Source organism: Protopterus annectens, chromosome 2.part0 (assembly GCF_019279795.1).
Source record: "Protopterus annectens isolate FY-2018-M chromosome 2.part0, PAN1.0, whole genome shotgun sequence".
NCBI classification, from domain to species: domain Eukaryota; kingdom Metazoa; phylum Chordata; order Ceratodontiformes; family Protopteridae; genus Protopterus; species Protopterus annectens.
This window is the reverse complement of record NC_056728.1, coordinates 78,243,997-78,388,175: the sequence shown is the minus strand read 5'-3', so window position 1 is coordinate 78,388,175 and position 144,179 is coordinate 78,243,997. Positions and strand designations below refer to the sequence as shown.

The following is a 144,179-nucleotide window of genomic DNA, read 5'->3' as shown; positions in this document are numbered from 1 at the left end:
CCCTGATTTGTCCGCTAGTACATTGCCGATACAACACACACCGCACAGGAATCTGAGCAGTTCTCATGTATTTCCGTCACACACACACACACACACACACACACACACACACACACACACACACACACACACACATTCACAAAGGTACTACATTAAAGAAAAGCTATAATTAAAAAGTGATTCAAGACTATATTAGTCAATGAGCAGTTTGCATCTAGATTTTAATGTACAGTACTGCTATATGCATTTGCATTATGACCCCACCTTTTCAAAATATCTTATGATTTACAGCTCTGTTGGTTTCTTGCTCAGACTTTGGTGCAACAGAAATGTCATTTGCTAGATAAGTGCAATTCAACATCTAGAACATAAAGGGGAAGTGACAATATCTTGATTTGCCTCTTTCATTTACAACAGAGTAATTCTACAAGTACAGTTGTACAAGATGCTTACCGTAGCAGCTGATCTTTAAGGTGAGATCACTATAGCATTTAGTTTGACTCACCCTTTCTTCCCTTCATTGTATGGCTACATTTTTTATCAGTCACCCCAGTCTTCCCCATGAGCAGTCTCATGCCTGCCTTAGAATGTGACTACACAGGTGCAGGACACACTCAGATATCCAGCAGTATCATGCTGTTAATCCAGTTCTTTCAGCCACAGAGGGCCAGAGTAGGGTACTGCCTCTTTAGTAGACAGATCTTTACTATTTTGTGAGGTCAAATCATTCTGTTTCCTAATTAAACTAGTATACATTAAAAAAAAAGTTATAATCAAACTTTGTACAAATCCTAGAGGACAGGTAGCTTTACTGTGACAATTGTCTTTCTTTGAAGGTCTACTGTAGTATTAAGTATTTTACAAAAATATACTATGCTCTTCAGAGAGGTTCTATAACAATAAATCCTAACATTTGAGCACATTCTCAAGTAGTACTTTATCTTTTGTGGCAAATGGGGAATTATAGGGTCACCCAGGGATATAGCTAGGTTAGTTATCACCTTGTCTAACCCCCAGAGGACAAACAAAATCCTTCTGTAACTGCAGCAACACCTCACTGCAGCTACAAACAAGCAGAAATAACTAAACATATGTATTCAATCAGTTGCAACATCAGCAAAGATTGCTTCAGTAAATGCTGTTACCGCACTTACACATGATCAGTTCATCTGAGGTGCTGCTTCTGCCCCTAACAACTTGCCCCCATGGCAGCTACCCCATTTTGCCATGCCCTAAGTATGGTACTGGAGCCTCTTGTTGCATAAGTATGCCAAATCCTGTTCTACCATTGTACTGTGCCACCGACATGCTGTGTTTTGTAAATGTATAGAAACTGCCACATGGATAACTATCCTTAAAGTCTTGTGCAGAAATAAAATGTTATCTGCTAAAGATGCACATGCCCTGTGCACTCTATGTCTTACAAATGTTTTGTACTTAACATCATATCATCTGACATCTTGTAACAGTACCTCATTTCAAACAAAAGTTTCTCATTTTGATTTATTAGTGCTTTCTGTTCCACATTGAAAGGGTTTGTCATAGACTGAGGGAAAATCACACTGACTCATTGTGCCAAGAAGTTATACTGTAAGCACAAAACAAATCAAACTTTTTAATCATAATTTGAATTCCCTGTGGAAAGTTGCTAGCAAGTGCCCCCCATTTTGTCTGTTTTTTCAGACAGCAACAAGCAATGGCAGTTTTATCCTGAAGTTCTTTGCCTTCCTAGTATCATATCTGACATGCCTATATGCATTTGGCATAATTAAAAGATGCCCTCCTTAATTCTTATAATTCAGATAAAATGCTTGCAAATACATGGATTGATTTAAAGATATTCTGAAACAAGTTTTTAGCATAAAGGAAGGATCAGTTTTCATTGCCACCCTTTCATTATGAAACACTGTGCAAAGTGACTTAAACATGGGGACTTACAATTTTGAAGTTATGATTTCTATGGTAATAGCCACTAGCAGCAAGAATGTTTCCAAGAGAGAGATTTTGTAAAAGTTGTATCTACCTGGTCAGCAGGAGATTAGGTTAATCTTTCTAAAACAAAGTTCAAGTCTCTCCTGGGGATCTTGCATGAAAGACACGTTTAGGAAGACCTAAATAAGTTACATTGTTTCTGTGTATGGATATGCTGGAGTACAAGCAGAAACTGGAGAAACATGCATCCTGATGGCTGAATAATCATAGTTTAACTGTAACATGTATTTCAGGCAGTCCAAAAACACTAGACTAAAACAGTTTAGAGGATCAAGGCCTTCAGTTTCAGAGGATCAAGGCCTTCGGTTTCAGTTAGACAGACAAATCCTTTCCACTTCTTTAGGGAAATACCTTTGCCTTAAGTCTTATGTGTTCCTTTAACAGTTTCAGAGCTTGAGTGGAGATGGCTTTGTCATCTACATAGATAGGCTTATTGTACAGGAACTGAGATGTACCACCTTTCCTTGTTGTTGCGTCAGTAACGACTTGTGTATAGGCAACGACGACAATGGATATATACTTACCAGGTTCAGTGAAAGTGAAAAGCACAGTTCATTTAGCAAAAAGAACTGTTGGATTGAAGTTGCTGTTGTCTTCATTTTCTTTCAGCAATGCCTTATGTATGAGAAAATGTCAGGAAGGTGTATAACAAAGTTTAGATCCAGGGAAAAAAGTGCTTCTGCCCTCCAAATTGTCTTGAGAGGAACCAGGAAGTTAAGTTTTGCTTTGTTTATTCTGGCACATCCAAACATTTATACTTCTGGCATATCCCACCTATTTTCATTTTCCTTGAGCCCTATGTATTTAGATTCCATCTGTGAGCTGCTTAAGAAGCTGTACCAGTGGTTACCCTGGTGGAGACTATGCCTTTGCATGCTATGATTTATAACTTGGTTTGTTCACCATAGGATTTCCTTCTACACATACTGGAGGAGAGAAACCCATGTGTCTAGGTTAAATGCATACTGATTCCAGATATTTCTGATGTGCCATTGTGTTTTTCTCATATGCAACTTGTGACAATGTCACTGACTCAGTAAGTAACATACTCACTCACCTTTGGGGCTGGAAGGTCATAAGACTCTGATCTCTTTTCCCACAAATGTGTGTGTGTGTGTGTGTGTGTGTGTGTGTGTGTGTGTGTGTGTGTGTGTGTGTGTGTGTGTGTGTGTGTGTGTGTGTGTGCGTGTGTATGTATATATGCTCGTGTGTATTTTCATTTTCCATTATTGACATTGCAGTGCAGCATTATGAGCTGCTGTATTAAGTGTACTGTCATTTGAATGAAATGTTAAACCAAGGTTTCATCTGCCTGAGATGGAGGCCCAAGTGGATGTAAAAGATCCAAATGCACGTATCAAAAACAGTACAGGAAGCTTCACAGTGCCCTGGCCAGTTTTCCTTCATCAGTATGGATACCACCTGGGATCTTCCTTGTAAAAAAACTTTTTGGCCTAGTGGGAATATCCAGGTCAGCACACGGCTGATAAATAAATAAATAAATAAAAAACTTGCATAAGGGGCTTTTAGCGACTGTCTTGCTGTAATGGTGCCCTGCTGAGACAAATCTCTATATTGCTTGAATTTCTGTTTACTTTTCTTGAAAGGAAAATTCTTTCATTTTACATAGTATATGATTGCTCCTTTGTTGTTGTGTCTTTTGGCTTTTCCTGGTTAGGAGTTGCCACAGCAGAACTCCGGTCCGCTAATGATTGGCAGTGGATTTTTATGTGCCGAGTTGCCAGCCCTGACGCACAACCTTCATTGAAGGTATGCCCATTCACGCATGTCTCCACACAGAAAGACGCTTTAGCTGAGAATCGAACAGGACAACATCTTAGTGTGAGGCAACAACGCTACCGCAGCACTACCACCACCGCAGTACATATGATTGCTCCTTTATATTACTTAATTATGGTGAAATGAGGAATTTGTAAGATTTTTCGCCACTTTATTGATATTCTCAGTGAAAGTAGTACTACATTTACATGCAGCAGTAGTAGTTACCTTGTCTTTCCTACGAATAGAGAGGAAAGGAAGTGTGATAATGGAAGAAGAAAATAATGGGTTTAGAGGGGCATCTGTTCACACTTTGCATGGCACACAGTGATAAATAAATATTGTTAAGGGTGGGAGGTGTCATAGGAGAATTCATGTTGCTTACTGCTTCTCCAAGCAGAAAAATACAAAGTTGTTTATAACAGCCAATAAGGGAGTGACAGAGGGTTATAATGAAGAGTGGGAATGTAGAACAAGATTTTGTGATACATATTGACCACATTCATAACATCAAAAGACCAAAATTAAGAATGCTGTAAGACTGACCACAAAAGTTCAAAACACAAAACCCTGAACAAACTAAAACAGGTTCTTGCTCCTCTGTGCCCCCACACCCACTTCAGTTTATATATACCCACTCCAATGCTCCCCAACTCTGTGAATTAGAGCTCCTCCATAACCCAATTCAAGTGTAACCTGTACAACTGCATAGGGAATTGAAAATTCACCACTGGTTTAGCACTTGTGTCTCTAATAGACACAGGCAGCCTGTAAATGGTTCATCTTCCAGGCTCCTGCTTGTAAATTTGTCATCTCCCAAGCCCCTGCTTATGCTACCAAGGTACCTGTTGTTTGGGGATGCATGTCTAGGCTTAAAAAGGCCCCAGTGGTTGTTAGCCTTATACACCTCTAAGACCTGAGATCACACTACAGCAGGGAAGGGGCAAAAACCCAATCACCTCTGTACTCTGATCTCATACAACAAGCTACTGCCTCTTTTAGTACTTCTAAAAAAATGATAACAAATGGATTTGACTTTCCATGTTTTGTCCTTTTATTCTTAATCTGACAGCATTCAAAATTTTGGCTGTTCTTTAGACACTGAATTATTTTATTGCCAGCTTTTGTAGGTGCAAGATCAGAGTACATTTTTTTTTTATTCACAGGGGGTTTGAGGGTGCACGGGGGACTTCCCCCAGCAAGAAATAGTTTTAAAGCTTTTTTTCCATAGTTTAAGTTTTTTTTTGAAAATTTGAGTGTTCATTATTTCTTTAGTTAATCATGTATACATATATGGTTCTTCTTAAAATACAATGAAACCCCACAACGCTGACTCTAAAAACGTAGACTGAAAATCTGGAAAAAAATTTACTTCTTATGGCACATGTTCTGAGATACAATCTTGGAACATGAAAATCAAAAGAAGTGTTTATGCAGGGGTCAAGCCCATGATCCCCCGGCTGATGATAAATACCAACTCTGAAATTGCACGATACCAGGAAAAGAGCAAATTCTCTGTCATCAGAAATACAGGGCTCTCACACCACTGTACCAACCTGGATAGACAAGAAAGCTGTCAACATTTGCCATAGTCTATCAACGAGGGGATATTTTATATATATATATATATATATATATATATATATATATATATATATATATATATAGAGAGAGAGAGAGAGAGAGAGAGAGCAAGACAGAAATATTTATATTTATTTATCTTTATCAGGAAACTCAGACTTGGATAAAACTCTGTTTCAGTGGAGGACCTAGGAGAAAAGCTCCACATTTAACTCCAGTTTTGACATATACATCAAAGGCTATTACTTTTGTTACTTGATATCAGAAGAAATACTAAATATATGTGAGTGTAAATACATGAGAGAAAACAAAATTACAACTTACATCAGTATCGTTTAGAAACAGAGCATGTGTACATATATACTATGTTGAACTTTCATAAGAAATAAACAGAGTGAGATATAATATTGCAAAAGATACTGTAAAGTGCTTTGGTATCTATTTTTTAAGAATAAGGGTGATGTGCAGAGCTGTAATAACTACAGAGGGATAAAACTGATCAGTCACAGCTTGAAGTTATGGGAAAGAGTAGTGGAAGCTAGGTTAAGAAGGGAGGTGATGATTAGTGATCAGCAGTATGGTTTCATGATGGGAAAGAGCACTATATATGCGATGTTTGCTCTGGGAGTGTTGATGGAGAAATATAGAGAAGTTCAGAAGGAGTTGCATTGTGTCTTTCTGGAGTTGGACAAAGCATTTGATAGGGTGCCTAGAGAGGAGTTGTGGTATTGTATGAAAAAGTCGGAAGTGACAGAGAAGTATGTAAGAGTGGTACAGGATATGTACGAGGGTAGTGTGACAGTGGTGAGGTCAGCAGTGGAAGTGACAGATTCATTTAAGGTAGAGGTGGGATTACATCAAAGATCAGCACTGAGCCTTTCTTATTTGCAATGGTGATGGACAGGTTGACAGACGAGATCAGAGAGGAGGCCCCATGGACTATGATGCTTGCAGATGACATTGTGCTCTGTAGTGAGAAAAGGTACCAGGTTGAGGAGACCCTGGAGAGGTGGAGATATGCTCCAGAGAGAATAGGAATGAAGGGCAGCAGGACTAAGACAGAATATGCATGTATGAATGAGAGGGAGAATAGAGGAATGGTGAGGATGCAGAGAGTAGAGCTGGTGAAGGTGGATGAGTTTAAATACTTGGGATCAATAGTTCAGAGTAATGGTGAGTGTGGAAGAGATGTGAATAAGAGAGTACAGACAGGGTGGAATGGGTGGAGAAGAGTGTCCAGGAGTGATTTGTGACAGAAGAGCACCAGTAAGAGTGAAAGGGAAGGTTTGCAAGAGGGTAGTGAGACCAGCTATGTTATATGGGTTGGAGACAGTGGCATTGACAAAAAGGCAGGAGTTAGAGCTGGATGTGGCAGAGTTAAAGATGTTAAGATTTGCACTAGGTGTGACAAGGGTGGACAGGATTAGGAATAAGTATATTAGAGGGTCAGCCCAGGTTGGAAGGTTTGGAGACAAAGCCAGAGAAGCATGATTACATTGGTTTGGACATGTGCTGAGGAGGGATGCAGAGTATACTGGGAAAAAAGATGCTAAGGATGGAGCTGCCAGGTAACAGGAAAAGAGGAAGGCCTAAGATAAGGTTTATGGATGTGGTGAGAGAGGACATGCAGGTGGTTGGTGTGACAGAGCAAGATGCAGAGGACAGGAAGAAATGGAAACAGATGATCCACTGTGGTGACCCCTAATGGGAGCAGCTAAAAGAAGAAGGAAGGACCCCCACCACCAAAACATATCTTAAAAATATATTGCAGCAATCACTGGATTACTAATTTTTCAACTGTCTCAGTGTCTCTACCAGTGCTGAGTCTGCAGTTGGCATTTCAGCTTGACAAGTATGACAAAGAGGGAAGATGTAATGAGTTAACATCATGATGTTATAATCTCACACTCATTAAAGTCTCTCTTTATTGTGCTGTGACCCAGAATTCCTGTCTTATTTCTACATATGTCTGACCAAAGCAATGTGAGTTGCTATTGGATAATCATTTCTTTCCCTTCTGATCAGTCCCCAGAGTATATCACTTTCTGAACTCAGGTAATTAAAACTTCAGAGACAAATCTAACCATGATAGTAGTACAGGATGAGCCACCATGCACTATGTAATTCAGCTTGTATATCTGGAAAGCTATTAAGATCAAAACAAAAAGTTTGCAAGTCTTTCCTGATAAAGTCTTTCACACAAAGAAATATATGATAACCTTGCCCAATGCTACACTCAGCTCGTATGTAACATAACTATGCTTGCTTCAGCTTCCTGATCTGTACTTTAGCTTTCATTTTAGCTAAGGGAAACAACTTTCAGGTAATAATTGGCCTTTGTGTAAAACAATTCCCAAGTATTAATCCACAAGTTATTGCTCAATTTTTATCCATTTCCATTGCTCATATGCATCTGTTTACAGGGATAATAGCAATCAACTGAAAATTTTTATTTCATACCCCTGTTCAATCAATCCAACTGTTAAATTAAAAAAAATACATGCATTTTTATACGTTTCTATTTTGATCTATGAGGCAGTATTTATGAAAAATGAAACCAAACAGTTAAATGTTAGTTCATTGCTAACATCTGCTTTGCCGAACCAGCATTTCAATGACATTTTCTTGCTGACATACAATTACTTGTGCATTGGGGTTTAATGATATATAATAAAATAGTTTTGTGTTGCGGCTTCACCCCAACCCTGTCTTTTTTCCAAATATTACCAAGTTTACATCTGATATTTACTGAAGTATAGGAAACATGAAGTTTCTTAAACGTGTATGTGCAAACATTGTATAATGCCTTTCAAGATTATATGTAATGCTGAGAATGTTATTAATTTATTTATCCATCCTCTGTTAACCAGGTTATTTCCACTTGGCAAGTAGCCTCTTTTTAGGGACGATCCAAGGTGGTATTAATTGTACCACTGAAAAATGTGCTAGCACATTGTAAAACTTCCCCTACCCATAGCTTGTACAGCTAGTAAGTACATGTGCAAGTTATGTCCCGTTCCTAGTCCAGTGGTGTCTAGGAGGATGATGTACGAGATGAAGAGAGTGGTGGAAGGAGTAGAAGCAAATGTGAGTGTTCCTGTTGGAAAGATAGTGCAGGATTCAGAACAAAAAAGTAAAGAAGAAACAATTGGACTCATATGAATTTTAGGGGCAATGTAATAACTCCTTTGGGTATAAAAGCTCAAGGGGTAATAGCTTTTATTCTTATTAACAAAGAAACATTTTGTGACATTATATCTGAGACTGCTTATGCAATGGATGTTTTTAGGACAATACAAGAAGAAATAGAACTGTAATCTGTGGAACTTAGATATGGTTAAAACATTTAGCAGAAAAACAAAAAAGAAGATACAAGTGCAATTCCAAACTGAAGGCGAGAACGAGACTTTAAAAAGACATTTAAGTAAAATATATAAAGAAGTTAAAATATATATGTAGAACTGCAGCAATGAAACAAAGACTCCGTTCAGAAAAAAGAGCCAAAATACCAATAGTAGATCCAAACAGGAGTCACCACACGGAAAAGTCAAGTAAAAACGTTCTTTATTTTTCCATAAAACCACACAAGCGCTTTCACGTAGATACACTACGCTTCATCAGGTGTAAATAATAAAAGCAAGTGAACTGTTTTTATACTTAACTTTTTAGCGGGAAAATCAAGAAACCAGATCTCAATTAACTATTAATTAAAACAGTTTGTATTGTAGTTAAAACGGCGATGACCCAACTTTGAACAAATGATGAAAATTCTATCTCAAGAATCATTCAGTAACAAAAATATCCAGTATTCTTTAGGTATAATACATTAGGTAGATAACACACAACTATAATATAGCAAAAACATTGCAACACTGTCAATTTTGTTTAAATAAATTAAAACCAATGTTAGTTTGCAGTTTTCCAAACACATGTACAAAATGTAACATAACTCCATGTTCGTTTAACCTAGTGTTGTTACATCCCTATAATCAAGACTTCAGTTGTTATTATACCAAAAATAAAAACTGACAATAGCAAGAAATACATAATGCCACATTAAAATCCATTGGACATTGGAAAAACAGGCGGAACCACCGCTTAAACCTAAAGCAGCGTACAACAGTGTCATGGAATCAAAGCAACTCAGAAAGTAATGTGCCCTTTTAAACAATAATACTGAAAGAATATTATTAAAACATCCAGACAGACTACAAACAAGCATCAAACAACCATCGGAGCTCAGACTCTCAAAACCCAAGCCTCATCCTGCAGTGTCGCTAACCCACAACATCCCAAACAACCAACGAGCCCTTATAGCTAATGATAATTAAGAAATAATTAGTAAAATCTCAAGACAAAAACAAAATATGTAGTAGCCAAAGCTACTCACCATATAAAGCGTCGCCCATACATTTCAACCATTGCCCAAAAGCAAAACGAGAACAACCAAGACCAGAGACATCTGTATTCAGGTCATCTGGCAGCCGAAACTGGCTGCTCACTCATCTGATACTCTCCAAACATCTGCCGCTACCACATACAACTACGTGGCAAGACGTATACACAAAGATACCCGGCAGATAAACTGCAACCATGTCCAAACCTGTTAAAAAGACATACACAGCTGCTAGACTGCTAAAAAAGTCAAAAAGCAGCGCACAACGCCAAAACAAGTTGGCGTTCAAAGTCAATGTCAAACAAACACAAACCCTATTCAAAACAGCGTGAATAACCACTAAGGACAAAACCACAATATTTATACTATCAAACCACGACAAAACTTCCTAAAATGTGAATTGAACAACAAGTCCATTAAAACCAAAAAATCCAATGAATGACTTAACGTCAAAAAAATTGACTAAATAAATAGCTATATCATCATAGCCATCAAAATAAAAATAAAATAGTGTGTACAAACATTTTTTAAAAAATAAAAATAGTTTATTATCTAATTAAACCAAATTTCAAATAACATACACACATTGAATATTCAATATTTCTTTCGGTTATCCAAAATGGGTTTAACAGATACTGAATAATTAATACCTGGGGTCATATGCGCCTTTAAAATAAAAATCCATTTCAGTTCTCTGATGGCTAACTGGTTATTGTTATCTCCTGCTCTAGGATTTAGAGGCAACTTTTCCAATACTTTGAAACCAAAAGTATTATTAGAATACTCCATGACATGTTTAGCTAGGGCATTAGAGTCTTTCTCTTTCCTGATATCATAACAGTGGTTATAAACCCTGTCACGTAACCGTCTCTTGGTTAGGCCGACGTAAAATGCGTCACATAGATTGCATGTAGCTAGGTATATCAGATTGCTACTATTGCAATCACTAAAGAATCTTGGAATAAAGGAAAAAATGCCTTCGGGATGTATAAAGCTAGTCTTTTTAGAAATAAATGGACACATTGAACATCCACCACATGGAAAGGTACCCAATTTTTCATAAACAATACTATTAGATGGAGATATATGCTCCGAGCAGAGAATTTCTTTCATGTTCTGAGAAGTTCTATAACTAAATCTAGGATATTCTCCAACTATAGTTCTTATAAAAGTATCTGTAACCAACACATTCCAGTTTCTAATAATGATCTTATTTAAATTGAAACTGTCACTGGTAAAATTAGTTACATAACTTAATTTATCTGTAAACTTATCTTTAACTGCAATATATTTCTTGTTGCCACCTGTATTTCTGACAACAGCAGTACCACCAGAATCATAAAACTTGTCTATGAATCGCTGTTTACATTCTGTGAACATCTTAAGGGGGTAACCCCTTTCCCTAAACAAAACCTCTAAGGTGTTTATTTCTCTCTCTAAAGAGTCACTGTGCTCGCAGATTCTAAAGATTCTATGCAATTGACTAGATATTATTCCTTCAAAGGTATACCTCGGGTGCATGCTACTAAAGTGTAGCAGCGTATTCCTCCAGGTTGGCTTCCTATATAAAGATGTGATGATCCTATCATCCTTAAATTGTAATTGTAGATCTAAAAAATGTGTCTTAGCATAGGAGGTCTCCACTGTGAATCTTAAAAAAGGAGAAGTATTCTCCAATTCATTAACAAATCTGATACAATTTGACTCAGTGCCATCCCATACAAAAAGGACGTCATCCACAAATCTTTTGTAGATTCTCACTTTTTTAAAATCTGGATGGTTAAATAGATGTTCTTGTTCCCAGTTATACACTACCAAATTGGCATAACTATTTGCACAAGGGGTGCCCATGGCAACCCCCCATTTTTGCAAATAAAGTTGGTCCTGGAACAAAAAAACATTGTTGTTAAGTATAACATCAAGGAGATAATGAATAAGGATCATCCTATTGTTACTGTAACCAGACAAGGTAGCCAAGACTTCATCGATCGCCTGAAGCCCAAGCTCATTAGGGATGCAGGTAAAAAGATTTTTAACATCCATTGTCACTAGTAACAAGGGTGCATCCTTGCTCTTGAAATCATGTTCTTTCAGGGACTCAATTAGTTGGTACGAGTCACTTAGAATATGTGGAATACGGTCCACTAAAGGTCTTAAGATACTTTCTACAAAGGAAGAGATGGTACAGGTTACCCAGTTGCTACTCGAGACTATTGGTCTCATAGGTATCGGTCTAAGACCCTTATGTATCTTGGGTAAACCTTTAATCAAGGGAATGACAGGGTATTCTATAAAAAGATATTCGTACAGTTCACAGCTAATCTGTCCCCCTAACAAAAGATCATGTAAGTCAGCATGTACAGTTTTGATAATCTTCTGACATTTCATATTACTGATTTTCTCATAGACAGTATCTTCTGATAAAAGATCCAGCATAGCTAGACCATAGTCTAGAGAGTTCATTATGACTATAGCTCCACCTTTATCAGCTGGTTTGATAATGATGTCAGTATTCCTTTTCAGAGATAATAACGAATCTTGTTCTGCTTTAGACATGTTAAAAAAGCAGCATCTTTTTTTATGTTGAGCAAACCAACTATAGAAATCAGATTCACACATTTTTAAAAAGCTCTCAACATTATGTGGCATATTAGGTATAAAACTGCTCTTTGCTCTAAAGAAATGTTTGACCTCATTGGTGTTAACTGCACTGTTATTCTTGAACAAAACCTTAAGAGAAACATTACGTCAAAACAGTCTTAGATCAACCAGAACATCATTAAGGGAGCTTGTTTGAGAAGGTATAAAGTTAAGACCTTTCTCTAAAAGAGAAACTTCTGAGTCAGATAAACTGTATGTTGAAACATTATATATGAGGGAGTTCAGTTTCGCTGTTTCCTTGATGCAGGATACCTTTCTTCGGAGCCTTTTCTTTTTCTTGGTCCTCTGCTGTGAGAGCGACCACGCCACCCCACTCGTTCCTTCACTGGAAATGGTAAAAAAGTGTTCATTGTGGGAGCAGACTCCTTCGGTCTTGCCCCTGCAGAAAAAAAGGGGGCGGCAGCTTGCTGGTTAGGCGGAGGTGTATCATTGGAGCAATGGGCATCACTCGTGACCACTGAAGAATAGGAAGGTTGATTATTGTATGTTGTATGGTTAATCTTCTGGATACTGGTCGCTGATAATGATGGCAATAGATCTGAGGAAACATTGTTCAGAGGCACATTAGCAGGAGGCTCAGAGTCAATGTTCATGTCTGGATTTTTCATTGTAGAAACTCCTTGTGGGTGAGAATTGTTATTTTTTGGCCAAATAAAAATCTGACCTGTGGCAAAATCTTTGGCATCTCTCTGAATCTTTCTCTGCTTCACTATTTTTAAGCGTTCACTAAATGAATGAACTTGATTCAAGATATCATCAAGTCTCTTGGTGAAGTATTCACTAGAAAACTTATCTAGAATGTCTTTATGTTGAGACTCTATCTTCTTTCTTAAAGATGCTTCTAGTGGGGCAAAATATTCCAATAGCAAGTTTATATAACTGAAGCCAAGCTGTATGTTTAGGTCTTGCCACTTCCTCAACAATACAGGATGAGAGTTACCATAAGAGGGCATACAAAAGACGCGCATGCCTCTAGGTATGATTTTAAAATGAATGCATGCCTCTAGATGAAGCCTTTGCCACACATACCTTTGCAGTTGGTACAAATCATCTTGAAACGATCTTGTAAGTTTATTAAATTCAACTACAGACTCACCGGTAGAAGGTTGTGGTGTAGCATTAGCTAAATTATTCAGTTCCAGAGTCAATAAAGGATTTTCGGCATTATACTTAATAAAGTCCCAGGCTGTAAAAGCTGATGTCCTCGTCTCTGGAGTAAAGTCTAGTTCAATGTCAGTTGATTCCATGAGTAAAAGTCGCTGGCAGCACCAAACAAAAAGTAAAAATATATGTAGAACTGCAGCAACGAAACAAAGACTCCGTTCAGAAAAAAGAGACAAAATACCAATAGTAGATCCAAACAGGAGTCACCACACGGAAAAGTCAAGTAAAAACTTTTTGTATGGGATGGCACTGAGTCAGATTGTATCAGATTTGTTAATGAATTGGAGAATACTTCTCCTTTTTTAAGATTCACAGTGGAGACCTCCTATGCTAAGACACATTTTTTAGATCTACAATTACAATTTAAGGATGATAGGATCATCACATCTTTATATAGGAAGCCAACCTGGAGGAATACGCTGCTACACTTTAGTAGCATGCACCCGAGGTATACCTTTGAAGGAATAATATCTAGTCAATTGCATAGAATCTTTAGAATCTGTGAGCACAGTGACTCTTTAGAGAGAGAAATAAACACCTTAGAGGTTTTGTTTAGGGAAAGGGGTTACCCCCTTAAGATGTTCACAGAATGTAAACAGCGATTCATAGACAAGTTTTATGATTCTGGTGGTACTGCTGTTGTCAGAAATACAGGTGGCAACAAGAAATATATTGCAGTTAAAGATAAGTTTACAGATAAATTAAGTTATGTAACTAATTTTACCAGTGACAGTTTCAATTTAAATAAGATCATTATTAGAAACTGGAATGTGTTGGTTACAGATACTTTTATAAGAACTATAGTTGGAGAATATCCTAGATTTAGTTATAGAACTTCTCAGAACATGAAAGAAATTCTCTGCTCGGAGCATATATCTCCATCTAATAGTATTGTTTATGAAAAATTGGGTACCTTTCCATGTGGTGGATGTTCAATGTGTCCATTTATTTCTAAAAAGACTAGCTTTATACATCCCGAAGGCATTTTTTCCTTTATTCCAAGATTCTTTAGTGATTGCAATAGTAGCAATCTGATATACCTAGCTACATGCAATCTATGTGACGCATTTTACGTCGGCCTAACCAAGAGACGGTTACGTGACAGGGTTTATAACCACTGTTATGATATCAGGAAAGAGAAAGACTCTAATGCCCTAGCTAAACATGTCATGGAGTATTCTAATCATACTTTTGGTTTCAAAGTATTGGAAATGTTGCCTCTAAATCCTAGAGCAGGAGATAACAATAACCAGTTAGCCATCAGAGAACTGAAATGGATTTTTATTTTAAAGGCGCATATGACCCCAGGTATTAATTATTCAATATCTGTAAAACCCATTTTGGATAACCGAAAGAAATATTGAATATTCAATGTGTGTATGTTATTTGAAATTTGGTTTAATTAGATAATAAATTATTTTTTAAAAAATGTTTGTACACACTATTTTATTTTTATTTTGATGGCTATGATGATATAGCTATTTATTTAGTCAATTTTTTTGATGTTAAGTCATTCATTGGATTCTTTGGTTTTAATGGACTTGTTGTTCAATTCACATCTTAGGAAGTTTTGTCGTGGTTTGATAGTATAAATATTGTGTTTTTGTCCTTAGTGGTTATTCACGCTGTTTTGAATAGGGTTTGTGCTTGTTTGACATTGACTTTGAACGCCAACTTGTTTTGGCGCTGTGCGCTGCTTTCTGACTTTTTTAGCAGTCTAGCAGCTGTGTATTTCTTTTTAACAGGTTTGGATATGGTTGCAGTTTATCTGCCGGGTATCTTTGTGTATATGTCTTGTCACGTAGTTGTATGTGTTAGCGGCAGATGTTTGGAGAGTATCAGATGAGTGAGCAGCCAGTTTCGGCTGCCAGATGACCTGAATACAGATGTCTCTGGTCTTGGTTGTTCTCGTTTTGCTTTTGGGCAATGGTTGAAATGTATGGGCGACGCTTTATATGGTGAGTAACTTTGGCTACTACATATTTTGTTTTTGTCTTGAGATTTTACTAATTATTTCTTAATTATCATTAGCTATAAGGGCTCGTTGGTTGTTTGGGATGTTGTGGGTTAGCGACACTGCCGGATGAGGCTTGGGTTTTGAGAGTCTGAGCTCCGATGGTTGTTTGATGCTTGTTTGTAGTCTGTCTGGATGTTTTAATAATATTCTTTCAGTATTATTGTTTAAAAGGGCACATTACTTTCTGAGTCGCTTTGATTCCATGACACTGTTGTACGCTGCTTTAGGTTTAAGCGGTGGTTCCGCCTGCTTTTCCAATGTCCAATGGATTTTAATGTGGCATTATGTATTTCTTGCTATTGTCAGTTTTTATTTTTGGTATAATAACAACTGAAGTCTTGATTATAGGGATGTAACAACACTAGGTTAAACGAACATGGAGTTATGTTACATTTTGTACATGTGTTTGGAAAACTGCAAACTAACATTGATTGGTTTTAATTTATTTAAACAAAATTGACTTAGTGTTGCAATGTTTTTGCTATATTATAGTTGTGTGTTATCTACCTAATGTATTATACCTAAAGAATACTGGATATTTTTGTTACTGAATGATTCTTGAGATAGAATTTTCATCATTTGTTCAAAGTTGGGTCATCGCCGTTTTAACTACAATACAAACTGTTTTAATTAATAGTTAATTGAGATCTGGTTTCTTGATTTTCCCGCTAAAAAGTTAAGTATAAAAACAGTTCACTTGCTTTTATTATTTACACCTGATGAAGCGTAGTGTATCTACGTGAAAGTGCTTGTGTGGTTTTATGGAAAAATAAAGAACGTTTTTACTTGACTTTTCTGTGTGGTGACTCCTGTTTGGATCTACTATTGGTATATAAAGAAGTTGTAGACATTGACAAAGTTTATGACAGTAGGGGTTTATAGACTGCAGGATGGCATTGCACCATTTTATTAAAAATGGTAAAAGAAAATGTTTTACATATTCTTAGTAGGATAAATATGGAATGGAATAAGGGTGTAATGAAATATTGGAGTCAGCCCAAAACATGATTTTTCTGTGAAAAGGAGGATCACCTAACAGGTATGTTTAACAAACGATACTATATTTGCAAGGAACTGGGTCATTTTGCAAGAAGATGTGAATTAAACTCAATTTGATAAAAATAGGCATTTATGGAGATAAAAAATGACAAGGAAAGAGAATAAAAAAGAAAAAAATGAACAAAGAGCAAAAAGTCATAGGGATAGAAGGTAAAGCTGCAGTAGCAGTAGTAGAAGAAAAAGGTAAGGATAAAGATAATATAATGACATAAAAAAAGGATCTGAAATAAGTGAAGAGGAAGAGATAAACTGGAAAATAGTAATATGGAAGAAAAAATTATATCAGGAAAAGACAGAAAAAGCTTAAAGGGATAAGTATGAATGAAAAAAGAAAGGAAATAGATATAGGTAATAAGAAAAAATGAAGAATCTGTCTAAAGTTAAAAAAATTAAAAAAATTAGAAATAAGTGAAAGTAATTACTTTTGAGTAATTTCTGTAAATGTAAATAGTATTAAAAATATAGTTAGGACAGAAGTTTTAGAGTTGTGCAGTAAATGTGATGTAGATGTAATATTATTGGAAAATGTAAGATTTTTAATTAAGGAAGAAAGGTTGCAAACAGAAAAACTTTGGAGAAGAGATACAATTTGGGATATGGGAAATTAATGACATTTGGAAATAGGAATTCTTTGTCAAGAATAAATGAAAATACTAGATGTGATATTAGTAATGACAGGAAGATTTACTGCTATGGATTTAAGATGGAAAAATCAAGTATACAGAATTTTAGCATTATATCTTCTGTGTAATGAATGGGAGGATTTATTTGATAATATTTTAGATTATGTAGTAATAAATATAAACATTATACTGACAGGATATTTTAATTGTGATTTCAGAGGGGAAAAGAGAGGAAGTGATGTATTTACAATAATAACTTATGGACATATTGTCGAGGTACATGCAAAATTGAAACAGATTATTTTATAATATCAAAATTGTTAAATGTCACTGAAGGAGATTCAACTATAACAGGTTTTTCAGATCCTCTAGCAATGTGAATAGAGTTAAAGCAGGATAAAGAGTATATAAAATAGAAAAAGGGATAAAAACAATAAATGAGAAACATGGGATAAAAATGGAAAGAAAATAATATTACAGTTATGGAAAGATCTTATTACTAAGAGAATATTTTATGAACATTGGTCTGAATGGCAGCTTGTTTTTATAAAGAAATATAAAAATTGTCTTCAGACTGGCAGAAGTTGCAAGAAAAGCATTGAAAGAAAAATATGAAAGAATATGTAAAGATGCTTAAAAAAGACTTGGAAAAGAATCCATCCACAACCCCTTTTTCCCAGTTTTGCTTATGCGGTTGGGGTGTCACTTCAACGGTGACAATCATTTAGAGCCAAGTTTTAAATTGCTAGGTGGATAGCTCTGCCACTAGCCCTATCACAGTACCACATCACACACTTGTATGCACACTTACACCTATGGCCAATTTAGATTGTCCAATTTAGATTGTCCCATCCACCTACTGCATGTCTTTGGAAAGTGGGCAGAAGCAACAGTACCTAGAGGAAACCCATGTGATGGTAGGCAGGACATGCAGACTCCATAGAGAAGGCACACAAGATGGGAATCAAACTAGGAAACCTGTTGCTGTGAGGTGACAACACTATCTGCTGTGCCACTAAAAGAATGATAGAGAATATTTCAATAAAGAAAAAGCGGTATATAGGAAAAATCAAGAAAAAATGAAGGGATTATTATTTAAACAAAGATATTTTCTGGTGAAAGTTGAGAGGTATGAGTATATTTAAATAAATTAAGGAAGGTAGTAGCATAATGAAAGAAATGAAAAATGTAAAAGGAGAAATAAAAGGAACTCAGGAACAGATTATGTATATTGTAGTAGATTACATACTATAAATATTTAAAGAAAAATAAAAAGAGCAGGAGAGAAAATGGAATGTTAAAAGATTATCTGAGGAAGATAAAGAATTGGAACAGGAGATTTTCTTTATACAAATTTGATGAGGTACTGGGACAAATAAATATGAAATCAACTGCTGGACCAAATGGAATTGAATATCAAATGTTTAAGGATTTAAAAGACTGGCAGAAGTAGTATTTTTTAAGTACCGAATGAATGGTTAAGTGAAGAATTTGTCTCCCCATTAAAATGTCGGCACTCAAATGCTGAGTGCCAACAAATAGAAAAAAGAACAAACAAACCAAAACACAGGAAAAGGGCAAATCTCAAAAATTCCTCTTCTACTTTAAACTTTTTTTGCAGGAGGACCAAGTCACCCTGCACACCTCTATACCCCAAACATATATATATATATATATACCTATACACATATATGTACACACACACACATGCACACACACACACACACACACACACACACACACACACACACATAAATATATATATATATATATATATATATATATATATATATATATATATATATGGATCTAGGACATTTCACCGAATGCACATTTCACCGAAAGGTAAATTAGTGTGCTCTTTTTACCGAAATCTCAGTTCACCAAAAACACAATTCACCAAAACACATTTCAACAAAAATGGTATATGGCCTTGTCCCACTGTAGTGCGACCCTGGAGTTGGTGTATATAGTATGGGGTGTGGGGGAATATCCCCCAACATATTTTAAATGTGTTACACTATATACATGCATACTTGCAATTGCAATCTATTACTCTTATCCAAACATGATATATACTTGAAATATGTGGAGAGGGCACCGCCCCCACACCCCCAATGTGGGGGGTGGTGCCCCCACACCCCCCTACTATATATACCAACTCCAGGGTCACACTACAGTGGGGACAAGGCCATATACCATTTTTGGTGAAATGTGTTTTGGTGAATTGTGCTTTCGGTGATTTGTGTTTGGTGATATGAGTTTCTATGAAATGTGCATTCGGTGAAATGTCCTAGATCCATATATATATATATATATATATATATATATATATATATATATATATATATATATATCTACCAAGTCAGAAATTGCCATACCGTGGAGAAAAGGGAATATTCTGAGAAATGGCACCTCAGGCTTAGTATGTAAATCCTTTCTTTCAGCCATTCAGTCTCTGCATTTCAGGACTCAATCTACTGGGTCCCAACACTTCAAATTGTTATTGAAGAATTTATGTAACAGGAGTTATACAGTAGTGTATGTAAATCTATATGGAAGAAAGAAGAAAACATGAAATTGAAGACCAATAGTATTGAATAATGCAGATAAGAGTTTTATGAAAATTATTCAAAAGAGAATGGAAAATAAAAATGGAAAATTAATAAAGCAGAATTTCAGGATTTTTTATGGACAATGATGATAAATAAATTACCAGTAAAAGGGAATATGCCATATAAAATATAAATAAAAGAATATGTCTATATTGTGGAAAAGTAGAAACTACAGAGCATGTTTTATTTATTTATTTAGTTTTGAAATGCAAAAGGGTAGCCAAACTTTGGGAAAAATTATGTAAAGAAAATTGAAAATATTAATGAAGTAAGTAAGATAAATATGAATATGACTGAGTATGGATATTATAAGAACGGAAGCAAAGAATTTGTTAAAAAGATAGGTAAAAAGATGTTTTATATCATATAGACTATTTGGAATGAAAGGATACATTAAATTATGTTTAATGGAAAATGGAGGTTAGCAAAAGTATTATAAAAAATCAGATGGTGGTTATAGAAAAAGGACTGAGGTTATAATAAAGACAAAGGAGATAAAAGTTAAAATAATAAAAGAAAGAAGATAATCAAGATTGTACAATAATGAAAAGAATAAATGGAAAAGTTTATATTGTATGAATTTGTAAATATGTAAAGCTGTAAATTTTGCAAAGAATATTGCACATAACATTGTAAATAATGAACTCCTACTCTTTTTCAATATGAAGAGGAATGTTTATGTTGCTGTACCTCCTTCTTCTGTTCCTGGTGTGGAGGCAGATAGGAGAACCTGTGTGGTAATGGAGAGAAAAGACAGTTGTTCTGTTGGTGATAGCAGTGTGGTTCTGTTAGTTGTTCAGGAAACTGTTGAGAAATGAGTGGCTAGTACAAATAGTCAGCATTTAGCTGACTTTAATCCTCAGGATTTTGAAGTTGTTGTAATTGAAGCTGCTTCTGGAAGCTTGCCTGATGAAAAACTGTTTTTTTTTTTTTTAACAAAAGTTAACCTTGTGAAGAGTCTGAGATTTTATGATCGAATATGGTGGAAAAAGTTTCAAGATGAACACAGATATGGGCAGAAAGGAAATAAGTCATGAGTTGGACGGACATAAGGTTAAAGACAGAATGCAATCTGAAAAATCATATGCTGATGCAGTTGGAAGAACAAAAGGAATTGTAAACTTTAGTAAAATGAAAAAGAGGTTTGTTGTTCAGATAAAAAAGAAGAAACAATAGGCAGATATATTGTGTGGGATAATTTAGTGTTACATTTGAAATCCCTGATTCATTTGGGGAATTTTGTAACTTAACATTTAAGAATAAACACTTAATGGAAAGATTTTTGTTTAAATAAAAAAAGGAGGACTGTTACTATGCAATGGATTTATACTTTCCAGGCAAGGGACTCAAATAACTGTGTTATCCAATTTCTGATATTGTGAAAGTTAAAGGTGAGAAGGGTATTTAGAATGGAGGATGAGAAGTGGATGTCATTTTAAAATATAAAGAAGATGTGAGAAAGCATTTACCAAGTGTTATATAAGTAGATGGTAACAGCGGAACAATTGGGTATATAAGGCAGGTCAAAACTTGTTTTTTTAGGGGGAGTTTAATCATCTGATAAATGAATGTACAAAACTAAGATGCAATCAATGTGAAGAAAAAGGTCATATGAAAAACAGTGTAAAATATAGAATATGTAAAACTGAAGGGCATCTTTGGTTTGATTGTAAAAAGAATAAGCAGTATAATGATGAGCAGGAGTATGAAGTAAGTACTGTAATATCTAATGGTAATAAAGTAGGGGGAAATGTGTTAATGAAAAAAGGATGAAGTAAGTATTGTAATATCTAATGGTAATAAGGTAGGGGAAATGTGTTAATGAAAAAAGGCTGAAGTAAGTATTGTAATATCTAATGGTAATAAAGTAGGGGGAAATGTGTTAATAAAAAAAGGATGAAGTAAGTATTGGAATATCTAATGGTAATAAAGTAGGGGGAATGTGTTAATGAAAAAAGGATGAAGTAAATATTGTAATATCTAATGGTAATAAGGTAGGGGAAATGTGTTAATGAAAAAAGAATGAAGTAAGTATTGTAATATCTAATGGTAATAAAGTAGGGGAAATGTGTTAATGAAAAAAGGATGAAGTAAGTATTGTAATATCTAATGGTAATAAAGTAGGGGGAATGTGTTAATGAAAAAAGGATGAAGTAAGTATTGTAATATCTAATGGTAATAAGGTAGGGGGGAAATGTGTTAACGAAAAAAGGATGGAGTAAGTATTGTAATATCTAATGGTAATAAAGTAGGGGGAAATGTGTTAATGAGAAAAAAAAGATGAAGTAAGTATTGTAATATCTAATGGTAATAAGGTAGGGGAAATGTGTTAATGAAAAAAGGATGAAGTAAGTATTGTAATATCTAATGGTAATAAAGTAGGGGGAAATTTGTTAATGAAAAAAGGATAAGTAAGTATTGTAATATATAATGGTAATAAAGTGGGGGGAATGTGTTAATGAAAAAGGATGAAGTAAGTATTGTAATATCTAATGGTAATAAAGTAGGGGGAATGTGTTAATGAAAAAAGGATGAAGTAAGTATTGTAATATCTAATGGTAATAAGGTAGGGGGAAATGCGTTAATGAAAAAAGGATGAAGTAAGTATTGTAATATCTAATGGTAATAAAGTAGGGGGAAATGTGTTAATGAAAAAAAGATGAAGTAAGTATTGTAATATCTAATGGTAATAAGGTAGGGGAAATGTGTTAATGAAAAAAGGATGAAGTAAGTATTGTAATATCTAATGGCAATAAAGTAAGGGGAAATGTGTTAATGAAAAAAAGGATGAAGTAAGTATTGTAATGTCTAATGGTAATAAACTAGGGGAAATGTGTTAATGAAAAAAAGATGAAGTAAGTATTGTAATATCTAATGGTAATAAGGTAGGGGGAATGTGTTAATGAAAAAAGGATGAAGTAAGTATTGTAATATCTAATGGCAATAAAGTAGGGGGGATGTGTTAATGAAAAAAGGATGAGGTAAGTATTGTAATATCTAATGGTAATAAGGTAGGAGAAATGTGTTAATGAAAAAAGGATGAAGTAAGTATTGTAATATCTAATGGTAATAAAGTAGTGGAAATGTGTTAATGAAAAAAGGATGAAGTAACTATTGTAATATCTAATGGTAATAAAGTAGGGGGGAATGTGTTAATGAAAAAAAGATGAAGTAAGTATTCTAATATCTAATGGTAATAAGGTAGGGGAAATGTGTTAATGAAAAAGGATGAAGTAAGTATTGTAACATATAATGGTAATAAAGTAGGGGAAATGTGTTAATGAAAAAAGAATGAAGTAAGTATTGTAATATCTAATGGCAATAAAGTAGGGGGAAATGTGTTAAGGAAAAAAGGATGAAGTAAGTATTGTAATATCTAATGGTAATAAAGTAGGGGGAATGTGTTAATGAAAAAAGGATGAAGTAAGTATTGTAATATCTAATGGTAATAAGGTAGGGGAAATGTGTTAATGAAGAAGGATGACGTAAGTATTGTAATATCTAATGGTAATAAAGTAGGGGAAATGTGTTAATGAAAAATGGATTAAGTAAGTATTGTAATATCTAATGGTAATAAAGTAGGGGGAATGTGTTAATGAAAAAAGGATGAAGTAAGTATTGTAATATCTAATGGTAATCAAGTAGGGGGAATGTGTTAATGAAAAAAGGATGAACAAAGTATTGTAATATCTAATGGTAATAAAGTAGAGGAAATGTGTTAATGAAAAAAGGATGAAATAAGTATTTTAATATCTAATGGTAATAAAGTAGGGGGAAATGTGTTAATGAAAAAAGGATGAAGTAAGTATTGTAATATCTAATGGTAATAAGGTAGGGGAAAATGTGTTAATGAAAAAAAGGATGAAGTAAGTATTGTAATATCTAATGGTAATAAAGTAGGGGGAAATGTGTTAATGAAAAAAATGATGAAGTAAGTATTGTAATATCTAATGATAATAAAGCAGGGGGAAATGTGTTAATGAAAAAAGGATGAAATAAGTATTGTAATGTCTAATGGTAATAAAGTAGGGGGAATGTGTTAATGAAAAAAAGGATGAAGTAAGTATTGTAATATCTAATGGTAATAAGGTAGGGGAAATGTGTTAATGAAAAAAAGGATGAAGTAAGTATTGTAATATCTAATGGTAATAAAGTAGGGGAAATGTGTTAATGAAAAAAGGATGAAGTAAGTATTGTAATATCTAATGGTAATAAAGTAGGGGGGAATGTGTTAATGAAAAAAGGATGAAGTAAGTATTCTAATATCTAATGGTAATAAGGTAGGGGGAAATGTGTTAATGAAAAAAGGACGAAGTAAGTATTGTAATATATAATGGTAATAAAGTAGGGGAAATGTGTTAATGAAAAAAGAATGAAGTAAGTATTGCAATACCTAATGGCAATAAAGTAGGGGGAAATGTGTTAATGAAAAAAGGATGAAGTAAGTTTTGTAATATCTAATGGTAATAAAGTAGGGGGAATGTGTTAATGAAAAAAGGATGAAGTAAGTATTGTAATATCTAATGGTAATAAGATAGGGGAAATGTGTTATTGAAAAAAGGATGAAGTAAGTATTGTAATATCTAATGGTAATAAAGTAGGGGAAATGTGTTAATGAAAAAAGGATTAAGTAAGTATTGTAATATCTAATGGTAATAAAGTAGGGGGAATGTGTTAATGAAAAAGGATGAAGTAAGTATTGTAATATCTAATGGTAATCAGTAGGGGGAATGTGTTAATGAAAAAAGGATGAAATAAGTATTGTAATATCTAATGGTACTAAAGTAGAGGAAATGTGTTAATGAAAAAAGGATGAAATAAGTATTGCAATATCTAATGGTAATAAAGTAGGGGGAAATGTATTAATGAAAAAAAGGATGAAGTAAGTATTGTAATATCTAATGGTAATAAGGTAGGGGAAAATGTATTAATGAAAAAAGGATGAAGTAAGTATTGTAATATCTAATGGTAATGAAGTAGGGGGAAATGTGTTAATGAAAAAAGGATGAAGTAAGTATTGTAATATCTAATGATAATAAAGTAGGGGGAAATGTGTTAATGAAAAAAGGATGACGTAAGTATTGTAATGTCTAATGGTAATACAGTAGGGGGAATGTGTTAATGAAAAAAAGGATGAAGTAAGTATTGTAATATCTAATGGTAATAAGGTAGGGGAAATGTGTTAATGAAAAAAGGATGAAGTATGTATTGTAATATCTAATGGTAATAAGTTAGGGGTAATGTTTTAATGAAAAAAGTATTAAGTAAGTATTGTAATATCTAATGGTAATAAAGTAGGGGGGAAATGTGTTAATGAAAAAGGATGAAGTAAGTATTGTAATATCTAATGGTAATAAAGTAGGGTGAAATGTGTTAATGAAAAAAGGATGAAGTAAGTATTGTAATATCTAATGGTAATAAGGTACGGGAAAATGTGTTAATGAAAAAAGGATGAAGTAATAAAAGATTACTTAAAGTAACTTGTTGTATTTAAGGAGGATGGGAGTCACTGTACTGAGAGCGTTGAAAATAAATTGAAAGTGATAAGTCATGTGTTTGTGATGCGAATGTAAAGAATGTTAGGAAAATAAATTCAATAGGTGCTAGGAAAGGAAAGGAGTAGATTTACATGTGTTGATTCAGAATATCAAGGAATAGTTGCAACTTGAACTCAGAGAAATATTCAATTGTGGAAAGAATAAAATATGAAGAAAATGATTTTTTTAAATATTTCCCTTAAAGTTAAAAAGAAGGAAAGGTGATAATTTTAAAATGCTTTCAGTAAATGTGAATAGTATTATTAATATTGTAAGAAGGATATGGATACTTGAATAATGTGCTAAATGTGATATACTATTTTTAAAGAGGATATAAGAGTCATGATTAGTAAGATTACATGGGTCTATGTTCAGCCATCGAATGGAACTTCCATTGAATGGCTGAACATCGAACCCTATCCATAGAATGTTCATTTAGCAAACATTCATTTCATCAATTGGGAAAGTAGCCATTTGGCCACCACTTCCCCATATGCCTTTTTCCCCACTGTAGTGTGGTCTTGGAGTTTGTATATATAGGTAGTGGGGTGTGGGGGTCAAAGCCCATTGGGCCAACTGGGTGGGTTCAAAATACTGCTTCCAGACAGTAGAGAGCCCAGCACAGATCCTCCTGGTATGTCACTTATAATTGGTCTACTGATAGAAGTGGAATCCCCAACTTTGACAGCATGAGTTCTGTCTGTGAGCCAGTTGGCTACCCATCTAGTGAGGTATGGTTTAATCCCCAGATGGGAGAGTTTCTCAGTGATACTTGAGTAAGGAATTGTATCAATATCCTTGCTAAATCAAGACAGGTGGTATGTACTGCTTTGCCCTCATCCAGGGCCTTAGTGACCTGCTCAAAGAATTCCACCAGATTCAACAAGCATGATCTACCCTTTGACAAAACTAAACTGAGTCAAGTAAAGAGTATGAAAGTCAGCTTTGTCCTTATTGATAAGGTCCATGATGATGATTCTTTCCATGGCCTTGTAGATAAAGCTGATTAGGCTTATGGGTCAATAGTTTCCAGGGTCGGTTGATGGACCCCCTTTGTGCAAGGAGACTACTGTTGTTGTTCTTCACTCTGCTGGAACAAAGCCAGTGCTCAGGCTGAGGTTAAACAGAGTGTCAAGTGGTTCCACTTGGTTTTGTTCTAGATTGTTTAGTAAGCAGCCTTGGATGTTATCTGGTCCCACAGAGGCCATGTTTTTGGCCTTGGAATTTTGGAGGGACTGTATTCTGTAAAAAAACAGGGACAAGATTAGATGCAATAGTGGCAGGCTGGGAACGTTAACTACTGTGTATATGAATTGGAGAAAATATGTTTACAGGAATTATAGCATTATATGCCTATACAAATGGCAAGGTAAAAGAGACTTTGTTTCATCAAATATTAGATTATGTGGTGGTTAATATGAAAATTATTATTGCAGGGACTTTAATTATGATTAATAGGTTCGTAGGTTCATAGGTTGGTACTAGGCTAAACCTATGGCCTATACAAGCCTAGCCATAACAATTCCCTGGATATTTCTCCCCATAATATTAATTCCCTGGACCCTTGTCTAGCAGGGTGACTGACATGATCCCCGATGTGAATTTCCTATCTCCCATCCAATTGTCAAGGTTCCTTTTGAAGAGGGCCAAGGAGGCGCTCTGCTTGACATGTATGGACAGTCTATTTTAGAGTATGGGGAGCCTCTGTGTCAGGAACCTATCCCTCCAGCATGTTTTGTTCATTGTGATGACAAGGTATTTGGATTTCTTTAAGTGGAGCATGTCCAACAGCTTAGGGTTTGACATGGCCTTATATGTTAAGCAGAGATCACCTCTGAGTAGACAATATGCCACAGAGTATAGCTGGAGTTTTTTTGGACGATCAGCATAAGGCATCTGCTTTAGGCCTGTGATTCTTTTAGTGAGGTATTTCTGTGGCCTTTCTAGCTGTTGCAGATGTCTTGTGAGGTACATACCAAATGGGGCGTTAATGGGGCTAATGAGGGATGAGTACAGTGGGACAAGGACCTCCTTTTTCTGGATGAAAAGCCCTTAGTGATGAGGTGTGCCACATAGGAGGATTTCCTGACTGTTGTGGTGATGTGGTTATTGAAGATGAGACCACTGTCCACCTGTGTCCCTAAGTCTCTCATCACACTTCCAGTGTTTAGTGTACTGCCACCTATATGGTAATTCATGGGTACATTTTTTTTCCCAAAGGGGATAACTATCTTAAGGAGAAAATGTAAAAAGAAAGGTAAAAATATTAAAAATACAAAAACTGATAAAATGTGGTAAGTTAACTGTGTGGAATAGAAGTCAATGGTGTTGTAAAGACTGGCAAATAAATTTGAAATTGATTATTTTGTACTTTTGACTCTTAACTGTCCAGATTTCTGGCTCAGAATTTTAGTCTGTTCCTCATAAAATGTGTGGTCTTCTGACAAACTACAGAGTACTGAAGTCACTAAATATAGGACAGTGCAGTGGTGCAGTGGTTAACATTGTCGCCTCACCGCAATAGGTTCTCAGGTTCAATTCCCGGCTGGAGTGCCTTCTGTGCACAGTCTGCATGTCATCCCTGTGTTTGTGTGGGTTTCCTCCTGGTACTCCATTTTCCTCCCACATTCAAAAAAGACATGCGTCTAGAGCATTTCTCCCAGGGCCTCCAGTGAAAAGAGGCTCTGTCCTTGTCAGACTTTCCCAGTCAACAAATGTTAAATAAATAAATAAAATAAATAGTAACAGTCATATGAATTTCAGACTTCATATCCTTCAAAAAATGTATAACTCAAAATCTTTTTTTCTAGCAACTTTCTAAGTTTATAAGGACAATATTTAAAATTTGACCCTGTTTTTGTGCCTTTGTACCCCGATTATTTTTGGCTTTGTCCATATGGCTTGTGTTAAGAGGTTGTGAGCTATGTTTGGGTATAGCAGATGCTGATTCAGTAGAGACAGTGTTTTTAGCAAAATGGATGTAGGTGATAGAGGAAGTAGAGTATATTAAAATGGAGAAGGGGGAATAAAAAAAATGAGAGATTATGAGATAAATTTGGAAAGTGGGAAGCATTGCAGTTATAGAGGGATCATATAACTACAAAGGACTTTTATAAAAATAGTCTGAATGGTAGACTGAGTTTAAAATAGTAATGTTTTTTTCAATGATAGGATGATGTAAGGAAGGAAGAGAATGTGAAGTATGGAAAGATGTAGAGAAATGTACTGGAGAACTTAGAGATTAATACAAGAGAGTATTATTATTATTTGGAAAAGGACATATATTATAGAAATTAAGAAAAATTAAGATATTTCTGTTTGGGCATAGATATTATTTAAAATGGAGAAGGGAAGAGGTGTCTGCATATTCGGGTAAATAGTAAAGGAGGATATTAGTATAATGAGGGAAATGAAAACTGCAAAAGGAGAAGTAAAAAGAGCACAAGAACAGATTGGGTATTGAAGTCCAGCTTGTAGAAAATATGTATAAGAGTAAAAAGAAAGAAAACAAGAGAAAATGGAAAGCAAAAAAAAAAAAAAAATCAATAGTAAGTTAATGAAGAATTTGAAAAGTAATTGCTATTAGTGAATCTGATGAAGTATTTTGGAAAGCAAATGTTGATTCAGTATCACGTCCATGCAGTACAGGGTATTAAATGTACAAATAATTAAAGGATAGGCAGAGACTGTGCTTTATAAACAGTTTGAATGAATAGCTGAAAGAAGGGTTTGTTTACGAAGAGTTATGTAGTGGGATATTTAAATTTATATGAGAAAAGAATGCAATAAAAAACGAAGACCTATCACATTAAATAATATAGACTATAAATGTTTTATGAGAGTAATACAGAGCAGAATTTGAGGAAGGTTGAAGGACATTATGAAAGAAAGTATATATATATATATATATATATATATATATATATATATATATATATATATATATATATATATATATATATATATATATATATGGTATAAAAGTGAAGGGATGCCAGGAATTATTGGTGATTCAAGAAATTGTGGATGATATTACAATGATGATATTACAACTAAAGGGAAAGATGTGAAACTTAAGATAGGTGATATTAGTAAGGCATTGATACAGTATGAAATAATGCTTTGTGGGATGTTATAGAAAAGTATGGAGTGGGTAATAGAATTAGGAGGCTAGGTATGTTAGCATATCAAAATAATAGAGTTAGGGTTATGGTGTTAGTGAATGGGTGGCTAAGTAAAGAAATATGCATGAGTTGTGATATAAGACAAGGATGTCCCATGAGTGGGATATTGTACACTTTAGTAATGAATGGGATAGCGAGTGAAGTAGCTTATAAAATGAAAGATGCTAGATATGTGATGCAAAAGATAGTGGTGATTCCAATAGTCTTTCATATGCAGTTGATAACGTTGTGGTTGCTGAGCATAAAATATGGTTGAAGGAAGTGTTGGTTTGTTTGAATGGATGATTAAAGGAAATGGGCATGGCTTTCAATAAAGATAAAAGGGTTTGAGTGACACTCTCAACATTGCAGGGTGTATTTATCAACGAATGCAGTATTTTTGTTAGGGATAACATTTGGGAAAATTATGTAGTTATGAGACATTGGGAGGGTCTGATAAAAGAAAAACAAATAGTTTTTATGTGGAGGGCTTATAGATTTAAACCTGTATAGAGTATTAAAGTGGCTAAATGAAGAAAATGAGAAATTAGTAGTGAAAACATTTAAATATAAGCACAAAAAAAGTTTCAGAGATGATGAGAATAAGAAAGAGATAATTTTTAGTTTTTTAATTTATATAATCGTTATCAGGAACAGTACTAATATGGGAATGAAAATTGATAGTATAGAGAAGAATAAAAGGATGTGGTATAATAATGTGATGAAACAATATGATTATGTAAATCCATGGGAAAATTTACCAGAAGAAGTGATAAAAGCTATTAAAGTCTTCTTCTTCTATCTCTCGCTGGCAACCAGTGAAGGTGGTTGACCCCATAGTCAATACACTGCTGTGGGTGCTGCTGGATTCTGGACTTCCTTCATGATGCCTTTCCATGCTGTTATGTCCATGGCAATATTTCTAGCCTCCTGTAGGTCAAGTCACTGGCTTCTCAGGTCCTCTACAACCTGTGCAGCCCATGTCTTTTTTGGTGCAGGTTTGGAACTCTCCAGTTCATGGGGCGCTTTCTCCATACTAGTTAGTATGGCAATCAGTTGGTGTCCATCCTGCATGTGTCTAAACCAGTGCAGCCTCCTGTTCTGGATCTGTTTGCTGATCATTGGCTGCTGATCACATCTAGTCTGGATGCTCTCGTTTCTAATGTGGTCACAACGTGAGATACCCAAGATTTGGTGCAGGCATCGCATTTGGAAAACCTCAGGCTTGTTCATGTTTGGCTTGAGGATGATCCATGTTTCTGATTCATAAAGGAGATTTGGCAAGATCAGTGCCTAGAAAACACAAATCATAGTGGTGATAAGAGATGTTTGTCCGATTCCATAGACATGACTTGACAAAGGCAAATTCTGCGGTGGCTTGTCCAATCCTGCTATGGACTTCAACTATTGATGCCACCTTCGTCTCCTGGACCAGTAAAATCATTAAAGTAGGTAAAAAGCAATGTACAAAGTGTAGGTATTTTCAGGATTTCCTATGGAGACTGGTAATAAGTTACCTGTAAATGGAAATATGCCAAATAAAAAGCAAGTTGAAAGAGTGTGCTTATTTTATGGGGATTAAGAAACAACAGAGCATGCTTTTTTTTTTTTAAATGTAACAGTGATTAAACTTTGAAAAAAGTTGTGTGAAGAAAAAATTTTTTGGAGAATTTTAATGATAGACAATATAGATATGAATATGATTGTGTATGGATATTATAAAAACAAATAAGAATATAGGAGAAGGGTAGATAAGATTTTATTTTATGTAATATGGGTTAATTTACACAAAAGATTGAATGAAACTTTTTTAATGGGAAATGGATTTTGGCTGATATATTGCAAAAAATAGATTACAGTTATGGATGAAGGAGTATGAGTCAATTATGGAATGATGATGATGGTATATAGGAATGTGCAGATATGTACCAATAAATGTGTAAATAATGTTTTATGCTGTGTTAATTTACTCTTTTCAGTAGGTGTCATGGGAATCTTTTACACCCAACTGAGCTACCACCAACACAAGTAGATGGGACCTTGATTTAGTGTATCATTCACAGGAAAATACACTCGAGTGCAGTCCCCCCCCCCCCTCCATGATGCACTGCAGTGCCAGTATTCCTTCTAATTGGTGAGGGAATAGAATCACAACCTTCAGCTCCTAAGGTGAGTGTGCAACTGGTAGCTCCACTGACACAGCCATATGTAATACCTCTTTTTAAAGGGGCTGGTGTTACATTAACCATCCTCCTTCCTTCTTTTAGGCAAAAAAATATTGTTGTACGAAGACAAAAGAGCTAAGGGAAACATTATGACTAATATGTTTAGAGAATCATTGTATTATGCAGTCTCTAAAATGACAATGTGTTAAATAAACAAGTGTAATTTGGTATTTGCAGAGCTCCACAATTTGAGTGGTGTTGGTGGTGGTGACAACGATGATACCTTGCTACTGAAGATTTACCTGCAGAAATGTGCCACTGAATTGATTCTAAGCCAGCAGCTCTCCCTTTTTGCCCCCACATTATTTGTACTGTTGCACTTGATGAATTGCATCCATCATCCGAGTAAAGAAGGGACAAATGATCTGCAGTCCACAACAACTTTCATTTTGTTTTGTTACCAATGAGTACTTTCAAAGGTGATTTATGTTTGCCAGCTATCTCTTGTAGTCTTCCCCACACACTGTTTTGCAGCAATGCTTGACATGTCACAGCCACATACAAATCGATGCATCTAACCCTGTCCACTTCCAGAGACATTTTCCTCCAGGGATGAGGGGTACTGTTTATAAAATAATACTTTCTGAGCATCTTATTAGTCAGTTTGATGCTTCTAACAGACTAAATGACCAATAGGAGCCTGACTCCCTCTTGTTGTTTGACAGTTTTATGACCTGTAACATTGCAAGCTCATTTTAGCCATGAGATTTGCATTTTAGTTGAAAAGATGCATTGCTCAGACAGATGTTAAGAAGCCTCCAGTTACATAAGTAAGACTTTTTGGAATCCTGTTTCATCTAATGTTGAGAAAATGAAAAAAAAGATAATCTAAATTCCTGGCTCCATCTTTTTGTATTTTAGTTATTTTCAACAGTTCTGAGAATCTAGTACTTGCGCTATATGATTTTAAGGCATTGCTGTTCTGGTAGTATTTAATTTGTGTGGGCACAGACTATTCTCAAGTATGTATTCATACATGTGACTTAGAGTTTTCTATAATCTATGATTTTGGACTATTTCTAATGTTTTTCTCACTTTGAAGTTCTGTGGTTTACTCAGACTACACATAACCCACAGAGTATTTTGTTTTTGTTTTTTTTTAATCCAAGCTCACATTTCAGGATAAGGATATGCTGAGTGTTTCATAAACAGTACCCAAGATGTCCTAAGTGTAAAACAAAATGCTAAAAGCCATGCAATGGAAAGTGGTTGCCATAAGTGTCTTCAAAGCAGCATATGGCTTAGATTTAAAACATGTCAGTAATAGTAAACAATGCTGCATATCAAAAGTTACAGAAGGAAGATAAAACAAATTTGTGCATGCTTCCTGTGCAAGAAAGATTAATGCATACAAACAGCACATCACTCTGAAAAAAAAAGACCGCAAGTAACTTTAATGTCTGTGGATATGTTTTCTGTGCTACCTATATCTGCAGGTAACCTAAAGCATAATTTTAAGTCTTTACAACCAATTGCAGATATCCTTAACATCTGTAAGTTTTAGCCTGTTTGAGCTCTACAGCTAGTTCCCAAGGAGCTGTCCCACACCTTATCCTGACTCTTCCCCTTTACATTCCTCCATATCAGACATCACTGAACACCTTTTTAAAGTTATATAGTGCATCAGTGCTCTGGGCGTAGAGTTCATGGCCTTCTTATCCTCACTGTTAAGCAATACTCTCACAGGTCTGATGTAAATCTTTCCTATTCCAGCTGCCACCCATGTCCTCATCTTCCCTTCTGTCTAATGTTGTGGGTCATGGTGTTCACAGAATTTCTTTTACCACTAGAATACAATATCTGTATCTGAATCTCAGTGAAATCACTTATGACAGGAATCAGCAATCAATCTCTTATGACAGAAATCAGCAATCAAAGTGATACGACCTTCTGGGGAGGTAAGCAGAGGAAGTACCCAGCCCTAATTCACTCTGCTACTGTCAGTGGGGCACCTTTAAGGAAAGCCTAGAACCTGCCACAGACCATTAGTGAAAGGCCTATATGTGGGCTGTCTTACCATCTGCTGGATCTAAACTGATGAAATCAGTATTCTTTGGACTATTCTACTGAATAGAAAGTCAGCAGACAGAAATAGAATGAAAGGAATTGTATTACATGTTGTGTCATTTATGGCATTGGTTACCTTTGAATTAAAATACAAAAGAAGAAAGAGTAACAGCCCCAGAATGGAGTATACAATGGGCATCACCCTCCAAATAAAATATGGGCTTAATACTTTATGACAAACTAGTTGTCAAGTAGTGGTCTAATTTTACCTAACTTTAAATTAAAAATATCTAACTTAACTGTTAGTTAATTCCATTAGGGAAAAACATTAAGCAGTTTTCTATGTTGTTTTTGTTTGTATTTGTTTTCTGGAGTAGAGCGGTGATCTCCATGGACTTTTTTCAGACTCAGCCCAGGAGTGGTATTTGGTTTAGTGACTTGCTCAGAGTTCACAGTTAGGCAATGTAGGCCCCCTCTCACTGAAGTCTAACTCTGTTAAAAAATGAACCTGAAAGCACTGACTAGGCCCTTACACCGAACCTTTGTATGTGTGGTGGTTATAAACACCTCCATTTGTACAATTCTGACTTGGTGTTACAGTTGTAACTTTTGACTTTTGTCATGGTGTTATTAGAAAAATACATTAGGAATTCCAGAATGAAATCATTAGTTTGTTTTGCTTTCTTGTTCAGAAATGTTTTCCCCTTTTCATGTTATAACAGTATAACTGATCTATAGTTTAATGTGATTTTTTTTTGTAAGTTCAGTTTTCACAATTTCTACTAGAATATATTTCTTTAGGTTTTGTTACAACATGATATCCATGTAAGTACTATGGGAATCTGTAAGAAAACTGAATACCCAGGTACAAAGGCTTGAGCTGTGCATCACTGTGATCAGCTTCAGTGAAAAGCCAGAGAAAGTCCAGTATTCCATTCTTCTCCATATTACAGGTGAGGAAATCATCAAGATATATAAGCTGCTGAGGGTGTGGCCAAGATGCTGACTGAATACCAACAGCTTTCATCAGCTCTGCTAGTTTTTTCATTGCTGACAGGAAATTTCATTTTTTTAAATATTCCTTTCATTTTTTTCAACAAATATTACTAATTTGTCATATCTACTAAAAGAATATCCAAAAACAGAATTATTAAATTTTATAATTTTCTGTCAAAATATCACCTGGAAGTTTTCTGTCTTCAACCTTTAAAATGAGCCACACAAAAGGAACCTCTCAGGATTCTTCACTAAGGAAGGATATACAATTTGTTCTTACCAGCTTACAAGAGCTTTCTCTTAAAATGGATAAAATGGACAACAAAATAGAGAACTTCAAAGAAAACTCTTCTAGACAAATGGGAGCTGATACAAGAAATAGTAAATCAACAAAAAAGTCAGATATCAGGGATAGAAGATGCCTTAAAGAACTTTGAAGGAAGACTGTCAGAAGATGAACACAATCTGGAATTTTTACTGAAACAAAATACCTTGTTGCTTAGAAAAGACTGATGATTTGGAAACCAGTGCCCACAAAAACAATATCAGAATTTTTGGATTACCTGAAGGCATTCAAAATGACAACATGACAAACATTGTAATAACTTGGATACCTAAAACCCTTGATTTCCCAGAAGGTATGTCCTTTGACATAAAACATGTCCATAGATCTTTATCTAAAGCAGCATCTCTTTCAAAGAAGTCAAATCCAATATCTACAATTGTAAATTTTTTCTCTGCACAAGATAAGGATCTCATCCTAAAGACTGCTTGGGCTAAGTCTCCAATAAAATTTCAGGACCAAACAATAAGATTTGACAATGATGTTTCATCAGTAATGATGTCTAGAAGGAAATCTTTTCTACCTTCCACTGCTCTTTCCAGCTAGACTGAAAATATTTCTCACAGATGAAACAAAAATCTTCGAAGACCTGGACAATGCTATTATCATACTTAAAAACAAAAGATGTACTGGATAAAATGGAAGATATGGAATGGAATAACAGTTCGATAAAGAGACAAGCAGAAAGAAATAACTGGCAAACCAGTGAAAAGAAAAAGAAATTAAAAGAAAAATAACTTAATTTATTTATTTGTACTTTTCACCTAATAACCAAATAAGCAATATTGTTCATTTAATACAGCTCAGCAGTTCTAAGTTACATAAAGTAAAGTAGAATCCCAGACTCAACATCTACTAGCAATATACATTGAGGTAATCACAGCTATTTAACATGTATTTCATAACACTATCTGAATATGTTGCAGTTTATATATATATATATATATATATATATATATATATATATATATATATATATAGAGAGAGAGAGAGAGAGAGAGAGTAAGTTTTAAACAAGTGAAAACATACATTTATTCAAATATAAAATCAAAATCTTCTTTCTTTCATCCTTTTCTTTCATAAATAATTTATATAGTTTTTTAACTACTTGCACTTAGATAAAATCATTAGTAGTAAAACCTAATTGGTAGTGATGTACTTAGAATTTAATGAAGTTTCTAGCTTGGTGTATGAGTATGAAATAATGGTAATGTATATGTCTTGTTCACTTTAATTCGCTGCCATTTTGTTTGGCTTCATGGTGTAGATATACAGTGATGAAAGAGTGCAATACAATGGTTCCTTTTCAGGTTTAATAATAATATAACGTTTATAAACATTTAGGAGAAGTGAGCATAGACTGACCTGTAGCTACATTGCTCTTACATTGCAACAAGTCTATGTACCGCACTATGTAGGCCCATCTCACAAAGCAACATTTACAGTTACTGGCATTTCGTGCAACAATGATACATTGCAGCAACTCTATGTACAGGTCTGGATTTAGGTGAAATAGCATCTTTGGCCTACTATCTTCCTCTGTTTTCCCTCCATCTTGGACTCACTATAGCGTGCCTATTACATTTTTCCCTTTGCTCACATTTTGCCTTACTCTTCAGCTTTTTCAAGAAGCCATAACTTCCTATATGCTCTGAAGTGCTTTAAAGTTTTTTTTTCTTTTTACACCATCTTTCATCCAGTGGAGGCTTGAACAGAAATTATGATTAAGGAAAGAAATTATGTTGTTCAGCTTTAGTTTTCCTTGCATCCTTTCAAACCACCTTTCCTGACCAAGTAAGCACAGTAACCACCTTTCCTGACCAAGTAAGCACAGTAATAACCATTAAGGAAAATAACTCAAATAAGCCGAGGCCCAAGAAGTAATAGGGTTATACATGTCCTAGGATGTATTTTGGAGCATTTTCTCAGCCTTTTAATCCAATGGTGACCTAAAAAAAGAAAGAAAAAAAAAAAACATGAGTAAGAAAAAACAATTCAATCTTTTTTTTTTTTTTCTTTCAAGGAAGACATAAGTTGCACCCCAGGCTTAATTTTCAAAGATGACAAAATAGTAGCTCAGAATAAACTAACAATTCAGTTGGTGTCGTCTGGATACACTGGTCCTATCTGGGAACTGCCTGCCTCCCTAAACCCCCCCCCCGTGCGTCCCTCTGGTGTTAGAGTGGGATGTGAGCAGAGGTTCAAATTGCCACAGTCATGTATTTCAATGGACTGCTGACATACATATACATAGCATACCTCCTCACTCCTCAACCCAAACTGTCACAGGCAGCTACCTGTATACATGCCTGAAGTGTGACTGTGAGAAAAGTGAAAAAATAATGATTACAGTATTGTATTCCACTTTGTTGGTCCTAGACAGTACACTACCCCTGCACAAGCTATAGTCATTTTCTTTGTACACCTCTAAGGTCTGTGAAAAAAAGTAAAAGAAACAATGACCACACTGTTGTAAGCCCAAGCACAAGCTATAATAACCTCAAGTGCCCTCATGTGCATACCTCTAAGGTTTGACTGTGATGAAAATTTAAAAAGTAATAACTACTCACCCCTACACACACACATAACCTGCATCAGCTTTCTGTTCACACACATCTGAGCATGGCTGGTTTTAGAATGGGGGCAGATGAGAGGAGAGGCCATTAGCTTTATCCTAACAGGATCATATCACAGCTTTGTTCAGGTTAAAGACCATAGGGAGTGGGGGTCCCCAGATTCTTAGCAGATTTAAGTGTCTGAAATTTCTATAATATATTTAATGCATTACATTTTTTACTGGTACTCAGAAGAATAATGAATGTGCCCTGGCATTACTGGGTGTGTGCACAGATAAAAATCACAGATATTTCACACACACACGTACACATGCACACACACACACACACACACACACACACACACACACACACACACACACACACACACACACACACACACACACACACACACACAAGCATAAGCCATAGCAATACTAGTATTGTACTTATTTCAGCAAACAGCAATACATTATGCACCACAGGTACTGGCACATCAGATCAGTGACTGTTGTTTAGCAGTCATCAAACAGCAGCAGGGGTAAGTCAGTTTTATTTACCTCAGTAAAGAGTGATGCAAACCTGTCACTGTCCCCGATTTAACAGACCTTCCCTGATTTTCCTTGAGCTCTGTCCTTTGTAAAAACTTTGATTTGCTTGTAAATAATTTAGGATTATAGACAATCAATAAATCCAGACATCAGAGTTTTATAGTCATTGTCCAAAAAATGCAAGTTGATGCCAAAGGTGTTATACTATTAAATGAAGTAAACTGGTGAAACAAAACGGAGCCTTTGGAACAGTTCAAAAAGGCTTAAAGTTTATTTTCCAAGTCCACTTAAATACTGACAGAAATAAAAAATAAAGAAAGAACCAAATACTGTCAGTATTTAAGTGGACTTGGAAAATAAACTTTAAGCCTTTTTGAACTGTTCCAAAGTTACTTCATTTCCTGGTTCGTAGAAGTGCTTTGGTGTGTTATACTATTAACTTTTTAAATGAATTAGAGTCAATTTTAAATTTTTTTCCTGATTTTGAGCCTTTATTCTGCTATTATTGGTATTGTGCTGAATTAATCTGCAAAGACGTTGAAAGATGTAGTATCTAGTGTTCTGTCAGTGTTTATAAAACTCCCTGAAAGAGGAAACCATCCCTGAAGAGTGAAGCATCAGCTTTTCTTAAAATCCACAGTTTGCACTGAGATCAGTTACTCTGGGCTGCTGATCTCTCTAATGCTCACCTTGCTTATGTTCATTATCAGCTTTATCCCAACAGGGTCATATCACAGACCTGTTTAGGTTACACAACATAATCAGGAAATGAATACAATTTTTTCTCATTTTTCCCAACCAGCAGCAGCTTTTGTGAGGCCACCACACAGTCAAGGATAATTAAAGGGGCCCCTTTGCAGCCTTGGGTATAGCAAGCACCTAAAGCTGGCTATGTTCTTAATTTTAGTGAAGTGAATGTCAACTAGAAAGGTTTAACTAAGCCAGGGGCATGGTGTTAGTGGTAAAATATTTAATGGAACTGTTGAAGCCTGTTGCTTGATAAAATACTGTTACTATAACCAAAGATATCTTTGAATTTTAACGGCAATACAAATAATAGTTATTATCCAACTGGTTTAATAAGTACACAAGAATGCTGTTCTAGCTTTTGTTTGTTTGACAGACATGTTGCAAAATATCAAGATAAGATAACTTGCTGTTGTTGGGGGCTCCCCAACACCACAGGTTTTGCTGGTGCCTAAAGTCAGCTATGATTGTGCAAAGACACCTCATATTTTCATGCAGGACATAAATTTCATAAAAAGAGTCAGTAATTACTGTTATCAGATATTAAAGAACATAGTATCAGAGCAAAATCATTTAGTATTAAAAAATCTGATGTGTATAAACAAATGCAAAAAAGGAGCTTTCACTGCAGATTTGGAAATATAATTCTCAAAGTGCTGAACATATGTTGAAGTAACATATTGATAACATTTTAGATAAATATTGTGATTTGTTTCATGGTGGCACAGCAGTGCAGCAGGCAGTGCTATCATCCCACAGCAAGAGGTTCTCTGATTTGATTACTATCTGGGGTCCCTTCTGAGTGGAGTCTTCATGTCACCCTCCTCCTCTGTTTGCCCAAGTTTTGTCTGGCTGCTCTGGCTTCCTCCCACATTCCAAAGACATGTGGTAGGTGGATTGGACATACTATATTGGCGATAGTTCTGAGTGCATGCATGTAGCATGGAAGAATGATAGTAGCAGGGCTAGCCAGCTTGCAATCTGAACATTGACTCTAGTTGAGGGTTTCTCTTGATATGACACCCTGACCCATGTTCAAAATGGAAAAAAGGGGGCTGATGCCAATGCTGATTCTAATTTTTTTCAAGAATTGGAATAAGGACATTCTTGCGTTAACATTTCCCCTGATGGAATATAAACGACTCATGCCCTGAGAAGAACTCCAGTTATACCCAGGTAGAGCTATGCAAGAAAAGAAGCACATAAGATTTATAAGTCATACTTAAGCAAGTAGAACTGACCAAATGGGGATATTACATTATAGCCCTTGTGAAGCAAGATGAATTGAAAATATCTGTACAGTCTGATGACTTAAGGAAATGGATTAATTTCACACTTGTGTGTATGTGTGTGTGTGTGTGTGTGTGTGTGTGTGTGTATGTGTGTGTATATATGTATATATATATATATATATATATATATATATATATATATATATATATGTATATGTATATGTATATGTGTATATATATATATATATATATATATATATATATATGTATACATGTGTGTATGTATGTATGTATATATATGTATATATGTGTATACATATATATATATACATATATATATATATGTATATGTGTGTGTGTGTATGTATATATATGTGTATATGTATATATATATGTATGTATGTGTATGTATATATATATATATATATATATATATATATATATATATATATATATATATGTGCATATATGTATATATATATGTGTGCATGTACATACACACACACATAGATATAGACACACAGGCAGATATATATATATATATATATATATATATATATATATATATATATATATATATATATATATATATATATATATATATATATATATATATATATATATCTATCTATCTATCACCTCACCTTACCATGTAATTATGAAATTATTGTAATGTAACTCAAAGTCTTGTTTTATTTACTGTGGAGCTTTTCTCCCCGGGTCTCTGCTGAAAATGGATATGTATCCAGTTGGACTAACCCGGTAAACAAATGTAAAATAAAAAAATAAAATAAATTAAAAAGGAACATTATCCACATTAGATAATTGAAGTTATTGCTGCATCAATGCACAACACTGAGTTTTTCACCATTCTTAATGTTAAAACAAATGGTTCTGGCAAATTAAGTTGCATGAAGCTGTTTCTAAGCTGTCTACATTTAATACACTTTTGGGTAGATATAATGTATAAGATTACCATGTGGAATCTCTTAAGCTCAAGGGGGGACCAAGAGAGTTGTAGCTAAAATGACTGAAAGACTAGATGGCATACCCAATATGCATGATTATATTACATTGTGGGGAGCTATCAAGCAGGATAGTGATTTGTGTCTGGTAAGACTGTTATATATACCAAGGCAAGGAGGTGTGAAGCTACACAAAAGTGCCAGATCTGTGTAACATACTGTGTTTACAAAGCTACTATCCAGAAGTTTGGTGCAAACTTGGCAGCTACATGAGTGAAAGGAAGATTTAGTTGAGATTTGAAAGTCCTCCCAATTACCTCTGTCAGCCAGAAAAACTTAAAACCTTATGTGTAGTATTAATCTGATCTGATGCTACATTCATCTCTGTTTCTCTTGCGTCTCAAATGTTCTTGAATTCTTAATTTGGAAGCTCTATGTTTCTTCAATATAACACATACCACAAACATATCTTACATCCTGCTTGAATAACTACTCACATTTTGCACAGCCCTAATGTTTAAACATGTTTCTCTTTTTTTTTTTTCAGTGTTCAGAAGGTTCAGGACTGAAAGACTAGAACCATTTGCTTTAAATTCACCCTGGGGATTCCACCTGTGTCTCTCTTGGACAGGTGCAATAGGTGCTGATTGTGGAAATAAGGGTAAGAACTTGGCTAGGCTTGCAAGGGCCCAGGGGCCATTAGCCTAGTAACTTCCTATGATCCTATGAACAGTGCCTCCTCACACATACATTTAAATATGGTGCAAAGGTAACCCAGCATTGTACAATTTAATTTGCTCTGCATTACTTGCCTTTTGTTTCTCTGAAAATAACTTTTAACTAAATAACCTGCCAGACATTTGTTTTTTTAAGGTGAGACAGAGTAGTTGTCATAAGGCTATTATTTTTATAAATGCTGAGGATAATCCCTCAGTCATGCAATCAGTTGACATAAACAGCACTGTTTGAAATTATACTCTAAGCTGTATGAATTAATCCCCAGCTCTCCTAGGAACAAAACTGACTTTGACTGATAGCATGTGAGTCCTGAACCTTCTGAACTAGTGAAAAAGAGAAACACATTTTTTAAGAACCGTGACTATTGCAAAGGACATCTTTGACACTGTTATATAAGTTCATCAAGGCAAAGCAACAAGCCCAGATAGTATCAATACTGAACTTTATAAATATTTAGAGGCATAGCCATCACACAGAATTGGTGAACAGGGATGCAGCACATTCATTAAACCTTCCCTTAACACTGTACGCCCTATGCCAAGTAAAGTTAAAGAAAGGAAACTTCTGCTCTAGATCTCTCAAACACAAAATCAAAGCTTGATGGTAACACCCTTGCACAGAGAATCCATTTTTTTCTTTCCATTATCAGTGTTTCTTCTCAGGCAGAATTTATAGAGGAAAACTCACATAATGAATCCAGTCCCTTATTATCAGTGATTGTTGACTTATAAAAAGCCTTCCATTTGATCAAATGAGACTATACAATGGAGCTGATGCAAGTGTCAGTTCTTTCATCTTTCTTTATGCCAGTGACAAGTGTAATGCATAAGTTCTTTTCTACATAACTTTTGGATAATGCAGAAGTCTCTTCTTCCTTCCCTTCCTCACGAGAGGTGCCAAATAGTCACACCCACTGTCTACTGTTTTACTTCTTATAGTAATAATGCCACTTTCGTGAAGGCTCCATACTCATATTAGCATTACAAACTGGAGGCAGTTTGCCATACAGACAAATTATGCTGCTTGATAATGGTTGCTTAGTTTGTGAAAGATATGAATAAGAACACTCTCACTAACCTGGGAATCTTATAGGCACACCAATCTTTTAGTCAATGCATCCAAAAACAGAATTCTTCTCTGAAACCAAGATGTGCAAGGACTGAGTGGCAGGACTCTCAGTTTACCTTTTACCTGAAACAGTTATTCATCCAAATGCTTAGGTATCTGAATGTACCCCTCAGCTTAATGGATGTTATAAAGAAACATTAAAGCCCATTTGGGAATTCCTCAGGGTCCATACACATAAGTAGTGTCAGCTGAATTTATTAGTTCTGGCCACAGTGAATATGATGACAGTATTCTTCTGACCTATGCTTTATTATGGTACTAGGTCAGCACGTCCTCACTCTACCATCATATCCTGGCTGTTACAGATCCTTAAGATAACAAAGCTGGAACAAACTTCCTCTCCAAGTTAAAATGTATCACACTGCCTGCCTTTAAAAAGGAGCTGGACATCCCTGGCTTGGCCTTCCTTGAAAAGGGGAGCAATGCATAGGGGTGGAACTGGCAAGGCAGAAATGGCTTCACAGCTCAGTTACTTTGGCACACCTACGATCCTATGAATATTTATATGGTATGCGAAAAAGAAGAAATTAACAACAGTATTCTACCTGTTCCCACCAAGGAAGGAGACCAGTGTTTCCCTAATCTTTGTGCTTAAATAAACGTCTTCAACAAGTTATAAACCTAAGCACTTTAACCACCACAATTTTTCAGCTGAACTTTGGTTTTCATTAATGTAAAACTATAATAAACAGAAATATTAAAGATTATCTTCCAAATTAAAAAAGGGCAACATTAAGACTGTAATAACTGTAAACTAATCAAACTGTATACATTATGGACAGGAAGACAAAACCCCAGTTCTTTTACATAAGCACACTTAAATTCTCAATGCTTTATATGTAATCTATTCTGTTTTGGTAACCATCTATTCATTATGCCAGTCATTTCTAAGTTTCGCCAAAAATCATTGTTTCTGGTATTGACCTTTAGGATGGATTATTCTGTTTGAAGGAGTATAAGATATATTTCAAATGGTTTCTAAGGGTGTTGTCTATCACTTTTAGTGGAATTGCTCCCTTTGTTTTCCAATGTTTGAACACTTGCAAGAGTGGATAAGCTATTATGTGTCAAAGTACCTCTTATGTATTTACCTTCCACCACCTCTTCCAGGAGTGACACCCAGTATCCAGAATTCCCAGCCTAGATTTATATTAACTTCCAGCACCTTGTTAAACTTCTGCATGAGGTGTTCCAAAATTACCATAATCTTTGAGCAACCCCAAACTATGCCTACATTGTCTGCTTAATTGTCTGCACTTCCAAAAATAGTTTATCTTTATACTCATTCTACACTAAACCAGATCCTCTGTTCTAGGTCATAATATTTTAACTATCATTTTAGTTAATGCAGTGCTGCTCAAGCTTTCTCCTAATGTGTCTGCTTCAGATACTACCCTTCTTGTTCTCACCATCTGGTTTTCCTTAAGCACTTCAAGGCCTCTGCATTACATTCCCAAACATCTTCAAATATCATACCCATCCTGCTAATATTGATGATTCTCCACTTTTGCCTTTGTAAGATTCTCTTTTGACTAACCAGGATCCCTAATGTGTCTTGTCCAGATCTGCTGAGTTTGCACATAGGTGAACCAATCCTGTGGACCAAAACTGAATCAGCCATTACTCTTTTTGAAAGATTACAAGTATGTATAATAAAAATCTCCTACCCTTCCTGGACAGCTGCAATAACTAGAAGTTTGTCTTCATACAAATTCAGAAAGAGTACATTTTAATGAGCACTCAAAAAAAATTAGCAGCCCTGAACAAAGACAGAATTTCTGCACTATCTACTCTTTAGGGATCAGATGTTCTTTTTTTCATATCAAATAAAACTGCTTATTTATTTGATTTAAGCAGACACGCTTAAATGTTAGTTTCTCCCGTGTCAAGCACTTAATGGTGCTCATCTCTCAGAATTGAGTAAGACATAACCCTGGCATAAATTTGTGTCTATCCATCCAGTCATCAAGACTGCCTTAAATGTAGTCAAAGTAATACTTTGTTTGACCAGTAGTGGCAGCTTATCCCACGGGCCGAATTAGGAACTTCTCAATCCAGGAAGTCTTGTTTATTTGCTAGTGTAGATTTAAGTCACAAGTGTGCTTGTTTGTAGGGTCACTTGTTTTGCAAAATTATAGATCATCAAATAACACTGAGTCTCTCGTGGCTTAAAAGTGAGACAGAGGCCACCCTGGATGGCTTAAAAGTGAGACAGAGGCCACCCAGGAGCAGCCTATCAGCTAATGTGTTTAAAGGGAAACTCTACCCTAGAACTAAAAAAACTATTTTTTTCACTCTATCTTTGTTTGCTGGCCTATTTTAACACCTCAAAATCACTCTAAGTGCTTTATTTGTAATTTTAGCCTGTTTTCCACAACATGGCTACCAGTGGGGCTTGATGAATCAACACAATCTTGTTCTCCCTTAACCCTTTCTCTTTCTCATAATACTTTGTATGACTCATGATAGAAATAAGGAAGTAACTTTGAATTCCCATACTACTGACATATAATGGGAGTTGTGAGGGTTACTATTATTGTATTTGACTTCTGTAAAAGGACTGCTTTTTTTCCGTCTCTAAACACCCTCATTTATGTTTGGCTCAGACCTTGTTTTACACTATACTTAGAAGTTATCCAGCTATAGCCAGAAAAGTAACTAAATTGCAGGTCTTTGTTCAGTGTTTTCTTTTGTAGTTCGAGAGGAATTGAGAGTCTCCTCCCTCACACTACTGCAGAGGTGTTAAAACTGTCACGGCACTGAGAGAACTTTGCAGAATCAATTCCTCTTAGACTACAAAAGAAATTTCATTCTTATTTAAAGAAGCAAAATGTAAGTCCTTCTTTAACAACTGAATCATATAAATCCACATAAAAATCCCTATTTTCCACATAAGTTCTGTATCTGTTATACTGTCATTTTAACAGTTTAAAAATTGTACATTTTGTCTGATGATGTTACAGATATACTATGACTACTGTGCATGTAAGTGTAATCATTTAAAAATCTATATTCTGTCCTACAGTAATAGCATTATGCAATGATTTACTATGTGTTATTTTTGATCTGATTAGAAATTTCACATATTTCCAGAAGGATCAATGCTCTACACTAACACCAGTCAACATATACACCAGTCAACAAATATATGTTCACACATCAGATACTTGGAATAAAATAAATATCTATTTCATATATATATATATAGAGAGAGAGAGAGAGATAGAGAGAGAGAGCGAGAAAGAGAATCTATGTAATGAATATATAGGTGGTAATAACAGAATGTGGAATGGTACCTGAGCATAGTCATATCAGATTAACTACATTTAAAATAATAAGGCAGGACAGAAGGATGTGGGAATCATAAAATGCAGTGGAAGAATCTTCATATGTGAAGCCAAGTAATTATTTTCCCTCTGTATGTACAACTACTAAATTCTAACACCGGCAATAGGATTATAGATTATAGAAACTACAAGGCAAGTAGGTGTGAACGTGATGTATACCTTGCCCATTTCTACCTTTAAGATATACCTCTCATTTCCAGGAGAAAAATGTCAGGCCAGGGATACACTTGTGGGTATCCATCCAGTCATCAAGGTTAGTCTTGAAAAAGGTGAGGGAGGTCAATCTGCTTACCATGCATGGGCAGTTTGCTCCAGAGATGGGGCAACCATTAGGCAATGAATCTGTCCCTGCTATCTTTTTTAAATTTTTATCTTGGTAGAGGTTTGTATCCTTTGTTTAAGTGTTTGTTTAGCCATTCATTGGCTGAAGGTATACAAGACCCATTAGGATGAGGTCTTTGATGGCAAAAAATGCCAGGCATAGATCTCAATGTAGGAGTCATTGAGAACATAATGAAGGGATATGGCCTCAAGTCTGTATTGGTAGATAAGGGCTTTTAGGCATTTTTTTTTTCTCTCATTATGAACCTTTGGGGGTCTATCTAGCTTCAGGATAAGTCTTGCTAGGTACCCGCTGAAAGGGGCATTGTGTTCAATAAGTGGTCTACTAAGGGCAGACAACAGAGGAAGAATAACATTCTTTGACCTGGATGATATACTTTTAGGAATGAGGAGTTCATAAAAATGGTGAAATGTCATGTCTACAACTGGGGGGAGGGGAGTTGGCTGTATTGTGGTGAATGTAGCAGTAAAGAATTAGAAAAGTCATGTGTATGTTCAAAGCCATGTAACTGAAATACTCACATGTACTTAAGGAATCATTTGCATATAACACATGTCCTCCACTACAGACGAAATCACCTACAGCCACATTTTACCCTGCCAAGTGGCAAGCCTTGTCACAGCATGCAGTCAGTGATCTCCTATCTAGAGGATGTTGTACACTATAGTAGATGCTCAAAGTGGTTGGTCTGTATAACTCTTCTCCCTATAGCGGGCCATGTAGACTCTGTGCTGCTGCCCACAGCTCCATTCATTAGTGAGTTTGAAATAGAAACACTCAGCATGTTTTTCAGAGATGGGAGGAAACCCACAGAGACACAAAAAACATACAAACTCCAAACAGGCATTGGCCAGAGGTCAGGATCAAACCTTGTATATGGGAGCTGATGACCTTAACCCTTATCCCAACTGGTCTCTTACATGGGTTACTACAACTTAAAATATTTAATCAGAATTTAAATAAAAGCTTTTTCCTTCCCTTTTGATGACTAACCTCAGAAAAAGGAAAAGGAGCAGTAATGTTACACATTTATTCAAAAGAGCAAACAAAAACATTAACATGTGAGCCTGATAATTATACATCTCACTATATCTATATCTATCTACACACACACACACACACACACACACACACACACACACACACACACATTTATATCGTTATCTTCACTACAGGATGTTTAATGCATTGCAGTTACGGGCAACTTTGGTTAGCTCTATGTCAAGGTTTGTAGCATGGAGGTCAGAAAACTATATCTCAGAAAAGAAGAGGTCCGATTATTGAGCCTCATGGTACTACACTGGCCCCTTTCCTACTTTCTGAAGTAGAGTTTCCAGCTTACTTGTGGGAGATGCATCCTTCAGACAATTTGCAATGAATCTTAATCTCTACTTTTAGTTCTTTTAGCCTGTCTAAAATATCAACATGGGGAACAATGTCAAAGGTCTTGGCTAGATTCAGATATGCTGGTGGAGTGAATGGCAACTGCCCACTGTCCTGTGCCTCTCTAACATTTTCAAACACATTGACCAAGCTGAGTAGACATGACCTCCCCTTGACAAAACTAAACTGGTTTGGCTCCAGTTGTATGGGACTTTTAATATCATAGTTTAAGAAGACTGATATGATACATCGCACTGTGCCTTGCAAAGTGGGCTAAATAGGCTGACGGGTCTGTAATTCTCAGGGTCTGTGGTAGAGCATGAGTAGGATCACTGTTATAACCATTTTCAAAATCTCAGGGACATACCATGTGGCTAGGCCCAACTTAAGGATGTGCAGGAAGGGCACAGTGAGACAATTTATGACACTAATAATTAGGTGTCCTGGTACACTGTTTGGGCTTATGGAAGTGTTGCTTTTGGGTTAAGAGAATAGAGCCAGAACATGTTACATAGTGATCTTATGGGGGAATTGAACATTTGTAGAATTTCATTAACTGTTTTTGTGAGTAAAATTAGCATTAAATCTCTCTGCAAGTGTGTTAGCAATGTCTTTAGGGTCATAGTGGGTAATGTCATTTTAAATTAGTTCCTTACGTTACAATTTCCAAATCCAACAAAACAAGAATTTGTATTTATTTTTGGTTTCTGACTGAAGTTTCAGCTCATGTTTAGCTTTGGTCTTTCTGATGATTATTTTTAATTCCTTGCTGGTCTGTTTGATAAAGGTCATGCCTGAAAAGGGCCTTCAGACCAATTCATTACAGATTTAAAACAAATTTGTATGGTTAAAATCCTTGATCTCAGAATTATTAACCTTGTGCCATTGGTTGTGGTCTATCTTAACCAGGGATGGAAAAACTAAAGGCTTGGTACATGTGAATTAATGTTGGTGAGTACTAGGTCCAGAATGTTATGGGCCCTAGTGGACTGGTTAACTATTCTAAGGACTTACTGTTTCCTAGGTCTAGGAATCTCTGAGCATATCCAACTTCAGAGGTGTAGGTACACCAGTTATTTGATGAATAATTGAAATCAGCCAATATAAATGTATATTTGAAAGGGGTACTTCATTAAGTACATTTAAGAATATCTATCATGGTCTGCTAGGGACATAGACAGTGTCTTGTAGCACACTACATTTGTAGTTATCTTTATTAAAGGCATGTTGGAGTTCACTTTAGGATTGCAGTGGATCTGAGCAGAGATGCCATTAAAAGGCTATTGGAATTGAACCCTAGACTTCAAGAACAACTCCCTAATAGAATAGTTCATAGTCCTAATCATCTGCACTAACTGTTAGCCCAACCAAAGTTCTCTGTTCATTTCTGGAGACTTCCTCTTCCTAAGAATATACAAAAGATAAAGTAAAGCTTAGTAGAAGCCAACAGAAAATATGCTATCAGCACCAGAATCCACATAAGGACAAACAAATTGGCATATGTAGTTTTAAAGAACAAAAGACAGATTGTCATAAGGCAATGTATTTCCAATCAGTCTTCCTGTGTGCCATTTGCCATATTTGTTCTTTGTTGGGTGATACCTGGTCACATGAGAGGACTATCCTGGTAGTCATCAGGGTTATTGGCAGCACTATACTCTGTTATCCTGCACCAGCTTATCTTTATCACCTGATTACAAAGTTTTCAGTTTCACTCCATCTATTTCCCCACATTAATGTCTCTGCCACACTATTTATGTGCTCTGATATCCTACTGTCTCTGTCAGATTTCATTTTTGCAGTGAATTTTCATTTATAAGATGATGTACTCATTTTTTCTAGCTATGTGCTCTGTATGTCCCATTATAATTTTATATAAATGATAAACAGACTGTATCATACTTTTTTATATTTATGTTTATTTTTCATGTCTACGGAGCTTTTTTCCCTGGGCCTCCACTGGAAAAAAGGTCTTTGTGACCAGATGGACCTTCCCAGTAAAAAAAGACAGGCAGGCAATCAGTCAGTCTATCAAATCAATCATAGGATCATAAGAGGTTACTAGGCTAACAGCCCTAGAGTCTTTTAAAACCTACCCAATCATGCCCCAAATTTGGCCTATTTACAGGGCCCCACAATGATACCTTCATCACATATGCACGCTTCTGTGTACAAGGCAAAATGCAGCTATTATGCTGTTCTACAACTTAGTGGTTGCATATGGTCTGTGTCTGTCAAGTGAAACATCTGTCTCCCTTGAGTGTCAGTCATTCAGTGGGCTGTGCTCCCTCTTCAAACGTGGGATGATCAGTCCAGCATTTGCCTACCCCCTACAGAAAGTTCCTCCAGTAGATGCCACGCTAATAGATCTTGGAAAGTCAGAGTTTCATGCCACTAATCTATGGAGCTGGTACACATGTTATAACATTTCAGTTATCTTACCAGAATCCTTGGAATCAAAGTGGATAACATTTTATGAAAAAGCTACCTGAAAACAGAACAATACAGTTCTAGAGTTATGCAGTAATAAAATTAAGTTCTGAGGTCAGGCCAAAGGGCAACTATTCTACATAAAACGAAAAAAGAAGATAACTACCTGCAGTAACAATGTTTCAAATCAAAAATAGTAAAAATTGTAATCTCCCAAAAACAAAGTTGACTCGGAAATGGCCAGGCAATCTAGTATATAGGGTAAAAACTTTCTTTATTCCATAAACAGATGTGAGTGCTTTCACAGAGATGCTGCTTTTTCAGATGAAATTCTGAGCTAATTATTTTACCATTTAAATACAACAGACTATTACCAATTATCCAATCAGTAAAAGTTCATTATTATTAAAGAAACAAGACAATTATTTCACATTTTATGCTTGCAAAAGCTGCTTAGGAATGCATATTCAAAATCACAGCAATAAAATACAAACTATATATATATATATATATATATATATATATATATATATATATACATGTATATATATATATATATATATATATATATATATATATATATATATATATATATATATATATATATATATATATATATATATATATATATGAAACAAAAACATAATATCAAAATCTAAAACTTAAAACTATATTATCTGAACAGTATTCTTGCTTTTTAACATAGGTTTGAGTGGGACTATGTCATTTAAACCATGACCACTGTCTCCTCTCAAGCGAACTATCCATTTTGTTTCTAATTCTTCAGTATAAATGAGGTTTGGGAACAAACCAATTTGTTCTCGACATCTTCAGAAAGGGGTTAAATAACTATATTAGTGAAAGCTAAGTGGGTTGGTGAGATAAAGGGTTAAATGGAAGGAGGGATGATTGGGAGGAAATGAGGTAGGGGTGGGGAGGGACTTAAGGGGTTTAGACAAGTGTAGTTGGGTAAGTAATCACATTTTGGCATGAACTTGCTATGGCGAGGTCATGTCCGTGGCAACTCTGTAGGTATTCCAGGAAAGCAGGTATGCCTCAGGTTACTGGTAGATGGGTTGTTTGTGCACAGGGCACAGGGTGCTTTTAGATTTTAGACAAGGGTGGGCCTTCCTGGCATCATGGTTACAGGGAATAACTGGTAGTGAATTTTCTTTATTCCAAAAAAAAATATATATATATATATATATATATATATATATATATATATATATATATATATATATATATATATATATATATATATATATATATATATATATATACATATATATATATATATATATATATATATATATATATATGAAACAAAAACATAATATCAAAATCTAAAACTTAAAACTATATTATCTGAACAGTATTCTTGCTTTTAACATAGGTTTGAGTGGGACTATGTCATTTAAACCATGACCACTGTCTCCTCTCAAACGAACTATCCATTTTGTTTCTAATTCTTCAGTATAAATGAGGTTTGGGAACAAACCAATTTGTTCTGCGACATCTTCAGAAAGGGGTTAAATAACTATATTAGTGAAAGCTAAGTGGGTTGGTGAGATAAAAGGGTTAAATGGAAGGAGGGATGATTGGGAGGAAATGAGGTAGGGGTGGGGAGGGACTTAAGGGGTTTAGACAAGTGTAGTTGGGTAAGTAATCACATTTTGGCATGAACTTGCTATGGCGAGGTCATGTCCGTGACGACCTGTAGGTATTCCAGGAAAGCAGGTATGCCTCAGGTTACTGGTAGATGGGTTGTTTGTGCACAGGGCACAGGGTGCTTTTAGATTTTAGACAAGGGTGGGCCTTCCTGGCATCATGGTTACAGGGAATAACTGGTAGTGAATTTTTCTTTATTCCAAAAAAAAAAAAATATATATATATATATATATATATATATATATATATATATATATATATATATATATATATATATATATATATATATATATATATATATATATATATATATGGGAGCCCTTCATTTGTTCGAACTTTCACCATATGAGCAAACGTTTGAAAGGCTGACAAATGATAGCAGAGATCCCACTACAGTGCAGGACTGGGAGATTCCCCTTTCCTGCACTGTAGTGCAATCTCGGAGTGAGAATATTTAAGTAGCAGGGGGTGTGGGGGTGCAGTGGGGCTTGCCCCCTGCATAACACAGTTTTACTGTGTTTACAGGTAGGTAAATGGTGCTATTTCAGGATGTCGGTCTTTCGGAATGTCGATCACTGGTTGGTCATCTGGACTTTACACTGACTGTTTGAGGTCGAGGGGGTACTATTTGGAGGCATGGAGTGAACTGGTTTAAATGGGTGGTTTAGTACTTGTGTCAGTCGGTTCAATGGTTGAGCCCGGTGCTCCTTTACATTACATGAAGGAAACAATGGGGTTTTTTTTTGTCCCAGGTACATGTTGAGCATTCCATTTAGCTGACTCTCAGTGGCTTTTTGTGGGTCCAAGTAAGTTTCAGTCACAGTTGATGGTGCGCATGTGCAGTGCGGCCCTAAATGTCAGCCAAAGGGGATTAGTAACTTCATGGGCTTCATCAAAAAAAAAAAAAAAAAAAGCTCGGTCTGGTTTTCGTGCAGGGTTGTGCAAAAGTCCAGATTTGTGCCTCATATTTGGTCCTTTTATTCAGATGGAGCATGCCTCTTGGCTGCACAGGTTCATGGTCAAATCAATAGCAACAGTTATGTTACATGCCAAAGTACGTCACGTTATTCTGTCAACTTTGAGTTAAGATTGCAGCTTAGAAAGGAGGTACTGTATAGCTCAATCAAACATCGCAGTTTCTGGCTTTCGACCCTGCCGGAAATTCATGCTAATGCAAGATCTGTTCTTTCAACTTGCTGAGAGTAATGTTCAAAGTTTGTCCTCATGTGTTTCTCCATTTTTCCCCCATTAATTGTGCAGTTAGTAGCACTACAGTAGCATACTTGTTTTGAGGTTTGAGTCAGGGGATTAGTGCAATCACTTGGTGATGCACGTAATAGGGTAAATATTTCTTTTAATTACAGTAGACTTTGTGTGTGTGTGTGTGTGTGTGTGTGTGTGTGTGTGTGTGTGTGTGTGTGTGTGTGTGTGTGTGTGTGTGTGTGTGTGTGGCACTAATGGTCATGGGGGAGGGTTAATGCAGGATACGCTCAATGTATCATTTTTGATCTGCCCTTTGGAAAGTAGCAGCATAGCAGGTAGGAGAGTTGCTTTTCTCTTCATTGACCTGCATTGGGGTTTGGGGTTCCTGTTCTACAGAAATGCATGCTATCACAAGCCTGTTTTTCTAGCCACATGCTAATTTTATAAGAACAGTAATCAAAACGAGTCCATGATTTCTGTGCCTTTGCTCCACCCTCCCTTTTATGTCGGCTTGCTATGTTTGCAGTCATGGGTAGTTAGTTAGAGGCTGGCAAATATCTTTTCTACAGGGGCTGGGCAAATGATTGGTCCGATGAATGTATTGTATCTGGTGAGTCTTGTCTTCGTTGGTGTAGGTGATTACTACACGGGTCTGCGCAGCCTTATTACAATCAGTTTGGCAGCTCTGTACAGGTTTGCTTGGGCAGGGTAAAGTTGCCTTCACTGTTTGGATGCTGTTCTTGGGTTTCTGTTGACAGTCATTGGGCATATATTTCAAATGTGCAGTTTAGCAGAATGTCCAGATTTCTGGCTCATACTTTGGTCTGTTCCTCATAAATTCTGTGGTTTTCTGGCTGATCACAGGATTGAAGTCATTAAGTAATGACATACATTTCAGTTTCAGACTTCAGATCCTTCTGAAAAGGGATGTTAAAACAAGTCTTGTTACGCTAGCAACTTTATAAGCTTATTAGGGTAATATTTAAATACTTTTGGCTGAAGAAGGACTGGGTCTTGTCTGATGCTTTGGTTTGTTGGTAGTGTTGCTTCTGGCTGTTGGTGATTTGCTAGAAGTTGAGGTCGCTAGATGGTGGTGGCAGTGTAGTGTGGAGGTGGCCTGCTTTTTCAAAGAAGAGCAGTTATGGTGTTCCCGAGCTTTCAGGTAACCGCATTTACTGGTTGTGGTCACTGCGCATGCCTGGGTGACATTTTAACCATTGGTGGTGTGTTGGATATCAGTACTGTAAGATGAGGATTGTAAGTAGCTTTTCCCCATGTCAGGTACAATGTCAGCAGATAATGTGCACAAAGCAGTCAGTGTGCACCAACCTGGCAGAAATCCAGTTGGTTGGGGGGGTCATGCTGATTACTTGATTCACTTTGGTAGCCAGAATAAATAACAAAAATTATGTTTAACTATTTTCTCTTGAGTAGGAATGATGGTTTTGGCAATAGTTTATCAATGGCCCTTTTCTTATAGGCAGCATTATGTTCTTTGTAAGGTAGAGGTTACAAGGTAAGGTAGTGGAGGGATTATGTGTTCCAAGTAAGTAGGCCATTAGATCATGGCTTCATAAATGGGCAAAGAGAGGAAGAGAGTAAGAAGAATACTTTGCAGAAGTCATCTGGATGAGGACTGCTTCATTATGTGGGTATAGAATTGGATTGTAGAGCCTTGTTGATGAGTTTTATCTATGATTTTATTGAGGAGTTTCCAACATTTCTGTGGACTGCTTTTGTTGAAGTGTTATTGACACTGATGAATTTGGTCTTGTGACTCCTTATGGTCTTGATAGATGTCTTAAATGGTGTGAATTGTCTTCAGTTGTGAGGCTTTGATGTTGCTTTCAGGTGGCACACTTTAGCTGTATGTCTGACAGGTGTCTAGATATTTGGAAAACCAATTGTTGGTATTACAATTGCAGCATCTTGTCATCATGGCAAAGTGCTTTAAGTATTGATATGACTACAATGTCTGGGTCATTTTGGGGAATTGGGGAGGCTGAAGACAGGTTTTGGTCATGCAATAGTGATATAATTCTTATTTTCTGACTTGGGCTGAAGGTGCTAGCCACAATGGATGGATTAGTCGGCTATATTTAATGGAAATGTAATGATACAATGGTCAATAAAGAAGGGTGGAAGAACACTGATGATGTTGCCTTTGTCAACTTTCGAGGAAGTTGTTTCTGAAATAAGCAATGAAGAAGACAAAAATGGGGAGGTAGTGAAGAAAAAGGGAATGGTATTAGTAAAAAAATGGAAATTTAAAGGTACAAGTACAAAAGAAAAGAAAGGAATCGGATAAAAGGAATAACAGAGTTAATGGGGAGTGGCATAATGGGTAAGATGTCTGACTCTTAGACATAGGGTGCATCATTTGATTTGGGAGGGAAAGTGACTAAGCAGAATGGCTTATTAAGACAGGTAGCCTAGTAATTAGCTACGGACTTATAAGATTATGAATCTAAGGACAAGGAAAACTGAAAATTTTACAGTACTTTTGGTAACTGCGAATATTAAGAATGTAGTGAAAAGAACAGGGATTTGGTAGAGGTAATAAATGTGATGCACAGATAATTATATTAAAAGACCCAAGACTTTAACAAATGAAGAAAATTACAAATTGAGGAACTATGGGGGGGAACGTTAATCTGGAATCTGGGAAATGAGAGATGTTCTGGAATAGTAGTACTCTGTTCAAGTAAAGTTTCAGATGTAACTTTAGTTAAAATGGGAAGAATAGCCGTTATAGATCTAACATGGAAGGAACAGTAATTATAACTCTAAGAAAAGGAAGCTTATTTCATCAGATTTTAGACTATGTAGTGATAAACATGGATATTATAATAACGGGGGTGTGTGTGGCCAAGATGCCAGTCTGCTAGTGACACAGTATTTTAGCTCTGCTTATAATATATTATTCTGACAAGAAGTTTAACTTAATCCTGAAGAAAACTATTCAAAAGTGTGTGAGTAGATGCATAAATACTTAATAGCAGAAGTGGTGATGAAAAGGATTAACTGTTTTATAGAAGGGGTCCTTGGTGATGGTGTTGCTTGATGAGTTTAGTGCTGTTAACCATTAGTTGAGCTACAGGGGTGAGGAGTGCAGGAATAGATTAAGGGTTTTCACGGAACATTATCAGGTGGGGGGCTTTTGCTCTGGTTGCTGCTATTTACAGTTATCAGACTTGGCTAATAGCCAGAAGTGGCAGATTTTTCAAGAGGTTGGGAAGTAGGCAAATGCTGGCAGGAGAACACAGTAGGTTCTTTGCTAACTTTGCTCTTAAATATGGGAATTAAGGGCAGCAGAAATGGGAGGACAGGCAGTTTAAGGGGGTAGGGGGTTTTGGTAGTGAATGCATATTTTCTGATGACTGGGCCAGTGCGCTGTGAGTCATGGTAAGATTGAAAATATGGTGTTTTTTTCTTTTCCTCGTTGCTGGTGGGGGTGCTGCTGTCTATCAACACTTCATGGCATTCATTTTAGTTGGGGGACTATTACACATAAGTTGCTGTTGTACATTCTGCAATGGTTTACCTGGAAATGTCAAGACAGGACATTAATATTGGTTTTCTTCTATTGTGCACAGCGTCTGTGATTTAAACAGTCCTGGTTACCAGTTGATTCAGTGATCGTATGGGGTAATTTGGTAGGTTGATTAAATAAATGATTTAGAGACTATTAAGAGACAGGTTTACTGGGCATATGCTGTGCTGTGTAGGTTTTAGAGGGAAATCAAGAGGTGACCCAGGTAAGGTACATTGATATTTAAGTTATGCTTTTACAGTGATTAGCTGTCACACCTCTGTTATTATAACACAAAGTGAAATGGAACTGAGGGTCGTTGATTCTGTTGCATGTTCTTGCCTTAGCTGGGAAAGGATTGATGGTGGTAAGGTGGTGTGAGGTTGAGGTAGGGGAGCCAGGGCAATTTAGCCGGGGCAGTTTAGGGGCAGGGTGCACTTTGACATTGTCTAATGTCATTAAGAAAGTTTGATTGGTATGCAAAGATTTTAGTGTCAATTCTTTTGCAGGTGGAAGTAGTTGGGGCCTGAAGGAAGTAGTTTTGGAAGGTGATGGAGTTGACAGGGTGGATGATCCTGTTGTTCTGATTATATCAGTTGCAGAAGACGTCTTGCTCACAAGAGTGGTGCAATGGGGCCACAAAGCGCAGTTAACAGAGCGAGCAATGGCTAGTGGCTTGAAGGAAGAGGCGTTAAAGGTAATGTATTCTTTTGGAGTGGATCATCTGGTGTGGTGCAGCAGGGTCACGGGTAATCCTAATTTATTTATGTTCATTAAAGCTCGTTTCAGTGCTGGCATGTCAGGGCTTTTGGTTTTGATGACAGGGATTTAAGTTAGTTTACAGAAGATGGGTACACCAAATAATGTTTGGCTTAACCCTTCCTTTTATAGGGAGTAGGTGGTTGGAAAATTTTGATAGAGATGGGGTACAGCCTGGTCAAGCTGGTTGGGGGAGAAGAGGGACAGGCTTTCCTTCATCTGTTCCCCCTCTGGTGTTTGGATGTTCATTTCAAGGATTTGGGAAAGGAAAGTCAGCAGCTGGAGTATGCTTGCTAAATAAATAAGCAAGCAGAGGTAAGGACGCTGGTTATTTGGTTGGTAGGTAATTCAATAAATGGTTTATGAAGTGAGCTGGGGACACTGCTTCATAGGTAAAGTAAGCGGATGGTAATTCAATAAATGGGATATGAAGTGAGATCTTGGGCGCTGCTTCATAAGTAAAGTAAGCGAGCAGAAGTATGGACATTGCTTACTGGGCAGGATGAGTAGGTAGAATGTCCTGATTAACATTACAAGGATGTTTATGCTGGGCTTAAAATCAACGATATTATGTTCAGTTGCAATTAATAAATGTTGGTTATCAAAGCTATGTTATGGAAGCTTAATAAAGGTCGTCAAATGTTATTCGGTGTGATGTGTTTACTGAAGAGGACCGGGACAATTTCTAATATCTCCACCTCTGATGTTTTCATAAACTTGACCTATTGCTCTAAATTTAAAAACATGAAAATTATCTGTTTCACTAACATGCTTGGCAAGTGCATTTGAAATGCTCCCTTTGCTGATGTGGTAGATATGCTCTTTTATTCTGTCATGAAAAGCCCTGTTTTCCCTATATAGAATTTATTACATTTCTGACAGCATGCTAAATAAACTATATGTGTTGAGGAACGAGTGGACGAAACCGTGAAAATCTAGATTTTATGTTGATCTGGATGTATAAATAAATTTGAGTTATCTATATGCTGACATGCAGTGCATCTACCCACAAGCCCTAGTAATGTTTTCACTGTTTTCATTTCATCTGTCCTTAGGGTAACATAATTGCCACTTCAGTGATCTTATATTTTTATATAAAAAATTGGGTCTACTGTCCACAATCTCTTTATTTCATCGTCTGCTGTAAGAATGTGTCAGTACTTACTAATGATTTCAGTATACACCGTGAGTTATGGGAATAATAAACTGGAACTCTCACTTACTTCTATATATCTTATTTTCTCTTACTTGATTTAATTCACTACCATTAGAGAAATAAGGTCTAGCTGTATCATTTCTCATCCTAGTAACATCCTGGATGGCATTATTAACTTCTTGACCCAAGTAGACCCCCACACCGTCCCCGCTACTTAAATATACCAACTCTGAGATTGCACCACATTGAAGTGAATGGAAACCTCTGCCTATGGAGATTTCCATTCACACACTCGAACTTTTACAAATTCGAACATATGGTCTCGAACATATGTGGTTCTAACTTGTAATGTTCGATGACGTGATAGGAACCTTATATACACGCATACATAAAGCCACAAAATAAGTGATGTAGAATTAAAACAAAAGTCATTATCTGCAATTTGAATGAAAAAAAGCTGCAGACCTGAAAGCCACATCTATTTAAAATGTAAAGTATGCATGAGGAAAAAATACTGGCAAATATGAGAGTTACAATATCATCACCTTTACACATTTCTTTTTCTAATACCGGTCCTATGACAGTGAAAGGGAAAAAAAGCTATAAAGCTGCTTGTGAAACCTGCACCCTGTTCCCAGCATTCAAGAAAAGAACACTCACAGTAGAGGATGACGATGATGATGATGATGGTGGTGGTGACATAGCAATGAAGGCAACTATAAAGAGCTAAAGCCTGACAGGGGTGGGGATGTGGCTGGTGCAGCAGCAGCTTGGGCTTCTTTCAGTGGTAATCGAGGCAGCAGATGTTGCAGGAAAGGAAAGGGAAGTTACACACGATCACATCACTTCAGGAAAGTTGTGTAGTCGTGGGGTAGAAGACAAAAATATCATATTGAGCGGTAGTGGCAGTGGTGATAATTCAGAGACAATGCTGATGAGGTTGAAGATAACAGAAGTCAGAACTGTATACCGCAGGTCCAAGATCAGGGTGACAAAATGGATGAAGTAATTAAAACAAAGCACATCATAATTGTAATATCTCCGCACTCTGATCTTGTGATAAACCTCCATCAACAAGAATGTCTCAGTGTTTGCTATATAATAATAATCTTCTTTCGGCTTTTCCCGGTTAGGGATCGCCACAGCGGAACTCCGGTCCGCTAATGATTGGTAGTTGATTTTTACATGCCGAGTTACCAGCCCTGCTGCACAACCTTCAACAAAGGTACGCCCATTCACGCATGTCTCCACGCAGAAGACACTCTAGCTGAGAATCGAACCGGACAGCGTCATACCAATATCAAAATAATATTGAAGTGAGTAACTTCTTACAATAGTAATGTTCAGATATCTTGTGTATTGTCAAAAAGACATGTCCACAGCTGGTCTGTTAAACCTGCTGGATGTAAAGCCCCAGAATTAATAGTCCATCCTTACTCTTTTTTTGTTAAGTAACTCAGACAAATACAACTCAGAGGATGAAGGACAATGAATCATTATGTCAAAACTATTTTTATAAAGGTAAATGCTACTCCAGGATATCTGGTAGTTTGTTTATAAAGTGCATGGCACATCTTTTTAACATCTGATGTCACTCAGATATGCAGCAGTATGTACCTTGAAAATTTTTATTTCTCCTATATAGAAAGTACTACATCTACACACTACTAAATATATCACCCACCATGTATCACAAGTAATGTGATAATGAATAGCAAATTTCTTATAAGACTTTGGTGTAGTAAAGTGTATAGTATGCAGAAACGTACTTATAGAAACTGCACTCGTGGCAAATACTGTAACCATTAATGTTGCACTCAGGACATTTGGAAATTATTGAATTAGTTTCTTTTTTTAAAAGAGCTATTTTTTTCTTCTGGCATCCTTCCAGTTTCCTGAGGGTCACTGGCTGAGTAGTTTTGCAGGACCACAGAAGCAGAAATTACAAGCAAATCATGTGTGCACACATGTACATGTAGAGATTATGTACATGTGCATGTGTGTACATAAATGCAAACATATTGCATTATCTAGGGCAATTGAAGAAGGTTTGAAATTAAGGGAATGTGGCCAACATTCATCATTTTGCTAAAAGGTTTAGAACTGTACAAAAGCCTTCATGGGCTTAGATGTATGTTTTACGACCGTATATTTTGAGGTTTACTAAGCCCTATTGTAGACGTGCCAGAATCCATACACATTGCATTGCAGACAACTTTAAAAAATAAAAAAACAGTGTAAACTGTAATGTGGTTTTATTTTATTTGTTTGCTTATGCAGTGGAAGAATCCACACGGATCCATGACCCCCCTTGCCTCACACTCGTTCTTCATTTTATTTTCAAAAGTTGACACCAGTAAAAGGAGCTATTACTATAAGAAAAGTACATCTGTGTGATGCTGTGACCCCAGTAGTTTAACTCTGACACTGAATTGTGAAAGTCTTTCTATCATGTCAAAATGTAAAGCAATTCTTAAAGGTGCCCTTCCTATTTAGTAGTGCACATGCTTCCTGAAATTTATACTCCTCGGTTTTTGTTAAATATCATACAAAAAAATAATGCCTTTCTGACTCACAGTACTCCAGCTTTTTAACACTACCTCCTGTAGAAATAAGTTCTAGATTAACAAAATGTGGTATCTATTCCTCTGCGTGTTATGTTGCACTAGTGTGAGAAAGCCAACAGTTAAGACCATATTATTAAATAATGCCAGATTTCTTCACAGACTGCTGCAGCTGCATTTTGACTGTCGTGTTGACATTTCTAGGCCTTAGTAAGAGAAAGACTTTAATAGCGCCATTCCCAAGGATGCAAAGCACCTGTGTTTCCATACCAGCGGGAAAAGCATTACAAGTGTTCTGTTGGCTAACCTAAAGGTAGTCTTTTTGCTGAGAGGCACAGCAGAGAATTTGTGCCAAATGCACCCTGCTGAAGTGTACCACCATGGATAATTACCCATATCTGCCCTCTTTGTTGTCTGTTTGACAACCTCAGTTTGAGAATGCTATTCGTGTGACTTTAGCATGCTGATTCCCTGCCCTCTTCTTTCAAAGCTACTTTTTTTCTTTCTGTGGTTTGCTTCACCAGTACTTTTATCTTAGAGTTCCTACCCTCTCTTTATCTTTAGTAAACAACTATGGTTTTCTTTTTGCATAAAAATAGCACCTAGCTGCATGTAATCTGATTTCCCACAAACAAAAATATACAGCAAAGCAAGGAAGAAGCATATTAACATAAAGAATTCAGTACCACATTTACAACAGATGCTACATTAACTCAAACATTTCTGAAAGGTTAAATGCCATGGAGTTATGTGTTAACATCTGCATTCTAACATGACAGTGTACCCTCTGCATTATTATTTATTGTTGTTACATTTCATTTAATCATACCCTCCTGTTACTGACCTTACATTTTATATGCCTTGATCCAGTGATTTGTCTGAGATTTGCATTCCATTTCTGTCCATTTTGTAAAATGTCTCAGAAGATTTCATACACTAAGGACAGCTGAAATGTCTGCTCTCACTCCTCGTGCTTTATTATGGCAGATCGACTGGTTGAATGAATACATGAATAGCACTCACAAAGAGCTGTCACATATACACAGTCAGATATAGGGAGTATGTCAATGTTTATGATGGTGGGGTATGGTACAATTAAGAAAACAATAAAAAGGGTTCAAGGGTTGGATATTATTATCACATTTTGGATTAAAGGCAGGGTTTACCAGATGTGAAAGGTAGGGGCTACAGATATGGAAAAGGTAAGACACAAAAAAACAAGCAGAAGAGAGGAAAAAAAGGTGAAGGAGCAAATATTGACTTCAAAGGGGCGTTAGAAAAAAACAATGGATCAGGAAAGGTCGTTTAGTCATATAACAGAAAGGGACAGACCCGATCAGGCTAAGCAAAAGGGAAGACTTGGTATTAAAAAGTATTTAATCTTCACTGGAGATAAAAAGAATGGAATGCCATGTTCAGATGGAAGAACAAAGGGTAATAAAGGCAAAGTAGTAGGCATACGGATGGATATTGTGGCAAAAAGGAAAGATGTGAAATTAGACTTTTAGGTCCTAATGGTGGATAAGACACAGCAACCAGATGACTTGTCTTCCCTTGGTACTCAGGGCTCTGTCTAGTCAGTTTGGGAATCCCATGATGGAGGTCTTGCTATAATAGCTCTTAAAAGATCACATGCCTTTGCAGAAGTATCTCAGGACTGGAAGATTGCCAGTTTGGTACTTTTGTAAAAGAAGGAGCAGGAAAAATCATGGGCAAACAGACCTGTTATACTAACAGCAGTAGTACGGAAAATCATGAAGAGAATCTTAAAGCAAACATTGGTTCCATTTCTACAGCACCACCACAATTTCATATGCAGAAAGAGCTGTCATTTGAAAATGATCCAGTTTTAAGAGTAGATTACAGGAGAGCTTGACAGAGGATGGTGTACCTGGATGTCTTCAAGACATTTGACACAGATCAACACAATTAGCTGCTAGAAAAACAATGGAATTGAGGAAGGACAAAAGAAGCTGAATACAGCATGGTGAAGGGAAAAATACAGTGGGTTGTGGAAAAGATAGGGATAATGTGTAGAATAAGGGATTAATGAAGTACTACATAGATCAGTCCTGCTACAGCTCTCTTCTGTTTATTTATTTTTGACATATCTGATATGGTAGACAACAAGATCAAGTTGTTTCTCTGCTGACAGAAAGTTAGATGATGCAGTGGATGGTGAGAAAAAGCTTAATGATGAAACGTATGTCCGAGTCTACAGAAGGATTGCTTTTTATTGTTCATGGCATACAAAACATGATGTACTGCTCATGGGACAGCAACATCCCTGGTGTTTCTAGATCACTTGATAGGTACGGAACTGATGATAGCAGAGAAGGAAAATACTCTGGGATGGTTATTATACCTTTAGTGGACTCGCAGGATCATACCTCTCAGTTTCTTAGTGCAGGAATTCTGTATAAAGCTAAAAAGTATGGGAGAACAAAAGCCCTAAATCAGTGACAGATTCAAATATAAACTTTGAAAGCTGGTAGAATAACAGGATTTACATTAACATACATTTTCTGAAGGATGCAAAATTTGAATCTGAAATATCTTGTTATTACTTAGTGACTTCAATTCTCAATAATGTGACACAAAACCACAAATTATATGAGGAACAAACCAAAAGTATGAGGCCCAAATATCAGTATTCTGAAATATTTTGGACAGGTATGTGCAGGAGCATTATGAGGGATTTCTGACAGCAGCAAATGGAATGTTCCAACTTTTCCCTAGATCTGTAAAATTACTTAGAGAGAAAGAGAGAGAGAGAGAGTTGTAGAACTATTCAGTGAATTAGTGGAATAAGTGTTCAAGGAGAAAACTATGAAGGCATTCAAAATGACAAGGGACAGACGGAGATAGGAGAAAGGAACAATGGACAGCAATCAGAGTATTCAATGTTTTTAAGGGGTAGACTAGAAAACCTCATTGTATGTGCTGTTCCCTGGACAGTTAAATTATGAGAGAGTTCTAAAATTATGGCTCTTTAAAATATAAGATACCAGTGATATAGAATGCCTGGACAAAATAAGTACAAAATATGGAATGTTCTTTCTTGCCTATTTCCAGCTTAAACAATATAATAGATCATTGCAAATAATGCAACTCTTTTTTTCTGTCATCAGTTGGTCGAAAGGTGATGAACTCATTCTTTTACACTGTCCTACTATAAAACATATGTACTAAATGTAATGTTAGATTTATATAGCTAGACTTATAGCGATAGTTACATAAATTTAAATCAAAGTTCTTAGTCCAGTTTACTGGAATAGCAACCTGCTTTAAACAACCTATAACAACTTACAATTTACAGCAAATGGTTCCCAAGTTTGCTGCCCAACTTACTGGTTATATCACAGCATACTCTGCAACACTGTAAATAATGATTATAAATGGTAAAATACTGCAGCATTACTATTCATTTACCTTCTTACTGATGTAAACAATACAATAACCAGCACTCAGATCTACCCCCACCCCAAATTGTTTGCATGTGCTAACATGTATTTCAACAATATAATAAGTAATGAACTGTATTCTTGAATGCACTATGCTGTAACATGAAATATACAGGTACATATTAGCATATTTATTCAATATAATATAATCATAACTATTCTTAAATATACTATAGTGTAGCTTGTGATCTTTGTTTTTCCTAAATACTTTGTATTATAACATCACTAAAATCATATAAACAATAGCAACATCCTAATATCTACACTGACTATTTACAGGTGTGCAGGCAACCATATTTACTTACAAATGTCATGTGTATTAACATGCCATTTATATTATGCATATACTTTCTCAGCTTTGCTTTTCATATTTCTTTAACGAAGTGTTAAAATTGTCTAGTATTTAAATTCTAAAACAGAAGATTTAAATCTAAGTTTGATTGACTCTTTGTTTGTTTGTCTTTTCGGCTTTTCCCAGTTAGAGGTCGCCACAGCTGAACTCCGGTCCACTAATGATTGACAGTCGGTTTTTATGGTGCCGAGTTGCCAGCCCAAGTTTGATTGACTCTACTTTCTTTAAAAGAAAAAATAACAGTGGCTTTGTTTAAAAATATTTTTCTTCCATTTTCTAGTAAACACCTACCTATACACAAATATATATTTTTTAATCCCTCTCTCTCTCTCTCTCTCTCTCTATATATATATATATATGGTTCTACCTGACATAGCCGAAACCACACAACACCGACAACCACATCACCGACACCACATATTCGACAGTCCATAAACACGAAACCACACATAACCGACAACGAAATAACCGACGGTACACAAACACGAAACCCCATACACTGCACACACCACAATAACAATTATTAAAAACAAAACACATCCCCATTCCACAAACCACACACACAACACAAGCACACCAAAATCCTTACAAGCCCACACTAAACCTTACCCTAACCCTAAGGTCCGTCACTATCGCACACTTACCTACCGCTCCTAACCCTAACTCACTTAACCCCTAACTCACTTAACCCACCCCTATCGCTCCTAACCCTAACTCACTTAACCCACCCCTAAGCCCTAACCCTAACTCACTTAACCCACCCCTAACCCTAACTCACTTAACCCACCCTATCCCCACAGACCGTCAATCTCCACTTACCTGCCCGTCCGTCACTACCGCATACTCACACAGCCTTTCCCCATGTCGGCATCCTCGGCGTTGCTGTTGTCATCCGTCCGGTCGGTCTTCTGCATTGTCGATGTTCTGAAACCAGCGATTGGCGTCGGTCTTCTTAGTTTTCGATCTTCTGGAGCTCAATTCGCTGTCGGTCTTCTGCGCTGTCGACGAAGTCAGGTAGAACCATATATATATATATATATATATATATATATACAGGTCTACTTTAGTAGACCGACATTTTACTGACCCCACTTTAACATTGCCGAGATGAAAGGACCAACAAACGCAGAAGACCGACACCCGGAACACCAACTTTCCACTCCAGGTAAGTAAAATGTGTTTTTTGACAAACCATTGGGATGATCTAAAGATTAAAATCACTAAATAATGACATGCATTTGAGTTTCATATTTCATATCCTTCAGAAAATAGATGCTAGCACAAATCCTGTCATTCTAGCAACTTTCTAAGTTTATAAGAGCAGTATTTAAAATGTGTCCCTGTTTCTTAGCACTTGTCCCCCTATTATGTCAGGCTTTGTCCAGATTTCTTGTGCTAATAGGTTGAGAACTATGTTTAGGGTGGAGAGGTATGCAAAACTGCTGCTGCTGCCAGGGGATCGTTAGATCACTTTCACACTTTACTCTCTTTGTCTCTCATGCACACACATATACACAGAGTCTATATCAAAAAAGCAAAACCTTAGCTAGTCGAATATCTAAAAGTTGATCTCTAAATATCGAAATTTAAAAATTGTGAATGGCCGTTTCCACACAGGGAAACAAGTCATTTGGCTGTTACATGGATTTTGCCCTTTTTACAATGTAGAGCGATCTCGGAGTTGGTATATTTAGTTGGGGAGGAGTGGGGGGCGTGAAGCCCCACACTTTGTTTCTGTTTATCACTTTTTTTTTTAGTTTGGCCAATGGCACTGTTTCCCTGTGTGGAAACGTCCATTCGCGATTTTTACATTTCGATATTTAGAGATTGACCTTTAGATATTCAAATACCTAAGGTTTCAGTCTCGTAATATAGACCCTACACACACACACACACACACACACACACACACACACACACACACACACACACACACACACACACACACACACAGTCTCTTATGTTTTCATGAATGCATTCACTCACACACAGACAGAAACAAAAACACATACACACACTTTTTTTCTGTTTCACTCAGTTGATCTCTCTCTTATTCTCATACATGCACACACATATACATTCTCATACACACATGCTTTATTTTAAATTTATTTTCTTTTTTTATTTTACACTTGCTAAACAGTAAAAGCACTGCTTAGTGAGTGTAAAATAATGGCTTGCTCGCTCTGACTTTCACTGACATGCACGCATTTTAATTGTCTTCTTTTTTTTCACATTTTACATTTGCTAAACAGCAAAAGAGCTGCTTAGCGAGTGTAAAATAATGGCGGCCATTCAGTTTTCTCAGTCTGAGCTGCATGGCTGCTTGATATTCTGCCATGAACTGACGGACTCATTTTTCTGTGGGCATTACTTGTACATTAATATCTTGCTAGAGAACATTTGTTCTTTAGTTAGGGTACTGATGTACAGTTTGCCCAGTCTCTAAAATGTAGCATTTTAAATACTGATTCTATTGAATAAGATTCAATGTTCATTAAGCCAATTCCTCCCTCAACCTATGTTCTGATAAAATTACTAAATGCCACCTGTGGCTTATTTGGGTACCATAGAAATGTCAAATAACTTAATTTTTGTCACATTTGTTTTTTAAGCACTAATGAAGTTGAAGTAAACTGTACTTTATACAAGACCTTAGGAAATAATATATATTTAATTATTGTAATCTATCCTCAAATGATAAAACGATATTAAATGTCTGTGTTAATATTAATTCTTTCATTTTATCATAAATTATATGCAGTGTATCATTAATGTCTTTCATTATGATAACACCCAGGTATCAACTTTTTGTATTATCCATTTTTACTCATATTGTTTTAACAAAGACTTATTTATATTTTGATGAATTAAAAGTATCCCCATTTTATTGGAGTTAAACTTCACTCTTGAAATATATTCAAAAAATGTTTTTGAGTTTTGTTTGGAGTTATTAAAGAATTTATAGAACCTAGTGTCTATTATTTATTATTTCTTTGCTGGCTAATGTACTGACCAAACATTTCATAAATCATCTGAACTTTATAACTATAATAGAGTAGTTCACATTTATTACATAGAAATGCATTGTTTGTAGAGTATAATAAACATGTAGAGCATAACATAATATTTACATTAGCTTCTAATGCACATCAAGCTTCTATAATGTTATGAGATGAGCAGAAAAGTGGAAAGGAGAGATGGTTACTTCATTAGGTGGTATCTCCTGTGATGAAGCAAAAACATTTGATTTGGTTGAAGAAGTGTTTTGACCTGCAGTCTGAATTTGGAGTAAGTGCTGATTTCCTTTAAGTCAGAGGGGATATGTTATCAAAGATACGGTGCCTGAGAAAAGAAAGCATATTTTGGTGCACAAGACTTGAATTCTAGGGATAATGATTAGTGGTTTGGTTGTGGGTAGTGGCTAAGGTTGTGCTAGGAGGCTTTCTTATGAGGTTTAGCTGCAAGGGGGGTAAATGTTTACAGCTGGAGCAATGAGTAAAACTGGAATCCTAACAGTAAGCTGGACCTTTGGTTATGGGTAACCATTTGGCTTTTTCTAAAGAGTAGTGGAAGCTAGGTTAAGAAGGGAAGTATGGTTTCATGCCAGGAAAGAGCACTACAGATGCGATGTTTGCTCTGAGAGTGTTGATGGAAAAGTACAGAGAAGGTCAGAAGGAGTTGCATTGTGTTTTTGTAGATCTAGAGAAAGCATATCGACGGGGTGCCTAGAGAGGAGTTGTGGTATTGTATGAGGAAGTCGGGAGTGTCAGAGAGGTATGTAAAAGTGGTACAGGATATGTACAAGGGTAGTGTGACAGCAGTGAGGTCTGTGGTGGGAGTGACGGATGCGTTTAAGGTGGAGGTGGGATTACATCAAGGATCAGCTCTGAGCCCTTTCTTATTTGCAATGGTGATGGACATGTTGACAGACGAGATCAGACAGGAGTCCCAGTGGACTATGATGTTTGCAGATGACATTGTGATCTGTCGTGAGAGTAGCGAACAGGTGAAGGAGACCCTGGAGAGATGGAGATATGCTCTAGAAAGAAGAGGAATGAAGGTCAGCAGAACTAAGACAGAATATATGTGTGTAAATGAGAGGGAGGATAGAGGAATGGTGAGGATGCAAGGAGTAGATGTGGTGAAGGTGGATGAGTTTAAATACCTGGGATCAATAGTTCAGAGTAATGGTGAGTGTGGAAGAGAGGTGAAGAAGAGCGTACAGGCAGGATGGAGTGGGTGGAGAAGAGTGTCAGGAGTGATTTGTGACAGAAGAGTACCAGTAACAGTGAAAGGGAAGGTCTACAAGCGGGTAGTGAGACCAGATATGTTATATGGGTTGCAGACAGGGGCATTGACAAAAAGGCAGGAGTTAGAGCTGGATGTGGCAGAGTTAAAGATGTTAAGATTTGCACTGAGTGTGACGAGGGTGGACAGGATTAGAAATAAGTATATTAGAGGGTCAGCCCAGATTGGAAGGTTTAGAGACAAAGCCAGAGAGGCAAGATTACATTGGTTTGGACATGTGCTGAGGAGGGATGCTGAGTATATTGGGAAAAAGATGCTAAGGATGAAGCTACCAGGTAACAGGAAAAGAGGAAGGCCTAAGATAAGGTTTATGGATGTGGGAAGATAGGACATGCAGGTGGTTGGTGTGACTCAGCAAGATGCAGAGGACAGGAAGAAATGGAAACAGATGATCCACTGTGGTGACCCCTAATGAGAACAGCAGAAAGAAGATGATGATTTGGCTTTTTCTAAGGTGATACAGTGGTACTCACAAAGGTGTGAGCCTCTAATGAAGCAGCAAATGCTGTTAGAAATGGTCTGGAGTGTGGTGATGATACTTTTATGAAGGCAAGTGTGATGATGGAAAATCTGTATTCTTGTTCAAAGAGAACTCCTTTTCCATTGGCTATTCTGGCTGGATGAAATACAAAAGAGGAAATTATTCAGGCCCAAAAGAGAGTGGTTTATTGTTGCTCAGGCCCAGTCTGTGTGGAAATAGAAGTTTAATGACTGATCATGTCATAATCCTAGGAATTTGAGTATGGAGGTTGTCTTCATAGCTTTATTGTATAAATTGTAGATAGCTAAAGAGTTATATGATTAGCTAATTTTCTATGGAGATCCAAAAAGGTCAGTTTTAGTTTTGGAAGAGTTGAGAATTAGTTTATGGTTTATGAGCTGTTGGTGAAGCTTATGCATGCCTGACTGAAGTCAGAATTGAATGCTGTTGTGAGAGTGACTTGACCAGTATATGGCCATTTAATCTATGAAGAGGAAGAGTGGGAGATGGGGTAATTCACAAGGAAGGTTATTAATGAATATGGAAAAAAGGAGGGCAAAAGGAATCAATGCCTGTGGCACAGCATCGAGAATAGATGCAGAAGCTGTTTGCAAGGATCCTGTTTCGACACTGAAGCTTGTGTTCGAGAGGAAGATTTAAACCAGAGACTGCTGTCTGGGCTGATTTCACTTTTATTAGTTTGTTTAGGAGAAGAGAGTGGTTAATAAAGTCAACTGTCTTTGTCAGGACCACAGATAGAAAAAAGCAATTTGGGGTGAGTGTCCTCTTAGGCAAGGTATTCATGTGCTAATGAAAACAGCATTTCATAATGGTGCCATGCTTTATTTTCTTCGCTACCCACAACCCTGCAGTACATCCTTTTTTTAACAATACATACATCTATATGTATATCTAGATCTAAATATATAGGGGTGCCATTCATTTTGTTAAAGATGCACAAAAAGGAGTTTATTACCTGGGAATTGTGTCAAGAGTTTTAATCATCAACTATTGAAGATCTCAAAAGAAGGAAAAGTACATGCATGAAGGCAAGCTAAGTATGGTTTGGGATTTTAATGCTGAAATTTTCAGATATACTAAATGATTTGGCAATAGGGGTGGGAGCACGTATATACAAGGGGATTCAGGAGGGTCTATATCACTTTTTTGAATTCCACATCAGTGAATAAGTCTTTGAACACCTATTAATCAAAGCTCCTAATCAGCAAATGGACCTTTCAGCAAAATTTTACCTAGGGCAAAACAATAGTTGGCCACCAACTGGAATTTGCCCTTTTCCCCCGGTGGTACGATCTCAGAGTTGGTATATTTAGTTAGGGGGTGTGCGTGTGGCATAGTCTCCCACCTGGGTAGGTGTTAAGTTTTATGATTTTGTTCACATTTGCTAGGGAGGCCTACTGTTGGTTTGCCCTAGAAAAGAAATTGCTGACAATTCCAGTCACTGATTACGAACTTCAATTAATAAGTGTTAGATGAAGAGGTATTCGCAGATGTGGGATTCGACAAAGTGATATACACCAGTTTCAAGTTAGGGTTAGATTAGGATTATGTAAGGGTATAGATTTAGTGTTTTTCATGCATGCTGCTATTTGAGGTGTGTGTCTGAGTGTATTGTGTAGTGGTAATGTTATGGAAAGGTTTTTTTTTCCTAAGGTAAGGTGCAGGGCTGGAGTTGGGGCGGAGATGGGATTAGTGTTAGGGTTAGCATACATAAGTTAGGTGCTGCAGGTTTGTTTTCTTGTTGCGAACATTGTTATTTTTGATTGTGCAGATTTTTTGGATTGTTGATTTTAGAAATGCTGGCATCACTCACCCATTTTTTAATGCTTGTGCATTTTGGTAAGTCAACATATACTCGTATATGGTTACATAAAGAATGACTGATGGAAGTATGGTCAACTACTGTTATGTTGGTCACCTACTCATCAAATGTCATGCAATTCAGCTAAAGAAAAATTACAGAAAACAGTTTCTTTGTACAGGGTAAGCCTTTTGCATAAAATGTGTGAGGAGACTGCACCACCCATACCCCTATATACTAACTTTGAGATCACACAACAGTTGGCAATCGCAGGAATGTCCACATCCCATTGTTTAACAATCTCATTTGAATACCCTGCAGGTGTCTGATGTATCTTCTTGGTGACCATAAATCTCCAGTGATTTTGTTAATAACCAATAGGTATATTGATCAGATGAGGGATATACACATATGTACACAGTATAAACACAGACACACACACACACACACACACACACACACACACACACACACACACACACACACACACACACACACACACACACACACACACAGGTCTGTATTATATAGTCAAAGACTTAAAACGTTGACTCGCCTTTAGTCGACACGAAAATCTCGAACCTGCAGTTCATCGAACGGCCAAATGACTGATTTCTTTCCAAGGGAAAGAAATCAGCAGGCCAACAACGGACACCACAAAAATATAAATACTTTTAGGTGAGTCCCCCACACCCCCCCATAACTAAATATTCTAACTCCGAGATCACACTACAGTGGGGGAAAGGCAGATGTACTGGAACGGCCAACCAATTTCTTTTCGTTGGAAAGAAATCAATGATTTGGCCATTCGATGAAGTGCATCTTAGACATTTCTGTGTCGATTAAAGGTGAGTCAACTTTTTAAGTCTTCTTACATATGATGTAGACCACACACACACAAACACACACACACACACACACACACACACACACACACACACACACACACACACACGCACACACACACACACACACACACACACACACACACACACAGAAACATCACATTGTTGTACACATCCAACAGAACAATGAAAATGTGAAAATGACAGCTCTCTTGCTTTCTCAGTTTCAAAACAAAACAAATGTTTGTAGTTCATAAGAAAAAAAAACTTTTTGTTAATTGTCATTGTCCACAAAGAACCCAAGTAAATGGCCTGTCTGAAACATTTTCAGTTTATTTTCAATCTGCAGGCCTCACCCAGGCCCCAATTCCAGCTCACTGTCATTGACACTCCATATGGTAAATTTCATAATTTAACACCAAACTATGTACTCCATTTTTATAGGACTTTCTTTTACATCAGGGTAATTGGTAATCTAAACTTCATTACTAGCTAATACATTGGGATATGCTTACAGGCTATTTGTAAGAATATTCTCACCTCTGCACTGCAGCACAGGTTTAAAGGGACATTACCCATTTTGTATATCCATGCATGCGTATATTCATGCACACACACACACACACACACACACACACACACACACACACACACACACGCACACGCACATGCACACGCACACGCACACACACACACATACATATATATTCACACAACATGTACACATATACAGGCATGAGCACATTGTGGCCATTTGGAGGTGATCTCATGGACTGAATTCTCCTTCCCCTTATTCTTAGGGCCACCTGCTGTAACTTGATGACATATTTATTTCTGACTGTCTCATATTTTGTGCTATAGACCTTTGTTGATGGGTGTTTTCATTAGGAGCATTTTCTTCATATGTCAGTTTGGTAAGACCACTGCCTTTCTTTTTGGTCTTTATGATACAGGAGTCCAAGAACTCTTGTATCTCCACAAATCAAATACACTTTCTCTCCAGATCAAAAATGTGACACACTATCTTCCTTTTAAAAAGAAAATTTGATAGGAATTCACAAATTCACCCCCAGCATGACTGGCCTATCACTCTATGAAAGGGAAGAGTAAGGCCTAATGGTGGCTGCTGGCAAGGCATAAATGCCCACATGCCCCAGCTGATTTCTGTTTTCTATGAAGCAGAAAGGCCTTTTTAGGATCAATTCGGTTGCATTGCCAAGCTAAATGATTTTCTCACAGTAGCACAGATTGCAAATGAAAACTGAAGGTATCAAACCCAGAACAAGAGTACAATGCTATTAGCAGCTCACAGCCTTATCATTATGATTTAAACAGCAAAGATAAGTATTTACAATAAAATTGCCTTGAACTCTGTGGTGTGACACAAGGATACAGCTGGTTACACAGATGTGCTGGAATAGAAAAACATGTTGCATCAAAGAACTTCAGAACTTCCAGTTTCCTGACCACCTTCCTCCATTAATTATCACTAAAGGTTCCATATGCTTCATGTTTAGTGCTTTTCCAGCTGTTCTGTCTAGGTGCCAGACCACAGAGTTGGAAACAGGCAAATAACAGTAGAAGGTAACACTCCCCATTCAGTCAGCAATAACAAAGTGAATAACTCATGACAGTTCCAACTGCAACTCATTTCCCTAACATGGCTGCTTAGCGTAACATGTTGTTTTAAGGAAAACAGAAAATCACAAAGGACTGTCTTGATGACAACTCTGTATTCATCTCCACAGTGAGCTCCACTTTTTGCTGTTTGCAATTTGCTGTGGATCTGTATGATTTTTAATGCTTACAACCAAACCTGCATGGGAAACAGAATCATTTTTTTAACAATTAAATGTTTGGCTTTACATCTATATCAACCAAGGTGAACCTTATGAAGGAGTTCCAGTGTACTTCAATTTAATCAAACTACGTGGTTACTTTTAACAGACCTGCATAAAATAACTAAGATGATGACTAAATAAATATTTTGTTATACCTGGGTCTGGCAGTTTTAAAATATATAACATACTTAGCATGCAAACAGTTGCCAAGTTTACTAAATCTTATCAGTTTTTTGTTGTTTCTTTTAATTAGAATAAATCATAACTAAGTTATTACAGTTATTAATATGTTTATAAATATTTTGTTTTTACTGTAATGATCCAACAAATTCACACTATAAAACAATGTGGGAGTCACACTCACATCCTTTTTTATGCCAAATTTTCGTATTTCCCTTTTCATTTGTGCTATGCAATACTAGAGGTGGTACGATAGAAAATTTCATGAACTTACTACTGGCAGAAAGTTTGCCAGTACAAGTCAGTGCAAGTGACTTATACTAACTTCACTTGTAAAAAAAAGCATGTAATACAGTAAAATGGAAAATAAAAATTATGGCTCACTGTTCTAAACCTAATCCTGATTCTTGTTTTGAGGAACACGAACACACACACACACACACACACACACACACACACACACACACACACACACACACACACACACACACACACACACACAAGCACAGTTCAGATGAGCTCAATGAAAACTTTAAAGTTGACAGTGACGTGGGCTCTTTAACTGTTTCCATAGTGTCATCCATGATGAGTTGCAAGTTAGATTACTGAGGGTGAGTAAAAGAGAAAAATGGCCGAAGTCTGTGCAGTAAGCCTCAGGAGGTTATATCACTGAAAAAATAAAAACACAGTTTGAATGAACTAAAAAATATTTCAGTTGTTTTACAGCTAGTTTCAGAAGTCAGAAATATGAATAACACTTTAGTGTTCACATTTCTGGTGCTTACAATTTAGAATTTTGCATTTCCGTTATACACTCCTTGTGCTAAATAACTTACTGAGAGGTTGGGACCTGCTGAGTGCTTTCAGTACAACAAAGTGGTACAAACAGGATTTGGACACAAATGAGGCAAAAGAAAAGATCACATTTCGCATACCAGAACATCTCTTTCAATACATTGTTCTACACTTTAGGTCATATGGAGGTCCTCCACAATGATTCAGCTGGTTAACTGATAAATGGTTATGGTGACTTACCCATTTTAAGGCAGTGTACTTGGATTGTGTGATCATCAATAGTTAGGATTGGCCATCACACTTGTGTATGGCTCATGCAGTTATATCATAAACGCCAGGAAGCAATGTTTATATCAATCAAATGTTCCACCAGTCTAAACGAGGCTCAATGTTTAGAGTACATGGTAGGTAGTGATCTTTTACAGACCAGGTGGCAAAAGTGAAGGCTATACAATGTCAGCCAATGTCCAGCACAATTTTCTGCTAAATTTAAAAAAATAAAAACCATGCTGTTTGGATACCACAGTGACTCTCATAATGTTTGCAACTGGGAGTGTGTCAGTATGGTTTGTGATGTAAAATGCTTGCAACTAGGATTGTGTCAGAATGTTTTGTTTTTATTTATATAAATGTATAATTGGTTATGCCATAAGTGAAGGTTTAATAAAGATTTATGTAATGTTGCTTAGGTTATATGATATATAACAATATATGTGAAGTATAATGTTTGTTAAAGTTAATTTAATACAATTTGATGGCTTTTGTATAAATCTGAACACCAAAATCTAATCTCCATCCCAAGACCAAAACATCCCGCTGGTCAACATCTTCTATCCTTCTCTCTAGGTAGGAAATGGAACTCTCTCCCTCCTTCTCTTGGAACCATACCAAACTCAGACTACTTCAAAACCCAACTTTTCTCACACCTATCTTCAAAATGAAAATGTTCTTGCTTTCACCCTACTTAATCCCAAGGTTCCCCTAGACTAAGCCCCCATACTCCTGCACCTTTATACACTCAGACTCTAGCTATGTTTTTAGCAGGCTCTAACTTCACTGTATGATGACAATATTGAATAGTTAGCAAAAAAAAAAAAAAAAAAAAAAAAAATTTTGACTAATTTTTAACTTTTCCTGTGTCCTTTAAATTCTTGCAGTGTATTGCAAATTTGCATTTTCAATGTTCTAATTGTATCTACTTTCTATTGTAAATATGCATTTTAAAATATTCTTACTGTGTGTACTTTCTATTGTAATTTGAATTTGCAGTGTCTTACTTTGTTTTCTTGCTGTTGTATTATGTTTTGTATTCTTCAAACATTGCATTGGTTGTACTGCCTTTGGAGCTTTTCTCCCCGGGCCTCCACTGAAAATGGGCTCTTCTTGACCCAGTGGACTTCCCCGGTAATCAAACTGAAATAAATAAATAAATAAAATAAATGTAAATCTGCTTGTATCACATGTGATGATTATATAAAGGTGTTAAAAAAATAGGAGCATCACTATCCACACTTCTAAATCCATGGAAAATGTCTCGTATTAGAAAATATCAAGGGCTGTGGTTAGATCCCAGTACTTAACTTCCAACACCACATCCAAGTGGCCAAAATCAACACGCTATTAGTCCAGGAAAAAAATCTCATATTTCTTAGTCCTCCATAGAATATAGCCAAAAGTATCCTCTTTCCACAGTTGCTATATGCAATCCCCTTATGGGGATCTACCTCCAAAAATAATCTAATGCAACTTCAAACTATCTCAAATGACTTATATGCAGATTTGTAACCACCTTCTCCAGGTGAGAAGACCACTGTAACACCCTGTCCAAATCCAAGTGGTCACCAGTCACATAAAGAATTATCCTCCTTTTCACAGAGTGTGATGGAAACAAAGGGACCCACCATAGCATGTTAGATCCCCCTCCACCTCTGCATTCGTACTGCCCACTAAACTAAAACAGTAATATCATAGCATCTCAATAACATGGTCCAGTATCTGGAACTTCATCCCCAGTCAAATAAGTGATACTTTCTCGTTCCCCTTTTCATAAAGGACTTTAAAGCGTACATCTATAAACAAGCTAAAAGTAAATTCTTCAAAAATATAACATCATATACATCTGACACTCAATACCTCAAACCTATTGCCTTAATCTCCTCCTGTGATACTCCTGTCAAGAGTTGCATATTTTTAACACTGCAAATGTGATTATATGTACATTTAATTGCAGCTTGTTTTACATTTTGTAAATATTCTTGCACCTCTGATATGCTCAGACTGTATTGCACATGTTTAAAGCATCTGGGCTGACCCTGAAAATGGTGCATTACAGTCAGTGTTCTACCCTGGTTAACAAATGTATAAAAATAAAATAAATGGGCAAGCCTCCACCAGTAATAGGACCAAGGAATGAGCCTTCCTGGGTATGGTCAGTTGTCATGGGAGGGTTATTCCCCACTTTGCTATGATTGCTTCACTAGGAATAGACCAGACAAGGGGATGGTATACTATACATGTAAAGCAGGACCAAAGAAGGAGAAAAGGTTGTCACTATTTTGGAAGATGCTATCTGTAAACACCCATTCCTTACCAGTTCAGACTATAAAATGAGTTCTTGTTACAACAAGATGCTTTATGTTCTGGACCGGGGACTTTTTATATATATAAATACCTTCCCCTTCTACCTGTCAACCATCAAGATCCCCTCCCAGCCACCCATTCATTTCCTAGAAATGAAAAATGACTACATCCATTGAAGTGAGAGTTGCCCATGGTGCTTATACAGGCAGACATCAGGGCTGTTTATGTCCTCATCAGCAAGGTTGCCTCCCCTTTTGTCAGCACTTTTAGTGTTATCCACAAATGCCAGCAAGAGGGAAATATCCACCTCCTCCCTGAACTGGCTATCCACATTTTGACACATACTCTCCTTCCATCTGAGGAGGTGTCAGCAGAATAGTGGCATTAGTTGGTTTGGAGCACCATCCATGACCCTCAGGTTGGGTGCACCCATTTCTCCTGCATAACCCATACAGCACCTGAGTTGGTAATTGCAGTCAAGTCACCTGTGTCATAGTCAGGTATGTTAAAATCCAGGAAATGTTAAAGAACTGCTGAAAGAAATAGAGAATTCAAGTTGCAAATTGAATAGAAATATTATATGTGTAAAACCAGCTTTAGCTCTCAAGTCAATCATTTTTTGTTATAAAGGAACTTGAGCTGAACTGTAAATCTGTAATTTGAAAAGTAAAGTGACTTCAAAGTTTCCTAAGGTGCCATGGTGGTTTTGTACAGTGGAAAATGGTGCAAACTGCTACTACATATTAATAACTGAAGCAGACATAAAATGAGATCACCATTATTTGCGTGAATTGTTATGGTATCAGGAAGGTCAAGTCATCATTTATAAATTTATTTGGTGATGATAAAATTTGAATGAATACTTTTTAAATAAAATAATACTGAAAATACTATTGGACAGTAACCCTGTCCCTGCACATGTAGTTTTTAAAATATGAAATATATTGAAACTTTATAACAAGGAAATGTTTTACCATATTTCTCAAAGATTTAGGAAAAATATTTGCTTTGTCATGCAGAACCAAAGTGCTTCTCATTTTGAAGAGCACAGGGTAATTTACCAAAAGTCCCTGACTTTTGCAACATTTTCTGAACTGTAGTTTTTCAAAACCCCCTAAGTTTTTCCTCTATCGCCTACATATAGTTTGCACAAGGCTGGAGGTCAAATACCTTCTCTAATGCAATCCCTACTATTTCACATGCTTTAGCTTTCCAGGTTTTAGTAAGCTATGCAAATAAAGAGTCATGCATTGTGAAACACAAGGCAAGCCTTTGCATGCATGTGTAGCAAAAGTAGAATGGTCACAGAGACTCCATAGCTTCTATCCATGTACTTCTGCTGTACTTCTGCAAGCAAATTATCTTCATCTTCCTCTTTAGTAACTAAGGGTCCGGTCCATTGGTGCATTTCACAAATGGGCAACTTCTGAAATTAAGTCATACTCAGCCGAAGACCATGGCAAACATAAAAAAATCTGTGGCTCAGGCCATGGTAAACATACAAAATCTGTGGCTCAGACCATGGTAAACATGCAAAATATGTGGCTTGAACCACAGTAAACTTATAATCTATGTTTCAGACCATGGTCTCTAGCTGATGTCCATGTCTGCTGCCTCATAAAGAAAATGCATAAATTACAAAGTTTTAGTTTTCAATGATGATTCCTGGTGAGGTTACATTGCAACCTCTTGTTCCATAGTGCTGATTGCCTTGTATGGATTTTTTACAACTGTTCTGTACCTGTGTCATGTGTACAAATGGTTCATTGTGGATCAGCACACCTATCCAGTTATACTCATTAAATGCATGCATAGACACAGAGATATATGTAGTACTAGTGCCTCAGCAAATAGCACGCACACCTTCTCTTGCTGGGAACAGCAGAAGGATATGAGTTCTTCTTCCTTATAAGGTACTTATGATCATTTGTTTCCAGTACTAATCTCCATGTTTTATAGCCAAATTTCTGCTAGTCAGTATGAACAACACCTTTGGTTTCCTCTAAAAATTGGCCATGCCTCTGTTAAATAACCTGATCAGCAAAAATGAATGGACAAGTATGTTGGTAAATAAGACTTAACTCCTATCTACTGCCTTTCTCTTTCATGTGCTGAGTGTTCCTTGTACTTAATGCCTCCCTGGCCTTATTCCTCATTAGCCACTCTAGTAGCTTATTCCACCTGTCCATCTCTGTTTTGATTAAATATATATATATATATATATATATATATATATATATTGCTTCATGCCCAGATTAGAGATCCCCTTTTAGTTTTGGATCCCACCTTCTCATTCCTATGCTAATTTTCCTTACTAATTCAGTCTCTATCACAATCACAGGTTATCACTTTACATAGAAATACCATGTCACCACTTTCTGTGGCAGTTCTAGGTAAGTATAATGAGAATTGCCCAGTCTGCTGAAGGTAAGTATAATGAGAATTGCCCAGTCTGCTGAAGGTAAGTATAATGAGAATTGCCCAGTCTGCTGATGGTAAGTATAATGAGAATTGCCCAGTCTGCTGAAGGTAAGTATAATGAGAATTGCCTAGTCTGAAGAAGGTAAGTATAATGAGAATTGCCCAGTCTGCTGAAGGTAAGTATAATGAGAATTGCCTAGTCTGCTGAAGGTAAGTATAATGAGAATTGCCCAGTCTACTGAAGGTAAGTATAATGATAATTGCCCAGTCTGCCGAAGGTAAGTATAATGAGAAATGCCCAGTCTGATGAAGGTAAGTATAATGAGAATTGCCCAGTCTGCCGAAGGTAAGTATAATGAGAATTGCCCAGTCTGCTGAAGGTAAGTATAATGAGAATTGCCCAGTCTGCTGAAGGTAAGTATAATGAGAATTGCCCAGTCTGCTGAAGGTAAGTATAATGAGAATTGCCCAGTCTGCTGAACCTGTCCTCAAATGATTCACCTTCTAGTTTCGTTATTATCCTGCTTGACTTTTGTATTTGCCCTTTCTATCATCACAGCATCTTTATTCATGTATTTCTTCCAAACCTGCACACACTTATCCATTTGCAGCCTCACAGATGTCTGATGTAGCAGCATTAAAACATCCTTCTCCTTTGACTATATTCACTTCATTATATAGGTCAGGATCGTACTGACCATAGGTGCTGCTTTCCCATCTTCCATTTTAGACGTCTTGTACATGGTAACCATCACTTCAAATTCATTTCCCTGCTCCAAGCTTTCTTTTCTAAAACCTTTCTGGCTCTTAATGTGTTTGAATATTATCTTTCTCCATGTATAGCACTCTCCATTTCTCTCTGTTGAACCTGAGCTGCCATCTTTCCAACCATCCCAGTAGCCTACTCAGTTCCCACCAGACAATTCCTCTCTCATTTTCCATTCTCCCTCCCTTTTTGGTATCTATAAGGACATTTTCAAACAGGCAGGTTAGAACTGCCAGAATCAAAAACTGAAGAGGGTACAGGACCTGCAAAATTCCATTTGATAAAACATTGGACTGTTGTCCTTCTCCCTCACTCCAAACCTCCTCCCTCTGTTGTATTTCCCAGCACTATTTTCTAAGGTTTGGTATTCACATATAAAATTATACACAGTCAAAATCATTGCTGAAGTCTTGGCATTCATGCCCACTGGTTTGCCCTTTGCCACCTCCCTTGTGGCCCAATCATAAAACTGAATTAGGATGCTTTAACATATGTTGACTACTCTCAACCTATGATGACTTGGTTTTCATTCAGTAAAGTTGTTCTGTACTAAGAAGACAGTCTTCCAAATCCTTTGGATGATTTGTCCTACTGCTGAAGTCTGGTTAACAGCCTACTTTTCCACTATGCACTCCTACAATCTCTTGTGCATGGATACAGCACAGCCCATGTTCAGTCTGACAGGAGTTCTTCTCCTTCACGGATCTGTTAAATAGGTCTGTGAAAAGACCTGCCAGAACTCCAAACACCATCATTAATATTTTGGTGTGTGAATCCTGGACAGGACTTGCATCTTATCTTCCAATATTGTTTTCAAATCTCTTACTACTGCCTTCTTTAAAATCTCCCTGTCTGTCCACCTGCACCCCATTTCTCCATCTCAGTCAGTGACTTTGCCTCATGTCAGAGCCCTGTCTTCTTTTTCCCTGATAAATACGTTCTCCTGTTCCACTGCTTGCCTATTTCCTTCACAGAACCGTGTTGACTGGGGGAATCTGCTTTCCATGAAAGTGAATTCACATAAAAATATATGCCAAAACAATTTCTATGAACCTTAGAGATAGTTTTTTTTTAATAGGAAGATTAACAAATCACCACTCAGACTTATATATGCCTACTGCAAGTTTGTACAACAGTGGAAAAAAAAAACTCCACTGTTACTGAAAGTTATCGTGATACCTTAATTTCTGTCTGTCAGCCTTCATATTGATGGATGTCGATAGACTGACAGTCTCCCTCCTTCTGCATCTCACACTAGTTCACTGATGTCCCATTCTAAACTCTTCCTTTCACTGGCATAAAATGAAGGCTTTTCCCCCTTTTAATTCTTTCTATTAGGCTTTCAGTTTCTCGCCATCCTTTCCAGTGTAATCATACACCAAACCAGAGGCTAGCTTCCTCTATAACTACTGCAGTTCCTCTTTCACTCCTTTTATGGTTTCCTCTTTGCTCTAAGAGCTGATTTTACCACTCCAGGGTCCCAGTTACCTCCTCTGTTTCTTAATCTCAGCTGTCCAGGCTACTTCATCATCCTCTGATATGAAGAAAAAAATATAGCCCAAATCATTCTAAGTGACATTGCAGTCTTCATTAAATATTGCCATCTTGCATTCTCATCTAAAGATGGCATTTGTATCAACAACTGTTTCCCCATTCAGTGCATGGGGTGGGGTATTACATCAGCAGTGACCATCACCTAGAACCATTGTTTACATCATTGGATGGCTAGCCATCTGCATTTTATTTTGTAATGGAGTTATTTTTTCCAGGACTGAGGTAACAAATCATCTTGCCGCCATCAGTAAAGCATAACAAAGATTAAACTCAAATCAAGGAGACAGAGACAGTGATTGCCACTCCATTAGACTCATTACTAATATAATTTACTGACACCTAAAAATTTTAAGGAGTTTGGCAGAAAATTAATATACAGGACATAAATGAATACAATAATAGGCTGATTTTTTTTTTATAGCAGCCTATGTCTACAATTCTTGGATTTCTTGTGTATCCCCCAGGCTCAAGATCTCAAAATTTGGTTGCTCTTTCAATTTGAAGTGAAACAAGTTTCACTGTTTCCTTATGTTGTACAACTATTGGGTTGAGGATATTTTATATATATATATATATATATATATATATATATATATATATATATAAATATCAAACTTGTGATTTTTGTCTATTTCATGTCTGCTTATGTCATTTGTAAATATCTCATCTGTAATATGTCTTCTCTGTTATTACTTATCTGTCTACCTTGGCAATATGCCTTCTTTGTTATTTTCTTATCTGTTTACCTTGGAGCTTTTCTCCGCAGGCCTCCACTGAAAATGGACATTAATCCAGTTTGGACTATCCCTGTCAACAAATGTAAAATAAAATAAATAAATTAATTAATAAAATGTGTAGATGTTGGCACCTTTCGATAAAATAATTGAAATATGAGGGATATAGTTACAATCTCTCATAGCAGAAACACTAGTCTCCTGTTCTGTTAGGGTTTGGTGGAACAGCTCATGGTATATAGGATCTTAACTGAATTTTCCCTAAGATGGAAACGAAAAGGCTGCTACATTGATCACATTACCAAATCCAGTTTACCTGCTCTAAATCATCAATGAGGCTTTCACATTTAGGGAAGAAATGTTACAACTAAAAGTCAGCTTGTGGGAACCTTCCTACCTAGTATAAGATGTATACGGAAGGTCCCTTGTAGAAAAATGGAGAACTTAATCCTTTCTTGCATGTTCATCATGCAGGAGAGACAGAGTCTTGAGAGGAACAAAGAACACATTTTATTCTTGCAAGATGGTGACTTAATTTAACTCGGTATGAACTCCTCATCCAACACAGTTTTCCTCTTTGTCAGGAGAGCTGGTATTGTCAGGAATACATAGTTTTATTCACATGGTTTTACATTTGATGTCAGATGTAAGGATATGTATGAAGAATGCAGATGATATCTTGGCATTACTACAGAAATGTTCCACACTAAGCTATTAATCTCCCTTTTATTAATACATTAAGTATTGCACACAGCTGCCCAGATTCATTATGAAATGAGTTACCATCATATGTACTGAAGACAACATATTTCCTAACATCCAGTAGGATCTTTTCAGGGTATTGGGGATTTTATATTGGGGGTGTGGAATACCTCCTAGTCTACAAGGAAAGCAGGTGACTACAGTGTTATTTGGTCCTAAACTGCGATTCTTATTATTCCAGTTTTTATCCCTCTGCATCTGATGTCCCTTGTACCACCCTCTGATAGCCCTTGGTACTCATTACATTGTTTCAGAAATGCACAGTAGTTGGCACTGGTACAAGGAAAGGGATCTCTCTCGTTAAAATTTGCCATCTCTAACAATAAGCAGTCTGGGGCACCCAAAAATGTGTGGTCATATCTTTTTAAAAATAATACAACTTACAATTCCAACATGACAAACTATACTATGATGTGAATCATAGGACTGAAAGAATAGTATTGCTTCTCATTTGGCACTCAAATCCAAGACATCCAGCACACCATACTGGTGTCATTGCTGCTGGACCTACAGTAGCCATTAGATAGATACGTATTGTGCTTTACCTTAAGAGTCACTTCCTTTTCATCTTTGAAGCCCCTGGCATATTAAGTAATTTCTATAAAGTCTACCATTCAGGTGTAGCCAATAACTAGCCCATTGTTAATAAAAAATGACATTTGTGCCAAAATTCTGATAGATGCTTACTTGGGAAAGGAAACAGCATACATATTCATTTTTCTAGCTAAACACAACCAAAAACTCTAACAACATCAAGTACACCAAACACTGAAATTACTTTAGATAAAATTCAACTTCTCTATTCAACTGTCATGTCATGCCTTAACTAACTCTTCTGAGATATGCATATGGGAAGGTAAAGTAGGGATCTGTGATGAGAGCTTGCTTTCAGCAAAACTATATAAATCTTTGACCATCCCTTTCACAGGATGATAGGATCATAAATAGGAAAGATAAGGCAACCAAGTTACAAGACCATTTGCACATTGCCAATACCCACTGTCATGCTGCAACCCCCTTCTCAAAAATGTCAAAGCAGGGCAGTCCCAAAATGAATGCATGGATATCCATCCAATTGTCCAGGTTTCATCTGAAGAACACTAGTGTGTCACTCTGTTTAACTTACATAGGAGGTTTGTTGCAGAGGGGAAGTAGATATCAAGTAATAAATATGTCTCTGCAGCACATTTTGTTCATGTGCTGGTGGAGACCTAAATCCCCAGTTCTGGTATGAGTGGACCTATCTGACTTGCAAAGACACACAAGGTCAAGGAGGATGGGGTCCTTAGTAAAGTAGAACACAAAGGCATAGACCACCACACAAGAGCCTGAAATCAACTGAAAATAAAACAAGATAACCAGATCTATTACTTAAACACAATATTTAAATTGTAAGGCTTTTGAAACACATTTAATATCAAATGTGATTTTTTTGTTAATAAAAGGAAATGGAATGTAATTAGCATTTATTCTGATGAATTTCTTGTTTAATGAAAGAGTTCAAAATACTATTTGCCTCCATTTTATTGCATGTGTTTTTTTTAGTTTGTAGTTTATTTCACTAACAGTATCTCTGCAGCTTTGTGGTTTTGAAAGACAAAACACAAACGTTGTAGATATAAGGTGGCAATTCATATTTTAGGACCTAAATGGATGTTTGTCCATTATCATTTTGCAGGAAAATATATTAGTAATTGTGACGATAGGAGATACTGCCAGCCATGCCAGGAGAAATAGGGTAGTGGATTTGTAACATATGCCAGCACAGCTAGTTGGAATTTTGTAAATAATTACATGTCATTTGTATATCAAACTGATTTGTACAGATGCTTGTGCTGAAAATGTATTTATGAGGTTTACTCTGCACCCTGCTGGAAGGAAAAGAAATGTTTATTTATTTTTTATTTTATTTTATTTATTTAACATTTGTTGATCGGGAAAGTCCGACTAGGTTCCACAGAGCCTGTTTTCAGTGGAGGCCCGGGGAGAAATGCTCCAGATGTACTTGTATTATTGTAACTGAATGAAATGTATATGTTGTACTTGGAAGGGAAGAGGTTAATCTTAATCCAAATGACTTTGCAAAATATATCTGAAATTAAATTACCTTATAGGTTAAGCCATAAATTTGTTATCCCACAGTCCTGAATGGAGCCAGAGATGCAATGTCTGGGCAAGTAAATAGTTGGCAGCTTTTGTAGGAAGAGTGAAATGTTTTTCTGGTTTTATGACTTCCAGCAGCTGCACCAAATCTGAGCAAAGCTCCATCTGTGTGTATTGTAGCACATAGTTGCTAAGCCCTGGTAACTTCTAGCAATGGGGATAATACAGGAAACAGAGACAGGTGACAAGATGTATGTGATATCATTCTGTACAGAAATAATGTTTTAATATTAGAGGAGACTGAAGTCTCAGCAGCATTCTGTATTCTGTCTTGGATCTGACAGCAAGGACCACTTACCCAGCTTGCCTTGCTCTAGTCAATAAGTAGGAACAGTTATTCTTTTAGTCACTCAGGAATAGATAGTGAGACTAGCAGAATACTCTTTTTCTATTACTGTGTGAAACTTTCCATCAGTGTTATTTTTAATATTCCCTGTGACTGAAACTCTGATGTTTACTCGGAACAGATATTTAGTATTTTCTTGTTCTTTTATTATTTATTATCAAGTATATTTAAACTTTTCATTGTGGCTGGTCCTTTTTAGAAAATATTTAAGCTTTGAGAGTATTTGCATATATTTATTTGGTGATAACTCTAGCCACTTCAGAAACCCTTGCTGTTTGGTCAACATTACCATTTGTATTAATATTAACTTCACTCAATATAATTGGTACCCTTGTAAGAGCCTTAATACATCTGGCAGGGGTTCTGGTGGCAGTGATAACTACCTTATAGTCTGGGCAGAAGGGGGCACAGCAGGTGAATTTGTGCCAGCCTTTCCCAGGTGTGTGTGTGTGTGTGTGTGTGTGTGTGTGTGTGTGTGTGTGTGTGTGTGTGTGTGTGTGTGTATATTTGTGCAAATCAAATCTCAAAGTGTGTGTGTATCAGCTACTTGGAGCAGGGACACAAAGCACTGGTTTCACAGAGAGGGTGTGGGAGGACTTATTTTGGAACCCCAGCTAAGGACTCAACACTGGAGTGTGGAAAGATATAGAGAGAAACCAGCCCCCAGATCCAGTGTGTTCCCTGGGTGCTCTTAAGGGAAACTGTGCTTGATGCAGAGAGGTCTGCATCTGGAAATAATGAGTTTATCCATTTGTATTCCAAGTGAACATCTATCTAAAGTGTCAGTGGTAAGAATCCAGTCTCCTTGATTACCGGCCCAGTGTGGGAATGTCACAGTAATGATGTGAGAGACCACATTTTTGAAAGCAAAAAAAAAATCACCTATTATTACCCTATTAGCTAGGCACAAAGGACTGCTTTCCAGTAACTCAGACGTACTATCTGTTTAAAGGACATGATCAGAACTGCACTTTTGCAAACACTCTGGACTACATGTTGAACTTATAAGTAAATAATAGCTTTAATCTTTTATGCTAATCTCCTGGAGTTATTATTATCTAGAGATTGCCAGGCTTGGAGGTCAAGATGTCAACAGTTATAGCTTTAACTCTTTCCATATGATGCTACTGAATGCACTGTGCAACAAAATAATGTAGAATTCTAACTCAGAAGTAATAAATACATAACATATTTCTATCAGAATGAACAGAAAACATAAAAGAGTAACTTGCTGCACAATTTGACTCTGATATGCAAGGGAGAGCTGTATAATTACTAGATGCACACCTAAAATAACTGAATATTCCTGTGTGTCTCTATCAGAAAGTTTCATATAGGATCATAGGAGTTTACTAGGCTAATGGCCCTAGGGGTCCTTACAAGCCTAGCCAAGTACAACCCCTGTTCCCAAGAATATAAAGGTATGAAGCGGAACTAAGTCAGTAACTACTGCCCCTGTCCAAGAGGGACACAGATTAAACTCCCAGGGTAAATTTGCAGTTTCTCACCCAGTCATTCAAATTATGATTAAATAGGGTCAGTGAGGGGCTCTGCTTCACCTGAATTGGATGATTGTTCCAGAGGAGAAGTAACCTCTGTGAGACATATCTGTCTCTCCAGGAAGGCCTGTTGATGGTGCATACTAGGCTGAGTTCTGTAGAGTGACTGCATCTTATACCATTTGCTGTACAAATGTGCAGCATTTCTATTAGAACAGCATTTGAGATTGCTTTATATGCAAAGCAGAGGTCACCTCTGAGTAGTCTGTAAGACAATGAGTATATTGACAGTAATTTCAATCTGTCAACGTATGACATATGCTGAAGACCCTGAATTTTACTTGTAAGAAACCTTTGAGGTCTTTCCAGTTGCTTCAGGTGCCTGGTAAGGTACATACTAAAGGTAGCATTGTACTCTACTACTGGTCTGATGAGTGAGGAGTATGGGGGGGTTATAACTTCTTTTGTTCTGGATGCAATGCCCTTACTTATGAGGTGGATGATGTAGAAAGCCTTTCTTACCACTGAGGAGACGATGTGGTCAAAGGAAATGCTGTCAACCTGTGTGCCCAAATCTGTCACCACTGGATGTGTGCTTAGGGTGTTGTTATTAATGTGGTAATCCACAGGGATGTTGCCCTTGCCAAAGAGGATAATAATGCACTTTTTTTGCATTGCATTTTAGCCCATGACATTGGCATCAGCTGTTTGAGTGTGTAAGTCCCTCTTGTAGGATGCTGGCATTGTTTGGGGACTTGATGACTGCAGTCAGTTTACAATCATTAGCAAACTTTGCCAGCCATAGGCTTTTTGTTTTAGCCTGTATATCTGAGAAGCAGATTCCAAACAATAGGGGACCCAGCACAGAGCAGTTTACAACCACCTGACAATATACAGGTTGATCTCCAGCTGGGTGAGTTTATCAATGATGCCTGAAAGGGAATAGTGTCAAAGGCCTTGACCAGGTCTAGGTAGGCTGTATGCATGGATTTGCCTTCATTCCAGGCTTTGGTAACTGTCTCAAAGAAGTTCACCAAGTTCAAGAGGCAGGGTCTCCCTTTAACGAGACAAAATGGGTCTGGTTCAGAATTTGGAGGTCTCCTACATCTTTGTTGATAAGGTCCATGATCATTCTTTTCACAGCCTTGCAGATTAGGCTGGTCAGGCTTATGGGTCTATAGTTGCCAGAGTCTGTGGAGGTGCCTCCCATATGTAACGGGATGAAGGCTACTATTTTCTATTCAGCAGGTACAAAACCAGAACATAGCCTGTGGTTAAAAAGAGTACCCAATGGTGCAGCTAGTTCCTGTTTTAATCCATTTAGAACACAGACTGAGCTATTATCAGGTCCTACAGAGTCTGTATTTTTGGCTTTAGATGGAGCATTTATGACCTGCTTCGTGAGAGACTAGGAGGAGGCCAGGTGGTAGGGATGCTTTGAGGGATATGCGACAAGGAAAGGGGGAGAAATTTTCACTGAACCTGTCAGTCAGCAGGTTTGCTATTTCTGTAGTTTCAGTAAATGTGATGTCATCAACAACTGGATCTGAGTAGATCTGTGAATTTTCCTTTAAGGTTTCTGATGTAGCTAAAGAAGGCCTTATGGTTCTCCATAGCGAAGGAGACTAATTTGGATTCATAGTTAGCTTTAGAATACCTTAGAAGGTGTCTGTGCTTGTTTAAGGTAGGGAGGGAGTAATTCCAATTCAGAGACCATTCCTTCCTGCTCTTGGACAGCAATTTCTTTCTCTTATTGTATAACCTGTTAATGGCGGATGTCCACCAGGCAGGCTTGTTCTTTTTTGAAGATCTTTTTTTATCCTATCAGGTATGGCTGAGTCAATATATTTGTGCAGATGCTTATACAAGGCATGGTATAAATCCCAGTATATGTGTCTTTGCCATCAGTGAGGACAGGGGCTATGAAGCTATTAATGTCATCATGTATTAGGTTGTAATTATCTCTGGAGAAGTTTTTCAGTCTCGTTGCTGCAAATGGTGGATCAGATATGATTGTTACTTCTAATAAGACTGATTTATGATCAGACCTCACAAGGGTGGTGCAAAGATCACCCATGTTAGTGAGCACCAGATCCAGAATGTTTGGCCACCTTGTGGGGGTGTCAACCAACCAGTCCAGAGCACTGGAGTTGATGAAGTCCAAGAACCTTTGGGCATGTGTATTAGTACACATATAATTTACCCAATCTATGGATGGGTAGTTAAAGTCCCCTAAAACCAGGGTGTTTGATTGTATCTTGAGTGATTTAAGTAAATCCAATTATGCAGTGTGGGTATCCTGGTTCATGGAGGGGGTCCTATAACTGTCATCAACTTGGAGAGAGGTCTTACCCACAGTCAATTGGACCTGGATTAGTTCAAGGAAATAGTTTTGTTTAACCAGCCTAGAGGTGTATTTATCTTTGATGAATATTGATACTCCACCTCCTTTAGTTCTCACACTTTCGGTTTGTGACCTGAATGTGTTGAAGGCATTATAACCCTGTATATCCGGGGTGCTTTCCACAGCCTTATACCAAGTCTCTGTGACTGCACAGATGTCAGCATCTTCTAAGGTGAGGGCTGCTTCCAGTGAGTCCAGTTTTAGGTTTAGACTCCTAGTGTTTAGCAGCATAATATTGAAGTTGATTTTTGAAGATATTTTTACATCAGGAATTTTGTTCATAGGTTCATAGATTCATAGGTAGATACTAGGCTATCTACTCAAGGGCATTTACAAGCCTAGCCAGAGTGTGTCAGCTTTCACTGCCCCATTGATTAATTAACTGATCTTCTGTCAAGCAAAGCCAACGAAGTGATTCCAGGGGTGTATTTTCTGTTTCCCATCCACTCGTCAAGATTTCTCTTGAAGAGTGTTAGTGAGGGGCTCTGTCTGATGTAATTTGGAATTTTGTTCCAAAGCATGGGGAGTCTCTGTGACAGAAATCTATCCCTCCAGCATGTTCTATTTATTGTTGTGGCAAGGTTTAGCTCACTAGAGCTTGTGGCTCGCAGTGACTTGGATTTCTTTAAGTGGAGCATGTCCATCAATTCTGAGTTGGACCATAGCTTTGTAAGTCAGGCAGAGATCACCTCTGAGTAAGCGATATGCTACTGAGTGTAGCCAGAGTTTTTTCAGTCGGGCTGCATAGGACATATGTTTGAGGCCAGTAATCCTCTTGGTGAGGTACTTTTGTGGTCTTTCCAGCTGTTGGAAGTGTCTTGTGAGGTACATCCCAAATGGGGCATTGTACTCTATGATGGGTCTAATGAGTGACGAGTAGAGGGGCACTATAACCTCTTTATTTCTAGATGTGAACCCTTTAGAAATTATATGGGCCACATAGAAGGATTTCCTAACTACTTTGGCAATATGATTGTCAAAGGAGAGATTACTATCTACCTGGGTCCCCAGATCTCTTATTACCTCTTCTGTATTAAGGGGGCTGCCACCTATGTGGTAATTCGTGGGTGTTTTGTTTTTTCCAAATGGGATGACTATGCATTTTTTGGCATTTAGCTTGAGGCCATGACTTTGACACCAGGTGTCCGTCTCAGTAAGGCCCTTTTGGAGGATGTCCGTGTCAACCGGAGAGTCAGTTATGGCTCCTAGTTTGCAGTCATCGACGAACTTGGTTAACCATAGTCCTCCTGTGTTTGCCTGTACTTCTGAGAAATATGTGCAGAACAGTAGGGGACCCAGGACTGAGCCTTGTGGGACACCACTTGTGACAGGTTTAGAGTCGTACCTGGAGCCTGCTATTCTTACCATGTGAGTTCTGTCTGTAAGCCAGTTGGCAACCCATCTCATGACATAGGGGTTTATGTTCAGGCTGGTGAGTTTTTCTGTAATACTCGAGTGGGGAATGGTGTCAAAAGCCTTGGCGAGGTCAAGGTAGGCTGTGTGAACCACCTTTCCCTCGTCTATGGCCTTGGTGACTGTCTCGAAGAAGTCAACCAGGTTTAGTAGGCATGATCTGCCCTTAACAAAACCGAACTGGGTCAGGTCAAGTTTTTGGAGGTTCCCAATGTCTTTGCTAATGAGTTCCATGATGATGCGCTCCATAGCCTTGCAGATCAGGCTAGTCAGGCTTATGGGGCAGTAGTTACCAGGGTCAGTTGTGGCCCCTCCTTTGTGGAGAGGAATAACCTTTGCTGTGCGCCATTCTATGGGCATGTAGTCTATGGAGAGGCTGAGGTTGAACAGTGTGTTTAGGTGGGGATTAGTTTGTTCTGTAGTTCGTGCAAGATGCAGCCTGGGACACCATCTGGTCCCATTAACGTTGTGTTTTTGGCTTTTGAAAGGGCGGTTTTCACCTGTGTGTCTGTGATTTTTGAGACATTACACTTTTCCGGTATTGTTGTGGGCCCTTTTGGAGGTGGGGGGGGTGAAGTTTGCACTGAATCTATCTGCCAGGATGTTGGCAATATCAGTAGGTTAAGTTCAGTGCATATCTGCAAGTTGCTACTTAGATTCTTAACATAGCTAAAGAAGGCTTTGTGGTTATCTTTTGAATCCTTGGCTATTTTTCTTTCGAAGTTAGCCTTGGATGATTTCATGAGGGACCTCATTTTCTTACTGATACTGATCAGGGATGTCTTTCCTTCTTGGGATTTGCTTTTTTTCCTGAACTAGTTTCCTCCTTTTATTGTATAGCCTGTTTATTGCAGGGTTCCACCAAACTGGTTTCCTTCTCTTAGAGGAGTGAGTCTTGGTTTTGCTAGGGATGGCATGATCCATGCATCCTTGTAGGTGCTCATTGAGTGCATTTGTAAGGGTTTCTGCATCTTGGGCAACTTTATCCTTTAGCGTGGGGCTTGTGAAACTTACCATCTCTGTCTTATGTAAGGTGAAGTTTGCTTTAGAAAAGTTTTTTTACTGTGGTTTCCTTAGTTGGGGGTGGTGGTGGGGTCTGGACATCCAGAGTGATTAGTTTATGGTCTGATCTAACCAGTGATGGGCTGACCTGCGGTGTGGAACACCTGTCGCCTATGTTGATGATGACCAGGTCCAATATGTTTTCACCTCTGGTAGGGGAGTTTACAAGCTGATCCAGGGCATTTGAGTTGATGAGTTCCAGGAAGCGCTGGGTCTGGGAATTTGTACTTGAGTAGTTTTCCCAGTGAATGGTAGGGTAATTGAAATCGCCCAATATCAAGGTGTTCAGTAGGACCTTCATGTTTTCCAGTGTCTCCAGAAAGGTGGAGTGGTGGTCCTGGGTCATGGAGGGTAATCTGCTGCAGGCCACAATTTGCATTGCATATTTGCCCGATGTTAGTTGCACATGGATGATCTCAGAGGTATCATGCTGTGCCACTAACCTGGAGGTGTAGGTATCCTATATGAATATGGATACACTCCCTCCTTTTGTGTTTCGGTCTGTGTCCTGTGGCTGAAACGTGTGGTATGAGTTGTAGCCCTGTAGTGCTGGGGTGCTCTCTGGAGCCTTGAACCAGGTTTCAGTTACTGCACAGATGTCAACGTTCTCCATACTGAGGAGTGCTTCGGGTGCATGAATTTTGAGATTTAAACTCCTGGCATTGAGTAGCATAACCCTCAGTTTTTTGTTAATTGTGCTGTTTACGAAGGTGGGTTTGACTTTTGAGCCTTGCCTAAAAAAGGAACTATGGGGGCAGCAAGAGCCTTGGCCAGTATTTGAAAGCTTAGGGGTGACAGGTGCAAGCCATCTCTTGTAAATCAACGCGGCTTGTTGATCATGTCATCCCAGGCTGACAGACACTGGATCCTCTTTGAATGACACCAGAAGCTTAGCCAATTGTTGAAATTGATAATTTTTTCTTTATACTGAGGTATCATTCTTGGTGAGGGCAGGATGCTACTCAGGGTCAGGGTCATACCAGCCTGGGCTACATGATCAAAGAGCTTTTTCATGTCTCTTTTCATGTAGTCCAGGGAGGTACATCTCAGGTCATTCACACCAACATGAACAATAACAGAGTCATATTTGTACTTGTTCTGGAGTGACCTGATTGCTTGTGTTATGTGGCGGATTCTGGCTCCCGACAGGCAGCTAACAGTAACCTTCTGCTTGTCCAGCCTAGTGAGTGAGACGTCGGTGTGCCTGACTATAGTGTCACCTATTACTACTGTGTTAGGTATGTTATTTTGCCTTAAGGGCTGTGATTGTGTGGCACACTGATTTTATGTTTTATGTGTTGTCTGGTTTGTGACAGGAAGTGCAGGTTGTTTGGGTGTCTGCTTTGGAGGTCGTTGATGCTTTTGCAGGTTTTTATTTAGAGCCTCCAAGTATGATTTTGTGTATTTATGTGTATTTTTTTGCCAGTGCTGTTTTAGTAGGACTGTGTGTGGCTGGAGTTGTGGTGCAAGTGTTAACCTCCTCCTCTTGACTGTATTTTCAAAGGCCCATTCACAAGTGAAGATTAAAAATGCACTTTAATGAGCAAAAAATACATAAAAATATACATATACATCCAATAAATGCTTTCATCTCAATACTTTGAAACTTCATCAGATACTATTACATACTTAACAGGAAAATTTATAGCAAAGACAAATCACATGGCCACATGCTGCAATGACATCATTTCCCCCAGACCCCCCCACCCATCACTTGGTTTTCCCAGGAGGTCTCCCATTCAATTACTAACCTTGATTAGGTTAAAAAAAACTTCACTTCATATAATATGATATTTAATGTGAACTAGTGTTTCTTATCTATTTTGACACCTATAAAATACATATAACCCACATAAAAATATATAATTTAATTCATTTAAGATAAATAAATTTAAATTTCAAAAACCTAAATGCATGTTGAAAAATTCCAGCAATAATATAATAACAAACCACCAAGCAATAACAAAGAGGTCAAAGCAAAGACAACATTTTTTCAGATATAAAGAAAATATTTAAAAAACATTTAAAATAGTAAAAACTTTTTACAAAGGTGTATGCAATGGAAACACATATCTTTCTACAGCTTTTAATTTTAGTATGGAAAATATAGATAGTTATTCATTTAATCCAGGCCAGGATGTTGCATTTAGCCGTAACTGCCAAATCAATTCACATTTTTCTAGAAGTGTCCAAGCCCCCATCTTCTTTCAGAGATGTCTAAAGCCTCTATAACAAAAAAATGTAAAGAAATGGGTAACAAATTCAGCACAATGTTTGGCTAAAGAATTAGTGTTTTTTTCCCATTCTTCTATCTCTTGAATGCTTATATATATATATATATATATATATATATATATATATATATATATATATATATATATATATACAATTCTTAAACTTCCTATCAGTCTTCCCTATATAGAAGACTGGGCACTGAGTACAGGTTGTGCAATAAACTACTCTTTCTGTATCACAGTAATATTTACCTGCTATCCTAATCCAACTATTATTAACATGCATCTCGCTCCCTTCCAAAATAAATTTGCAAAAAGAACAGGAACCACATTTTTTCATCATTCCCTGAATTTCTCTTTTTGTTTTTGTTTCAAATATATTCTTAAAGTTTTGTCCTTTTCTATATATTGTGGGTGATTTTTCTCCTATATATTCCCTTATTTAATTATCATCCGTTAATATTTCCCAATTTTACACAATATTGTTCTTATGTCATAGCTTTTAGGCCCAAAAGTATTAATAAATGAACTCTTATAATTTTTGCCAGTGGGGGAGGGGGTAGGTAAGTGTCCTGTGCCTAATATTTCATGATCCCCATTCCAAAACATTTCTCTATCATGCTAATTTCTGCCTATGTCCCCATCATTACTTATATTACTGTCCCATAAAATAGCCTTGAAATGTCCCTTTTCTCTCTTATTTATTACTTCCATCATTACAACACTGACTATCTTCAGGGGATAACCCCTTCTTAAAAACATCCCCTTTAAACAGTCACATTCATCTAAAAAGGACTGCGGTGGTGGTGCTGCAGTAGCGTTGTCGCCTCACAGTAAGACGTTGTCCTATTCGATTCTCAGCTAGAGCTTCTTCTATGTGGAGATATGCATGAACGGGTGTACCTTCGTTGAAGGTTGTGCATAAGGGCTGGCAACTCGGCACGTAAAAAGCTACTGCCAATCATTAGCGGACCGGAGTTCTGCTGTGGCAACCTCTAACCAGGAAAAGCTGAAATATTCAACAACATTCATCTAAAAAGGACTCAAAAGTACTCAACATTTCTGCAGCACACACAAACTGGCCTTTTATAGTAGCCTTTTTCTGTTGGGGGGATGGGCACTAGAGAAGTGTAAAAACCCATTAGAGTATGTCGCTTTTCTAGATATTTCAGAGTCAAATCTCTTCTGCTGGCAATCTTTTTTCAACCATACATCTAAGTATGCTATTTCCATATTATTAGCTATATGTATAAACCTTAAAAAAAGATTGGTTTCATTCAAATAACTTAAAAATTAGGGAATCTCCTCACTGTTCCATGTCCATAAAATAAAAACATCAGACAAGGAAGCGAGTATAAAATTTATAATAGGTAAAATAGGGGGATTCAAATAAAAATGTATTTCCCCACTGTACCATGACAATATTAACATATAAGCCCACAGAAGGGGCTCCAGTTGCTACACCTTGTCTTTGCAAGAAGTATTCCTTTTCAAACAATATAAAATTATTAAAAAACGCCATCTCTAACAGTTGCTCATATACATTAACTCTTTATGTGACCCCTTTACGTATTAAAAAATCACAAAACCATTCAACTCCAGTTTCATGGGAATAACGGAATATAAATCTTTAACATCAATGGTTAGAAAGATAAAACTCTCACTGAAGGCAATACCATTAATCATATCAAGAAAAGGCCAAGAGTCTTTACAAATACCAATTTCTTTCCTGACCAACTTTTTCAATTGTATGTCCAAAAATTTAGCTATGGAATATGTTATTGAACCCCTAGCATTCACTATAGGGTGCATTGGGGGTTGTTGAAAGCCTTATGTTACTTCAAGATCCCACAAATCATTGGGGTCACTGGGGAGAGGACATCCAAAAAATTAAACTCATCAATTGGGATACAACCTTCACTAAATAATTCATGTAAATCCCCCTTAAGTTTTCTGTATGCCCTGTTCATCTCATTAAGTGATACTTCAGTATAAGTGTCAGTATTGAGAATTTCCAGCATCTTCTTACTATAGTTACCTTTGCTCATAACTACCATACCCTCACCCTTATCACGTTTTATAAATCTCACCCCTTTTTATTTTCCAATACATTCAATTTACTACTTTCTTCTTCACTTAAATTATTACAGTAAGAATTTTTTGCACTTCCACATATTGCGAATATCTACTTCACAAATACGCTCAAATAAATGAATGTTAGGATGGGTGGGGGGATTGTAGGTACTAGAAATAGACAGCGGCTTTATTGCCCTGTCTATACCCGGAAACAATAAATTTAAATTCAATTTTCTGACAAATTGTTTCAAGTCAATTAAAATCTGAGATATATCAGGCTTCTTCTCAGGGACAAAAGTCATTAATTTCACAAAAACCTCACAAGTAACTGCATCAATAGCTGTAGAAGAAGAAGAATTATAGACTTTAAAGTTATTTAGTGTATTATAGCAACTGTCACAAGTAGGCAACACAAATTTCCCAAATGGTCAAGTGGTAATACACTCATTTGCTCTCCCCCTATATTTTCCCCTCCAACACCCTTGCTGGAGGGACAAAAGTTCCCGATTGTGCTCCCCTGTAAAAACATTCATTGCTACTCATACTCTTTCCATTCTGGTATCTGTTTCTCAGCCTCTCTGAGTGTCTCAGTTCTGGTCCTTTATCTTGGTCTAAAAAGCATCATTCTGCATTCAGTCAGCTACTCTATTCACAGCATTAGCATCATGACCTGGGAACTGTTTCATCCACCACACTTGTGAGGGTGGGGGGGCTGGGGTAGGCAGTATTACTATTATAGGCATTTTTGTCTCTATTTAGTTTTTTTTATTTTTCTATTTTTTTTTTATCTTTGCCATATGTTCATCTATGATTTTAAAATCTATGATTTTTCCCCTGGAGAGCACTCTGCTTTGGCTTATAAGCAGCCCCCCCCCCCCCCACACACACACACACACTCATCTTCCACTTTCTCTCTTATTCCCTTCTGTTAGCAGATAGTATCCATAATATGATCAATACTGTGTGTTTGTTAATTTAAACTGAGACCACAGTGGTCTACTGATACATGGTTATCCTGTTTTTCCACCTGAAAATGGTTAAGAAATTACTTACAGTTTCAGAGCAGTCCTTGGTCAATTGTGATTGTTTCTCAAACACTAACTTGTCTTTGCTTTGGCTGATTAGCAGCAGTACAAAGAACTGCCTGCTCACACCCTTGTTCTCCCCTCCCCCTTCCCTGTTTATTACCTTAAGACAATCTCAAAGTTAATAAATATTAACTGTGGCAGGCACCATTTTTTAAAACTACAATCACCCTTGTCACTATCATATGTTCATTCATCAATTAACTCTGTTACCTGATTGTTTCCAGCCCCATCATAAGAGCAACTAACAAGGTCTCTACCCACTTCGCTCCCCACCCTGCCCCCTATTTCCTCCCGCCCCAGTCATCCCACCTTTATTACACTCACAAACCCCTCCCATCTTTCCAGTAGCCAACCACAGCGCTAACACAACACTACCTCCTCCATCTTCCCACTACTATCAAACCTCCTCAACTAACATGTACAAGCATACCTTACCTATGCTCACTGCATGCACTCTCCTTGCATATCTTACATCCTGCCAAAGCACTATCATTCCCGCACTCAACCACTACCACTGTACTACAACTCACACCACCACTCATGTCTCACCTTCATTCAGCTCCCCTCCCACCAACTCAAGAACCATCCCTATGCACCCCCCACATATTCTACCAACTATATTACTCAAACATGAAGCATCCCTACAACTTAACATAGTAACCCTCCCACCATACCTATTATCCAAAGAGCACAATCATAAAGTTTCCCTTATAAACAAACACATTCAAAAACTGAGAAAAGTAATAACCTCATGCATATCACAACTAGCCCTAAGTGGAGATATCCATCCCAACCCTGGACCTACCATCTCCAACTCCAATCCTCATAATCAGACTAGAAACCACAACTTCTCCCATATTACAGACAATAGAAAGCCAAATGACTTCCTTCTACTAAGCCTAAATATTAGAAGTATATCCAACAAAGTCCATGAACTCCATGCCACCATAGACTTGTACTCCCCAGATATAGTCATCCTGACAGAAACCTGGCTAAAACCTCACATTACCAGTGAGCAAATACTCCCTACAGGTTATGGCATACTAAGAGTAGCCCGGCTAAACAAGAAAGGAGGCGGTGTAGCTATAATATTTAAACAGCATCTAAACATCTAGATCTTAAAATCATCAGCTCCACAAATAGGCAATGAAGAAATAATATATACCAACCTCAAAATAAACCAAAACAAAACGATCAACATAATTGGATGCTACTTCCCACCTGGCCAAAACATCCCTCCACTAGAAAACCTCCTCAGCTGGTCTACCCACCATCTCCCCCAAGAAACTATCATTTTAGGTGATTTCAATATTGACTGACAATCCTTTTCTGGCAGCCATCCAACCCATCATGTAAACCTTCATGGCTTCACCCAACTAGACCAGTCACCAACCAGGATAAATAAAAACTCCAGCAAGCACACTACCCTGGATTGGATACTAGTCAGTAAGAGCCCCCAATTATGTATAACAGGCTGCTTATCAGATAGCCTCAGTGATCACTCCCCAACATTCCTACTGAAAAAATACCTATACCAAGCTAAACCTGTCATCTACCGTCAGATACATAAAACAATAAACTTTAACCCACTCACATTCATCTCATCCCTCAAAGAATGTAACTGGCATCCTCTAAAGTACCTCAGTCTTGATGACGCAGTTGAATTTTTTAATACTACCTTCCTGAGCATCCTTAATTACCATGCCCTCATAAGACTTTCCAGAATCAAAGCACAACCCTCCCCATGGCTACAGAAAACCATTAAGTCAGAAATGAAAAACATGGATAAAGCCTGGGAGCACTGGCGCAAAACCAAGACCCCCTCAACTAGACAGAAATTCCTAGAACTAAGCAATAGAGTCAAAAAGCTAATAAAACAGGACACATTCCAATACTACCAGTCTGCCCTAGACTCCTCCGAACACAGCCCCAAACAATTCTGGTCCTCCATAAACTCCATCCTCCATCCAGGTAAAGTCAGTACCCCTCCTCCTAACATCCCTCACTCCTCAGAAAATATTTCTACCTCATTCAACACACACTTCACACAAACCATACTATCACTAGCTAAACAACATAACCCCCCTCCCCTCCAACCCACACCTTCAACTACTAATCTCCCCACTGCCTTCTCTTTTTCTCCTGTACCTACCTCCAACATAAAAAAACTCTTAACTAAACTTAAACCCACCAAATTAGCAGCAGACAACCTCCCAAGTGAATACCTACAAATCGCAGCTGATGCTCTGGCCTACCCAGTATCCATCTTGATTAACCGATCTCTGTCAGAAAGTTATGTTCCGACACTGTGAAAAGTATCACATATAATTCCCCTCCACAAAGGCGGACCCTCCACAGAACTAACCAATTACTGCCCCATAGCTATTCTCTGTCCACTCTCCAAAATACTAGAGAGATGCATACACTCTCAGGTCTCAGACTACCTCCTTACTAACAACCTCCTTTCCAATACTCAGCATGGTTTCCGACCAAACCATAGCACCACCACTGCCTTACTCTCCTTTACTAACACTATCCTTCAGCATAAAAACAATGGCTATCTCTCCTCTGCTACTTTCCTAGACCTATCTAAAGCATTTGACATGGTCCCACACAAACAACTTATCTCTGTCCTTGATAACCTATCCTTCTCACAATCAGTCACCAACTGGTTTCAGAGTTACCTGTCTGACCGCCAACAATCCGTTGTATGGCAGAATGACATATCTCCCCAACTACCTGTCTCCATAGGTGTTCCCCAAGGATCCAACCTTGGACCCCTACTCTTCTCTGTTTTCACAAATAATCTAGTCTCTGCCACCACACATGGCACACTCATACAATACGCAGATGACTCGACCATCATCTGCTCAGCCCAGTCCCTACCCAAACTGCAAAAAGTCACACAGGAAGCCTTTTCCTCTGTTGAAACTTGTCTCCATAGGTGTTCCCCAAGGATCCAACCTTGGACCCCTACTCTTCTCTGTTTTCACAAATAATCTAGTCTCTGCCACCACACATGGCACACTCATACAATACGCAGATGACTCGACCATCATCTGCTCAGCCCAGTCCCTACCCAAACTGCAAAAAGTCACACAGGAAGCCTTTTCCTCTGTTGAAACTTGGTAATCCGATGCCCAATTAATACTCAACCCAAACAAAACTAAACGACTCATCTTCCAACCCACCAAACATACTCAAAACAACTCTCACTTTAACATCACAGCAAAAGACAACACCACTATATACCCAACTGAACACACCAAATTGCTAGGAGTGGAAATAGACAATAAACTAAAATTTGAGATTCACGTATCCATGACCATAAAAAAAGTCCACAAAAAACTAGGAGCGTTATACAGAAATAAGCATCTTCTCACCAAAGCAGCAAAGATTTCAATAGCAAATTCCCACCTTATCTCCACCCTACTTTATGCCTCTCCAATATATACCAACCTAAGGCAATGCGATCTAAACAAGCTAGAGACCTGCTACAACAAAATTGCCAAATTTGCTACAGGGGCATCCTACCGTAGTCATTACTGTCTCTCACTTGCTGAACTGGGCTGGCTTGAACTCTCTCACCTCCTTCAATGGCATCAACTCTCACTCGCCCACAAACTAGTAAACCATCCACTAAATGTCCCATCCCTCCAGAATCTACTCCAACCCTGTCTCACCACCAGACCACTAAGATCCAGTAACAAAAATCACTTGCAGATCACTAAAGCCAATAACTCTGCTGGTGAAGCACTATTCTCTTGCACCATAGCCAAATTATGGAACTCCCTCCCACCCACAATTACCTCCGTACCATCATGCACCCACTTCAAAACTTTACTAAAAGTGCACCTAAAAACATGCTGGCTATGCCCTTGCAACTCCCACTCTAATATCACCCACCCCATCCAACCACTACCTTTCTTTCCACTCCACTAACTACCTTGATTATAGCAAGCTCAGATGCTCATAAGCCTAGTACTTATACAGCAGGAACGTCTTATTTTAACATTTGTTAATGTCTGTTATGTACTTCACAGATAAATATTCTAGTTGTCTACTGATGTACTATGTTCTTCATCTGTAAATATGTTGTAAGTAATTGCTATGTAAATTGTTAATCGCTATGTAATCCAGTTTAACTACTCTCCCAGGACCTCCGCTGAAAATGGACCTACGTCCAGTCGGACACTCCCGGTCAACAAATATAAATAAATAAATTATATATATATATATATATATATATATATATATATATATATATATATATATGGGTCTACTTCTAAAGACCGAACCGACGATTCCCCGACACAGAAATCACCGACGCCAGAAAACCGACAACACACAAACCCGACAACGCGAAACACCGAACACCATAACACCGACACACGGAACGTAAACAACACACTACACTACATAGCATATACACTAGCCCTGACCCAAACCCTAACCCTAAGGTCCGACACTATCGCACACTTCACCTACCTGCACCCTAACCCTAACTCACTTACCCACCCCTAGCCCATGCTCCGACACTAACGCACACTTCACCTACCTGCACCCTAACCCTAACTCACTTACCCACCCCTAGCCCAAGCTCCGACACTAACGCACACTTCACCTACCTGCACCCTAACCCTAACTCACTTACCTGACCACTCCTACCTCCGTCACTGTCGCACACTTACCGGGTCGCGATCACACATTACCCTTGTCGGTCTTTCCGCTGTCGGCGAATCACCCTGTTGGTATACGTACCTGTCGGTTATCTGGCGTCGGTGATTTCTGCGTCGGGGGATCGGCGGTTCGGTCTTTAGAAGGGGACCCATATATATATATATATATATATATATATATATATATATATATATATATATAGATAGATAGATATAGATATAGCTCAGTAGTGTGAAACTTCATGAGATACTATTACATACTTCACAGGAAGTTTTATAGCAAAGAACAATCACATGATCACCTTCTACAATGACATCACTTCCTCCAGACACCCCCTCCCAGCAATTGGTGTTCCTAGGTGGTTTCCCATCCAAGTACTAACCAAAGCCAGCCCTGCTTAGTTTCCAAAAAAAATCCATTTCATATAACTGCTCTGATCCAGAACAGACAAAATTCTAGTGAGCCTAGTGATGATTACATGGTTCCAGAAGGTGTAGAAGGGCACATACATATGTACAGCCTCTCCAAAAAAGGGACCAATCACCTGTGTAAAGACTGTTACATATAGTATCACAAGAAGTTGTCAAAGCACACAATCATCTGGTACTGTTTAATGAAGACTAAGGAGCGTGTACTTTCCACCAGGTGCTATCAAGCAACTGACCTTGAAATGTGGCATGTGACAAGATCCTTAATCACCTATAGTAATAGAGATCACAAGCTTCTCAGGTGTCACACAAGGTTCTCCAGAAAATACTACAGGATGCAAGTAATGATAAAGTCAAACATTTCTCATACAGGAATCCCAAGTACTAGTGGTAACACATGCCAGATGGAAGGGTACAGAGCTTCTGCAAGACTGTCAGACCTGTGAAGCACTTCCAAACAAGCCATGTTTCCTTTATGGGAATGGGTATTCCTTTCCTACACAAAGTTATAGAAAATTAAGCAAATAACATTCCCAATCCCAGCAGGATTTGTTACTAAGTGTACTCAATTCATTGATAGGTGGGCTGTGGAACAACAAGCAGGAGATCTATTTTCTCATACAGGGAAAAATCACAGGCCATGTATGGTGCACTATAAAGTACTGGGGTGGAAATGGTAGAGTTGCAGGAGCTGTTCCTACATCCCAACTCTGTCACTGACACAGCCAGAAGGTATATAGCCTCATCTCTCTTACTGCCATCTTTCCTGTAAGCTGCCATAGTCTTCACTAACCTTCAAGTCTCATAGCTATCCAAACTTGAGCAATGTTATAATGAAATAGCGGCAATGCTAACCGCTGCACCACCGCAGCCACCCTAAGTAATCATATGATCTATTATATATTCGAAAACCCACCAAAACACCTGTTCAAATGCTTAATGTTAACCATCTACTAATGCGTAAGTATATTCTACTCCCTAACAGTTACCTTTATTTTCATACGAATGGAAACTAGCAAATTTGTGTGTACTTGTTACTATATTAATGTCTATTCATGTTTATTACTGAATGTCTGTTTAAAAATGTTTGCAGTATGCTGGAGCACTGGGTGGATACCTCCATCTGCACTGTTATGGCCAATATACAGAAGTCACTCTGTCATGTCTTTCTGGGCTGTCTTGTCCTTCCTTGTTGGCTGCCTATGGTACCAGTCACCTATAGTGCTTCTTACTGTTCCTGCATTCCTTCTGTGGCAGTTCCACATAACTACCACTCATTCCAACTCACACTACTCTCTGGCCCTGATGATATTAGATGACTGCATGCCTCTTTATAGGGGTCTGTCCTTACTTCTATAGATACAACATATATACTCCATGCATTCACAGACATGTTGTCAGTTAAATGCTAACCAACATCTCCACAAGGCATTCAGGTGTAGGCCTCTCATTCAACACTGTCCCTACACATTTCACATATGAGTCTGACATGCCATTGCAATGCACTGTACAATGCGCCTTTGGGTGGCATTACACTCACTTCCAGCATATATCCAGGAACATCAATGCTGTCCCATTGAATACTGCCATATCCCATCTGCAATGTGTATTTGTGTGACATCCTACTAGAAAATGTGTCACTCTTTCTCTGCAGCTCTAACAATTGTAGGCAGTATGACTTTCAGATAATGCAGTGCCATGCAATATCTACACGCCACCTGAATACAAGGCATGCCTACACACACATACAAACACACATAGCTGAAAACCCCTGCAGTGCTATTATTTAATTATTCCATGATTTAACCATGCTACAGACGATAGTGCTGTCAAGCGTTCCCTTTAATTTTAACTTCATTTGACTTTAAAATACCACAGTTCTTTTAGTTTGGACTGAATAAGGTGTATTTGTGTGAGTTTTCAGGTGTGTGTGGTTGTCTCTGTCTAGATTTTCACTAGTCTTACAGAGCCATTACTTTCATTTAACGATAAAGTTGGAAGTGGAAATGGAATCAGCTTTGTATACTTATTTCAGTATTACAGTGATGTACATTTAGGTCTGAAGGATCCAGAACCACACACACACACACACACACACACACACACACACACACACACACACACACACACACACACACACACACACACACAAAACTTACTTTTCTAGGTTCAATTGCACCTGTATTCAAGCCAAAGCACAATAAGACAAAAATAATGTAAACATTTTGCTTCATTGTGCCAGTAAAGGCACCAGACAAAAAATAGAGGGTAATGTGGCTCTTGCCATCTGCTTCTCTAGAGGGAAAAGTAAATAGGAGCTCACATCTTTCCTGGTTTCACTTTACATTAAAAGAGGCACTGTTGTTAGGAATTTGCACCAAACTGTTGGAGCATGTGGATGGGAATGCAGTGAAGGATATAAATATACCTCTCCTTGCAGAGTCACTCCATGCAGCAAAAGATGTTGACACAGCTGTGTCATAATAAACCACCAGCGCAGTGTATTGTCATGTTTTCTTCACATCACTGATTGGGCCATTACACTGGTTATGGTCAGTATTTTAATGATGTACTCTGAAGGCAGTAGTGTGTTGGAGGGGAGATGTATAAAATAATCAATGTAGTTCTCAGACTACAGAGATATTACCATTATGAGGTGCTTTGTTTTAATTACTTCATCCATTTTCAGTTATTTAAAACTCTATTTTTATACAACAGTTTGTTATATTTTAGTAGATTTGTTATAATGCTCTGATTTTTCTGCTTTATGTTGTAACCACAGCTTTATTATAATAATTTAATCTTTTAAGCACAGTACAAATTTATAAAACATATACAGCATTAAGCAGATTATTGAAGGATGGGTAGTGGATATTGAAAATGATGATCATAAACCTTTGTACAATAGGTTTTGTCTTTTTGGTCATATTGTTTGACTACAGTGTACGAAATAACTTCAGGCTCATATTTTGATTTCTAACATTGGCATGTCAGTTTGTATTTGTCTTCCAAGCATTAACTGTGAAAGGCTTACTCCTGTGGCATTGCATGGAGTAACATTAGTTTTGCTGGACTTAGTCCTGTGGCACTGTGTGAAATAGCAGCTGTGCAGGGTGTATTCCTGTGGCACTGTGTAGAGTAGCATTAGCTCTTCAGGGCTTACTCCTGTGGCATGCGTGGAGTCTCATTAGCTGTGCAGGGTTTACTCCTGTGGCACTGTGTGGAGTAGCATTAGCTGTGGAGGGCTTACTCCTGTGCCACTGTGTGAAGTAGCACTAGCTCTGCAGGGTTTACTCCTGTGGCACTGTGTGGAGTAGCATTAGCTGTGCAGGGCTTACTCCTGTGGCACTGCGTGTAGTTACACTAGCTCTGCAGGGTTTACTCCTGTGGCACTGTGTGGAGTAGCATTAGCTGTGGAGGGCTTACTCCTGTGGCACTGTGTGAAGTAGCACTAGCTCTGCAGGGTTTAAACCTGTGGCACTGTGTGGAGTAGCATTAGCTGTGCAGAGCTTACTCCTGTGGCACTGTGTGGAGTAGCATTAGCTGTGGAGGGCTTACTCCTGTGGCACTGTGTGAAGTAGCACTAGCTCCGCAGGGTTTAAACCTGTGCCACTGTGTGAAGTAGCACTAGCTCTGCAGGGTTTACTCCTGTGGCACTGTGTAGAGTAGCATTAGCTGTGCAGGGCTTACTCCTTTTGCACTATGTAGAGCAACTCTATATACCACAAGAGCTCTGTGATTATCAATTCATCTTAATATCTTTCTGGCAATATGTACTTGTTTCTTAACTTCACCACATGATTGTGTATGGTGAAGATTTGTCACAATTTGTGTGATACTACATTCAGTAACACTGTTGAAACTCACTTGATAAACTGCACACCATTGTGTGTAGCCATTTCGGTAGGTACAACATACTTAGAGAACATTTCTTTGAACCAGGCTTTGATTTGCTGGCTGGATGTGTTTAGTACATAGATTATTGCTATGTAACAGTTCATCACTACAAGGTAAGTTATTTTTTGCCTTCAAAGTCACATAAGTCAGCAGCTATCTTTTCCTATGGACTTTGTGTTAATTGTACTGGCAATAGAGACTTCGTTCTCTGTAATTTTTACTGCACAATGAAAAATGGACATTTGGGCACCAAGTTTATGATATCTTGGTGCATGCTTGGCCACCACACTGACATGTTGGCCCTTTTTCAATATTTGGTGAGACCCTAATAACTTTTAATAGTTTTATGTTGCATACCTGCTCACTGTGATAAGGGTACTATGAGTCTGTCGATATAAAAACAAGACATCATGTTCTAATAACTGTTCTACAACTGCATTCTGCCTGTGCATGAGCTGTTTGGCTTGTATTCAATGATTTGTCCATCCATTTTGCTCATGCTAGTTAACAGCATGCAACTCTCAGTCATTTTGAGTAGCTTATCTAATTCCTTCCCAAAAGAAAAAAAAAGCAAAGACACCGTAGCATCAAAACACCAACTCCAAATTTAATATAATGTAAGTGCTTTCATAAAGGTAAATACCAACACAGAGTAGTTTAACTTCTTTTTCATTGCTTGGTTATCTAATTACTTGGCAGTCACTTGTCTAGTCATAATTATATTCTTTGCATAGGCAAAAGTGTCTTTTTCAGTATCAGATAAATATTAGCTACTTATAGGATATCTGGATAATGCACCTACAATAACTAGCTGTTTTCCTGGCACATGGATTGCTCAGGCATTGAACTTCTGGAATCTCATTAACAGTTTTTGGCAACTTGGTGGCACTATATCATGGTCATAGGACATAGTGATGTTAATTGTTTTTAGTCAGTATTGAGTTGGAATCTCCCAAGCCCGAATAGGGGTATGGAAAATTCTCACATTCCCACACACTTGCAGGGTACTGTTTTCCAATTTTTTAATATCTCAATTCAGCAATGCTTAGCATTCTAGAGTACTAGGCAACATTTATAACACTTTTTCAGTCAGCCGTAGTAATTCTAATGAGCTCACTATTATCAATTTAGTGACATCATAGTATTGCAGCCTGGAGCTGTTGAAAACGTTTTGTTTACTTTGCTGACTGTTTGGGTGTGATGTGAACATATCTACAGAATTTGGTTACATTTTTCTGTAACACATCTGTTAACATATATAGATAGCACTGCTGAGAGCTTACTAAAGCAAAGATGTTACACCAAGAGGCCTTAGGGTCAAAATACAACCCCTTGTGGGCAAGATGGATGAATTGTTGTTGCAGGAGTGGAGTCTTGCCCAACAAAATGCATCCATGTCATTTGTTCGTATTTTAAGTTGCTATTATGAACACATAATAGATGTGAATATTGAAGAAGTGAAGAATTTGTGTTGGGAATTGAAAGTGTATGAAGGTCAATCTCAATACTCTATCTGCCTTAATAAGCTCACAAGGGAGCTATTCACTTTTGAAAAGCAAATTAAAGACAAGAAAATACAGAAGTTCAACAGGGATTTGACGGATTACCAAAGGGGTAAACCATTTGATGCTCAGAAAATTGTCATGTTTTCTGAGACCAACAGGCCCATGGGGGGGACCAATAGAAAGAGACCCAGGTCTATACTTTGGAAAACAGGGAATACATATAGCAGTACTTCTGCTGATGAGTCTTCAGCTATGGACGCGGAGTGTGTTAAAGTATATTACTCACATGACCCAAAGAAACAGCGAAGTTCAGACCACTCTTTAGACATGGCAGGAGGAGGGGTGTGAGAAAACATAAAAATAGACACAGCAGAGGGCTTGCTTCAGACCCTAATGTCCCAGTAGGGGATGCTGATTATAATATTCTTAACATTTCTAATGTTGAAATTACCGCTGAGCAGAAACAACTTCTCAATAAAGGCTTAAACTATGTTGTGGGCTTTTTTGTTAATGAAACTAGTTTGGTTACTGATGTACATGATTTTTTTGTAGACTAAATTTAAGATTGTTTTTTGGCTCTAGGGATGCCTCTCAAAGATTGACTGACTTTAAATTTTTAAATTCTGACTATATGCCTCCCATGAATAAGCAAGTATGTATACTCCAACAGGCTGTGCACAGACATTCATTTTGGATTGGGTCAATACACTCCACTTGGTCATAACCTCCTGGTTGGAGAACAACAGGCCTTACAGGAATTGAAGGATAATAAAAATATAGTAATATTACCAGCTGATAAGGGAGGGGTGGTAGTCATCATGAATACAGATTATTATCTGGGGGAGCGAAATGGACAGCTGTCCAACCCTCGACATTATATGTGCATGCCTATTGACCCCACACCTAATTTCAAAAGGGAAATTGATTCTTTCCTAAATAAGACTGTTGATGAAGGTATTGTTTTGGATTCTGTGAGATTATATTTGACTGTTTCAGACCCACAGAAACAGGTATTTTACTTATTACCAAAAATACACAAATCCTTGACCAAACCCCCGGGTAGACCAATAGTTTCTGGCAGAGGTGCTTTGACTGAGACTCTTTCTGTATTTCTGACCCAATACCTGAAGCCCCTACTTATATTGATCTGTGTTAGAATACAGGAAACAATGCAATTTCTTAAGATATTATCAGATACCCAGTTGGAACCAGAATGACTTCTATGTACCTTTGACGTAAAGGCTTTATATACCAACATTCCCCACTGGGCTGGGCTCCAGGCCTTTCATTGCTGGTTGGATCGAGCTAATTTGTATCCAGCCAGTTTCAATACATTATTAATATGTATGGTGGAGCATGTACTCAGCAAGAATGTATTTTACTTCCTGGGTGAATGCTTTGGGCAAATCCAGGGAACTGCAATAGGTGCATCTTTTGCACCCATTTATGCGAACCTGTTCATGGCATATCTTGAGGAACAGCTGATATATGACCATACTCACAATATTTATATGAATGAACTGGATATTGTAAGAGGTACTTGGATGACTGCTGGTTGGTGTGGTGAGCTGATAGACAATACCTATTGGAATTTGTTGAATATTTGAACGATACCAAATGGGGAATAGAATTTACACTAAATTCTGATTACCATCAAATCAACTTTCTTGATATGACAGTTATCAGAAATTCTGATAACACACTCAGAACCCAGGTGTATCACAAGTATCCCAAGTACAATAACTTGCTTTTTGCCACCAGCATACATCCAAGCCATACCATCTGTAACATCCCCAAGTCCCAGTTCTTACGTATAAAAATAATCTGTTCCACCATGGATGATTATACTACATCACAATAGGATCGTATTAACAGATTTAGAGTTAGGGGGTACAAACAACAGAATATCATAGCTGCCAACAATTGAGCCTCAGATTTGGACAGGATGCAATTATTGGAATATAAAGCAAAAAAACAGAGGGCGGAATCTGATAATATTAGATTTGTAACCACCTATGGGCATAATATCAATCTGATTCGGAAGGTTATTTCCAAACATTGGAATATACTTTTGGCTAATGATGAGTTACATTATGACCTTGGTTCTAATTGTCAGTTTTCATATAGAAGGGGAAAAACATCGGGATCATATTTTTCCAATTTCAAATGTACCAGTACAGAGGTTGTGGTACATCATCAGATTACTATTACTGGGGATAGATTACTGAGCACCTTTCCCTGTGGCCATTGTTCCTCATGTCAGTATATATTTAAGTCCAAACAATTCACTAGTAAGAATACCAGTCAGCTTTTTGATACCAGATTTTCTGGGAACTGTGGAACGGATTGGGTAATATACTTAGTGACATGCACCTGTTCAGCCTTCTATATAGGGCAGACATCACGTCCCTTGCGTCTCCATATGTCTGAGCATTGGAGTGATATACGTAATAAAAGGGTGATGAATGCACTATATAGACACTGTACGGTCCATGGTACTGCCAAGTTTTACTTTATGATCATAGATAGGATCCATGGCAACAGAAGTAATAGACAAGGTTGGCATTCTATTTTAAATAGAAAAGAGAAATATTGAATTATAAAACTGGTGGTCTTTTTTCACCAGGGCTCAATGATCATTTATGAAATTTATAATATTTGTCAAATTTGTTATTTATAGTTTATAAGATGTTGACAGTCATTATTATTTGTTTGCTGTTTAGGAAATGTTAACAATTATAGGTTCATAGGTTGGTACTGGGCTATCTGCCCGAAGGCATATATTAGCCCAGCCATGTTATGCGGTATTCACCACCCCTTTAGTAGTTCCCTAGACCCTTGTACTAGCAGCTAGTACCCTTGGCCCCTATCTAGTAGTGCTGTTGGTGTGATCCCCGGTGTGAACTTTCTGTTACCCATCCACTCATCAAGGTTCCTCTTGAAGAGTGATAGTGAGGGGCTCTGTCTTATGTAGATTGGGACCCTGTTCCGTAGTAAGGGAAGTCTCTGCGAAGGGAATCTATCCCTCCAGCATGTTCTATTCATTGTTGCATTGAGGTTTATATCCCTAGAGCATGTAGCTCGAGTAGATTTGGTTTTGCTAAGATGGAGCATGTTCAACAATTCTGAGTTGGACATGGCTCTGTACGTTAGACAGAGATCGCCTCTGAGAAAGCGGTATGCAACAGAGAACAGTCTAAGCTTTTTCAGTCGTGCTGCATAGGGCAACTGTTTGAGGCCAGTAATCCTCTTGGTTAGGTACCTTTGTGGTCTCTCTAGCTGCTGGAGATGTCTAGCCAGGTACATTCCAATTGGTGCATTGTACTCAATAATGGGTCTGATGAGGGAAGAGTAGAGGGGCACCATTACATCCTTAGATCTTGATGCGAACCCTTTCATGATCAGATGGGTCACATAGAAGGATTTTCTAACCACTTTGGCAACATGGTTATCAAAGGAAAGCTGACTATCTACTTGGGACCCTAGATCCCTTATTTCTTCTTCAGATTTCAGGGGATTACCTCCTATGTTGTAGTTTGCGGGTACTCTGTTTTTTCCAAAGGGGATTACTACGCATTTTTTTGCATTTAGCTTGAGACTATGGCTTTGACACCATGCATCAGTCTCATTTAGGCCCTTCTGGAGGATCTCCATGTCAGCTGGAGACTCTGTTATAGCACCCAGTTTGTAGTCGTCTGCAAACTTAGTCAGCCACAGCCCTTCCGTGCTTGCCTGTACTTCTGAGAAGTATATGCCAAACAGGAGGGGCCCCAGGACAGAGCCCTGAGGCACACCACTCATTACTGGTCTGGATTCGGACATAGATCCCGCTACTCCTACGTTATGGGATCTGTCTGAGAGCCAGTTTGCGATCCATCTTGTGACATAAGGGTTTATGCCCAGGCTGGTGAGCTTATCAATAATACCTGAATCGGGAATGGTGTCAAATGCTTTAGCAAGGTCAAGGTAAGCCGTGTGTACCTCCTTTCCCCTTGTCTATATCCTGAGTAACTGTCTCAAAGAAATCCACCAGGTTCAGGAGGCATGATCTGCCCTTGACGAAGCTGAACTATGTGGGGTCCAGCGACTGGAGGTTCCCAATCTCTCCATTTATGAGTTCCATAATGATTCGCTCCATAGCCTTACAGATGAGACTGGTCAGGCTTATTGGTCGGTAGTTCCCAGGGTCAGTTGTGGCCCCACCCTTGTGTAGCGGGACCACCATTGCCGTGCGCCATTCTATGGGCACATATTCTGTGGAGAGGCTGAGACTGAACAGGGTATTAAGATGCGGGGTTAATTCCTTTTGGAGCTCACGTATGACACAACCTGGGACACCATCTGGTCCCATGGAGGCAGTGTTTTTAGCTTTAGATAGAGCCTTGTTAACCAGCATATCAGTAATAATTGGACTTACACAATCCCCTAGAATGGTAATAGGCCCTGTAGGTGGTGAGGTGGGGGAGAAATTTGCACTGAACCTGTCAGCCAAGATGTTGGCAATGTCAGAAGGGTCAGTGTATTTTGTTCCATTTTGTACTAGCTCAGAACAGACCTGAGCGTTGCCATTTAGGTTTTTGACGTAGCCATAGAAGGCATTATGGTTATCCTTGGCATCCTTGGCAACTTTCTTTTCAAAATTAGCTTTAGTTGACTTGATGAGGGCCCTCAATTTCTTACTAATGCTGATCAAGGATGATTTTTCTACTTGAGATTTGGCCTTTTTTTGTATAAGTCTCCTCCTTTTATTGTAAAGTTTGCTTATGGCCGGGGTCCACCAGACTGGTTTCTTCTTGCTTGAGGAAGGAGTCTTGGTTTTATTTGGGATAGCATGGTCCATGCAATCCTGAAGATGCATATAGAGTGCCTTGGTGTAGGATTCTGCATCCTGGATATCATTATCCTTCTGCAAGGGAATAGTGAAGCTTTCCACTTCGGATGCAAGTAGTTTGAAGTTTGCTTTGGAAAGGTTTTTGACTACAGTTTCTTTGATTGGGGAAGGTGGAGCAGTGAGGATGTCTAGGGTTATCAGTTTGTGGTCGGATCTGACCAAGGAGGTTGTGATAATGGGTGTGGTACAATGGGCGCCCATATTTGTGATGATTAAATCCAATATGTTGTCCCCTCTAGTGGGGGAACATGCTAGTTGTTCAAGGGCATTTGAATTTATAAATTCTATGAATCGCTGAGCATAGGAGTTGGAACATTGGTAGTTCACCCAGTCTATACCAGGGTAGTTGAAATCACCCAAGATTATGGTGTTGGGTAGGACCTTTATATTTTCCAATGTCTCAAGGAATGCAGAGTGAGCATCTTGGGACATGGTGGGCAATCTATAACTGGCTACGACTTGAAATGTGGTTTTGCCTGCTGATAGTTGCACATGGATGATCTCTGGGGCATCCTGCTGTGCTACTAACCTGGAGATATGGGTATCCTTGATGAATATGGATACACCTCCGCCTTTTGTACTGCGATCCGGTAACTGAGGCCAGAAGGTATGATATGAATTGTAACCTGGCAGTGCTGGGCTGCTCTCTTGAGCCTTGAACCAGGTTTCCATCACTGCACAAACATCGATTTTCTCTATGCTGAGGAGAGCCTCGAGTGTGTGCATTTTGAGGTTGAGACTTCTGGCGTTGAGTAGCATTACCCATAGTTTTTGGTTACCTGTGCTGGTTACAGTGGTTGGTTTGTCCTTTGAGCCTTGCCTAAAAAAGGCACTATGGGGACGGCAAGAGCCTTGGCCAGTATTCGAAAACCTAGGGGTGACAGGTGCAAGCCATCTCTGGCAAAACAGCGAGGCTTGTCTATCATGTCATCCCAGGCAGACAGACACTGGATCCCCTTAGAATGACACCAGAAGCTTAGCCAATTGTTGAAATTGATCATTTTGTCTTTGTATTGTGGTATCATTCTAGGTGAAGGTAGTATGCTACTCAAGGTCAGGGTCATACCAGCTTGGGCTACATGATCAGAGAGCCCCTCAATGTCTCTTTTCATGTAGTCCAGGGAGGTAGATCATTCACACCAACATGTACAATGACAGCGTCATACTTGTACTTGTTCTGGAGTGACCCAAGTGCCTGTGTTATGTGGCGGATCCGAGCACCCGAGAGGCAGCTGACAGTTACCTTCTCCTTGTTCAACCTGGTGAGTGGAACATCCGTGTGCCTTACTATAGAGTCTCCTATTACTAGTGTGTTAGGTATGGTGTTTTGCCTTAAGGGCTGTTGTGAGGCACACTGCTGAGGTGAATATGTGTTTTCTGGCTTGTGTTTGGGGGTGCAGGTTGCTTACTTGTCTGCTTTGGAGGGCACTGTTTCTTTTTCAGATTGGTACCTAGTGTCTCCGAATATGTTTTTGTGTATTTATGCGTATGTTTTGCCGGTGCTTGTTTTGTAGATTCATGTGTGACAGGTGGTGTGATGCAAGTGTGTCCCTTATCCTCTTGACTGTCTGTTACAGTCATGGGTTGAGAGTGCTTAGCCTCCAGTCTGGCTGTGTATTTGCATCTCTCACAAGTGTTTGTGTCTAGAGGTAAGAGGAGAGGGTTGTCTGTATACATGAGGCAGTTGTGACACTGCTTCAGGATGCCCAATTCCACCAGATGAACTGGAGAGTACACCTGAAGCTGACCTATGGACATGCTTTGAAGAGTAAATTTAACTTAAGTCCTGCGGACGATCGAGGGTCTTATGCTATATTATAATATGCTGTCTAGGAAATTTGGAGAATAATAGTGCTGTCTAGGAGATTAGGACAAGTGCTGATTTCTGTTTAGCAAGTGCTGCAATAAGAGCAGCTGATCTGAAGCACTTGAGTTGAGGCTTGCCTAGTTCTAAGGGAAAATTTACAGCACAGACTTTGTGGGGCCGGGAATAGTATACCCCAGCTAACCAGCGCTGCCTGACGCTGCTCTGTGCGCAAGACCACGCAAAAAGAGAGTTGCAGGGTTTTTCCTCTAGATAAGTGAGGAAAGTGAGAACAAGAGCTGTTTTTCTCTAAGTAAGTGAGAAAAGTAAGTACAAAAACTGTTTTCCTCTAGGTAATGAGGAAGATAGAGTGCTATAGTAATTAGTAGCTTATTTAGTGCTTACAATTTCTGAACAAGTGCTGAGCATGAACAGGCAAATTTAAGTGCTAAAACTAAGAATCTGTATCTGCACTAGATGATTTACAGGACAGAAACAAGTGCAAATACAGGCTTTCAAATCAGAAAGTTGAGAGAGATGGAAGAGATTGCCCAAACGTCCGATAACTACAATTTCTGGGCCAGAACCACTCCTAATGTGGTAGACAGGTTATCTAGTGCTTACCACTCCCACTGATAAGCTAGAAGGCTTCCCTCCAACACAAAAAGGCTTGGGGGACTCAGAAGCTTACATACAGTCCTGGATACAGCAAATCTGTATCTGGAACACTAGTTACAGGAAAGGTAGGAAACAGGCTTACAGTTTTTTTTTTTTACAGAAAAGTAGCAAAAACAGTAGTAAAAAACAATTCACATGCAGTGCAAGCTAGCACACTTGAGTATGCAGCAATATTAGACCAAACACAGTTTAAAAATGCAATTAAATTAAAAAGGACTAAAAGCAAGTGCAGAAAGAGTTTACTAGGTAGAATGTGGTAAAGAGATGGGACGGGGGAGTGTCCCAGATCAAATCTACAGTGGGGTGGGCAACTGCAAAAGCCACCAAATTTAAACTACAAACCAAAAGTAGGGAGCATAGCTCTCAACCTTCCATCACCAAAATGAGGAACACTCGCCTTCATAATGTGGAACAAATGGGCAAAATGTGGAACACATACTAATGCCGTACTAACAACTTCAACTAGGAAGGTCATAGGATGGTTAAAATATGCTGGTTTTACTTATAAAGAAGATCCTTTAATGAATTCATATGAATAATTTCAATTTACCATGGATTTCACTTAAAAAAATTCCTAACACTGAATGTGTGACAGACTCTTTCAATGTGGAACTTTGAGGAATTTCGAGGAACATGAACTTTTTAAGACCCCAAATGAGGTAGGTTCCTCGTAATGAGGTACACTTGAGAGGTATGGTAGGGAGGGTGGGTGAAACAAAACAGTTTCAACAGAGATCTAAGCAAAAACTAACAGTACAAACTTTAAAACCAAAAAAATATTCTCAGTTCTGTATATCTGCCGATCAGTCTTTCAGAACAGTGAGACAACAGTTTCAACACAGATCTAAGCAACAATTAAACTCTATAACCAAAAAAATATATACTCAGCTCTGTATAATTGCAGATAATATGTAAGGCAGTCTCTCAGAACACAGGTTCCAGCAATATATACGCTATTAATGTATATAGGAATTGACACAATATGTGAAGCTGACTTTTCATTGCAGGGTTGTACTATTTAAATGGTATGAGTATGTGGGTTTTTTATCACATATCCTATTGAGGAAGGCAAGTTTGCTGAAACCAGTCTGAAACTCATAAATAATCTCATTATTTTTGGTCTGTTGTACTTATTATCTCTTGGTGCTGGCCGTTTGTGCACTGCAACACTTGCACAACACCACCACATGGAACACATAGCCCTGCAGAACACACACCAGCACTGCCTTCACATAAAAACACAAACCACACACCCACCTTCCTGGAGGCTCGCAATAAAAATCTACCCAAACAGCAGAGACCTCCAAGGCAGAAACGCACTCGACCACCACAACACAACACTAATCACAAGACACATAACTCTCCTAAACAGTGTGCCACTCAACCAAAGCCCATAAGACAAAACAGCATGCCTAACACACTAGTCATAGGTGACTCAGTAGTGAGGCACACTGATGTCCCACTCACTAGATTGAATAAGGTGAAAGTAACAGTCAGCTGCCTGTCAGGTGCCAGGATCCGCCACATAATGCATACACTCAGGTCCCTGTACAACAAGCACAAATATAACTCTGTCATTGTACATGTAGGTGTGAATGACCTGAGACGTATCTCCCTGGACTACATGAAAAGAGACATGGATGAGCTCTTGGATTATATAGCCCAGGCAGGTATGACCCTAGCCATGAGCAGCATCCTGCCATCACCCAGAATGATACCATAGTACAAGCAGAAAATGACTGATTTCAACAATTGGCTAAGTTTCTGGTGTCATTCTAATGGGATCCAGTATCTGCCTGGGAAGATATGATTGACAGACCTCAATGCTTTGCCAGAGATGGCCTGCATCTGTTACCTCTGGGCTTCCGGATACTGGCCAAGGCTCTTGCCACCCTTATAGTGCCTTTTTTAGGCGGTGTTCCAAAGACCAAATTACCACCATAACAGCTACAAACAAATGCAATCTGAGGGTCATGCTGCTCAATGCTAGAAGCCTAAATCTCAAAATGCACTCGCTCTAAGCACTCCTTAAAATGGAGAACATCGACATTTGTGCTGTAACAGAGACCTGGTTCGAGGAAGCTGAAAGCACCCCATGCACTACCAGGCTATAACTCATTCCACACTTTTCGACCCCAGAACTTGGACTGAAGCTCCAAAGGCGGTGGTGTTTCCATATTCATAAAGGATGCGCACACTTCCAGACTAGTAGCCCAACATAATGCATCAGAGATACTTCAGGTGCAGCTAACATTGGGTTAGACAGCGATTCAGGTTGTAGCCTGCTATACGTCCCCAACCATGTTCCAAGACTCACACCCCACATTCTTAAGCACCCTGGAGAATATTAGGGTCCAACCTAACACTCTCATACTGGGTGACTTCAACTACCCCACCATTAACAGAGAAAACTACTCATGTACAAATACACTTGCCTAACATTTCCTGGAATTCATTAAATCCAGCACCCTGGACCAACTCATTCCTACCCCCACTAGAGGAAGCAACATCCTTGACCTGGTCATTACCAACATGGACGACCGTTGCTGTACACCAATAGTTAACTCCTCCCTAGTTAGATCCGACCACAAACTAATCACCTTGGAAATCCACTGCCCCCCCCCCCCCGCAAAGGTAACCATCATGGAAAACTTCTCCAAAGCTAACTTTGGGCTCCTAAAAACAGAGCTGGCTAACTTCACGGCACCTATGCAAATGAAGAATAGTTGCATGACTGCTGAATCATACTCCAATGCACTGTACCCAATAGAACCAAGACCCTCTCCTCCAAAAAAAGGAAGCCAATCTCGTGGTCACCTGCCATAAACAAGCTCTACAACAGAAGGAGGAAACTGATGTGGAATAAGGTGAAGGTCCAAGACTGGAAAAACACCCTTATCAGCCTCAATAAAAAGTTGAGATCCCTCATCAAATCCTCTAAAGCTCGCTATGAAAACAGAATTGCAGCAGATAGTAATCACAACCACAAGTCCTTATATAGTTATGCAAAGAATCTCCATGGCAATACCCAGATTTGTTCTGAGCTACTGCACAATGGTACCTCCTATACTGAGCCAATAGATATTGCCAATATACTGGCCAACAGATTCAGTGCCAACTTTATCCCTCTCTCCCCCTCAAAGGACCAATCACAATACCAGTAGATTGCCAGGCACCCAGTATTACTGCTGCACAGATTAAAACAGCACTGTCCAAGGCCAAGAATACAGCTTCTATGCCTGGGTGTCTTCTACATGAACAACAGAGTGAACTGGCAGCTCATCTGTGTGCCGTGTTCAGTCACAGCCTCACCTCAGGCTTTGTACCTACCAAATGGCGCACTGCTACAGTCATCCCTCAACGCAAAGATGAATGACTACAGACCCTGGGAACTATCGCCCCCATTAGCCTGATGAGTCTGATATGCAAAGCTATGGGACACATCATCATGGACCTAATAAACAAGGATAAAGGGAATCTCCAAACTCTGGATCCCACACAGTTTGGTTTTGTAAAGGGTAGATCACGCCTGCTCAACTTGGACGACTTCTTTGAGTCAGTCTCCAGAGCTGTGGATGAAGGTAAGGTGGTTCATACAGCCTACCTTGATCTGACCAAGGCCTTTGATACCATTCCCCACTCAGGAATCATAGAAAAACTCACTAAGCTAGGTATCAACCCTTATATCACTAGGTGGGTTGCAAACTGTCTCACAGATACAGCCCACATTGTGAAAGTAGCTGACTCCAAGTCAGACTGCTGACCAGTCACGAGTGGAGTCCCATAGGGTTTGGTCCTGTGTCCTCTCCTAATTGGTATCTACTTCTCTAAAGTCCTGGCCAAAACAATGGGACTCAGGCAGACAAAGTTTGCAGACGATTGCAAGTTGGGAGCTATTATTAACTCCCTGAGTAATGTCGACATCTACAGAAAGGCCTCACTGAGACCAACAACTAGTGTCAAAACCATGGCCTTAAGCTCCATGCCAAAAAATGTGTCCTCATCCCCTTTAGGAAAAAACAGGTTCCCATGAATTACCACATCGATGGTAGTCCACTGAACACAGAAGGCGTTATAAAAGATCTGGGAATTTTTGACCACCACATTGCCACTGTAGTCAGAAAGTCCTTCTATGTGGCCCATCTCATTACTAAGGGTTTTACATCCAGGAAGAAAGAGGTCATTGTCTCCCTTTACTCTTCCCTCATTAGGCCAATCATCGAGTACAATGCCCCATTTTGCATGTACCTCACTAGACACCTGCAACAATTGGAGAGGCCACAAAAGTACCTCACAAAGAGGATCCTAGGCCTTAAACACTTGTCTTATATGGACAGACTAAAAAAACTCCATCTATTCTCTGTCTCATATCAACTACTTAGAGGCAACCTCTGCTTGACTTACAAAGCCATGTCTAACCCAGCTCTGTTAGAAATGCTACATCTAAAGAAATCCCAATCCCTCCACACCACATGCCCCAGAGACATCAACCTCATTACCACAATCAACAGGACAAGCTGGAGGGAAAGGTTCATAACCCAATGACTGCCCATGCTCTGGAATAGACTTCCCATACATGTCAAACAGATCACCTTACTGGCCCTCTTCAAGAGAAACCTTGATGAGTGGGTGGGAAATAGAAAATTCACCCTGGGGATCACTCCAGTGGCTTTACTCGACAGAGGCACTGGGAACTAAGGTCGAGTGGCACTATGCCAGGATAATCCTATGCACTAGGCTTGTAAAGGCTCCAGGGCCATTAGCCTAGTACACACCTATGAAGCTATGAACCTAGAAATGCTCACCTGGTTGATCAGTCATCAGTCTAAATTTCATCTCCAAGATACTGCTTAAGCTTATTTTTGTTAGAAAAGAAAAAGTAAAATACCTTTAGTTCATGTTTTCATGGACCTTAAACAGTATAACAGTTGTAGCTGTACATTCATACATTATTTACATCATTTTTCCTCAAGAGAAATTTTGCCAAGATGAACAACTTGTCAAAACTGTTCCCTTCAAAGTTGTACATGCCAGAATATTTTGGACGGGAGTATTCCTCCTCTACCTCATTATGTGGATGGTTTCAACCACACCTTCTTCCATAAATATACCAACTCCAGGATTATACCACACTGAAAAAAGGAAGTGATATATGAGTGATCCACGTTGTGAAATTCCTCACAATTAAGTAGTTTGTTTTTCAGAATTTCCCTTACAACTAATTATATCACATGATCCTTCCTAAGATGTTATACATCATACTGATATAGAACACAGTTCCTCTTATTAATCCACTCTGTGTAGTTTTGTCAGCAGATCCTGGCACTGAGATAACTGTTTTGTGTTCAATGCGATGTTTGTTTTTTTTCAGTGTGGGGTGATCCTACAGTTAATACATTTAAGGAAGGGGGTGTGAGGTCAAACTATCCATATAGTTGGATAGAGAAGGCATAGCCCTGCTCAAAAAATCCTGGGATGTAACATCGTGAAAGGAATTTTCTTCTTTATCAGCAAAAGCAGTTAAAATTTTGTTTTTCACCACCAATACAGTCACCTATTCAGAAAGATGTTTCTGTTTTTTGGAGCTGTTTATAAAATGCAGCTTTAACACCATTGTTAACTTCCAATAAAGCAGCCTCAGCAGAGACAAACAAGGAATTCTACATAGGAGAGATGAATTTCAGGTGAAATATGATGCATTCACACAATGCAAATCTAAAATTAATGCATTGCATCAAATGAACAACCTTTCCTGAAACAAGTGCCATTTACAGAATTATTTTTCTTTTAGTCTATTTGTTTGATAACAAGGTAGGGGCACTGACCAAAAGACTTTTTCTGCCATAACTCACATCATAAAGAAAATACAAGAAGGACATATTTAAAGTGTTAATAGAAAGGTCAGCTCCTTGGGAATAACAATCTGAAATATTACATGGTCTGTAAACAAATTTGGAAATAACAGAATTTAAGATCCTCAAGCAAGCACGCTGAACAAAATCACTGGGTTGTCTTATTTTAAAAGTAGTTCAGGCAAATGTTTGCCAGAAGCAATGTATTCACTACAGGGATCATTTAGGCAGTGAATTATCCCACTTTGATGTTTTGGTATCAACAGGGAAAAAGGCAGAAAAAGTTTATTCAGCTGTTGCTGACAAATCTAGCACACAGAATTTCTGACAGTAGACAAATGTCAAGCATGTTCCTTTTCTAAGTGTTAATATCCATGTCATTAAGTTCATTGAGAAATGATGCTTGACTGGAGTGTTGCTTTAACTATGCTAAACCCTTGGCAGTAACCCATGATGCTTGTGAAAACTTCAGGGAATAACGTTTAATGAAACAGGCAACAATAAACTGCAATAGTTCAGGTCAGGACAGAGGAAACAGATGGCTTTTAAGCTACCAAATAAACAGCATTTAATAAGTAGCAAGATAAATAACAGAAGGAGTGATATCATTGGGCCGAAGCCTGAGTTACAGCATCTCATCAGACAAATGCATATGTTTTTACAAAGTACCACAGATTTAAAGGTAGATGGCTACAGTTTGGTGTTAGTTGTATCTTCCACATGATCCTTTTGAATCACATTTGTCCTGGAACCTCTTGTCTTTAATTATGTCAGTAATTTTCAGCTTTAGAAACTGAACCTTAACAGTGCTCAACCATTAAAAAGTTTACAACTTCAGTACTTCTGTTGATAGGCACAAATAGCAACTGATGTTAGTGGTGAGCATCTGGCTGTATTATCTATAATATTTATTTTATATAACAACTTAGTAAACCTTCAGCATGGGAAGGCATAAAAATAGAAACATCAAGAAAATAAAGCAAGAAACACAGTTATGAAATCAAGAGCTGTGTTATTGTGCGATTTACTAAAGAAAGCATTCTTGTTAGATTTACTCCAAAATACTTTCAGCATCATATGCCCAGTTATAATAGAAAAATATAGTAATGTATACACTTGTTTGAGATTAAAATAATCAGTTTATAGCCTGCTTCTGAGTTTCACAATTTACCCAACTGTTTTATAGTTTACCAAGGGAGCAGTTATAAAAGGTGGACAGCTATTCTTCCAAAAGGAAGCATTTAATTTTGCATGCCTATAAATTTCTATGTTTGTATACATCCCAAGACATTTTCTTTTTATTACGGTTCTGTAATTTGATATTAGGTATGTATAACTAAGCATAATGCATTAAGTTATGCCATGTTGGACAAACATAAGCAAATAAAGCATTTTGAGAAATTAATGACAGAGTGTGGAGACTTTCTTTCTTTCTTTCTTAATGTGCATATCTATCTGTCCTGCAATTTTTCAGGTATCATCCATGTAATTTTTGTAGTTCTTAGTAATGGTTTCACAACTGAGGTATTTATTAGATATATTTTACAGAAATGTGAATTATACAGCTAGGATCTTTTCAGTGACGTAAGATAATTCTTAAGTTCACATTGTAGGCTGTAAGGTATTATCCAAATATTAGATTATGGCTTTGCCTTCATCCCATAGCACATATCTTTTTCAGACTACCATAAGTAAAATTTCTAGATTAATTTCTCCTGCACCATGCAAACAGCATCACTATCATTCTCTAAGGAGACTCAAAAGGTTTACCATAAATTCTAGAGATACTTTCTTGCTTTACATTTAAAAATGATTAACTGTAGATACTGTACCCCAGCCTGATAGCCTAGGGGGTTATGCTGCAGCTAGGCAGCAGCAGTATCTGTGCATAAGAAAGGTCTAGCAATCTACATCAGTAATATGCCACTAGAATTCTATGGGGCCTATCTATAGAGTGGCCATGAGTCGATTTCAACTCGAGGGCATCTGTTTACTTTTTACTTAGATACTGCAACTTACTCCAGTTCAAATCATTGTCCTTCTATAAGCTGAACCCTGGAAATTGGAACAATCTTACTAAGGACATGAGAAACTACTTACAAGAATCTCAGGGGGAAAAAAACTAAAAAAGTACTTATTCAAGTTAAACAACTATCACTATTTCACCACTTCAGGGATTTAGGATAAATTATCTTAACTCTATTTCATCATTAAATCCTTAGCAAATACTCAAGATGATAATACTTCAATTAACACTAGACAAACTAAAACTTGTAAATGCTCCCTACTAAGCTTTCTAGTTCTTAAGCTACCATTTCTCCCTATTTATTACATTCCACAAGATTTTATCCCGCACCTCTTTTCCCTGTTTATCAAACTCCATTTCTCAGCTAGAGCGTCTTCTGTGTGGAGGCATGCGTGAATGGATGTGCCTTCGTTGAAGGTTGTGCGTCAGGGCTGGTAACTCGGCATGTAAAAATCCACTACCAAACATTAGCAGACCGGAGTTCCGCTGTGGCGACCCCTAAGCCGAAAGACACAGCAATAACAACAACAACATTAAACTCCACTACATTTTTCCTTCTGTATTTCTCCTCTGTAGTTATCACCCTTCTTGAGACTTTCATCTCCCTACCTCTTCTCCATAAGCACCACTCTCCATCAGACATTACTCTCACTACATCATTTCCATCTTTATCACGCTGTCCTTGTAGGACAGGTTCAGTGACAATCCTTGTAAATACACCAATACTGTTTTTTTTAATATGTCGATTTTAATTTTGTAAAAAAAAATGATCTTAATCGTGTATTCCTCAAAATTGTGTAGCACACAATGTAGTGACATAGTTGTGTTAATTGTGCGTTCCTGACAAATGTCATCTTTTCATTCTACATTTTACTTCTATTTGGTATTGTAAACCTCTCATTATACTCTTTGTTGTTACGGCTTGCCTTTGGCTCAGATTGCGGCTGAAAGGAGTCCTTGGACTAGCCCATCTTCCTGGTTAACAAATTCACCAGTTACTCCCAGAATACATTATTACACTTGTAAATGTACTGTTGTAAGACAATTGTAAGTCATGCTTTAGATGAAATTGGACCAATCAACATCTAGTATTTATGATGCTGGCTCTCAGCTAAGTTAAAGTAAGCTAAGCTTCACTTCCCCTGCCAGTTTTGTTCAGAGGAAGTTAAGGAATTTAACAAAGAACTTTCTCAGCATTTCTATTTCTTCATATCATATTTGTTGGAAATAATGCATTAACACTGAAATGCTCTATAGGCACAATATGCTTATTAAATGCAGCACCATAGTGTTTTGCCTGAACAGATTGGTCTAGTACACTTTGGAACTATAAGTGCTAATTGTGTTTGGGATACAACTACCATCAGAGAAAAGCATGATATATTTGAAAAAGAGTGCAAAAAAAGAGGCTCTTAAATTATGTGTTATTATATATTCAGGTGAAAATGTTGTTGTTTGTCTTTTCAGCTTTTCCCGGTTAGGGGTCGCCACAGTGGAACTCCGGTCCGCTAATGATTGGCAGTTGATTTTTATGGTGCCGAGTTGCCAGCCCGATGCCCAACCTTCAGCGAATATTTAATTTTATTTAGGAAATACAAGGAAAAAGAATGAGTTAGGCAGTACTAGTTTAAGCAGCAAGAAACAGGAAATGCAGTCAGAAAAAAGTCTCAAAAATAACTAGTGCAGTCATGAAATGAAGCAGGATATTTAACAGAAACCTAAGGAGTCAAAAATGAGAAAAGAAGTTATGCAGAAAATTAAGAAAGTCAATGGGGTAGACTAAAAAAGAAGGACTACTAAAGGAATGTTTCTCTTCAATTATATATGGAGGGTAAGAATGAGGATTTATTATTTCATATACGTAGATGTGTCTGGAGAACCTGGATTGGTCACAGTCCTTTCAAAGTAGGAAAAATCAAATAAGACATTTAAAAACTAAAGGTAGAGAAGCCAATATAGTATACTGCTGTCTAAACAAAAATCCACATAACAGTAGGAAATACCTGTAACTCATCTTTAAACAAATAATGGGAAGAGGCTAAGGCCCTTGAAAACTGATGACAGCTGTCAATACTATTAGAATGACCTCAGATATCAGCACTAAATGAGTGAATTTTGATATATAAGCCCATGACGAACTGACCTGAAGCAGCATGGCTTCATGTCAAGGAGGCAATGCCATAGAAATCTAACAATATTCCTCAGTTTTGAATACCTTGGTAATAAACCCCAAAGGATGTATAGATAAGGACTGTGTGCATTTCAGAATTGCATTTGACATATTGCACACAAACAGTTGGCGGAATTTGTACTGCAGTATTTTTGATTACACATATTATTGTACTAAGTAAAGAGATTGTTACCCTTCTAATTCACATTACTGTATTTATATTGCACTTGTTAACTGTTTAGTGTACTACTTAGGCTCTACTTATTTACTGTCTTAAGCTAAAGACTTACTTAACCAGTTACCTCTAACCTGGAGATGTAGCTGAAATGGGTCACTTTCACTTAGTCCACTGAACTCATTCAACAGACTCTAACCGACTAGCTAACAAACAAGACGAGTCTTGGAGTAGGTCAGGGGTTACGTAAGTATAACACTGGCAAGACAAAAGGATATAGAGTCTCAACTTAATAGGAATCCAATAATATGAATTCATGATTATCATTGGGGTGATGTATGGGTTAAAAAAGGGGCAGTGGTTTTCAGTGTTTATATAAGCAACACTGCTGAGATAGTGACAGGGAAGTATTATTAATGAGACAAAGTTATTTAGTAGGGTTAATGCAAAAAAGGTGCAGCATGGATCATAGAGGATTTGGCAAGACTGACTGGAGGAATGATCTAAACATGGCATTTTTTAATTGTTTACATGTATATATATATATATATATATATATATATATATATAAAATTTCATATTTATTAATTAATTTATTTATACTTTGCTGACTGGGTTTGTCCCTCTAGGCCATACATCTAGGCCAACAGCCTCCTTTAAGGGACACCTCAGGTGGCATTCATATTGACTAGGAAAAACTTGTTCAGGGAATGGGGAACTTGCCCATATCTGTTCTGAGCACTAATTGGCAACAAAAGGCTGTCACTTGTGCTTGAAGAAATTCAAGATGGAGGATGAAAGTAGAAAGCAGGCTGAGAAGTGCTGTAGAGAGAGAAGACAGTTGTTACAGAGATGGAGGAAGGCGGTCCTGAAACATCTGTGGTGCTGGAGAAGATGGATTGAGATGAACCAGATGCTGATGAGGAATTAAGATAGAGTACTATGGGAGATAGTGTGCTGGTGAAAGTAACAGAGAAGGTGCTGTTAGATGTTTTTTTCAAAAATTAAGAGATAAAGATACTTGATGTAATGGTAGTAGTACCTAGATTAGTGGTATATGATATAAGGAAAAGGGACCAATGTGTAATAGTAATTGCAGTTTATGCATACACCAATATGGTGGGGAAGAAAAAGATGTTTGAGGAACTTAAAGATTTTCTGTATCAAATATGTTGATAAGATGGAAGATAATAACTGTAATCTGAGAAAGGAGAGAGGAGGGAATAACACCAGTGTTAAAATAATAAGATAAGTTATAGTACATGGAAGGTTGAAAATAGAAAAAATTGGGAATGGACAAATAATGGGGGACTTTCAGAACTGAAAATAGATTATGTAGTACATTCAACAGAAATGAAAGAAATAATAGGTTGAGCAGAAATGGCTGAGTTTTCAGATCATAGAGCAGTATGGGTTAGAAAAGGAGACTACTTAGAAGGAAAAAAGAAGGGGAAGAATAAACTGATTGACTGGAGAGAGTGCTAAAACAGATGAGATGATAAATGTACATAATATTTTATGGGAACAGCATATGCCTGCCATATAAAGCAATGTCCAACCCGGAATTAATGGACATGCTGCACCTCAGAAAATCCAAATCCCATCGAGCCATGCGCTCGAGAGACTTGAACCTCAGCACTGAAATAAATAGGACATGCTGGGGGGACAGATTCATAACCCAGAGGCTCCCTTCACTCTGGAATAAAATCCCAGTCCAGGTTAGGCAGAGTCCCTCATTGACTCTCTTCAAGAGGAATCTTGATGAGTGGATGGGAGATCGTAGGTTTACCTCGGGTATCACTTCTGTGTCACTGTTAGACAGAGGCACAGTATACTAACCTCGAAAAAGGGCATAGCAAAATTAATTTAAAATGGGTGGCGAAAGCCAAACACACTCTGGCTTGGCTTATAAATGCCCTAGGGCAGATAGCCTAGTATGGACCTATGAACCTATATGACAAAGGGTACTAGGATCAAAAGCAGTGAAAGAATTGAAGGAGGTAAATGGTTTATTCCCATTAATTCGTATGTCAAGTGTAAAGAAAAACAAAGCTTTTGGTAAAGTATAGTCCCAGATACTTAATGAAACTGGCAGACTTGGTGGGACAAATAAACCTTATCTACTATGAAAATGCATATTTATATCATTCCATGGTTCAAACATGACAAATGTTAGTCAAAAATCCCTCAAAGTGAATTGACTTGCAAGCACTTGGGAATGAAAGGGCACACACAGCACCAAGACCTCCTAATTGTCCCAACTTTTGAATGTAAATCCCCATTTTCAGGCTTGATTTACCCCATTGCACAACTTTAAATGAATCACCTTCATCACATGTGATTTTTGAAGCTGTCTAGGACACAGAAACCACACTACATAACCAGAATACTAGTGTCAACAGGAATTTAATGAAATTACTATACTGTTTCTTTGATAACTTGCTTATTTTGTCATACTGTTTATAAAACATGTTTCTGAGTAGTATCCTAAATTTCTACTGGAAGCAGGAAGAGTTATGCTCTATTTGGTATTCAAATGTTATGCTAATTAGATGCACATAATTTTAGCTGGATTTTCCTACTGTTCAAGAGCTTTTATTCCTATTGTCAATGTCTGTAAGTAGAGAGATATGACAGAACCCATTCTGTTAAACCATTTGTATTTAGTCTACTGTTGCCACCAAGAAAATACAGTGTTCAGTCTTCTTAAAAAAAGATATATATTTATTTCACATAGAATAAGCCTCAGAATTCATTGTCTGTAATAAGAATCATCTAATTATAGCGATAGCAGGTTCTATGTCTGTGCAGTGGCCACAGTAGCAGTTTGACCCTATTAGAGGGCTATTCTTACATGAAGGACTGAACTTAAGTCATTTATAATACTCACAGCTGAAAAAACTTTTTCCAAATGGCACAGCCACAGTTTTTCACATACCTGATATGTTTTCGTATAGTTTAGAAAAAGAGAGGTTGTAATAAATTATATTAAAACAACAACTTTTTCAAATGCTAAGAAAGTACTGCCCAAAAAGATTTATGGTAACAGGTTTGAATCTTTCCTAAGCAATGCAAGAATCTCAACTTCTCAGACTTTTTGTGGGAATTTATTTATACTTTTTACCATATTATTAGCTGCATTTCTTGTTGAAGATGTCACTTGCCTCAGTTAAGACTACTGCATGGTGACATACCAAATCACTCATCTATATCTTTTTCTAAATTTCAGGATACTATGTCCTGTTTGCTTCTTTTTCTTTCATCAGTATTTCATGGGTTTATTGAGTTCTCAGGAGCTTTTACCAGAGAAGAAAATATTGTGCCTAGACAGAAGTATTGCTCTAATACTAGGAAGTCATTCACTGTATTTGTATATTTGTTATCAGGTTTTTCTGTCTGATCAGAAGCCATGTTTGCTCCAAAGATGCAGACCAAAGGCACAGGCACAGAAAGAAAGCATTTCAGATGCTGTCATGCATGCAGATTACATAGAAAATTTGTTGTACATAACAGTCATATTAACAATATACAAAATAAAACCTCAGTACATTTTCTCGTTCTGGGATTGTTACTTTATCATTACTGTGAAGTTTGTGTGCCTTTAAAATTTTAACCATTCTGTGTTTTCTAGAATGATATTTTTTTGTGGTACACCCTTTAAGACTTTGAGAGGAAGTACCAGACAAGCTGTGTTCTGTCCCATACATCATGATAGCTCATATAATGAATATGATAACCAAACTGGGAACAGGGATAATTGGACCAACCCTAGAGCTAAGCCTTAAGGGTTATTTTCTAAAGACTGCATCTGGTATCTGAAAAGTCTACACACTCTGGTTGGGTTCAGTCTAATCAGCCTGCATGATGCTTGCCCAATCTCAAACAATTGGTCAATTGTTGCTAGTTGCATTGCCCTTAAAAATGTCCATGTCTGAACACAAGGATGCTCCTAACTACTTTTGGTACCAAAGCACCTGGAGCCAAAGTCAATGATAGACATAGTACTTCTCCTATGAGACCCAAGGACTTGCATTCTAGACATGCAGCTCAAAAAAGCCACCAGTTTTCAAATGATGACCACTTAATGATAAGCTGGCTCTGATGACTGTGATGGCGGCTGAACAGACCTGGAAGATCCAAATGTTTGCTTAGTATGTGCTTGCAAATCCTAACAAAAAAATATACTGTATGCGATAAATTCAACTTCAGTCTCAGAATGGCTTCTCTCATACACCAGGAGGGGTGTGGGCCATGGAGTTTGAATGGTATCTGCTCAAGACCAGGAGATGCTGTCACAAGATATTGCTTGCCACACCATTTAGGATCCACCAGTGGACACCAATGATGAAAAGCATTTTTGGTAAAAGAGGACTTCTGAACAGTGTTAGCAGAGACTAATATGTACCAGTAAGCCAAAAACACTTCATACACTGCAGGAACTCAAGCAAAGGTCCAGCTCTGGGGTGAGTTTAATGAGGTCAAACAAAATAGCAAACATGAAACAACTTAAGACTATATTACTGCTGTGGGCAGGAGGGCCATATAAGTAGACTGTCTTGAAAAATATTGTGAGCTTTCTAGACACATTGACTGCAAAAGGACAATTTTTGTTTTTTTTTAGCAAACCTACATAATCTGAGGGGGAAAAAAGGAACTGGTGAACATACAGAAATAACCAGAACAAGAAGCAGAACAAAACGGAATAGCAAGCCAGCACTGTGAGAATCCACTAAACACTTTATTAACGCTACCGAGTTCACACATTTTCATCTAAAAAAGACTTCATCAGAAATACACCCATTAACAAAGACCTTTTGATTATATACACTTAGGTTTTCATGACAAAAATCATAAACCTCACCTAATTAATCAGTAAGTGATGTAAAAACGTCCTCAATAGTAAAATTTACTACACAGTTTGTTGTTAAGCATCATTTATAAAACATTTTAAACTAAGCCCTAAGAGTTCCATAAAAAATCAACCCACATCTATTTAAATGATCACTTATAAGGTACATAATACTTAGTAAACTTCTGAAATTCATTAAAATGGATAAACACATACAGACATTAAAATATATGATAATATGCTACATACAGTATGGTAACATAGCACCCCCTACTGGCCATATAATACCTACTGAAGGTACAATCAGTTAAAAATCATGTATAAACTACATTAAATAAAATATGTACAATGCATTAAATCATTTTAAAATTAAACCTTCATAACTGAATTCAACTCAAAGTTTAGCAGCCCTTATTTTTAAAAGTGGAGCGATGTTAATATGCTCATTGAGTCCTGGGTACCTTGCTGCATCCAAGGTGACTTGCCAGTAAAGTTCTCTGTATACCAGAAGGTTTTCCCAGTGCCCTCCTCTTTTATCCACCTGTACTTGTTCAAGAATAAAAAAGGTAAAAGTGGCCTGTTGACAAACCACAGTATGTTTAAATAAAGCATTCTTATTTTTCTTTGACTTAATTTCATACATGTGTTCGTATATACACCTACGGATCTTCCGCTCCATCTTGCCTACATAGAATGCATTACAAATGTAGCACTTAGCCATATATACTACTCTCTCACTATTGCAGTTGAAATAAAACTGACCACTAATCTTCCTGTCTATACTAGGAAGGTAGACGCATTCAGTGCGCGCAATGTATTGGCATTGAGAGCAAGCTCCACAGTGGTATGTTCCCTTAGGTTTACCACCACCATTTGTAAATCTTCCATGAACCTCCAATAAATTTTGTAAGTTCTTCCCCTTCTTATAGATAAATTTTAGGGGTATGTTCTTTTCAAACGGTAAATCAGTGAGCTCCAAAAACTTATTCCATTTGTTTCTAACAATTTGGTTGCAATGCAAAATGTCAGTGTTGTATTCGGTAATAAAAATCCCATAATTGTCATCATTATTCCTAATCTCTTTTTCAATCAATTCCTGTTTATCATTAAATACCAAACCTAACACCGGGCAACATTTTTTGCCTCTATTAGAGCTGACATTCTGCCTGATGTTAGCCAAAAGGTCCTGAGGATATCCTCTTTCTCTAAAAAATTAAAAAATCACATTCTAATTCATAATCAATATCACTGAAGTCATCCTCCTAGCACAAATGTACTGCCCCCTTACCAAGCTCTTTTTCTGAAAAAGGGGGTGTGAGCTGTTAAAATGTAAGAAAGAGTTGGACTAAGTGTTTTTTTCTAAAAATTCAGATTTTAATATTCACATTTTCTATTGTATCAAACTGTACATCTAGAAACTGTAAAGTGTTCTTGGAAATGTTATAAGTAAAATGCAAGAAATTGGTGGTGGTCTCCACCTAGGCTAAAAACTCCTGTAACTTCTCATCTGACTCCACCCAGAACAAACAAATATCATCCAAGAATCTTACATATTGTAAACAATACTTTTTAAATTCAGATTCAAGGATGAATTTCTGCTCCCACCAAGCCAATACAATATTGGCGTAGGTGGGGGCACAACTGGCCCCCATCGCTACACTCTTCAGCTGATGGAAAAATTCTCCCCCAAAGTATATAAAATTATTGTGTAACACTAACTCCATCAGATAAAGAATCAAATGCAAGTCATTGGTGGAAGCCTTACATCTCTCAACCAGAAATTCCTCTAACCACTGAAGTCCAATACTGTGGGGGATGACAGTACAAAGATCCTTAATATCAATGGTTACAAAAGTCACTAATGAGTAGTTTTCCTTGGGATTAATCCCCTTCAAAAATTTCCAGGAATCTTTGAGAATCTGGGTGTTGGTACCGCATAAAGTCTTGAGTTTTACATCAAGGAATTTAGCCAGGGGTGCCGTTTTAGATCCGTCAGCTGAAACTATTGGTCTTAGGGGCGGGTTGTCAGAATCCTTGTGTACTTTGGGTATACCAAATATCACAGGCACCCTAGGTCTGTTGTTGGTTAAGTAATGCAGGTCATTAAGATCAATAAGCCTCTCTAACAGTAAATCATTTATTGCCAAATCAATTTTTTTATAGGCTATATTAACCTCATTTTTCAATACTCGCCTGTAGGTGTCGGAATCTCCCAATAAGTGTAACATCTTTCCCTCATACATCAAAGTATTCATGATAACTGCACCACCCCCCTTATTCGGTTTCATAACCTGGACATTACGGACCATCCTCAATTTATTCAACACCTCCCATTCATTCTTATCCATGTTGTACTTTCTATATTGTGATTTGTCTGATTGCCACCGTCTGATAGCCTTATTAACCAGCACTTCAAAGTTTTTTAACTGGGGATGTATGGGAGGGTTGAAAGTACTTTTCCATCTCAAAGTCTCCCCTTCATGGGGTTGTTTAACACCCTGAAACACCAATGCAAGGTTCATCTTTCACAAAAATAGTTTAAAATCTAACAAAAATGTACTTATATCCCCTCTGGAATTGGGGATAAACTTGAACTCCTTGGCCAGTAATTTAAAGTGATCCACAGTTAATGTTATGTCACTGTAATTAAAAATGTTAAAATTATTGTATGTATTCCTTCTTGGTGAATAACTACCCTTGGGGAATCTAATAATTCCCTCTCTTTTCCTGGCATCCTCCCCGCTTCATTCCCCAAGCAAAATGTGGAGGGTAATATGAAACTTTCTGATTCAAGTTCCTCTCAGAACTGCAAGGCAGGGGTATCTCTAAAGGGTCTTCTCTAAAATTGTCCATTTGGTCATACCCCTCCCCCACCTCGGCATGATGTTCTGCTTCCATCCCCTCCCTCTGAGGGCCTTCAACCCATGATTTTTGTCTAACAGTCCCTTTAGGGTCTGGATAACATGTTTTGTCCCTATATTCCTTTATATCCCTTTCCAATTTTTTTGTCTTACTCTTCACATTCATATTACATTTGTCATCAATATTCTCTAAGACCTTAAAGTAATGGACTTTTTCAGCTTCTTCAGTAAACAAAAGGTCTGAAGTAATATGTTTGTTGAGCAAGTCAATCCCTCCACGTAGAACCGCCATACTTTCTTCGTTCTGTTTAATTGTAACCCTTACAATGTCCAATCCACATTTATTAAATATTTCTAATAATTCCTTATGTAGATCAGACCCTTTTGTAACATTGTTGGGGTATTTAAAGACCCTAAGGCCTTTGGGTACAATTTCTTTTTTCAAACATTCATTTAAATATTCGTTATCAATTTGTAATGATTTAAATCTAAATAAATTGGAAAGTTTATTTAGGAAGTTTCTGAAAGTATCAGGCTCAGCAGTCCCCCCTTTTCCCTATCACAAACATCAGCATTTTTAAAATTGTTAAAAGATTTGTGATCAAGCCACACTTGAAAATTCCCATTTCATAAAAGTCTCTGTTGGTTATTATGTACAAGCAAACAGTCACCTTGTTGCGAGTTAGAAACTCTTGTGTTCTCAGTCCCATGCTCATTCGAGCTTCTTCCCTAAGTCTGTGAAAAAAGGGCTTTCGGTATGCCAATGTCCCCAGCCCCAGTCGCCTCAGTTCCATTGTTACTGTTGACATAATTTAGGGCAACCTCATCACCGAGCTCCTGAGTTTCCAAAGAACGCTGCTTGTTCAAAAAACTGTTCAATCCTTCCTGGTTTGCAGGTGGGAAGGTACCACTAAGCATCAGCCCCATCGATTGACTAATGGGTGTGAGTATGTCTACCAATTGCGTCAGCTGTCCAACAAGTTTGCGAGTTTCCCCTAAATAGTCTCTCCTCTCCTCCGCTTGTCGAGGGGACAAGACTTCTAATAAAGTCTTTTTTAGACGAAAACGTGTGAACTCAGTAGCATTAGTAAAGTGTTTGGTGGATTCTCACAGTGCTGGCTTGCTATTCCGTTTTGTTCCGCTTCTTGTTCTGGTTATTAGTGACTGCTGTGGAACATATATCTCTCTTTCTTTGAACATACAGAAATGTCATCATCAAAGGAAAGAGAGAGAGTCACAGTAAGGGGAAACTTTTAGAGGAAAATAAGGAGGACAGCTGAGGATGCTGGGTGAAGAGCTGACAGAAACTGAACTTTACAGCAGTAATAAAGGAGGGGATGGAGAGAATGTATAAAAGAACATAAACTTCAGAAGAGATGAAATTTACTGCAAATGAAAGAAGATTGTGATGTGTTAGAGACTGCAAAGGAGGTAAGTTATATAAAATGAAATATAAAGAGGGTCAAAGCAGACAAGCAGAAATGCTTACTGTGACTACCTCAAGCTCTGTTTCATTTGAGTAAGCAGATGGGGTTGCCATAATGGTTAAGGTCTTTATCTCACAGATACAAGTTACAGGGTTTGATTCTGACCTCTGATGACTGGCCAGGCTTGCAATAGTCTGCAGACTGGTATTTACTTGTTGTTTGCTCAAAAGCTGTTCACTCTCTACTTAACGTGAATTTATTTAAAGGCTTGAAATTATTTTAGTCATTTCTTTCTAATGCAACAGAGGAAAAACAAAGATTATTTATTTTCTTTAATGATGATGATGATGACTTTTTATTGAAAGCTAGAATGACCTTGGAATGAAGTATATTAGTTAATTGTGTATAGGACAAAGGCCTCCGAAAAGAAGTACAGGAGAAAGTAAAGGAGATCTTCTCCCTTGCAGAAGTTATTTTAGTGATTAGATGTTTTCAAAATTTCTTGTCTCTGCAGGTACATATCTTTAGAGCTCATGCATTCTCATGTGAATGGAATTCATGATGAAATGTATGAGCTTTTGTGCTTTGAGCTTGTACACTCTGAGGTGACATAGAGGATCTGAATGAATAATAAACTGTATAATCATGTTTATCATAAAGATAAGAATTTTACTAAATGTTAATAGCAGTAAGAATGTATACACCTGCATAATAGCACCAGGATGGCTGAAACAATCTAAAATTGGGAAAATGCCAAGTAACCACAATAGACATATACTGTTTGCAAGGCACTAGGATGCTAATATCTAGGGACTGGCAAATAAGAAAATGTCAGTGTGGTCAAAATGTTACTGTTCAGTGAAAGCCAGTTAAGTTAGTGACATCTCTAAGATACTTAGTTAATCATTCTGTGAGAAAAGCTGGGTCTGGGAGAAGTGTGCACCTTGTTGTAGGGTAGTGATTGACGTCTATGGAATTGTATGAAACGGGGGTAGTAGGTAAGATGATGGGATGCACAAAAGGAAAAAAATTAACGAGGATGAAGACTGCATAAAAAATTAGATAAAGATGGAAAACTTGTTCCCTAGTTATTCAGACCTGCAATAAATTATTATAATTCTATAGACAGAAACGAGCTGAAGAAAGTGAGGTAAGATTAGGACTGGAAAAAAAAAAAGATACAGAGGCCATGGCATGTTAAGCAAAAATATACAGATAAAGGTACAGAAAAAATTAAATAAATAACCTCTTCCTAGTGGATCAAGCAAGAAAGAATATTAATCTCTATGGCCGCGTATTGTATGAAAAAGAAGACTGTGGAAGACTGAAACTGTATATTTTCAACTGTAGAAAGTTATGAGTCAGATGTTTTGGTGATTGTTTTAAAGTAAGAGAGTCTGGATTATGAACTAGGATGGCTAGTATGGCAACAGGAGATGACAGAGTGAAATTATGGACAGATATTACACGAGAGGCCTCTCTCTCTGTCTTATAGGTTCATAGGATCATAGTACTTGACTAACTGACCTTGTGGGCCATTTTAAACCTAGCACTTTTTGTGTTTAAAATAACCTATCCCATTTGCTTATAGATTGGCCTTACCCATCCAATAGTCAATGATTCTATATCATATAAGAATAACTGAGATCATACAATAGAAAATTTGAGCAGACCCATGCATGGGATAATGCATTTTGGACCGATCTCTGTCCATTAGTATGAGAGGGGCAGTTCTGGGGGTAAATTTTCTATTTCCTATACACAGACCTAAGTTGTGCTTGAATATGGACGGGGATGAACTTTATTTTATGAGGATGGGAAGTTGGTTCCATACTCTATGAGATATACCAGTCTCTCTAAACCATTCTGCTGATGTTACAGATGAGGTTTAGTTTCCCAAGACGGAGCATTTCTGATGCCATTTCACTTGCTATGTGCAGTAAATCCATCAGTAATGGGTCAGAGAATGCCTTGTATGCCAGACACAGGTCACCTCTTAGCAATGTGTAGGATGCAGAGTATAGTGGTAGGGCTTTGATTCGGTCCATATAGGGCATGTTTAGGCCATGTATCCTGTTATTAAGATGTGTGCATTCCAATTATTTGCATGTGTCTGGACAGATACATGCCAAAGGGGACATTATATTCAATGACTGCCATAATGAGGGTTGAGTAAAGTGAGAGAATGACATCCCTATATCTAGACACAATCCCTTTGTTTATAAGCTGCACAATTTAGAATGACTTTCTGACAACAATAGACACATGCTGGTCAAAGGATAAGCCACTGTTCACATAAGTTCCCAAATCCTGAACAACTGGGTCAATTCTTGGGGGCATATTGTCAATGTGGTAGTTCCCTGGGGTACAGGAATTCCCAAAAGATACAATAATGCATTTTTTGGCATTTAGTTTCAGTGTATGACTATTCATCATTTGCTGTGTCCTTGCTGTTCTTCTCATTCATTTCCAAGTATGCTTGTTTCATTCACACCCCATTACTGACATTCTGTTTATCTTTACTGCATCTTCATTTCCTAATGGTATCTTTTATCTGCTATGCATCACTATGTTTTTTCATGCTCTTGCATCTACTTATGAATGCACAGAAGCAGATACTGATACAATATATTCTGCTGTCTGTACTGTACTCTTTGGAGACATAGCATGTGTATTCTCAGATGACGAACGAGTGGTTCAGGGAGATTTACCAGGTTAATAGAACAAAATAAAAAAATGGTTGCTATGACAACCTATATCACATTACTGTATTATGCAAAATAGAACTGGAATTATTATATTTTCTATTAGATCTGTCTAACCTAATGTGTTAAATTTGTAGTAAATACACAAAAAAGCAAGGAAATATGGAATTACTTGAATTTACTTGACAGTGAGGTCATGAAATAGCTGATGTGTTTGCTAACTGAAGCATAGTGAAAATTGTCTCAGCCCTGTCATCTCATGATCCTCAGATACACAGACACATTTTGTCAAGATAGTTACATTTATAATTGCAGTAGTACAGGTAGGAAAATGACAGGAAAAGATGGGCAATGATTACTTTAATAGGCTTGAACTCATGTTTCTTAGAATACCATTCTGCATTTACAGTTACCACGTTAACCATGCAAAAGCACAGTAGTGTGAATTCTGCATGAAACTGAAAAAAAAATGATTAAAGTGAAATTTGATACATTCATATCGGTTAAATCACTCTAGCATTGCCAACACTTACAGTCTGAGGTCGTTGCTCCTCACTGCTTGACTCGACAATGAATTAATTTGAAAAGAGTTCAATTTCAAATTCAGTATCTCTCTCTCTCCTGTGACTATGGCACCCCCATAAAATAATCAGGTACAGTTCAGAGCCATCCTATGAAAATGCTGAATGCTTTTTCATGTAATCAGGTCTGAGATACTTGAATTCTGGAGAAAGGGGATTCCCCTAAAGTAACATCTTTCAAAAATAGCACAATTTCACAAGTTGTCGCACCCACTGTATGTTAGCCCATCTGCACTATCACTGTATCGAAAGAAAATGAAAGCACAAATATTCAGTGTCACACACTTCCTCCCAGACACAAACACTAAGCAATTCTAGAACAGCATTTAGACAACAAGGGGTTAATAACGACTGCAGATACTCCTCCCACTAACACCAGGTCTGCTTATATTGTAAATAACTATGCAGCCATGGTGCAGAAGGTACCCATGAAAACGGAAGTGCAAGATTAGAGGAAAGAAAAGTACCATTTCTGCATGTCCTGTCTTCTGTTTGCCTTTCTGATAGAATTATAGTATGCATTGGATGGTTTCAGTTCATTTATGGATATCCACAAACTGTGCAGTACACTTCTGTAAGTGAAAAATGTAATTTATGGCAAAAAGATGATTCCATGCATCACAGGTAGAATAACATACTTGGATATGTGTGATAATGCAGATTCCTTAGTAGGTGCACTGTTTTGTGCCAACTGAGTTAATCTGTCTGTCTCCTCAGGCATTGTTGCACAATTCATTCTGCTTTTAGAGTTTTAAGACACACATACTTGACTTCTAGCATTGACATCATTATTGTCAGCATAGCTCCAGGCTCTGTAGCTCAAACGATTTAGTACAGGATATTTTGAGGTACCTCATGTTTGTGTTTCTATAACATAAAACATCTGCTTGTTTTTTAAGGTATTATGGGCAGGGTGGCATAATTCTAAGAACTGCCTAAAACATTTTCCCTTCCTTTACCTGTTGCTGCATGATTTCTCCTTGTAACACTACCACATTCACAAAAATGGATATGTAGTTATCAGTGCCTAAATTACTGATACACAAAAGTGTTTGGAAAGTCCCATATTCCAGAGGCTTCTGTGATCTAAATGAGTTTATATGTTAAGCTTTATGAATTAAATCAGCATGGGTGTTAATATTTGTGTGTAACTTTATCAACTACATCTAAAATGAGAGATTATGGGGGTTATTCATAGTCCATATATGCAGCAGAGTAATCAGCAAAGAGTGCCACTGTGCCTTCAGGTAAATGTGAGCACCAACAAATGGCACGGATTACAGAAAAGTGAAGTGTTGCACAACAAAACCCACAACATTTTCAGTTGTCTGAAACATCATAAAATGTATTAAAAGTAGTCTGGCAACATACAGTGGAAGTATAGGAGTACAAATTGACAATTTATTTTGGCTATTTTCATTGTTTTTAAGCAAGTGCAAGGCCATACATAACAGTAGGAATTATTTAAGGAAAGCAGTGCTCAGTGCAGCTGTTCAGAAATAAAGCTAACCAGCTAGAAGCTTTTATTTACTGGATGCAAGGGGGCCCTTAGGTTCGAACGGGGAAGCTAGGAAGCTGAAATGAGGGACAGAGAAGACACATACATGCAAGACATGAAAAGGGTTGTGCTGGAGGAGGTAGGAGATGAGGGGGGGTCTCTATTTTTGTGGGGAATAACCCCCATTTTTATTTATTTTTTATATGAGGGAAGTGGGGGAAGGTGTAAGGGAAAAGAGATTAGGAGAGAGGCTTACAGCAGAGCTAAGAAATGGGTGCAGCATAAAAGATGGATGAGGCAGTCAAGGAACAATATGATGGACTCACATTTGTGGGTGATACAAGACATAAAAATGGCCAAACACAAAAGGAGAGGGGGAGGAGTTGTGCATCACAGGTCAATTCTTAATCTAGAGGACCTCAAATACCTCTCCAGTGATGGACCCTGGTGGTGTGTGGACAGAGACCACCAGTGGCTAGTTGGTAATGGATGCCCAGGAATCAAGTTTTCTTCCTTCTGGTGGAGGGATTCTATTGCTTGAAGGTACCTATCCATCATCCTCTCAACCACTCCCTCTATGAGGTCCTGATGCTTTTTAATGTTGGTGGCCTTTTAATCTGCCAGGTACTGTGGGTTCCACAGTGGCAGCACAACCACCCTGACTCTCTGAAGGTATCCTTAGGTGGGCAGAGAGAGTGGCAAACAATCCCTGGCTTGGGTGTATGCAGCTGGGCTGCCCCTTAATACCGTGGGCCTGTGCAAACAAAGAACAAAAGGAAAGAAAAATGGAGAAAGAGCGAGAAGATGGAGATGAGAATGACTCATGCTTTGTTTTCCAAATGTACAATAAGTAAACACATTTACTTATTAAATTTGTGGACTTCTAATACGTGTTTCATTACCATTGAGTGTTTTGGTGCATTAAACCTTCATGGTAAAATAAAATTATATCTATTTAATTACTAGTGTACTTCTTTATTGATTTCACCATATACAGAAGACTACTGTAATTTTGTAACTGAATACCTCACTCAGCTATGTTTTCCCCATTATTGAACAAATACTGGAAGAATAATTCAGTTATTCCAATAATAATAATAATAGTTAATCGTTTATTACTTATGAATGCCCTCTGTCAGATACTTTAACCTCTAGTGTGCCTGGCCACCATTATGTTTCTCTCAGCCGTTCTGGAGATATAAAGAATGGAAATCAAAGTTTGTTGCATACGCCATATCTCTGTGCATTGTTGAAGATGACCTCTCCCCCCCCGTCTTTTTTTCTAGCAGATTTCACATCATGGGTACCTAATATAATGAAGTAATGCACCAAGAACTGCTGCACCATTGCAGACTAGCTGCAGACTTGTCTATTGTGCCCCTTCCTGAAAAATAATTTCCTTTTCTGACTAGAAATGTTGTTTATCTAGAGGAAGGTGTTATACTATACTCAACATTCCCCATTTGAAACTTTCAAAGGGACCACTGTTTTTAGTAAGGAATGAGGGGAAGGTTAGCGATAGATATATTGATATTAATGGCAAACTTTCCATTTAGTCAATTTCAGGAAGGAAGGGTCCATTCCTCTAAGGGCTGCCCACTTTAACAGTAAATTAAAACTGAGCAGTCTAATCTGCAGTATGTACTATAATGTTTATATGCATTTATGTGTATAATGTATTTCCATTAATTGTATCATATGCAGTTATTAACAAACAGTAAAACTGAAGTGAATGGTAAAACTATATTATAGAAGGTAGGTCATACAACTGCTAATTTGGCCACCTACCACACTCTACCATGGCGGGTAGCTGTTGTCAGCCACTTTTGAAAATACATCAGCCTTTCTGGATTCAGCAAGAAACATGAACTTATCGACCAAAGATGTTATTTAGAAATGAATTTTACCTTGAAAGCTCATTTTCAGCTATGACTAAGCATTAAAAGGAATTCAACCTACATTAATTGAGCATGCTATTAGTCTGGCAATATAAATGGCTCTGACATACCACCAATATTAAAAGCAATATTTTTGAATCATGTGATGCCCCTGCACTGGCCCAATAATCAAGAAGCCTCAATCCTCACCATTAACACCAGTGAAGGCAGTGCACATTGGGAGGATGACAAGTACACACAGAGTAAAGTACAATTTCACTTAAAAGCACACAGAGATCACAGTCAGTCTGGGCTCTCTCTCCAGATCCCCAATAAGACTCCCCACTGACACAGCTATAGGGTTAAGGTCTCAGCTGAGTGGTCAAAGCCAAAACCTCCAGAACCCTCTCTTTCCAAAGTGTGCTTTGTGTCCCTGCCCAAGTAGCTCACACACACACACACACACACACACACACACACACACACACACACACACACACACACACACACACACACACACACACACACACACACTCACACTTTGAGATGTGATTTATATACAAACACGCAGACACTCCTGGAGAAGGCTGGCACCTTCTACACAGATTATAAGGTAGAAATCACTGCCACCAACCACCCTTATTTATCGGTTACTATAAGGCCCTTCCCAAAGGGTGACCAATTCTACTGTGCAATGTTACTATTATCCAAATGGTAAGTGTGACCAGAACTTTTAAGGCTATTTAAGAGTGGCCTATACAGTATCACCAAAAACAAATGCAAGTAATCTAAGAGCTTAAATATCTCTAACAAACCAGCTACAATTAAAATGTTTAAATATATTTAATAATAAAAGAACAAGACAATATTCAATAACTCAACACAGTGACAAAAGAGTCCAGAATCACAGGAAATAATTTAAAACAACATTGCAGGACAGTCTCAAATAAATACAGAAAACATCTAGATTAATCTTGCCATATTCCTATCTCTCTTTAAAAGAAATCACTATAATCTAGTACTTACTATTAGCATGGCAAATACAAGTGCTGAATGGATGTTTCAAGGTCCAATACCAGATACAAAATGCTCAGAATTTCTCTCTGAGATAGTTCTTAAAGTAATAATACACATTATTGCTGGGTTAGCTAGATGACATCACTATCTGACACCTGCCTCTAGTTCACAGGCTAAACAGATGCCAACAGAATTTAACATGTCTCTGTCAAAAATACTTATCTCTCAGATGTACAGCTGCTAGGAAGTCACAGAGCAACACAAAAACACTTTACATGTGAAAATTAGTAATTGTCTCTGTCTCAAGACAATAGAAAGAAACCCCTAGCACTAGACATCCTGTCTCTTAGCTGAGATAAACTAACATTATAGCACATTGTAAAACTCTTTACTTATTTTCTTAGAGTTTGCAAGTTAACTTTGTATATTTCAGCCTTTACCATCTCCACATACATTTGCATAAGCATATAGTTTATATACATTTCTGCTCTTTTCCAGCAGGGTGCACTGTGGTTACATACTTGAAGCTCAGTACAGAACATATAGTTTTCTTACATTTGTAAAAAGGCATGCAAATCATATTACTATTCACAAATTACATAG

General features: G+C 37.7%; 1 long non-coding RNA gene across 1 annotated transcript; it reads right to left on the bottom strand.

The window, feature by feature from the left end:
• Positions 1-36,165: 36,165 nt before the first annotated feature.
• LOC122793704 lies at positions 36,166-139,481 on the bottom strand. Its single transcript, XR_006363510.1, has 2 exons — positions 139,137-139,481; positions 36,166-37,107 (listed from the first exon to the last, which is right to left on the bottom strand). It is a non-coding gene; the product is annotated as an uncharacterized LOC122793704 (long non-coding RNA).
• Positions 139,482-144,179: the final 4,698 nt, after the last annotated feature.